The following is a 144179-nucleotide window of genomic DNA, read 5'->3' as shown; positions in this document are numbered from 1 at the left end:
CTTTTTTGGGCGTTTAGCACCCTCGAAGATGGGAAATCGGTTGTTAGCAAGAGTCAGATTTTCAGGAAAGTGTTTTTTTATGAAAAGCTCTAACGTTTCATCAATGGAGGTCGCGAATGTTAAATCAAGTCGTTTAAGCGACCCATTTTCAGCAGTAGGCTCTCTAGAGAGAATCCTGTGAATTCTTGTGCTGCAAAGTAAATCAGAGATACTCTCACAGAAATTCACGCTACTGGTCTTAGACCTGTTTCAATATTGAAAAGAATATATTTCATCTTCAATACATAAGTAAATGACTAAAATAATATTTTTTGTTTAAAATCATTAAAGTGAAATGAAAATGTTTTTCCCGATAATTTATTTTATCTCTTCCTATACCTATTGATATTTTACTTTTTAGATTAGCTACATGCACCGTATGTCAGAATTTTTGTGCAGAAATTGCAAAACAACTTAATAGATTTTTATGCTATCACTTACATAAAGTGAAATTAACCATGTCATGAGATTTGTTGTCTAGCTTTCGTAATTCATTATTGAAAACTTTTTATGACTGGTTACAGAAGTAAGGCGTTATGTCATTAGTTTTCACAGTATCGATTGTAATTTCCCTAAGTAAATATTTTGAATACTTAATTTCTTCTTCTGGAGACAACGATTTGGTTGTTGAGAAAAGTGTTACAGTTTTGGCGTTCAGAAATAGTATTTGTTTCGGATTTATTATACGCCAGAGGAACTAGTTCTACCATTCAACTCCGAGTTTTTGGAGAAACATTTAAATATAACGTTATTGGGGGCTTAATACTGACAGGTTTAAAGAAGGTCACCTTCACTAAATTTAAAAGCCATGCACAGCATAGAAATTCACAATTAAGTTACATGAACCAAACAATTTCAAGAGGTTCGAGGTGTAATAACTTTAACATGTACTTGTAACATGTACATATGCTTTTGGAAGTTTGAAAACTAAACCTCACGATTTGATCACAAACTTTATTTGAAAAATATATCACGACATGTTTCGCTAACACAATAGCTTTATCAACCGTGATTTGAATCATTTAAATCACTGTTGTTCTGATTTCATTTCTTTTCCAGTGTCCTTGATTTATCACACTTCGAGATATCTCCAGATATTACAAATCTGAATAAATGAGGTCCCAGGACATTCAGAAATGTATTACTTGTAATTTTCCCTGTGAAGATTCTGACCAGTTCATTTCATTTCCCGGTGACGTCGATTTGTTTAGTGTAACGCAAGTTACAGTTCGATAACCTCTTACATCAGCAGGATATTGTTCGATGACCCGAAGACGACATCAATTATTTTGCTGATATCTGCAAAGTCGGCAATAATTTATGTATAAATAGGTTCAATTGATTTGTAATAGCCAGTACTTATATTTTATAGTTATTAGTTGTTACTCTGTTCAAATAAAAAGTTTTTAAAAACCCTTTTGTGTGAACGAGAAATATAATTGGCGCAGTCGCTAGGATAGTGGAAGAGTCCTTAGAAGATCCTCGTCGTTCTCAAACGTTTATCCACTATTCTCCCGAACCAAGTTCCACCGAGAAGCAAGTACTCCAGGAAGAATTCCGGCCGTAGACAAGAATACCTCTTCACTATCGTCCGTCAAGGAATATCTACATAGAAATAAGTTTTTGGTGACAGAATATGCAACGAGCCATCATCGTCATCCTGTAAGCATAAATGAACTCAACTTCATCAATTGCAAATACTATTTTACGCCCCCCTACCTTAGTTTTACCAAATTCACCTTCAAGTATCAATTCTCGCCCATCCATTATTCCTCAAACAATTGACCAACCTTTAAATCCCATCAACATGGCAAAACAATTCGACCTGAAGAATTTTTGGATTGTACCCGAATACGATGGAAGCCCAAATGAATTATACCAGTTCATCAACGTATCAACAATGATTCTGAACGAATATTGGAATACTGAAGACCCCGGTTGTTTTCAGAACCATATATTGATACAAGGACTACTCAACAAGCTACGAGGCAGAGCCAAAGACGTCATCTCAGTTTATGGATGTAGTGACTGGAACAGCATCAAAGGAACTCTAATCCAAAACTTCGCCGACCAACGGAATGAAAATTCCTTAACAAGAGATTTGGTAAACCTGCGACAAGACCAGAACGAAACACCACAACGTTTCTACGAAAAAGTCATGGGACTTTTAAACACAATATCAAACTATATCGAATTACACACCGCAGATGATACGATAAAGATCAGCAAGAAAAGCTTTTTCCAACAACAAGCTCTAACAACATTCCTAGCCGGACTACGAGAGCCCATGGGATCCACCATAAGAGCAATGAAACCAATAGACTTGGCTACAGCAATGCAGTACATCCAAGAAGAAAACAATATCCGTTATCTACAAAGGACGTTTGGACCCCCACAAGTCCCTAAGAAACCACTCCAGACCCAGCAAAAAACTGCAAATCACCAATATGCCCAACAATCAATACCACAGCGGATGTACCAACCCATGCAACACTTTCAACGACCCGGACAACAACAACCTCATCAGGCAATGGGACTCCAACCACAATTTCAACAACCGACCTTCAGACCACATTGGCAACCAAATACTCAACAGAAACAGATGTGGCCTTCAGTCCAACCACCACGTTTTGGACAGAATCAACCAAACAGGCAGAACGGACAAGAACCAACACCAATGAGCATCAGTACCAGAAATACTTATGGAGCACCAACGAGGAGCATGAGAACACAACCTCAGGCAAGGCCAAATTTCAATCCAGCTCCCATGTTCAACATTGAGCAACATGACGAAGACTTTGCATATGAAGCGAACCCCTATTACATTGAAGAAACCTGCTCTTATCCCGATCAAGAACCAACTGAAGAATTCCAGGTTCAAGAAGACCAACAGGAACCAGATGTAAATTTTCCATTGGATCCAGGACAAAACCAAGAAACATAGTGGAACTGCATACATTCGACGATAAGAGAGAGCTTCCTTATATAACCATTGCAAATCCTCCCCTGAAACTCCTCATTGACACCGGATCAACAAAATCCTTTCTCAATCCTGAATTAGCTTTCCAATATTACAAGGATTGCATCAAAAAAGATCCCTTCGTTGTCACTTCCATTTTCCAAAACTATTCTCAAGATTACAGTGCAGAAATTCCCATATTTCCTGAGTTTAACTCAAACGGCATTCTGAAATTCTACCTCTTCAAATTCCACAAAACTTTTGATGGCCTCATTGGACTCGACAACCTGAAATTTCTCAAAGCTGAACTGAATTTTCCTGAATCCTCCCTTTTAACCGAATACTCCTCTCTCCCAATCCAGTACTACGAAACCAATAAGACCCAGTTCTACTCTATTCAATTGGAGCCAGACAGCGTGACCCAAGTACGACTACCGGTGAAGGAGAAGAATGGAACTATCATGATACCAAGACAGAAACTTCAAGGCGCTTACATCCGTGAAGCTCTCACTGATGCCCGTGATCATCTAGCCTGGACGGAAATTGTCAACTTCAGTCCAGATAAACTCCAAATCGTTCTAGCCGAACCAGTACGCAGCAGCCCAATAAATCTTCAAGAGCATCATATTTATTCTGCTGACATAATCCCATCAGGAAACAGAGACCCAATCAACAACATGGATGATCTAATCAGAACAGACCACCTGAATCCAGAAGAGGAGATGCATATCAGAAAATTATGCAGAAGATATGCTGATATTTTTCACCATCCAGATTCCTCACTCACATTCACCAATCAGGTCAAACACCATATAAAAACCAGAGACGAAATCCCAGTCTACACAAAATCATACCGATATCCGTATGTACACAAGGAAGAAGTCAAGAAGCAAATAACTTCGTTATTGGACCAAGGAATCATCAGACCTAGCCAATCTCCCTGGTCCTCACCAATTTGGGTCGTTCCAAAAAAACTGGACGCCTCTGGAAAAGCAAAATGGCGTATCGTTGTGGATTTCCGCAAAGTCAACGAGAAGACAATCGACGACCGCTACCCTATTCCGAACATTTCTGACATCCTCGACAAACTGGGAAGGTGTCAATATTTCACTACCCTGGATTTGGCAAGCGGATTTCACCAAATAGAGATGGCAGAGGAGGACATCCCTAAGACCGCATTCAACGTCGAAAACGGACACTACGAGTACCTGCGTATGCCGTTTGGACTGAAAAATGCTCCAGCGACCTTTCAAAGGGTTATGGACAATGTCCTAAAGGGTCTACAAGGGACTATCTGCTTGGTTTATATGGATGACATAATCATCTTCTCTACATCTCTGCAGGAGCATATAGTCAACCTCACAAAAGTTTTCCAACGTCTACGAGAAACTGGTTTCAAAATACAAGTAGACAAGTGCGAATTCCTGAAAAAAGAAGTCAGCTTTCTAGGACACATTGTCACTCCAAATGGGATAAAACCAAACCCAGCAAAAGTCAAAGCAATCATGGATTATCCTGTACCTCGAACTGTCAAAGAAATCAGAGGATTCCTAGGACTTCTAGGGTACTACAGGAAGTTCATCAAGGACTTCGCCAAGACTACCAAACCGTTAACCTCCTGTCTCAAGAAAGATGCCCATATAGAGCATACGCCAGAATTCCTAAAATGTGTTCAAACTTGTAAAAACCTGCTTACCAATGAACCACTACTACAGTATCCGGACTTCACAAAGCCCTTCAATCTGACCACAGATGCCAGCAATTTCGCCATAGGAGCCGTTCTATCCCAAGGACCCATAGGAAGAGACAAGCCAATAGCTTATGCATCCAGGACCCTGAACGAAACTGAAATGAAGTACTCTACCATCGAAAAGGAAATGCTAGCAATAGTTTGGGCCACCAAATATTTCCGACCGTATCTTTTCGGCAGAAAATTCAAAATTCTGTCAGATCACCGTCCCCTCCAGTGGCTCTTCTCCTTGAAGGATCCAAACTCAAAACTGGTCCGATGGCGGCTGAAGCTAGAAGAGTATGACTACGAAGTGGTCTACAAAAAAGGCACAAGCAATACCAACGCCGATGCGCTCTCCAGAATAGAGATACATACAAAGGAGCTCCATGAAGCAAACTACGACGACGACAAGGCATCTCTATTCAACCATCCTCCATCAGAAGTTCCTGAGTCTGCAGATGACATCATCAACGATCTGTTTAAAGATTGCTTTCATCAACATTTTCCTGAAGATATGGACCCCATACCGCAAGAACAAGAAATTCAGAATGAACCCCCAACCGAAGGAGACAAGGAATGCGTGAACTTGAACCCGGAAGTTACCCCAGACGAAGATACTAGTGGCATCACCAACCATACAGCCAGAGAAAGTCCAATATTAGAAATACCAATATCAGAGAAACCTCTCAATGTCTTCAATAACCAAGTCATCTTCAAACGAGTAAGCTATAACCCAGCAAGAACGGTGATAGAAGAAATATTCCCGAATAAAAGAAGATACCATGCTCAGTTGGGAAACGACAATATGGACGAAAATGTTTTTAACTTTTTCAAAGAATATATCAGCCCGGGAAAGAAATACGCTTTGATGTTCGAAGATGAAGAACTCTACCCTAGCATGTGCAGAATCTTGAGAGAGACATTCAAGAATTCCTCTTTCGATCTCATAAAATGCAACCGCCTTTTGGAAGATGCCAGTTGCTCAGCTAGACAAAAAGAAATAATCAAGCAGCATCATGAAGGAAAAACAAACCATAGAGGAATCACCGAAACGGAAACTCGGATCAAAAGATTGTATTATTGGCCCAATATAAAAAAGGATATCGAAGAAGCTATCAACTTATGCGAAACTTGTCAAATCAACAAGTATGATCGAAGACCAGAGAAGCCAAAGTTCATGCTGACACCTACCCCAACGAAGCCTCTTGAAATAATACACATGGATACCTTTCAGGCTAGTGGACAAAAATTCCTGACGATTGTGGATGCATTTTCAAAATATGGCCAGGCGTATCCAATAGAGGGATGTAATGCTATCAACACTCTCAATGCTCTCTTAGTATTCATCAACCATCATGGAATACCACATATGATCGTCACTGATAATGGAACGGAATTCAAAAATGGACTGATCCAAGAATTTGTTGACACACATAAAGTCAACATTCACTAGGCCACTCCAGAAAACCCTCAGTCAAACGGGATAGTCGAAAGATTCCATTCCACATTGATCGAGCACATGAGAATATTGAGAGATACGCATAAGAAAAGAGACATCAAAGAACAGATGCTCTATGCCATCCTAGGATACAACAACTCTATCCATTCAGCAACAAGACAAAAACCTATGGATATTCTGAACGGACATCTCAATAGTCAAGACCCATTCGATATCGACATAAGACGAGCCTTGATTAACAACTACGTCCAACAACACAGGGAAAAAACGAAGGAAATATATAGGAAAATCAACGAAGATTTACAGAAACAGAAAACAAATATCATAGAGAAGAGAAACAAGAAAAGAGAAACTCCTATTACCTACAAACCCTGCACCAAGGTGTACACAAGAAAAACAGTGAAAAGAAACAAACTGCTACCACCCTTCCTCCCAAAATCCATCCAAAAAGACCAAACAGTAACTGTCGAGACAGAAAATGCAAACGTCCATAAGAAAAATATAAGACATTTGCCTAATAAGATAACTAAATTCTTCGTCCCTTTACAGTCTTCATTTGACGAGAGGACAGGAGATCGAAATCCAGAACCTCAAGACAAATCCAGGACTACTTCCCCTCAAGATGGGACAAGCAAAGATCAAGACTAGTACCCACGACTTCATCCACTACTACGATCTTCAACCCATCCACGAAGAGATATTCGCTATAGAATCCCAATATGATGCCGTCTCCACAGCAATTCGTAACGGACTAAGTGACCCTTATTTCTTCAACTTGCAAAATTTCGATCAAGGACTGAAGTACCAACTGAAAACTGCCAAGGAAAAGCTACAGACTCTTTATCCTCTCAGTAGACCCAAAAGAGGACTCATAGATGGCTTAGGAAGTGTGATCAAAGCAATTTCTGGAAACTTGGACCAAGAAGATGCAAGGAAATATGAGAATGCTATTGCTTCCCTAGAAAACAACCAAAGGAACATAATAAGTCATGTGAACCAACACATCAGTTTAAACACAAGAATAATGGAAAGCTACAATGAAACCATCTCTCTATTAACACATAATCAAGATACCATCTCAAAAGAAGTCAAGAGAATTGAAACCGATCTCAATAGACTCGTTTTTGACTTCAATCACTATCTGGAAACCAGAAACGTATTGGATCAAATCAACCTGATACTTCAAGTTATTTTACAAACACTGAATGACTTAGAAATGGCAGTATCCCTGGCAAGGATCAATACAGTCCATAACAGCGTCCTCAAAAGCGAAGATTTGAGTTGGATCGTAAGGACACTGCTCACCTACCACTCAGAAAACCAGTTACTCTATAACCAGGAAGACGACATTCATAAATACTACGACGTCACCAAAATAGACGCCTACTACACGGATCATAAAATCGTATTCATTCTTCATGTTCCCTTAATATTCCCTGATACATTCACCTACTTCCACTTATTTCCCATTCCTACACAAAATTCGACAATAATCATTCCACCAACTCCTTACCTAACAGTCAGTCCCTACCTCTACCAGTACCTAAATTCACCTTGTGAACGAATTGGCCTGGATTACCTTTGCGAAGAAAATTTCCTCCAAGATACTGGCAGATCCCCTGACTGTGTTACCCAGATGTTGGAAATAACAGATGAAGAAGCAAGATGTGAACACATTCCAGTTTCGATGAATGCAACACTGATTCTGGAAATTTCAGAAGCCCATTACATAGGAATATTTCCACAGGCCACGAAGATATCTACACATTGTTCCAGTACGAAAGTTATGGTTCTGGAAGGAGTGCATCTGATAAAACTTCCACCAGGTTGTGAATTCAAAACCAACAACGAAGCCTTCATAAACTCCAAAAGTGTCATATTAGACGAACCCCTCACTTTACCAAATATCAAGACAGCTCACATCAATTCCTCGCTGAAATTCAAACCATTGAAATTAGATAAGATTCCCCTGGATAAACTACAACATCTGACCCTAGAAGAAGAGAGGTTACAACTCATCCCAGAAGAAACCAGACAATCTGATAATAGCCATTTCTGGATGACTCCCATTTACATTTCAATCACCATCTTCATTCTATACGTAATTTGCAGATTGAAAAGGCAAACGAAGAAAGAACCATCCAATGATGATCCACCAGTTCCCGAACACGAAGTATCATCTTCAGTCTTGTTCGTCCCTTACAAGACTTCCCCAGGGGATGGAGAAGTTACAGTTCGATAACCTCTTACATCAGCAGGATATTGTTCGATGACCCGAAGACGACATCAATTATTTTGCTGATATCTGCAAAGTCGGCAATAATTTATGTATAAATAGGTTCAATTGATTTGTAATAGCCAGTACTTATATTTTATAGTTATTAGTTGTTACTCTGTTCAAATAAAAAGTTTTTAAAAACCCTTTTGTGTGAACGAGAAATATAATTCGCACGTTGAGAAGAGTGTTGCAGTTTTGGTGTTCGTAAGTAGTGCTTGTTTTGGATTTATTATACGCCAGAGAAACTAGTTTTATCTTTCAAATATAACGTTATTGGTGGCCTAAAACTGAGACGTCTAAATTTATAAAAATACTTCCAGTGGATGAAACTGAAGACATGAGTTCCCTGAATTCAGACACAGATATGAATATCCAGATATGGATATGAATATCCAGAGTCGAAAAAGATAGAAAAGAATTTGACAGATACAACTGTTGTTGGTCTCAGTTGTAACGAATCGTCAAAGAATCTTATAAATGGTTTCTTGATTCTGGGGTAACAGCAAAATTTTACTCTAAAGCCACCCAAAATATATCCAACATTAAACACCAATAAGCCACTACTCTCATTCGCTGAATTTTTGTAAAACGATTTGGTCTATTCACCATTATATTAAAAAAAATGTATCGCTTTAGCCAACATCAACTGTTTCAGAATTAATGCGAATTGACAGATTTGCATAGGACTGTCACATGACCCTTATCACCAGATTGTGGGTAGCAACAACTTAATTTTGCCTAACGTCGAACTGCTCTCATAAATATTCAGCACCTATATATCCGTTTAACTTTGAGACAGCGTAGAAAGTGACAGGCTAGTTCAGAAATTGAAAAATAAATAATTCTTACTACTGCGAATTGTAGTGATAATTTGTAATGAATAATTCCAGAATTCATAATGTACTAGAGATACCTAAAAAAAGGAATCTTCACTGAACGTTTCTTTCAGATGTCACCTAACCTATCTTCGATAGGTTGAAAATTTTCAAACCTTTTAGATTTTAACAGTTAAGTTACTGCTCCTCCAAAACTCACTGGAATGTTTATTTAAATTGTTGATAATTTCTGTGGACTGTTTTGTATTGTTACATTGCATTACTGGTGGAGTAGATTAACCTACTTTTTCAATATTTATTTTCTCTCTTTTATATTTATTCTCTTTCTTCATTTCAAAATTAAAAAAGAAGAAACCTATTCGTAGCTGTTGATTTTTTGCATTCTCACGAGTAATACTGAATGAAAATTATTGGACATAACTCATGGTGATAGTTCATAACTGAAGTAGCAATTTTTTGAATGCCTATTTTAAAACAAACTCATCGTATAACCATCTTAATGCTAGTTAGATAATTTTGTACTTGAAAAGTATCTTGAATTGCGTTGATTCCACAAGCAAAATCGAAGAACAATTACAGTTAGGCTATTTGAAATTTTTATCTAGAAGGAATTCTTTCTTTGTGAAGATCCTAAACCTAATGCATATTTAGATATTTGAAATGTACACAAACTGAGCTTATCCCTATACAAACAAATGTTTTTCCTCATCCAGTTAATCTAAACATACCATATTCTTTTTTATGTTTTCAACAGGATGGAGCTTCACCGCATTTCAAAAGTCAATCATATGACATTGTTTCTTATAAGGTTTTCCCAAGAAAAGGGTCAACCGAATGAAGTCTGGAAATATACAAGAGTTGAAAGATATAATATCTTATTATTCAATTTAAAATAGGTTTTTGACTGACAGTAAACATTTTCAGAATTCATTTCGAATAAAAAACAGGAATATAAAAATGGTGGTTGTATTGAGATAGAACATATACTATCATGGCCTGAGTGACGATTGAGGAGAACAAAATTCGGGCTAATAGGCCGTGTTCCAATGGAATCGTTTCGTCTGCTACTGCGGCAGACATTATTGGTGGTATAGCATTGAATGCCAGGAGGCAGGTTATATATCGAAGTCAGAATTCAAAACTTTCCAAACAAGGTACAACTCGAAACCCCTTCTCAATACCAAATTTTGAAGGAGTTAATCATTAAGGTAGAAAGTCAAAATAGGATTAACACATTTTGTGTATAAAAATAGATTTTAAAAATACAAATCCCACCAAAAACATTTTCATACAAATTATTACCAAGACGACGACATCTTGCTCGTACTGTAAAACACTCAGAAAATCTAAATTAACTAATTAGGATACACATTTGAAGTTTTATATGCGCAATTCTTTAACAAATATGTGAATAGGGAGAAGAAGGCATATTCTGCCTTTCAGACCTTGATAAAAAGAAAATGTGGAAAAAACTAAAAAAATAAAAGTCCGATGAACTACGTGTAGTACTTCAAAGAGCTGATGAAATCAATGTTTTTTTAATGAATTAAATACAAAACTCTGATCCACAAGATAAATTAGGGAACTCTCACCTTAGTAATTATATCCAAGGAAAAGTGTATTCACAGAAGTGATTGACTTATTTGTATATGAAGGTATCTCTAAAGTTGAAACAAATGCACTGGGGTGTGACAATATCATTATTAGGCTCATCAAACTCTGCTGCTGATTAGGGATTTTTTAATTTTTTCAGTGATAACTTTTTATTGGAGGGTAAACCGCTTGGTAAGGTCAGTTTGTCTGGCTTTCCTTTCTCTTCACTCTAACTCAAAGCTCTGGCCGTATATCGGACAAATGATTATCTAGCCTCTCTTCGCATGACTTAGTATTCAGTGTGCGATCGACATATACTGTTGACAATGAGCACATAACGTAAAACTACCACCGCCTTTGAAAGTGATTATGAGAAATTTGATGAAACAACCAGAAGATTAACCTCGGAACATTACAGAATCTCCTAACGAAAGGTTAGTGTAATAATATAATACGATTTATTAATAACAAGCATTTAACCGCCTCAGCGGTTATATTTGGAATTCTATACTGAAATTCCAAAATAGTATAGGCACTGAATTCTTAGAAAGGACTGACGTTTTTGCCTTAATCTGTCTCTTGAAAATATAAAAATTTCACGTTATATAGATAAAAATTAAAAAAAAAAATAAGAATATAGGTATAAAAAATAAAACTATATTATACGTATTTACATATTAAAAAACTTACACGGTGAACAATCTGTGTTTGGATTGCAATGCCAGAAGGTATTGTTTTGTTGCATTTTTGAAGCTGTTATTGATATTGATATCCTTTATATATTTTGGCAAGTTGTTATAAAGAAATATGCAATTAAAAAATATAGATTTTTTAAATGTTGCAGTTTTATGTTTTGGTATTTCCAATATAGAACTTCTTGATGGGCACGTTGAAGTCAGAAATGTTGCTTTTCAAAAAAGTTACACATTTTAAAATGTGAATAGAATGGAAGGGCAGAATAGAGTGTTGTTTGAAGACAGTCCTATATGACTCTTTGTATTCCAAATTGAATAATAGTCTAATTATAACTTTTTGAGAAGTGAAAACTCTTTTACATTCAGTAGCCAGTCTCCATGTTACAATATTATTTGATATATGGCTATATGCAAACGCATATAGCCATATATCATATATATATATATAACGCATACATAACGCATATATATATATATATATATATATATATATATATATATATATATATATATCACATCAGTTAGTTATCACTTCTGTTGGGAGTTTTTTTTTCATGTTGGTTCACTAATCTCGAACATATGTTCACAATTTCAGCAGTTTAGCATTTTAAGTTTGTTGGTGAGAGGCATAAAAGTTAGAAGTGTTTTGCGAGTTAGGTGATTTTCTGCTTTCGAAAAAAATGAATTACATAGTTTGCATCAAGTTTTGTGTAAAAACAGAATTGAGTGCTCAAAAATACTTGAAATGTTGACAGTGGCATACGGCGATTGTACTCTGAGTCAAAAAAATGTTTACAAGTGGTACAAGCTTTTCACAGAAGGTCGAGAAGATGTGAATGACGACGCTCGCCCTGAACGCCCCAGCACTACAACAACCGATGAAAATGTTGAGAAAGTGAAGAGAATTGTCATGGAGAACCGCCGAATTACTATTAGAGAAGTTGCTGAAGATGGCAAATACCATGCAATATTTTCGAAAATTTTGGACACGAAGCGTATGCCAGCGAAGTTTGTTCCAAACTTGATGAATTTCAACCAATAAAACCGTCGCATGAGGGTCATAATTGGTGACGAATCATGGGTATATAGTTATGACATCGAAACCAAAGTCCAATCGTCCCAATAGAACAGCTCAGGAGAGCCACGACCAAAAAAGACGCCAATTTCGATCGAATATCAAGGATATGCTTACTGTTTTCCTCGAATACTAAAGCGTAGAGCATCAGGAGTTCTTGCCACATGGTCGTATGGTCAATAAGGAGTATTATCCTGTAGTTATGTGCCGCTTGCGAGAACCAATACGTAGAAAACGTCCGTTATTGTGGAAAAACCATCATATCTTTCGCATCATGTGCAATTGTCATTTGGCCAAAAAAAACATCATCGTAAGAGATTGAAGACACTTATAAGAGGACGGCGTTTCGTGACGATTGAGGAGATAAAAACCGAATCGCTGCATATTAGAACTTCTTCGAGGATTGGAAAAAACGCTGGCAGAAGTATATTATATCTGAAACAATAAACCATAATTTGATGTTAGTTTTTCTTCATTATTTAGGGTTATCAAATGAAACACTATAACTTCAGAGCTCATACCTCTCTAGAAGGCAATAGAAAGTGAAAATCAATGACAGTCATTCTCATCTTGACTTCACCTTGAAGTCTGGAGATTCCCAGAGATCCATATTTGGACCTTTATTGTTTACAATATATACTTCAGATCTTTTAACTTGTCTCAAGAATTATTGGGCTCATCATTATGCAAATGATCCACAGTTATATCATAGCTTTTCACCAGTTACGGTAACTGATGCATGTTCTCTTATTATTAGTGATTTGAAAAACATTTGTACAGGTTGCAACTAAGCAGTGTCTCAAGATTGATCTGAGTAAGTGAAATGTTATGTTCACATCGAGAAATGATAGTAGAATTGTCAATGACATGGTCATGGTCACCTAAACATTCATGCGTTGTTAGAGTTACCAGATAACAAATGTATATAACAGCATACCCTCTTATCTATCAATCTTGTTTACAGGTAGTCAATAACTGTTTTTTCCTTTCAACAATTATTTCATTTGGTAATCACAATTTTGATAAGTATGAATTGTAGAAATGTGGAATTGCTTTCATGGAATTCGCTTGCAATACCAATCAACGCGGAGGATATTCACCGTGAAACGAGCTTTATTTGAACATACTATACACAATAATTTTTCTTCAATCATACTATCATCAAATGGTGTTTTAGGTAATGTCTCCTTTAGCAAATATTTCCATGATATTCCATTAAGAACAATTTTTTGTTTTGTCTTTCCCAGATGAAACGCAATTCCTTCAAAGTTTTCCACAACTTCTTTCTGCCTATCATTGAAGATTCACGTTGGTCTTTTTTCAAGGTCCTCATTATTTTGTTGGTGATCAGTATTGCTTTCTTAAAGTAGGATAAATATATTGTTCTTCTAATTGCAAGTTTGTTGTTTTAATCAACAAGCACTGTTTTTTATGGAACGCAGTTTTACTTTTTATTGCCACAAATATTCATTCCTCATTTTATTCAACTAACAATGTATTTGTTTGAATTTAATTGATTCATGCATTTGTTCGACACATTAAAAACGATTGTTCCCAAAATTTGTTCTATTTTAAATGACACTTGATTTAAAATTTTACATGAAATAATTGGTTTGATGAAAAGTTGCGAACAGTTATAATATAGATTCATTGTTTGAAATTTTTGAAAGTAAATGTTTGTCATATATACTTTTTTTGTAACTATCGAATAATTTACTACAATTTTTGTGAAACATGAATAAAATGGTTTGCTGATAATTGTAGTTACATGAATTAAAACGATTGTTGATAATTTTAATTCGGCGCTAGCGTCGAACGAATTCTTGCAGAAGCTGAATTTTTAAATCTGGCAACATGATAGTTTAGTGATAGTAACACAATATTCCGTCCGACCGCAGCGCCGAATAAAAATTATCAACAATCAATTTAATTCATGAATCACCTAAAAGCAACAATCAAAACAATTCATTTTTACAAAATACCGATAGAAAGTAAAACGGCGTGTCACGCCGTTTTACTTTTTTTAATATTCCTTTGAAATGATCTGAATCATTTTGTTTGTTGAATTTCAGTGATACATGAATTAAATTGTTTGTTGATAATTTTTATTCGGCGCTGCAGTCGAACGGATTATTACCGTACTATGACCAATGACATACATATTATATGCAGTTATGTAGTTCCGCAAAAATACGCCCGACGTCAGCGCATTGTATTGCATTGTATATGTTTCCTTCTTCCAAAAACCTATTTGCCTCTAGCATAGTTTGACGAATCCTACGCTTCACATTAAAACCACTCATGATAAATATAATATTGTAATGTTTTCACTATGAACAACCCGAACCATCAATTTCTGTTCAGTTGGGTAACCTATTTCTTGGTGTCAGTGTCAGTATTAGGCGTATTAGACTATAACTATAAGCTGTGCTTACGTTAACTATGACGTCTGGACATCTTACGTTAGACACAGTCTACAATGTGTTTCTCAAAAGTCGCATAACATTTGCCATCTATACAATCAAACAAGATATACTAACTACAGAATAGTAACATTAACGAAAACTTGATGACATTTTACAGACACCAACCAAGAAAACTGTAAGAGGAACTAGTGTGACCAAAATCCGTTCGACCGCAGCGCCGAATAAAAATTAACAACAAACAATTTAATTCATGTATCACTGAAATGCAACAAACAAATTAATTCAATTCTTTCCAAAGGAATAATAATATAAAGTAAAACGGCGTGGTACGCCGTTTTGCTTTTTATTATTATTCATTTGAAATGAGCTGAATTATTTTGTTTGTCGAATTTCAGTGATACATGAATTAAATTGATTGTTGATAATTTTTATTCGGCGCTGTCGTCGGGCGTATTTTTATGGAAATACTCAACTGTATATATGTATGGCGTTGGTCATAGTACGGTAATAATCCGTTAGACCGCAGCGACGAATAAAAATTATCAATAATCAATTTAATTCATGTATCACCTAAATGCAACAGTCAAAACAATTCATTTTTCACAAAATACCAATAGAAAGTAAACGGGCGTGCCACGCCGTTTTACTTTTTATTAATATTCCTTTGAAATGATCTGAATTATTTTGTTTGTTGAATTTCAGTGATACATCAATTAAATTGATTGTTGATAATTTTTATTCGGCGCCACGGTTGAACGGCGTGTTGTTGTACTATAAATGAACTAGCATGTTGCCATATGTAACAATTGAAGTTCTTGATAAATCCGCTCGATACCAGCGCCGAATTAAAATTATCAACAATCGTTTTAAATGTATCTTTCAAATACAACAGACTTTTTAAATCATCAAAAAATTTAATTTTTTGTCAGATATTAGCTTTTTAAAAAGACAGATGAAATAAAATGATACTTGCTTGAGAATGTTTTGCACAAAAGTTGTAACCAAATTTTAAATTGAATGCAATAAAGTGAATGTTGCAAATATTGAACACTTTTAATAAAATTGAAATATAACAATCTTTATTATTCATAGAAAAATATTTAGTATGGAAAGTTAAATTGCTATATTTTCAGACAAACGAAAGTCTATTTTTATTACCAACAATGTTTCATGGAAAAACTTTGACAGTCATTCAAATATATTCATTGAAATTTTATTCCCAAACTTACTTTTAGACAGTGAATTTAAAGTTTCATTGTAATTCAACAGTCATATAAATAACTAACATTTTATTGAAAGGTCAAAATTATATGCGGAATTGAAACGTTTGTTGAATTTACTCGAATAATACATTCCATTGATTGTTGAATTAAAATGTTGGTTTATTGCTGAGTTGAACTATATGTATATAGATTATTTTTCAGCATAATATATAATAAATTGGCGTTCCATTTTCCAATACTCTGAAACAATATTTTTCTTCGGAATCAATAAAAGCTTCAAGTTATTTCATTACTCTTTTTTATTCAAATAACAATTTTATTCATGTAACATTTTAAATCAAGTGTCATTTAAAATAGAACAAATTTTGCGAACAATCGTTTTTAATGTGTCGAACAAATGCATGAGTCAATTAAATTCAAACAAATAAATTGTTAGTTGAATAAATTGAGGAATGAATATTTGTGACAATAAAAAGTAAAACGGCGTTCCATAGTTTTTTCCTTAAGATACTTTTGATGATTTCCCTGATTCATTTTTCTCTCATTCTTCAATTTATATATCGAAGATTTTGAAACTCCCGTCATTTGCGAACATCTGTGTTCGTATGAGAGCGTATGAGAGCGTCACAAACATTAGTAATGATGAAATTTTCGTTGACAGAAAAAGCACATTTGCTCATTCGTTTTCACCAGAGAAAAAACTGAAGTAGCCATTTGAATTCCTGCACTAATTATAATTTACTCATAACATCACTGATTAGGACGCAAGGACTCATCATTAAATCATATCCCTCATGTAATAGAGAACCTAATTGGTGCATTATCAGAATGGATAGAACCATGACGTCATCCTCTCTTCCAGCAAAATGGAAAATATCTCAGGTATACCTGATTCAATCAGGTAAGCTGTGCAGGTATGTGATGTGGTGGTCAATCGTTCTCAAAAAATAAATCTTTTATTAGATCAACCCATCAAGTTATTACATTACACAATTTATATGATGTATTGTGGAAATTCGAAACCATTATCGTGACTAGTGTTATCGGTTTTCAACAAGTGACGGGTTAGTGTGTACAAGAAAAAAATATATTTCTTAATAAAATAGGGGAGAAGTGGCATGAAAGGAAGATATATTGGAAGGGACAAATTGAATATTTCAGAAACCTGTAGTGATAAAAAGCGCACTATAGGCTTCTGCTAATCACTTAGAGCAGTGGTCGCCAACCTCTTCAATGTGTTGAGCTACTTTGTTAATTTTGGAATAAACAGCGAGCTACCCACACGGAAGCCACGTAACGCAACGTAAATGAAATGATTAATTTATCATTATATGTAGTTATTTTACTATTTAACTGGTAATACATAATACATAGGTACTGATAATAAACTAATAACAAAATAACTAATATTACTAGTACGTACTTCTTCATAGCTACATTCCTACATATCAAACGAAGGTATTTGAAAAATAAACACAAACTTTTATCCAGCCACAACGGCATGTCATGTATGATTCAAAAATAGTTAATGATAACAATAAAAAAGTAACGCACTATCATGAACATAAACATTGAAAAAAAAGCACGTTCAATGAGAAGGCTGACACTCAGACTCATCGATAATTTTTTTAACGTTTGCAGTATAATTTGATGCAGCCATTCGAATACAATTATTCAAATGTTCATCTGAAAGTCGATTGCGATATTTGTTCTTAATAAACTTCATATTGGAAAAAGGATATTCATACAAATAGGTTGAACTGAATAATGCTTTCACTTTCAAGGCAACACGGCATAGAACTAAATATTTGTCTTTACTTACAATAAGTCAGATACATTCAGTACTTGAGACTAACGATTTTAAGGCTAAATCATTTTGAAACTCAATGACTTCCATTTCTGTTGCAGCGATGTCTTCGCCAAAGTTCTGCATAACACAAGTTGCAAACTGTTGGATATCAATTTCCATAAAGGGTGAAACAACAAACTGCGCTACTAAAGCCATTTCATTGAAATCCTTAAAACGATTTTTGAAGTTATTCTTCAGGGTAGAAATTATTTCTACATGATATTTGTAGGGTTCTAATGGATTTCGAGATATTTTTTCTGAAAGAATAGGAAAATGCTTGGCATCGCTGTTAATTAGGTTTTGTTACCAAAACTCCAGCTTTTTAATAAATGCTTTTATATCAGAAATCATTTCCGCTAGTTCTTTGTCTCTCCCCTAAAGCTGCAAATTAAGTTCGTTTAATTTCTCTGTAATGTCCACGAGAAAACCAAAATCTCTAAGCCAGATTGAATTTTCTAGTTCCGGAATCGGTTCATCGCGTTGTTTGAAAAATTGAACTATGCCAGATAGGACATCATTAAAACGTTTCAGCACCCGTCCTCTACTTAACCATCGGACTTCAGAGTGAAGGAGTAGGTCTCCGTATTGACAGTCAACTTCATTAACCAAGGTTCTGAATAATCTTCTTTGTAACGCTTGAGCTCTAATCTTGTTCACAATTTTTACCACCAGTTTCATAACGTTGTTTAGTTTCAGGAAATTTCCACATAATGCTTGCTGATGGATAATGCAGTGGTAACAGAGAAATTGCGGAAAAGTTTCATTTTTACGACATAACGCCACCAGACCCTTATAACAACCCACCATAGCTGGAGCGCCATCGGTTGTCAAGCCTACCATTTTCGATATTGGAGAAAACAACTCATGTCCAGAAGTGTGTCCTTTCAGTGGAATGAACTTCAAAAAATCTTCTTTAATCGTAAAATCACTAAAAACCATCCTGACGAACACAGCCATCTGGGCAGTGTCAACATCTGTTGATTCATCCAGTTAAAGTGAAAAATAAACACAGCTATTTAAGTCAGTTCTTAACTGTAAAAAAATATCATTGCTCATTACTTCTACACGTCTCATCACTGTATTAGCAGAAAGTTGCATAGATTTTATAGCTGAAACTATGTCGTCTTCATTTCTAAAGTTGACAAATAACGAATCAGCAGCTTCTAAAAACGCCTGTTTTATCATTTTCCCGTCTTCATAAGTTTTTTTTTGTGCAATTATCTGGGACACACGGTACGATGCTTGAGTTGCAGCCTTATTTTTGTCGACTGTTCTTAAAAATATTGATTGTTGTCCAATTAACTGCTTTTTTAACTGTTTGTTTCTCTTTTCTGGCGGCAGAATGTAGTGGGAATGATTTTTCAAAATTAGAATGTACAGTTTTATGACGTCTCTCAATATTTCCTTTTTTAGCAACGGAGACCGAAGAATTACATAACAAACACACATTTTTATCTTTAACTTTTGTAAAAAAAGTGTTCTTCCCATTCCAAATGAAAGCGGTATGTCTTTACCTTCTTACAACTGCTTGCCATAATATTATTTTTGTTGTTCTCTACTAACCCAACCGCTGGACGTTGGTTTTAAAATAAACGCAATGTCGCCGCGTCGTGCGTATTTATCCTGTTCAAAGCAATCCAGATCGTTCTCGAACACTAACGCGCTGGTTCGGCTGGTCGGTTCTAGCCGATTCTAGCTTGATGGCGTCACTGGCAGATCGCTCACCGCAATGTTGCCGCTGTTTATGTTTAATATTATGACAATTAGATTTTTTTGTGGAATTTTCGGAAGCTTCTCTGATTTTTGCAGTTTGTATTTTTTAAATTAAAATCGTTGTGAGAGCTACCAGAATTGCCTCCGCGAGCTACCGGTAGCTCGACAAGAAAACGGTTTTCACTATATCGATCTACCCAAGATTGTATAAGAGTTGTATAATTTTCATGAACGCACATCTTCTGGTTCCAATTCTACAAGGAATCTCTAAAAATGAGTCTGATTGTTGCAACAATTTTTTTGTCGCAAATCTGTATGGGTGACAAAAAAACAGTTTTCACTTCATCGATCTACCCAATATTCTATAACAGCTGTGTAATTTTCATGAACGCACGTCTTCTGGTTTCAATTCTACAAAGAATCTCAAAAAATGAGTCTGATTGTTGCAACAATTTTTTTATCGAAATCTGTATGGGTGACAAGGAAACAGTTTCCACTATGTCGATCTACCCAAGATTCTCTTAGAGTTGTGTGATTTTCATTAACGCACATCTTCTGGTTCCAATTCTACAAGAAATCTCATAAAATGAGTCTGATTTTTGCAACAATTTTTTTATCGAAATCTGTATGGGTGACAAGAAAATGGTTTTCACTATATCGATCAACCCAATATTCTATAGGAGTTGTGTAATTTTCATGAACGCACATCATATGGTTTCAATTCTACAAGGTGTTTAACAAGTGAGTCTGATTGTTGCAACAATTTTTTTCTCGAAATCTGTATGGGTGACAAGAAAATGGTTTTCACTATATCGATCTACCCAAGATTCTATAACAGTTGTGTGATTTTCATGAACGCACATCTTCTGGTTCCAATTCTACAAGGTGTTTTAAAAAGTCAGTCTGATTGTTGCAACAATTTTTTTATAGAAGTCTGTATGGGTGACAAGAAAACAGTTTCCACTATATCGATCTACCCAAGATTCTTTAGGAGTTGTGTGATTTTCATGAACGCACATCATATGGTTTCAATTCTACAAGGTGTTTTAAAAAGTGAGTCTGATTGTTGCAACAATTTTAATCTCGAAATCTGTATGGGTGACAAGAAAACGGTTTCCACTATATCGATCTACCCAAGATTCTCTGAAAGTTGTGTGATTTTCATGAACGCACATCATATGGTTCCAATTCTACAAGGTGTTTCAAAAAGTCAGTCTGATTGTTGCAACAATTTTTGTATCGAAATCTGTATGGGTGACAAGAAAACAGTTTTCACTATATCGATCTACACAAGATTCTATAACAGTTATATGATTTTCATCAACGCACATCTTCTGTTTCCAATTCTACAAGGTGTTTTAAAAAGTGAATCTGATTGTTGCAACAATTTTTTTCTCGAAATCTGTATGGGTGACAAGAAAACGATTTTCATTTTATCAATCTACACTAGATTCTATAAGAGTTGTGTGATTTTCATGAACGCACATCGTCTAGTTCCAATTCTACAAGGAATCTCAAAAAATGAGTCTGATTGTTGCAACAATTTTTTATCGAAATCTGTAGAGGTGATAAGTGAACAGTTTTTAGTATATCGATCTACCCAAGATTCTATAAGAGTTGTGTGATGTTCATGAACGCACATCTTCTGGTTCCAATTCTACAAGGAATCTCAAAAAATGAGTCTGATTTTTGCAGCAATATTTTTATCGCAAATCTGTATGGGTGACAAGAAAACATTTTTTACTATATTGATCTACCCAAGATTCTATAAGAGTTGTGTGATTTTCATGAATACAAGGAATCTCAAAAAATGAGTCTGATTGTTTCAACAATTTCTTTTTCGAAATCTGTTTAGATGACAAGAAAACTGTCATCACCAAGTTAATCTACTCAAGAAACTATGGAAGTTGTGTGATTTTGATGGACGCACATCATCGGATATCATTTTTATATAAGGTATTGGAAAGTAAGTCTAATATTTAAAATTTTATTTTACCCTAAATCTGTATTGTTGATGACAAAACGATTATCAACGCGTCAATCTACTCAAGATTCTATAAAAAAGTTAAACACCTAATAATCTTAATGATTCCACGTTCAATCTATAGTGAATAGGTATTTCCAGCCACAGATATTAGTACGGGTGCTAATAATTACGTATCCCAACCACAGATTTTTATTTTCCTCTACGTCAGCATGTGTGGCCAGAAATCTGTGGATAACTTCACGCCAATCACAAACAACATTTGTTTTGTTATTCATTTACATAGAGGAAGATAGGAAGATGCACAAAATGTCATATGTCACAGAATATCTCGGAACTCGGAAGATAAGTAAACAGAACAGCACGCCTATGAAATATGTCATCTTTGTTTGTCTCATACAGGTAACAGATTCATTGTCTATTATCAGCTATAACGTTGCTAAATGATGAAATAGAAACGAATCGCTTTAAATGTTGAATGCATTATTTCATTTCTCTTTTTTGAGTATTTGAATAATTTTTTAAAGAAAAAGGTTGAAATGATAAGTTTAAAATGCGTTGTTATATAATACTTTAATGAAAACTACTTGATTTTCGTCAGGAGGAACATTCCCCATTAGCGACAATGAAATAATGCTGTTTGGCAATATTATACTTCGACCTAAAATCGGGAACAAGAATGTGTGGTCATGAATCATTCGGTGGCCACCTTCTGAAGATAACACATCCATCACCCCCGAAAATTTACTTTCGGTAAGTGTATCTTTTGATTTATATTATTGGCTTGTTGAACCATATTTATGAAACAGCGCAACATTGTTGAGGGCTATGTTCTACCTTTATTTTAATAAACTTCATCTGAGTTAACCCCCAAATCCCGAGCCATGTGGGCCGCGACAATATACGGTATAACCCTGTCGGGGTAGTTCAATTACTGAGATACCGTCGACGGCTCTTTTTTTTTGAAATACATCGGTAATCTAATATATATAAAAATGGATGTTTGTTGGTTGGTTGGTAAGTGATAAACTTCTACATCGCTCAACCGATCGTGATGAAACTTGATATGTATAAGTAATTTTTCATAGAGAAGGTTTTTAGGCTATCAATTTTTCTGTGGCGCTGTAGCGCCATCTAGTGGCGCTACAGCGCTGCAAGCACTGTTCTATAACGCTGCGCACGCCTGAGTTCGTTGATTTTGATTCTGTCAAAACATTGGAACAGCAGCGATACAGTAACATAGTACTAATTAGTAGCACAACTACCAGATTCTACACGGGCGAATACTTCATAAAGTCGAAAATGCCTTATATTCGATTTGAATTATTGAATCGAATTGGCTAGGAATACAAAACAAAATTGAACTAAAATTTGACTGTTTTATCAACAGTTCAATATAAAAACAACAGGCAGATTTTGTGAAGAAACTTCTTCCAAGACATCTTATACAACGATCGAGATGTCATGAGTTCGAACCTCACCTCGACCAGGCATTTTTCGCGAGAGAATTAATTTGGTTGAAGTTGGGATGATTCTGCAACGTTACATGTCTGACAGACTGCGAATAGATATGATGTTCCCTAGGTGGCTCAAGTAGTATTTAACATTCCTTACCCAGAATATGAGGCTATTGACTAAAGTAGTCGATGCCCTTGACACAAAAAAACATCAGATATATCCAAGAAATCGTAGAAGAAACCATCTTGGTAGGGGGAAATGTCATCACTACTTTTTTAGGATAGTTGAGTGATTTGACCTGGCACTACTCATGAGACTTGGCGGGTCGAAACAGCGCTGTTGGATCATAAGTTCATTTTGAACTTGTAATTTAAAAATGATTTAAAGTGTTTCTGGCTGAATAAACGTGTTCAAGCTTTGCTTGATGTTCAAATTATTTTCAGACTGAACACACAGTATTCTTGTCCTCCAAATATGAGCTGCAGTCCTCGTGATTCTGGTTCCATTTCAGTGGAAGAGCTTCATGGAGCAAGAGCCGAATCGATCCTTTTTCGAAACCATTCATCACTTGGAAGGATCGATTGTAGCTTGAGAAATGGTTCTGATGCAGATTATGTGGAACATGTTCTTCCTTACGAATCAGTAGACAGTTGTCCTGAGAATTTTGCGAAGAAAATTGGATAAGATGATTTAGGAAAGACTTGCTGAATAGCATTTCACTAGTATTGTTCATGACGAAGAATTTCAAGAACCAGGTTTTAACGATGAACGAGAACGAGAATGTTTCCTACACAAAATCCTCACTTGTTCACTTTGTTCAAGAGGTAGCAAAAACGTACCTATATGATTTTCTGAAACTTCAACTAGCGTTGCAAAGCATACGGTTAAATGATCTTCAAACGTGACTCAATCTCTGACGGAAGCACCAAACTTTCATGAAGATTCGAAATAGATGAACACTTCAATCTAGCAGACCACTATTATAATCTTCATGCAGTCATTATTCACTGTGGTTCTGGCGTTGAATCTGGTCATTATTACGCATTGGTCAAAGACGAAACGGACTGGTCACTAAATATTCTGGTGATATCTTGAATTTATTGGAGCCTCTGGAGACCTCCTACATTTTATTCTATGAAAGAGAAGACATTGGCAGATCAAGATCTTCAGATGATGTGGTGCTGCAGGTTTTTCCGGGTTTTCCTACAATGAGCCTTTTTCCTAAGAATAGTACAGCGAACGTGTCACGAGAGGCAGCACTAGTAGTAGGGACAAACATAAACTATTCACATTCACATTATTTTGTGCTAGTATAATGCCAACAAACCATTGCTGTTTTGCGAATTGTACGTCAGATAATCGATATCCGGAAGAAAACGTGTTTATTATACCATTTATGAAACCTCATATTAATGAGGTTAGATGTAAGAAATGGATACTTCGAGGAGAGTGGATTTAACAGTGCAGAAAATTAATAAACATTCATATGTATGCCTCTAAACATGAAATGAATAGTAAATTTTTCATAGTTAATTACCATTGATTAGAATGAGATATAACCTCAATCGTTTAATGAATTATATTCATTTATTATATTTAATTAAATTTATTTCATTACTATCTATATTTGATTCATATTTCACTGGGAAATAAATCTTAAATTCATAATTATTTCAAATTTCTTTCATTACAGGTTGAATCTACCGCTACTCTTTTACTAGAGTCTGTACACCTACTAGTCTGTCTATCAATCCACTTTTTTTTCCAGTTACTTTCAAATAACGGCATGCAAGCCAACGTTTTAATGTTACAACATTGTTATCCTTCACAGTTGCAAATTTTAGTTTTGCTCCAGGAACATTTTCTTCTGAAAACATTCTTTTTTAATTGTACTTTACCATATGTTTATATGATTATCAGGCAGTGTTTGTCCCTACCGAGCTACTAGTGGTGCTAGTGAGTGATTTTTCGGTCTTCAGGAAAAAGGTTAATTGAAAAAGCAAATGCGTCACTGGAATCAATCAATTCGAATACTTTTTTTTTGTTTTCTCTTTATTTTACGAGAAAAGTTTATAGTTGTTAAGATACAAAAATAACAATTCAATGATTTTGATGAATTATCAATAGAAAACTACAAAAGTGAAATTAGAAATATATTTCTAAATAATATGTATATTTGGAGTTAGAAAGCGGATGATATTCCCAACAAACCGTCATCAGTATTCCGTAGCTAAGTGTGAAGATGGGTAACAATTGGTTTTGAAAATCATTTCAGAGTTTCACTTCACAATTTCAAGTTGAAGAAGATATAGAGATCAAAAATAAATTCACGAGAAATGTTTTTTCTAATATTATCTTATACCTGAAAAAGAAGATGCTAATAAGCTATTGAAAACACTTCTTCCATACACTAGAATCAAATCACTTTCTCTTGACTCTCAATTTCAGCATTGTAGGGAAATGTTTAGGTTTTGTCATTTCTTGTGCGCCGAGGTAATCAGTTCTAGTTATGACGAGGGGAAAAAGTGTTTTAATTAGATTCATTCACGCCCAAAGTTTCAATTGCATTTAATTTATTAAGCAGAAAGCAGTTATGTTGGCACGTAGTTGTCTAGCATATATCGAAAAGTACTTTAAAGTCGTATCTAATATCTTTAATCATTGCACCTAACCGGCTAGGAAGAAACAATTCGAATATCTTGAGAAGGGTTGGATAAGGACTATGTCATTGATGTCAAATGCCACCGGTATTTGTATTTGGGACAATACGCTATTGAAAATTCAGACAGGAGTAATTTGATCCTTTTAGTCGTGAGTTATTTTCTTTTCTTCACTAAACAAACTGCCCTTATAACTTATGCCTGCACACGTAGGAAAGTAACCTCATTTCCGTCGTTGAAGAGTTCTCACAATACTTCATATTATAGGCGAACAGAATTTATTCCTCCAAGGATGAATAATGAATGACAGATTGACAATGAACGTCACTTTCGGATAAATCTACCTAATAATTTTTAGTCCTTAAAATCAACCAATTTCACACATGATTAATTTTCAAGAATTCTGTTAGTAAAGATGTTAATAATATGTGTTCGGAACTTTTTGACGTGAACTTAAAAAAACAAACAGAATTTTAATTTTTTTTTCACTATGGTTCTACGGATAACATAAGTAGGTATTGTCACCTTGATGATTCAGAAGTCTGGGCGTCAATTATACTGACAAAAAAAATGCAGATTGGGTTTGTTTATTTTTGTTTGGAAGTGCTTGACAATATTTCGTGGTGCATTTCATCAGTTCGGACTCCCATTGTCTAATACCTTCTAATTTTATAAATGCGAACGTAAGCTGGTTGTTACGGTTTCACGCGAAAACTACTCAATCGATCATCATGAAATTTTGTACACATGTTCTTGAAGGTATTAGATGTTCATAGAATACTTTTTATGAAAAAAATATTTTTTATGTGTATGTAATAATTTTTAAAAATTGATAATCCCAGCCAAGCATTAAAATATAGTTCGCATAATGATTCATTTCTATTGTACTGACACATATTTAATGGCATAAATGTGAGCGAAGCCACGGGTAAAAGCTAGTATGATATGAACTGATTTGAAATCCCTGAAAGAATCTGTAAAAAAATAAAACAACCAAAAAAATTGAACTATTAACCCAAGCTGAAAAATTGAAAAATTATTAACAAGAAATGAAAATTAAAAATATAAAATTGAAAGATTCCAAACCAAGTTACTTCACAACGTTTCTATTGTTAGTATCCACAATCGTCTTCGGGTGATAACACGAAACGGGTGATAACACAAATATAAATATTGTTGTCGATTTTTACCTGAGTTCTTCTTCTTGATTGACCTCTTCTTCCCGTATGTTTATATATACATATACTATAACAATTTTCAATTGAAGGTGATTCATTAGCAACGTCGTACTTGAAGTGACCAACGGATAATCCTCTCACCAACTCTGCAGAGGCGTACCAAAATAATATTCTCATTTATTTAAACACATAGGTAATTACGTGAACATTGTTATAGTAAGTGGCGCTACCTGGTGTCAATTGTAAAACTGATTACTTTTTTTTATTATGCCTAATTCAAAAAAACAGAAACATTTACAAAATAATTATTATGTTCCTTTTACATAGAAAGAGAACTACAAAGCAAAGAAATAATTACCTATGTTATGCCTATGAAGTTACAAAATTCATTGACTCGTCCGAAGAGGAATCCCCAGTCACACATTTTCTCTTCTTCCTTGATCACATGGGCTACAGCCTTAGCACATTCTTCTTTCCGTATCCGTTCCATTGCGAGTTCTAATAAACGTTGGACATCAGAAATTTTATATGTCCCGTTTTTACAAGCTAAGTAACCCTTAATTTGAGCCCAGATTAATTCTATCGCGTTTAACACGCAATGGTAAGGTAGGTAGGTCTAAAGTGAGTGGGTCTATTCGACTCTCCACCGCAACCCATAAGGTTTTATTGTGGCTCACACATATTCACACTCGGCCAAATAAACCCAGCTCCTTAACGAAGCCGATTAGTTTGTATGGTGAGTGGTCTTTCAGGTCAGATGGTGAGGGAACGGATCTGCCGAACTCAAAAAACCTGATTCGGTCCCCAGCGGGGCAGGCACAAAGTATATGCTCTGCTGTTTCATCATTTTCCAGACAGAGGCGACACACATTGTCTTCCGACAGTCCAAGTCTCTGCATGTGATGATTCAATTGACAGTGACCTGTAAGAAGGCCTGTTAGACATCGTAGTTCATCCCTACTGTAGTCCAACAACTGTTTGGAATCATATTCGAAGGGTGAATAAATGCCTTGGAGTGAGCCAATCCTGGAAGATTCTGCCAGAAGTCCATAAATCTTCTTGCCATCCAGGTGTTCAGTGTTTGTTTGGCAAAGCCCAAAGCGATGCCAATGACAGGTTATGGTCCAATGAAACCGCTTGCAGCACCTTCCTTTGCAAGAGAGTCAACAGCTTTATTGCCTTCCAGGCCACTCTGGCCAGGAATCCAGACCAGAGACAATCTGTTAAGTCTTCCTATCGGAGAGAGTCGTTTTTGGCAGTTTGCTACCAATTTAGACGTGGCTCGGTAGGAGCCAAGAGCTTCCAACGCCGCTTGACTGTCCGAGAATATTTTTATTGACTTGTGAGTGAGGTTGGGTTTATCCAATCTCTCCGCACACAATTCAATAGCGTAAATTTCCGCTTGAAATACAGTCGCATAAGTTCCTAGGCAGGTAGATAACTCTGTCCTGGGTCTGCGACTGAAAACACCTGCACCAGAATCGGAAGGCGTTTTTGATCCATCTGTGAACCAACAACTATCTGCTCTTAATATTTCCTTCTCACGGAGGATCCAGTCCTCTCTACTCGGGAATAGTACTTTATAAGGCAGTTCGTAGTTGACAGTTGAAACAGTTGAAGGCATGAAGTCAGAAGTCATTTCCAGAATGATGTTACTTCCAATGTCAAACAACAGTCTGTTACACTCTGCATTGAATTGATTTGTGCGATTGGCAATGTGCACAAGTCTGTATGCAGTCCATCTAGCCTCTCTTTCCAGAAAAATGTGGAGAGGAGGTAGATCTAGAAGGATTTTCATGGCCGCTGACGGTGTGGTACTGATGGCACCACTGACAGCCAGACGAGCCTGTCTCTGTAAGCCAGAGAGCTTCGCTTGGAACGTTTTCTGTAAAGCCTTCGGCCACCAAGCAATTTCACCATAAGTATTCATTGGTTTGACAATCATCATATAAATCCAATGGATTTGTTTGGGACCTAAACCCCAAGTTTTACCACAAATACTTCGACATGTCCATAGAGACAGTCTGGCTTTGAGTAAAACTTTTTCCAAGTGAGCGTTCCAGGTGAGTCTTTTATCAAGGACAATGCCAAGATATTTCACCTCCGTTCCAAATGGAATGACCACACCACTGAGGAAAAGTGGCGTTAGATCGTCCAATTTTCTTCTCTTGACAGGCATCTGCTTCCTCAGGCACCAACTGTGAATAACGTCCAACACGCGTTGGAGGATATTACAAACTACCCTTCTCGACGTGGACCTTGCCAGGATGTCAAGGTCATTTGCATAAGCTTGCAGATCAACTTTTCTTCTGTCGAGGGCATCAAGCAGACTATCCACCAGGAGCGACCACATAAGGGGAGATAGTAACCCACCTTGAGGGCAGCCCCTGATGACCCTGAACCTGATTGAACCCCCTTGAAGAGTCGTAGTTGCAGTTCTGTTTACTAGCATGGCATAGATCCAGCCAGTTATGGTCGATTCTATACCCTTTCTAGCCAGATAAATATAAAGAAGCCAATATAAAGAAATACAGCAACCGCATTCTCCTTGTTATCAATACCTCGGGAAATGGAATTCCTTTTTGTCGTAACCAACTCTGCATGTCTGCTTTTCTGGTGGTCATAGTTGGCAGCTGTTCTACTGATCGGCTGTGATAAGAAGCGTTATCCATTACTATTATCGAATTTGGCTCGACTCGTGAAAGGAGGGAATCAAACCATCCTTCAAAGCGTTGGGCGTCCATGTTTTCGCGATAATCCCCCGTTTTTTTTGATGAAAAAATTAGTGCACTATCGTCTAAAAAGCCACTCTCGCTACCTATATGGGCGACAATTAGTCTTTGCCCTTCACTCGTTGGTTCACGCAACCCTGTTGATAAACCGTTCACAAATGCTTGACGATAACTAGTTACAGTAGTATCTTGCCAGATCTTAGATACTGTGTGACCAGCATTCACCCATGTTTCGTCCAGATAATAAATCTTTTTGTGAGCAGAACGCATTTCTCTAATAGAGCGAAGATATCTCCGTCGCCATGAGACTATATCTTCTCTTTCTGTTAAGACAGATTTACGGGATCGTTTGGTATATGTAAATTTCAAATCTTTTTTTATTATTTTCCTTAACTTCTGTTTGCTCATTTTTGGAATGAGATCATTATCCATTACCTTTGTCCTAATGGATTCGAGGGTTGGCGCTTTATTCTCAAAAAAGAAAGAATGAATGGTATAGCGTACAAAATTTTTCTGGTACTCGTCCAATTCAGTTTTTTTCTACCACGACAATGTACTTTTGGAGCTTGCACAATCCCAATCACCTTTTTTTCACGTACAATGCGTTCAATTGTCAACACGGATATTCCCGTTGAAAATTAACACTGGGCTACAGCTTCCCTTGTACGGAGTGTATTTTTTTAATTTTCGTACACTCTACAGACAATCTGTTTTTCTTCTAACGACATAAACTTCCGCTTTCTTTGTACATTACTTGGACCTGCTACGACATCCATCTTAATACTATAAAAATAATAAAATTCAATGACATTATTCAGCTATTTGTCAGTTGTTCACTTACCTCAAAAACTATTTTAAAGTTGATGTATTTTGAAAAACATTTTATTGTGAGATTTTCACTAGAACAAGCGTGTTCACTAACAAACTGAATTTGACATACATTGTGATTTATATAAAACTTTTGAAATATTACTATCTATCTAGAAACTAATAATATTCTAGAAACTAATTAATGACAGTTATACCTGAGTTTAACGAACATTTATACCTGAGTTTAATGACTAGGTCAACTAATTATCTCACAATAAAGTGTGAATGTGATGAAAATCTATGATAATGTATTTTGAAAAACAAGTATGGGCCAACTCTATATTATATTTTGGAGTTAATAAATATAACAGTCTATTTAATAAATATAATAAAATATATTTAATAAATACAAAACAAAGTCACCTTCCCAAGAAACAGAACACACTACGCCTATGCAGATAAGGACGCTTGATAATGAAGAAACCGAATGACTAGTTATGGCATATTAACGACGCAAATATAATAGACCTGCGAAGTGTTGATCAGTTTACCGAGTTTCAAAGTATTTAACGAACTGGTTCATCCATTCGCTCGTACATCCTATCGATATGCAGAAGCTATCTTGTTACGGGGGGCAAATTTTATGGAATCATCTTACTTTTCAATTATTTACAATGGCGATGCATAGACAATAAAAATGACCCCGGTAAGAATTTAGTTCTAACATTTAACATTGTTGCCGTTAGTTCTCGGTTCAATTTGTATTGGAGTTACCTTCAATTGAAAATTGTCAGACTATAAAAACATATAAGTCAAACAAAAATAAGTGTAAAATAAACAAGTTTGACTCAATCTATGAACTCGAGTCATATAAATAAACGAAATAAAGTAGTACAGACATACTCTACCACGTCTCAAAATAGTACTCCTCCGAATTATAGTAAGCTCCGTCAGCGGAGCGGTTCTTTAACAGACTTTCCAAATTTTTTGAAAGATTTAATAGTCTTCAGGCGTAAAAGTAGGTGGTTATATATTTTTATATACCTTCGTATATAATTGATTTTCAGGTTAGGTTCGAGGAAGGTATAGGTAGAGGTAGATTGAGGTTATATGTCCTACGTGTTCTGTGATATAACTGGGGATTATTTAAGTTTTCGCGATTTTCGAACACTAAGCACTGGCTTTCTAGTACTAGTAAATAAGGTTAGAGTGAGTAATCTCTGAGAGACGAAAAGCAGCCTGCATGAATGTTTGGGAGATACCTTACATATATATCGTAATGCTCTCTTGTGTAAGATTAAAATGCTATTGAACCTCTATTGGCTGCACGTGCCCCAGAAAGCAATACCGTATCTGAGGTGAGATACACCGTTTCAGCTGTTTCTGAACCAATCTCGTTTGTAGCCATTTTCACGACATAACACCTCGAGGCCAGTTTTTTACTAAAAACCAAAATGTGATCATCAAATTTCAGCTCGTTGTTAATTAACCCAAGAAATTTTGTAAGGTGTTCACGTTCTAATGGGTCATGAAGAAGTTATACCTGTCATGTCATACTTGAACGTGAGTATTTGGTCTTATTGATATTCAAGGCGAGTGAATTACAGTCGCACCATTCCTTTATCTTCACTTGGTCAGCCTGGATTATTTCCTACAAGTTGAAGATTCTTTTTGGTGCCTAAGATGGTAGTATCATCATCAAAAAGGGTGAACTTGCCTTGAACATTGAGGAGGGCCAGATCATTCAAGTATAACAAAAAAGTACCTACTGGTCCCAAAACTGATCCCTGTGGACATGCATATGTACACAAATATTGAAGGAATCAATAAGATTTTTCAGTCTTATTGTGAAATATTATTATTTTCACTAAAATTGATATTGAAGTCTTCTATTAGAATACTTTTTGACCGATTACGTTAATCACATAAAATTGTTTCGAGCCTATTTAAGAATTCTGTCACACAAAATAAAAGCGAATGATAAAGACACAGAAAGTATAGATTTAGTCTTTTGGAAAACACCATCGACAATTCAAAACACTTTTCAGATATTTGTTTATCAAATTTATCGATTGTCTCGAATGATTTTCATAATTCGGTATATAAAACAATTCATTAGCTCTGAGCCAGTGTTCAGTTAGAAGGACGATATCAGGAGAGTATACTTGTAGCAAGAAGGAAAATGATTCGTTTGCTTTATGTCTGAGAGACTGAATGTTCAAAAGCAGTATTCTTGATTCAAAAATATATACCAAAAATATTCCAGGGTTTTTTGATGTTTTTCGACGTTACACGATCTGGAAAATAAATAAATATATATCAACAGAGAATCTGTTCAAGTGTCATAAACTGAAAAGTTCAACATGAACAGTTACTGCATGACATAAACCTTTGAAGAGTCATTTCAATCATTCATTGACGAATTTTCAAATTTTACCTCAAAATAAATTTAATGATTGAAAAAATTAAATTTTTAATAAATAGCATTTCCGAAACGACTTTCCGTTTTTAAAACCTGCAAAATTACTTTCGAATACACCTCTATTGAAATTTTGACATTTTCCAAATGAAATACATACATTTCCAAAAGAGGCGTCAGCCGTCCTGAAAAAAGGAAGTACTAAAATTGTATTTGTTCAATCAAGTTCTTTTACAGACAAAATTTGGACCCTTCAAAGATTTATGTTCATTGTGTTCATCGATTTTATTGGTTATTAAAGAGTATTTTCTACAAGTTCAACAACAATTCATTGATTTTGCACTACGGTGATGCACCTGCTCACGCTTCATTGCTCGCTCGTGAATTTTTGGTTGAAAACAATACTGCAATGATGCTCGAGTCTCCATATTTGCCAGATATGGCTCCTTGTGACTGAAGAGAACCTTGAAGGGCTGTCCTTTATGTCGTTTGTTATGAACTCAAAGTACTTTCTGGCTCCATCCACATTTAGGTTTTGCAAGAAGGAAGTTAGTGGATGAATAAGGCACCCACCTTGTTCATCTGGCGCAATTCAAGGTCGTGCGTCGCTGGTAAATCTTTCAGAGAGAAACTTTAGTGTTTAGTATTTTGATTAGAGTTGTACAACAATTGTGAAATTTAATTGAAAGAAAATGGATATTTTGATTGAAACGGTAATTTTTTTGTTTTATTTCAAGTTGGTGAAAATATATAATATAGGTATGCTGAATTATCGCTATCATTTATCGATAAAGCCAGACACGTGGCTTTATAATAATTTGGTATTGAGATGAGGTAAGCTAGACAGCAACGGTTCACATATTTATTGAGACCTTCTATATTCATATCCAAGATGACATGGATCAATGCCAATGCTGAATAGGCATCCGGCAATACTCCTCAAAACGACTAAACAAAGACTCTTTGATTTTCTTTGTTCGTTTCAGAATCACCTATTTTTCTATTCACTCCCAGGATGACATTGATCACTGTCAATGCTGAATCAGCATCCAGAGATACATAGTTCTCAAAGTGACGAAACAAAGGCTCTTTGTTTGATTTCATAATATGTCATCACCTATTTTCCTGTTCTTACCCAAGGTGACATTGATCATTGTCAATTATCAGCATCCAGAGATATGCAGTTCTCAAAACAACGAAACAAAGGCTCTTTGTTTGATTTTGAAATATGTCATCACTTATTTTCCCATAAATACCTCCTGCGAGGCGAAATGATGAGTTAGTTGTATCAGTTGAAAGTGATACCAGTGACAAGTGCAACGATTTTATCTGAAAGTAAGTGTTTTCCATGCCCACTTTATGAATTTTCATTGCAAGATGTTTTATACGTTTTTGACTTTTTTTCAAATGAATTTACTCAAATTCAATTTACTTCAAAGAGTTATTGTTGAATAATTATCAATTTTCCAAAATTTTTCTCAGATTAATTTACTTGAGTGTTTTTTATACATACTTTTTGGAGGTGGTCGTTTTTTTTCAATTATTTTGTATTACAAAACCGTTTAGAGGTAATTACGTATTCCTCAAGCCAACCCTGAACTACTTTTTTTATACTACATACAGCAGAAGATAAGAAGAGACAATTGCTGATATTTCTCAATCTTTAATAATTACTAAAAGATAAGAACCGGTAATTACTGACATCCATTTTTCTGGAATACTATCTCTTACAGTAATTATTGTATGGTACAATTTGTTTTGATGTTTTATTAGATGGCAGCCTCATAACCGGGAGTGATTATGAATTTCACTCGAGAATCATTCATGCTGAATAAGAGTTTTTCTCATATTTTATCTATTTTATCTATATACACATTTATAATGTTGTAAACAGAAGCTCATTTTATGACCAGCTTTCTAGTTGAATAAAACGCTTAGTGAGGTACGAATAACTATTATTCATGTTGTCGTTTGTTGAGAGAGTGTTCGTATAATTTGAAACATTAACTTTTTTTATTTTGGTTTCTCGCAGGTGGATTTCCAAAAATTCGAGTTCAGTCGTGGAGAGGAAACCAATTAACAACAACACAATTTTTCAACACACCGAGTGACGGAGGATTATCACCCCCAATTTCGATAAAGATGTAACTGAAATTCCTGACAATGCTTCAGAAGGCTACATATCGTAAGTTTTAAGATTACATGATTCACATAAAGATTTTCCGTTCTGTCCAGAGCATCAAACACCACCAAATCCCAAACAAAAAAGTTAATGGGTACCCTGTATAATAAAGATAAATATATTTTGCATTATCGTAACTTGAAACAAGCATTGAAAAACTGTTTGATTCTAACCAAAATTATCGGGTTGTTGAAATTGAAACAATCTGCACGGCTGCGTCCCTACATTGAGTTGAATACTCGTCTACGGGCTGCAGCCACCAGTTTGTTTGGCAAAAATTTATATAAACTAATGGTAAATGCTATTTTTGGGAAAAACAATGGAAAACATTTGGCTACACAGGGTGGTCAAAATTGTAAATTCCCGGAACGGTCGTTATGGTGCCAAAAATTAAATTGCCAGCCCCCGATTTCAGAGTCGAACCGTTTTCGATACAGACTTGGTGGCTATTGAATTGAGAAAGACTGAACTTGTTTTCAATAAACCTCTGTACATCGAAATGGCAATATTAGATATTTCAAAAACATGCATGTTTGATTTCCATTACAATTTCATGGTGCCCACTCTAGGTATAGAAAATTGCAAGTGAATGTATACAGATACAGATAGCTTCATCTACGAAATGACGTGTGAAGATGTCTATCCAGAACTCATTAAAAAGAACCTATTTAAATTTGATACTTCCGATTATTCGCCCGATAATTAGTTTCAAATTCCACTTGTGAATAAAAAAATTCCTAGGTTAATAATAAAATAAATGTTCACGTAAAGCATAGCATACAGACTATCTAAAGCTGAGGCTTGACATAAATCTTCTATGATTTCTCCCAAAGTTAAATTAGTTTTATTTTCACGTAACTATGATTGTATTATATTGAAAACACCTCGATAATGATCACAAAAGTTCAAAGCATCCAGCATAGCGATACGGTCAGATAGCACACCAAGGTGACTATTCAGGATTTTGTTTACATCTCGTCAAAACAGCTCCATGTTCGTGGTGTCCTTGGAAATTGAAACTTGTTTGGTATTTCTTTCGATGTACTGTGTGACGTAAATGTAATCCACGCAACGTGTTGTAATTGGATCATATTCGTCTACGTATTCATCGATTTGTGATTCAAATAAATTTTCCTTTATTTGTTGCAGGATGTCAATGAGGGTCGCCCATTTATAACTTGTTGAATTGATGGAACGAATGGAGAACTGCTGCTTCAAAATTATGAATAGGCTGAAATCTCTGATTGGACTTAGGCCACATCGAATTTTATAAGATGACATGGGGAATGCCATCAACAGCAATTCATGTTCGTTTCTAGCGGCCATTTCGTATTGCTCCAACGCTCTCTCTATTGCACTCAGAGTTCCATTATAATCTTCACCATCACTGTCGAACATTACTTAAACTTCACTACCGTAACCACTATCGAGAGACATTTTCGTTCTCAAACTGAATATCCATCTGTGTTTGCATGCGCTCTTATAGCTTCAGATCACGTGGTCCATATCAGATATTGTGTGTTTGTTAAATATACAAATATTTCTTCACAAAAGGCCCTCCCTATACATTGTCAGTGTGCTTGTTTTCCATAAGATTCTATACAAAATCGACATTTTCGATCCAACTGTTGTGTTTGTTATCCAAACCCAGCCATTTAATGTATATTTTTTTATCTTTCTTCCTCAATACTTTTTCCACGAGATACATATTAGGATTTGCAGTTTTTTGTAATTCTTTCCCATAGAAAGCACCCCTAAGAGGTGCACCCTGCATATCTTCTAGCATGAAGGTGGCGGGGTTGGTAATGTTGACTTTGATAATTTTGAATAATTCCGTAGTCCAATTGGGCGTATAGCCTTTTTCGAAAACGTGTTTCGCCTTACTGATTCGTACAACATCACCGATTTTGAATTTTCCCGGTCCAGTTATTTTCAGATGGGTGTATGTTGATTTGAGAATTTGCTTTTCGTTGGTTTTGGTGATTTTTGAAAGTTGTATACCCGTCTTCGAGTGTCGCGTATCATTGTAGGATTTTGTGATTTCAGGCAAGACATTCAAACATTTGTAGGTGCCATTCAGACTAATGGTACTTTCAGCCATAGAAGCTGTGGTTCCATCCACATATTTTTTATTAGCAACATCATAATCAGTGGTGGGGCTCTTCACATGACACAATTTCACATCACCACAATGAATATTATCATCTGAGGTATAATACAACAAACATCCTCCAGAGGGCGTTGGCAATTTTCGCTTTCTGTTGCTGTCGCTACGACCAAACTTATCGATAACCATTTTGAAAATGATAATGTACTGGGGAACGTAGTGTATCTTATAGAATTATTTTTGCCTCTTTGAGTTCATTCAAAATGGCAATGATTTCATTGTTGTGTGAAGTATTTCCTGCATCTCGAGAGGTTAGCAATAATTTGAGACGTTCGCACAGCTCGTTGGGATCGTCCCAATAAATGTATTCAATGGGTTTCGTATTGAATGTCATTGCAAGAGGTGACGTTTTGGGTAGACATGATGTCATCGCAGTAGTAGTAGTAGTAGTAGGTTGAAAAAACTCAGTACCAGTTTTTCGACGATTTCCTGATGTAGGAAACAACGGTTTGATTATGTTGGTGTACTTGTATCTCTGAGTGCCTTTTAGATGCTCAGCGGAATTCTTGTGAGCGCTCGATAAATCCAGAATCTTTTTGTATACATTCAAATACTTAGCATTATAATTTTCAGGCATGTCGAGAAATAACAGTTCATATATACCGTGTGTTCCTTTCCAGTGATACCTAGTCAATTTTATGTATCCGCTACGCTTGTCAAAATCGATTTCCTTTTGGCCTAGAAACCATTTTGAAGATACCCCATCACATATGGGACCATATACTTTGTCGATTTCCTTGTCATTTCTCCAATGTTTTTTCATGTACGGTTGAGACATTATCGGATATTGATCGATATATTTTTCTAAAACTTCTGTTGGCCATCATCGAAAATAAAAATGGAATTTGATTTGGCTTCGTGAGGGCTTATGATATCCTCATTTTCCCTGAATGGATAATATCCCTACCCCTTGGGAACTGAAAATTTCTTGAACCACTTGATATTTAGGTTGATACAATGATTTTGAATATCCGTAGATATTTTCAAATTTGGCGTCATTCGGATGGAAAAGTAATGTTGAGATAGCGTTTGTTTTTCCACAACCACTCGGCCCACAAATTATTGCACGAAAAGAATTGGGAAATAATATACCGTGCTTTCCAATCACACTACTATCGTTGGCTTCATTCAAAAAGTCTAAATTTTCAATAGGTAATGTCTTGTCTTGTTGAACGACTGCCATGATGTGATGTTGGACAATGAGTGTGCTATGGTTATGAAAAAAAAATCACAGTCATCACCCAATCATTCTCAATGTTGACTTAGTCCGGTGCAGGTGTCGTCAATTCGCTCATCAATAAGCTCCCGTTTGAATTACATCTACCTGGTTATTAGTTTTGCGAACCAGGCACCAAATTGAAAAAGAGATTGGAACGCGGTGACACCGGTGTAAATCCTTTGGACGAATATTGTAAAGATCACGATATTGCGTACTCTCAAAGCGAATCCTTAGAAGACCGTCATGAAGCAGATCAAGTGTTGGAAAATAGAGCTTGGAACGCGTTAAATCGAAAGTCGCTAGATTTGGTGAAAAAGCTGCAGCTTGGCTCGTAACTACAACAATGAAAGTGAAACGTAAGCTCGGCATGAGGTTGCCCTTTCAACGTAATATGCTTAAAAAAATTACTAAAAATTGAAAGCCACATCCTACCAATATTAAGAAATCTAGTGCTTCGGCTTTGCGAGCTGCTAAAATGGCATTGAGACAAGCTGGAGGACGTTAAAACATACGGATATCTAGGATAATCCCATTCGAAGCAGAATCCGGAGGAATCCTATCACTCATACCTATATTCGCTGCCCTTTCAGCTTTGGGTTCGTTGGCAGGTGGAGCAGGCGCTATCGCAAAAACCGTAATAGATGCTAAAAATGTCAAAAAGAAACTTGAAGAAGATCAACGTCACAATAAAGCTATGGAACATTTAGGTTCCAGTTTCTACCTACGCAAAACACCTCCAGGATTTGGTTTGTTTCTAAAGAAACAACAGCAACGCAAAGGGTGAGTTCTTTACTTGAGAAAGTAAAAAAAAACTCCTACTGAAGCTACCCCATAGAACATTATATGATTCGGAAATTAAAAAATGTGCTGGTCAACTGTGAATTCAACATTTTCGTGGAGTCTTCATGCGTGACACGTTGCCAACTCATGGTCCTTGGCTGCGAGAATGTGCTGTATTGAACTTGGATTCTCAATTGAATGCAGGCACTTATTGGGTAGCTTATATTAAAAACGGCAATGCTGTACACAATTTTGATGTTTCGGTAATCTCCAACCTCCAATGGAATTTTTAAGATATTTTGGAAGGGGTATAACGATTACATATAACAATGATCAGTATCAAAATTTTGACCAGAGTAATTGCGGACATTTGTGCCTATACTTTCTGCTCCATAATGTCTGCAAAAATGGTGGGAGATAGATCTTTGCGAGATTTAAACGAAGCTGAATTGAAAACTTTATCGATCGACTATTTGATTGAGAAAGCTGAACCTTGGGAATTATTGGATGTCTGGCATAGATTACCAAAGGACTACCAACATCGATTTGCTTTGCATATTCGTTTACCATGTTCCATCCATTACCGACATGAGGTATCGCCACCTACATCAGCTGCGTCATCGCTACAAAAAGCAATGTATTATGGTCCTGTGAGCTCACAAATGGAATGTTATTATTGTAGAAATGAATGATTTTCATTCAAAATGTTGTTGTTGTTCCAATCATTATTTAAGGATATGTCATACTGACATAATATCAGTCATGTCTATGATATTAACGCTAACGAGTAGTTCTTCTATGCTCTCTATCGATTGCAATCCACCTATTCGATTAGATTCTGATTCTGAAAATACTTTGGCTTTGCTCAATTTCCATTCGTCCAAAAGTATACCCAACATTGAAGAAGGTACGAAATTCTACTACTATGAAAACGCTGACAAAACTAAACAAAAAAGCATCGATATCCCTGTTGGATCTTACGAAATTGGTGACATTGAAGAATTAATAAACATCTCGCCTAAAACGTTCAAGGAAAACCCTGAGGATTTTTTCTATCTAAAACCGAATAATAATACGCTGAAAAAAGAAATATTCTGTCTGATATATTCGATTGATTTCCGATCTGTAAATGGCTTTGCTCACATACTGGGTCTCAAACCAAACGTACATTACGAATCCGATCTACCTGTGGATATCATTGAAGTACGCACCATACACATAGATAGCAACATCACGTTTGGAGCCTTCTACAACGATACACCGACTCATACGATATACAAATTTGCTGTTGATATTGATCCGAGGTATGCAATTGACGAAACACCTAATCACCACATTTACCTACCTATTGCACATAGAGACGAAATAAATAATATTACGCTGCGAGTGCTCGACCAACATTCTAGACTCATTGCTTTCCGAAACGAAGAAATAATAATTCGTTTGGAATTGAAGCGAAAGTATAGAGCTGACTATCTATAAAAATAATTCACCTCCATACCCCAAGTCAGTCTTCACCAAGACCTTCTCTAGTCGACAACTATTGACAACAAAAAATGATTTTTTTCTGGAATCTCTTGGTTATCATGTTGTCCAATCAAGTGTTCAACATTTTACGAAAACCGCAAATCGATGAGTCCATACAAAAGGTAGAGTGGCATACCTACTATCCTTATGTCAAGTCTTTTCGCAACAACGATGTTATTGAAATCAATATCAATCAATCTGATGCCTACGATGCTTTGTACGATAGTCTGCTGTTCATTAGTGGAAAAGTTGAGAAGACCAAAAGGGACGGTAAGGTGTCATTCGTAAACAATGCTGGCGCTTTCATGTTTCAATCTGCTAGTTATGAGCAGAGTGGTAAGGCATTTGAAGCAGTTCGTGAACTTGGAATTGTTAGTACTGTTAGAGGCTTTCTTGGCCATTGGACTTTTCCTAACAATACAGGCGTCATCAATACTAATCATCTAACATTCAACATACTTATACCCATCAAGCAATTTTTGAATATTTTCAACGATCATCAGTGTGTTTCCTACGGTAAACATACCATTCGATTAGTACGAGCTGGAGATGATAGCAACTGTTTCAAAATAAAAGAGACTCCTGCTGCACTAACACCGAAAACGGAAGTTCAATTGGAAATTGAAAATATAGAACTGAAAGTTAAACGAATCTTTCCGCATGATCAAATTAAATTGCAACTTTTGAAAGCTATCCAAGCAGACACTCCTATTCTCATACCGTTCAGAAAATAGGAACTCAATATGCTGCCTTCTCTCACACAAGGTGCAAAAAGTGAAATATGGGCCGTCAAGACTTCCTCGTTCCTCGAAAGCCCTCGCTATGTGATTGTATGTTTCCAAAAAAATCGTGATTACACTGAAGTCAACAATGATCCAACAATATTCAATTATTTGAATATCACCAATATAACGCTCACTCTAAACGGTGAGAATTACCCCAAGGAAAATATGCATTTGATTTTTGCAAAGGGGAATTTTTCGCAAGCTTATTTTAACTACTCACAATTTGGTCTCAGCTACAAAATGACTAATCAACATAATCCTCTTCTCACTTATACCGTCTTTACGGCCAAAGCTCTCTTTTTCATCGATTGTTTCAGAAGGAATGAGAGCATCAAAAGTTCCAGTGTTGACGAAAAACTTGAAATCGAATCATATGAGAGATTTTCTCAAAATAATAGAGCATATTGCATCATTATGCACGACACTGTCATAGAAAACTTCCTACTCAGCGAAATTATTAAAGAATGGAACTGAACATGTGATTTTGCTTTAGTATCAATCGAAAAGTCAACATGAGAATAGCTGTTGTAGATATTCAAGGCTTCACCGTCAAGCGAAAGTTCCATCCTAAAGAAATAGCCATTAGGATTGGAATTCAGTCTAGTAACTTTTTACTGCTGCCAAACACACCATTTTCCTGTTTGAGTAAAGAAGATCGCCGTACCGCCCGTTACTCTGAGCGAAACATTCATGGATTGAGATATTTCTCTGGCTTTGTGGAATATAATCAGTTGGAAACCATCCTCATGGAAAATCTATAAGGTATCGATGTCATTTATGTGCCAGGACATCAAAAACATGACTTTCTAACTGGAAATTTCCACGAGTTGAATATACCTACACGCATTGTTAATTTGGAGCATTATGACAACACAACATGGATGGTTCCCACATTCGACAACAACGAAGGTGTCTCACCCTGTATGCATCACATTCGCAACCGAACCAACTACAATTGCAGTCTCCGAAACGTACATATTTTATACAAATGGCTTTGTGATATGTTACCAAAATAAAAATGTGTAATAAATTTCCATTCAAAATCATTCCTTCTTTTTTATCTAACTTCACCGGCTTATGATAATATACCTTCAACAAAAATAGAAAACGTATGCAAAACGGTTGAAAACGCACGAAAAACGATCGAAAACGCACGAAAAACTATTGGAAACGCACGAAAAACGGTCGTAACTTATGCAAAACAACGTATTTTGAAATTTCATTGTAGAATACTTCGCTCCCCCACTGCCCTCACGTTGAGTCCACAACGCGTAACCCCTCGACACTTTTGGGTGTCATCTCCTCTTTCCTCCTGATGATGCTAACTTGGTTAACAAAGATATGAGACTTAGTGTCCTTCTGACATGTTGGAACGCTAGACTTCTGTTAAATCGACACGTTTTTTCTTAAAATATGTATTTTGACGCATCTTGTATTTTCATCGAGTCGTATTCCTAACCCCTCATGCTTAATTTTGAAACCGGCAACGCTACATTGCCCCATAAACAACGATGTATTTTACAATCGACAACACCTGCTGCGCTAGGAACGTAAAACCTCGATACCATCTCCATCTCTCTTTGCCTCGATTACGTCACATACGTCTCTCGCTCTTACACAGACATACACATCTTTATATGAAATAATAATTCTTTCCCAAATCTAAGTATATTTTTCTATATTCAATATGATAATGACGATTACAACTTCTCCAACATTCTACGGAAATCAAAAAAATGTGGTCAAGTGTATAAAATGAATCAATTCCGGTCCCGACAAAACTTACGCTGCAAATACCCATCATTCGCACTTACTTTCAATATCTTACGTTGGTGTAGAGTGTAGAGGCTAAGGACAATGTTTATCACGCGGACGACTCGGGTTCGATTCTCATAACTGTAAACTTTTTTTAATTAGAGTCACGTGACTGGAACGTGACAAGGGGAAGTCGCAAGAGGGGCCGATCGGTGATGCGGAATACTAAGGGGGCCGAGTTCCACGCTCAAATCGCTCGATACTCATTCCATCCTACGTCGATGACGTCACACGTTTCTATCTTCCACTCACTAAAGTTTCTCTCTGAAACAATTACCAGCGATGCACGACCTCGAATTGCGCCAGAACCCGCCTTGTTCATCTACTGAAGTTACTTATTCTTTTATTAGCGAGAAACGTTTAATAACTTGACGTTTGCTCAGCCAACGAACATTGTTGTGTTGCAGTAAGTCAGAATACACTGAATCACATTCAGAAAGAAACTCCTTGAAATGTCGATGCTGAAGAGCAGAATGAGATCTCATGAAATTAATCAACTTGACCAAGTTGCCCATCACTTCTTTCAGTGTAGTACTAAGTTTTCTAGAAAGAGCTGTCTGGCGAATTATGCACCGATAGGATATTAGACCCGAGTTTGTATCCCTGATTATCTTTACTACACCTTTTTCTTTGCTGGGGCCTCGTCAGTTGAAAGCGACACCATTTTATCATAACTAATGTTATATTTAGTAATAAACTCATCAATGACCTTGAATAAATCTCCTCGAGTGTTACCTTTCAACGGCAATATTGCTGGCAACTTTTTCCTAAAATTCTGACGCTCAATATCAAGAAATCTTACGAAAATAGACATTTGTACATCATCAACAATGTCACATGATTCATCAAGTGCTATGGCGTAGCAAGGTGAGTTTTGCAGACGTTCAAGAATAGTGTTTTTGATATCAGCAGCTAAAATTTCCGTTTTTCGTGTATTACTTCTCGATGACAATGGAATACTTCGAAATGCAGCGACATCTTTTTTTTTCTCCAAAAAGTGCCGTGACGACTTCCAACAAACATTCCTTCACCATTTCAGAATCTTAAAACGGTTTCTGGTGTTTATTAGGCGTCCAGTACACACGTAACAATGCTTTTGTGGATTTTTTTTAAACGCTCATGCAACAAACCAGTAATTTTGTGCTTTTTTGTAAGAACTGAGATATGCATGAAATTTTTGTTTACGAGCCATATTGCCAAGAGAAAAGTTTTTGTGAAATTGTTGATGAGTTGTTTCGTATTATTGCTTCAAATTGCCACACTTAACAATAGCGACAGTTTTATTGCATATAAGGCACACTGGAACCGCTTGAGGCCTATCAAGCAGCATAAAACAATATTGTTCAGTCCATTCTGCCTGAAACCTCGTATTTTCACTGTCCTCTTTACGCTTTTTAGGATCCATATTAGCTTAGGTAAGAAAATATTATGAAAACGCAGAAAATCACAAAACAAATGAATGGTGCTCCGCGGTTTGCGCTGCGACTGACAGTCTGCTCGTGACGTAAGCACGCACAAACACACACACTCAGGGTAGATAGGAAACTAATAAAAATATCAGTGTGCTTGTAAAATAAGTACATTCTTAGTTGAATTCTATGTGTCTTAAAAATATTACTTTAATTAATAAAGGTATTGTATACCTCATCTACGTATTAATTTATACTTGGTGTATAACACATTACAATATTTGGCGGCCAAGGTTCGACCTTTCGCGGTCCGCAAACGGATCGCGGTCCACTTATTGCCGACCGTTGCTCTATAGTTTCACATATGGATGTCTCCTAGGTATATTTTGAATCCTTTTCTTAATTTTCAATGATTTATACTGTCCTACAATGTGAAATTCTCCTAAAAAGTCCCGAAATAACGACCGTAATATAAATAATTTGTATATACAGTTTGATTAACATTAATGGGAAAATAATGAATGTATTACGAAAGAAATAAAAAAGCAGGTAATTGATCTGAATTGCAGAAAATAACATAACAGTGTGTCGCATTATCTAGCTACGATTTGACTGACCCGATAACGAAAAGGTATAGTGAACCTCTCAAGTTTTCAAGGTGAATGATTCAGAATTTATGTATCAAGTTTTTTTTGGTTCTGTACACATTTATAAATAACGATGATATCAACGTAATAGAACCTTCCATTGATCCTCAGTAAGCTTTACCTTGACAACAATAGGTTATGGATATTTCAACCGTAATCACGTAATATGTACGGATGTTACTTATATTGATAGTAGGGTTTGGCGTTAATCTTTTGTGTTTTGGCGAAAAGACAACCATCCGACAAAAACATGTTATCATTTCTTGATACTTGCTCATTCAAATAAAGTAAACTGCGCCTGTTCGTCATTCATCATATTTATCATCTATCTATCTAATTTTTCTCAGAGGAGAGGAAATCTTCAAAAGACTACGTTCGTTCCGTAGTGGTGAATTTTTACCATCCGAAAACCCTCCTCAATTCGCTCCACCTTTTGAAACTGCCAGCGCTCTACTTCAATGAAAGGTGTTGGTTTTCAGTTCTTTATTAATTTTTTCCATCTATGATGATCGGTATTCACTTTCTTCATTCTCGATTATAGTTCGAATCGGCTTACAGTTGAGTTTTCTTTTCTTCTCGTTTGAAAAGAGATTCTTCGTGATATCTACACCCTCGAAAGTTACCTCCTCATATTCTTGTACCTTCCCATCTAGGACAGTAGAATAGAGTATATTTTGAATCGTTTCGTTGGTCGCATTGTGGGCAAATTTTAGATTCTATAATTCGTCTATCGCAGAGGAATTTCCTGACACATTCGTGCTTGGAGATTGCTCTCGATCTACTCGTGAATATTCGGGATAAATTGATTTGACAATTTTTCAAATTTCCTATGATTCAATTTGGTTACCGTTTTTGGTATACTCGTGTATTTTTTGTGCTTTCTCTGAATCGAGAATTTAGTGAAGAGAACTCCGGAGGTCAACCTCGCTCCTTCGGTTGGGACAATTTGGTATGCGCATAAGTGTTGACGACAGTTTTTGGTTTTGAATAAACGAGCACAAAATGGGTGCTGCATACAATTTTTTGGAGTTGGCTACACTAAGGAGTATTAGTTTTTTGAAGAATGAGGCCCTCCGATATTTGGCAAAAGCCGAGAGAGCAACGCTTCCGTTTTTTCAACTTGTAGAAATATTTTATTCACATGTCACTTATGGCTGATCTTTGTATCAAGCCAAAATATTAGGTATGTAATGCTTTTTATACGTGATTGTTACACCTTAGATATCAAAATAAATTGAGTTTTCCCTTCTAACTAGTTAGAAATACGCTGAACTCCAGTGTTTGCTATATTATTAATACCCTCTTGCTATATTATTAATACCCTCTTTGTCTTTGGCAACCACTACTGAAGCTATATCATCTACAAAACCTATCAGTGCGTAGATCCCGCCCCTTGCTCTAGTTCAAGGAGCCTGTCTTAATGTTGAGCCCAGAACCAACCCTTGCGGTACTGCCCTGTTGGTCTTTTTAGTTATTTTGGTAGCTTCTGCCTGAAAGGTTACCTCTCTATCTGAGAAGTATGACCTGATTATTCCGATCAAACTCTTTTCGCTTTTCCTCATCCATTTGTTGTCAAGGGATGATGGCACAAAGTGTACGATGTGCCTAATCATATTCTTAAACTGCATTCTGCGCAATTTGCAACAGACATCGTCCGATTATAGCTCACGTGACCTGAGTAGTCCACGAGATTACGGATGAGCCTTTCAAACTTATAATTACTTCGTCCAGCTATATTTCGTTATTTAGATACCTGAAATATAAAGAAGTAAAAGATAACCAGTGGTAGAACAAACCTGTAGTGTTCTACACTGCATTTTTAAACTTGGCTATTATATCCTATTTCACCCAATGAAGACTATTATTGCTATTATTATTATTACAATCGTTACATTTTGAAGTACAAACATGCCATGTTTCATGAAATTCCTTGCGGCCATAGGAAGGTTCCGCTTGTACACTCCATCGATGAGCAGGGATCATCCAGTGAATTCTCCCTTCAATCATCTCTGCTCATATATCCGTTCGAATATTTGGGCATTTGGGGTCAGTGTTCGTGTGTATAAGATGCTTTTAAATAACTCATAACACGAATTCATAACACAATTCTCTGGGGTAAGAACGGTCCGACCTTCGAAAAAACCAATCCGGAATCGGCTGCTTCCTGTCCAGTCACATTGAGTTTCGTGACAGACTATTTTAAACAAATAGTTACAGAACTTCAGGTTTCCAACTTCAAAATTGACAAAATTCAATATAATCTTTGAAGCCCTAGTTTTCTCCTTTGGACCTACTGCATATTTCGAGGTTCTAGGTTCAGTAGATTCGGCTGTATGTTAATATAAGAGCGGTCAATAGCTAGTAATTTATATTTTCAGTTTAAAAATACAGTAACTGAAAAATATGCCAACTGCACTAAGTAATGAATAGCTTCGAGAAACGAGTTATGTTATCTACTTATAGAGAAATTCGCAAAATTAATTCAACCGTCAACGACGTCTGCTCTCACGCGTCTGGCCGCATTCAGGTCCCGTTCTCGGCGATGGCGCCGAGAACGTCGTTTTACAGTAGATGCGACGCGTAATGGCTTAATGCGTTGCGTCAAGTTAATCTTATCGTGATAACTTTCAAACAATTCGTCCAAATATACTTAGTATAGAATGTATATTGTAAAAAAAATATCCAATTTAATTGTATTTATGGCTTAGTATTTTGCATATAGTGGCTACCACATAAGAGGTAGCCATCGCGGACTTTAATTTAGAACTGTTTAATATAAAAGGTATCGGCAGCGCACCCCAAGATAGCTTTCAGGGAACAAGACTTTTTTCGACTTACTTGATACTTATCGTTATAGTATGACTAAGATTACACGAAACCTTTATAAATTGTAGCCTATATGTTATTCAGATGTATAAGCTGTACATGTATAAGCACAGTACATGAAATGGTCAGATCATAGGGATTATGTAAGTACTACACCTTTCAGAAAAAAAAGAATTTCGAACTCTGACACGGTATCGGAGTTCAGCTACTTTTTCAATGCAGAGCCCTTACAACTTCCCGTATCAAATGACATAGATGTGGTTTTCGGTAGTTTCTGGAATCATTTTTATTGGTGCTTTGAGGTATCTCACCCCCCAAAAAAGTACCCCGCCTGTAAGGGTACAATTCAGAACCGAATGAAATTCAATCTCAGTGAACGGTCTCAAAAATATATGGATTCATTGAGGCAATTGAACTGGATGAGAAAATTATCGCACGACGAGAATGTAGAAATCAGGTATAAATCTATTCGTAATGAACTTAATAAAAGGATAAAAAAAGAGAAAGGAGAGTTCTATCGGAATATTATAAACGATTCGGACAATAAAACCAAAAAAATTTGGGAATTAGTAAAAATCAAAACTCATCAAAATAATATTACAACAAAAAGTATATCTTTGACTATTGATGATAAAAAAATCTCTGATGAAAGCAAAATATCTAATCTATTTGCGGAATACTTCACAAAAAACTTAGTGGGCAGAACTGTTAACATGTCAGATGAGGAAAATATTTGCACAACTTCTTCCTTCAATCCTTTCTCTCTCTTTTTCCAGCCTTTTGATGAGAAAGAAATAAAAAACATAATCTTGGAAATGAAAAATAAAAAATCCACTAGCATAGATGAAGTTCAAATGTCTTTGTTAAAAAACTGCCATGAATTCCTAGCGTCCTATATTGCTGATTTGTTGAACCTCTCTGTAGAATGTGGAAAATTTCCATCAGTCCTAAAAATTTCCAAAACCATTCCTATATTCAAGAGGGGTGATCCAGAAAGTATTGAAAACTACAGGGGTATCTCTATCTTGAATCCAATTTCAAAAATATTTGAAAAGGGCATGTGTATCCGAATAAATGACTTCTTGGCTAAATTCAAATCATTGACAATATGCCAATATGCCTTCCGCGAAGACCTCAGTACGGAAACAGCCACTACTGAACTCGTACAATATATTTATGACCAAATGGATGCCAATAAGTTAGTATATGGAATTTTCTTTGACTTATCCCGAGCCTTTGACACCCTAAACTATGAAATTTTAAAAATCAAGTTAAATTCTCTTGGAATACGTGGTCATATTAACGACTGGCTCATGTCATTCACAAGGGAAAGACAAATGGTAGTGAAAATTGATGACTATACCTCTGAAAAATATGAAATAGAACTTGGAACTCCTCAGGGGAGTGTTCTTGGACCCCTGTTGTTTCTGCTATATGTGAATGACCTTCCCAACTATATAAAGGAGGGAAGGCTATTCATGTATGCAGATGACACAACGATTGTGGTCAGCGGACACACTCCTGAGGAAATAATTTCGAAAATCAGAAATGTCATTGAACAGTTCTCCCGATGGTGTTTGGCTAATCACCTATTGGTGAACATTTCAAAAACAAAAATAATGGAGTTCACAAAAAGACGAGTTGACACAATGGATGTGATGGAATTTGATGGTTATACTGTTAAATGTAGCCAACAAACTCTATTTTTAGGAACTGTTTTAGATTCAAACATTCAATGGAATGAACAAATTAACACAGTCTGTGGCAAGCTCAATAAATCATTTTATGCTATCCATGCCTTGAAAGACACTCTTGACAGACATTCACTCATGAGTGTTTACTTTGGCATGACGTATTCTACACTTAGCTACAATATTATCTCTTGGGGTCAAGCCAACGAATGGGTGCGTGCTTTCAGGCAACAAAAGAGAATAATAAGATTAATATTCGACTTAGATTTTGGTGAGTCTTGTAGAGGAACTTTTAAAAGAAATAAAATTCTGACTACCACTTGCATTTACCTATTTAAAATACTTATATTCGTACATAATAACAAAACAAAGTTTACATCGAATGCTCAAATACATCAGTATAGAACACGAAACAATCATCACTTATATCAATCAAAACTCAATCACACTTACTACAAAAAATCCCCAGAATGGGCGGGTGTTCACCTCTATAATTTATTGCCAAATCACCTAATGCAACTTTCACCAAAAAAGTTCAAGGTGGAATTGAAGAAATTTCTTTCGAATAGATGTTTTTATGATCTGAATGAGTATATGAACCATACATGAAAATTGATGAGTCTAATCTTTTAATATGATGTAACAATGTATGTTGTCTCTTGTGATATTTGCGTGATACAATTTTTATTTACTGTACAATATTTCTTATTCTATGTGACGAACCTATACATTGTACAAATGGCACAAAAAGGTAATATATTATCTATCTATCTATCTATGTGAAGTTTCATCCAACTCCGTTCAGTCGTTTAGGCGTGAAAGAGCCACAAACATACATACATACATCCATCCTCACAAACTTCCATATTTATATTGGTATAAACTACAATTTAGAAAGAATTAAAGAAACTCATTAAAACGAATGTTGAGACAAAAATTAAAATAGATCAAAACGAATGTAGAGGGAATATAAACCTGACAATAATATCTATTAAAAATGTGAATGAATAGAAAACTCTTTAATCATGAAAAGGGATCCATGACGATATGATTTTTGCTTTAGATAATGTTATAATTATTTCTAGGTATTGAAACGTTAAATTTATTAATGTGAAATACGTGCGCCAGTACGGTAAGCTGACTTGATCGTGCTGATGAGTATTCTAGGAAAGTCTGAATTATTTTCTGACACATGCTGAATAAAAAATTTGTTAAACTCGGTTTTCCCAACATGATTTACCAAAAATCATGATTTCGAAGAACTCAGAAATGAATCGAAATTCTGAGAAATTGCAAAGTAGGTACATATTATGTATACTGTTTTCGAGCCGGTAGTTGAATCGAACACATTGGATCCTGGTTGACGAAGGAAAATTCTTGAAAGGTTCTGAGAAAAATGTTTGAAAGTAAGTTGGGATTTACATTGGATTTGAATCGTTGTAGAATAGTTGGAATTTACATTGGATTCGAATCGTTGAAGAATATAATGAATTTAAAAACGGATTGGGTAATTTTGTTTCACAATAATGTCTCACAACAGTAGACAGTTGTAGTTTGACAACTAACTCCCGGTAAACCTTAGCCGCGATACGTCCCAATTCTCAGAGTTGTATGAACGTAACATGATTTGAATTATATAATTATACAAATACACGAAACATATCGAATATCTTCAAAACACATGTGTTCTGAAAAAGATGCAAAAACACATCGATTTGTAATCCAAGAGCGACACCTTCCTATCATAACCTCAACTGTCATACCTCTTCCCCCACCCCTCGGTGATTATCACCCAAAAAATTTGAATAGGGAAAGTAGTAAGTGTGACACATCGCTAAAAAGGTAATTTCTTAAGTAGTTCAGCCATGCCAATTTTAGCTACCTAACTTTCGATTTTGGCGCCTTCTTGAGGAAAAAAAATGTTCCGTATTCCAAATTATGATACTTCATTAGCAAGCTAATTTGACATAAATTCGGTGACAATGCCTTATGGAGTTTTTCTAGGGGAAAAAACAAGATGGCGGCTTTACAATGGTGGACAAGATTTGCAATTATGGTCCGATTTGATTCAAAATTGATAAGTGGTGGTTTTCAGGGTCGAAAATTATGAATTGTTTTCAATGCAAAAAATCAAGATGGTGGCTCCAAAATGGCGGACGAAATTTGTAATTATGGTTCGATTTAACCCGACACCGAAAACGAATTCTTCAAAACACATGTGTTGTGAACATAATGCAGAAACACGTAAATTTTAAATCCAAGGGGGACAAATCTTATCGTTACCTCAACTGTCACACACATAAAAGCAATAATTAGAAATACAACTTTTTTGTCTCTTGAATTTTTTTCGTATCTTGCTTAGTTTTTAAGAAAAAAAAGTCGACCTAATTGCATATCCCTAGACCTCACAGGAATAATATGGGGAATTAAATGTTTCTTTTGGAAATTATCATTTTTACAATTTTTCATTACTAATTATGTAACAATAACAACAAATATTTAATAACATCAACATCTAGACTAACGAATTGCACTAAATTAAGTCTTGGAAATACCTCCTTCGACTTCAATTCAACCGTCTAGCCGCCGCATCATTGAATTTCGCACTCTTCTGAAAATACCTGGCGTATTTTTTATTATGTCACATGAATTAATAATTTTATTCCGTAAATCATCTTCACTTTGAATAGCAGTTTTGTATACCAACGCTTTAAGGTGTCTCCAGAGGAAATAATCTAAGAGATTCATTTCGGGCGAGCGAGGTGGCCTTGGGTGTTGGCCTGTTCTCCCAGTCCAGCGATTATAGTAATTTTCATCCAAAAATTGCCGTGCCACTACACTAAAGTGTGGTTGTGTGTATACGGTATTGAAGCAGAAGGAGGCCATTTCCAACAATTAATTTAGTGCAATTCGTTAGTCTAGATGTAAATGTTATTTAATATTTGTTGTTATTGTTCCATAATTAGTAGTGAAAAATTGTAAAAATGATTATTTACAAAAGAAACATTTAATTCCTTGTGAGGTTCAAGGATATGCAATTATGTTGACATTTTTCTTAAAAATGAAAAAAAGATACGAAAAAAATTCAGGAGACAAAAAAGTTGTATTTTCAATTGCTCAATTCAAAGAAATAATAGAAATTGCACAAAGGTCAGTGGCGTACATTTTTAAGTCAAAAATATTCGTTCAAATCCCGCTCGAGACACCACTGGACCTAATAAATTGAATCACGTTCGAGCTAAAGTAGCTCCTTAATGTTGTAAATACCATTGCCAAATTACAACAGAATTAGGTAAAGAATATTGAAGATATTTATATAATTTTTTTTATTCTTATTTTAACACCCTCTATCTTGAGAACAAAGGATTTACGGACCCATGTTTATATGAACATTTCGTCTTAAAATTACCTAAAGAATCGTCTGTTGAATTTTTGGTACATACTTAATCGACACCCTGTATATTGTAGGTTGTATGGTAAATAACCTAATTATTGAACTCACCGTCCAGAATGTATCTGCAAGAGTTACATGATACATGTGGAGTCCATTTTTTGTCTTGATTTTTTACAGGTTCTACCTGTAAAAAATCAAGACAAAATCAAGACAAAATCAAGATAGAAGTAAGCTTGATATGCCTCGCAAATCTTTAAATTGGTACTTATATCAAATTTTTTCTCTCTTACTTTAATAAATTTGCCGCAAATATAACAAAAGGAGCCAGCGTCTCGTTTACAACTTCTCGAAGCCATTTTGTTCAGCTTGATACAATGAAAAAAAATGAAACACGTTATTCCGCTATAATATGCAAACATATACTGTTGTCCGAAACGAGCGATGCAAGAACTACTGCCCTCCGCCCTCTTACCCCTTTTTCGACAGCGATAGCGCGCCAAGACCGACATTGAACTGGGCGCGAAAATAAAAAATACATGATATAAAATAGAATACAATGATACACAATCATTCACAATGGCATACAGTTACAATAGAATACATTACAGTAAAAAAAATTCGAATTCCAATCAACCATTCAATTCTATTCTATTCCATTCTTCAACAATTGAAGAAGAAAGGATGGTATTAGGTTTTTTCAAAAGTTTTGGTCGTTTTAGTATCATGTGTTTTTGTAGCTTCATATCTCAATACATATTTATTCTACTGTGTCGTGGTATATATTGATCAATAGAGAATTTTGTACTCTATACAAGTATATTGATGCTGTGCATTTATTTCAAAATATTATTGTTTTGCCTCCTTTCAGATTATTACTATATGATGTCACTGAGCGACTTTTGGTCCATTTGGCAATGATACTACTGCTACTGAACGCAATGTTTGACGTTGGTTACAAAATTTCGTTCTGGAGACTTTAGCTTCGATGTTGAGTCCTGAAGTGGTGCACTTACAGTAATCCAGGACGAGGATTTCATTGCCCTGCCGCAGTTGCAGTTGAAACTTTTGGAGATTATAACCAAAGAAGACCACGGCAAAACTCGGAAACCAATCAAAACACTGACGCCAGCCGTTAAAGCCTACATTCCTAGTTTTGAAACGTATTGGAGGGTCAAAAAGCTCGAATAGTTAATGCCCCATAATTTGAACGATTGAACGTTTCGAAGTCTGTTCTTCTTTGCTTTTGTTTCAATAAAACGATCCTTTTTGAAACGGATCGTCACGTGTGATGAAAAGTGGATTTTCTATGACAAGAGAATACATTAAGGACAGTGGTTGGATACTGATGAGCCACCCAGGCACTTCACAAAGGCGAAAACCCTCGAAAAAAGACTATCGTTACTGTATGGCGGTCAGCAGCTGGTGGTTTTCTTATCTGCTTTTTCATAATTTTCGATTGAAAATTACAGTGCTATTTCGATATTAAATCAAAATTTAGTGAGAAAATAAATATTTCAAATCCTAAAAATTACGGTGTGTTTGGTTCACGAAAAGGAAAGTCTTAACGAAATTTCGTAAAAAAAATGTGAAAGATAAAAATAAAATATCAAAAACTTGGTTATTTGAATTTTTCACATAAATTTTGAGGTTATGTGAAGAAAGTGTGAATACAAAAGTTTGTCACTCAACTTTTTTTTTTCATAGGATTTGTAGTTTTGCCGGAAAGTAAGATAAACAGATTTTTGCCCTTGAAAACTCAAATTCAAAATAACTTCATCTGTTTGGAATTGAAAAATCAATTAGATTTAATATATATTGTTACACCTTCATTTTTCATTGAATCGTCGATATCGTTTTAATTTGTTGAGTTCATTTGTAGGATTCCCTGTTGATTTATATTACTAGATTGTGGAAGATGGGAAACTCGAGAAGATTGAAGGATATGTCTTTCAAAGAATAAGGTTTCATGGTTTCAAGGCGAGTATAAAGGATTTGATGTCCGAAATTATCAACGTTACTTATTGTTATAGTTCCATTGTTGAAATATTTGAAAACTGATACAAAAATAGCCCTGGAAATAATTATGATTACTATCAAATATTGTCGTATTTAATGAGTTGATACTCATTAGTGTTTTTTTTTTCTAATCGCGCATTATATGAACTGATGTTGACTCGCGTCAGTGATTTTTTCACACACTTGTCAAATATAAATAAACCACTCTATAATTGGGAAGATAACAGTTTTATATCTATTAGACAATTATGCAAGTATTCGTTCGACTATAAATATTGGAAACGTGGTTCAACATAGCTTCAAAATGTATTTCTATTCAGTACTTTCTGTAGTTTACGCGATTGTTGTCAACAATGTTCATGCTTCAAAGAATGTGATATATAATGATGGTGATAGTTTGGATTGGTGGCAAAATGCGGTTTTTTATCAGATTTATCCAAGATCATTTATGGATAGTAATGGTGATGGAATAGGAGATATTCAAGGTGATTATAATGAAATAGAGTATTTTTTAATCTTCTTTCCACCTGATTCAAAAATGGAGGTGGATAGTTTTCGAAGATTCATTCATTCATTCATCTGATTTACTCCAGAAAACCAGATTTTGGTAATGAGGAGTTACAATAATTAACCCGTTGTCGCATAAGTTAAGGCATCTCTTTCATAGTTGACAATAATAATATTACCAGCTTAAAAAACAAATATGACATAAGCCATAATCACCATAATATATTACATGAATATTGAAATTTTCGAATTAGATTTGAACTTATCAATGAAATACACACGTGTGTGTATTTCTGGTATGTATAGCATACTTTTGCATTGGAATTGACAAATATGTTTCTGTAACTGTATGTATGTGTGGCTTGTTTCATGAAATTCTATACAATATTTGCCTGATTGTATAGATTTTATATTTTTCGAATAATTCATTCGATGGAGAATAATTTTCTTAATATATATCTGTAGTGACTCAAAATTTTTGGTAAATATTCATTTTGAGGGCACCCGTCGATTTTGAAAAAAAAGTTTAAATGTACTTACGTATTTTGATGTGTAGATTACCAATCCGAAAGAAAAAAGTGGAGCTCTCCCTTATTTACAAAGTTACGGCCCTTCAAAGTTCAGAAAAGGGCAACTTTTCAGCCTTCTTTTCCACAAGATAAATTATTTAAAAACACAAGCATTTATTCACTAGGTCATCTTTACACCTTATTTCTCCTTAATTGACACTGTTCAATTCAACAATCAACATTTTTCTTATAAAAAACTTAATTTAAAAACGAATGCTTCTTCTGGTGACATTCTTCTATTTCTTCTAGGTTAGTTACTAGTGACATTTCAGATTACTATTTCACATTCGTAGATTTGGATTGTTAGTTTGACGTGAGTGATTAGAAAAACCCAAAATGAATTTGAACGAAATTAATAATTTAATGAAAGTAGGAGGAAATTTATTTCTTTATTTAGTTCAAGTAGGAGTGTTTGCAGCAACAATACGGCAGCATCAGTCCTACTAACTATGCCATTAACCTTAAAAACGTAAAATACATATATATGTAAAATATATATATATATATGTATATATATATATATATATATATATATATATATATATATATATATATATATATATATATATATATATATATATGTATATATATGTATATATATATATATACATATATAAATATGTATATATATATATATACATATATATATATATATATATATATATATATATATATATATATATATATATATATATATATATATATATATATATATGAATATTTGCCATCAACGATACTGTCAAAAAATAGAAGATGATGTTATAAAAATCCATTGCCAGGAGTTAACTACTGAAAAAAGAAGTAAATTAACGCACCTTCTGTGGATATTAAATCACTTAACCTTCCAATTTTTCCACACAAAATGTGTATAATAACTAACTATGATTACTAACTACATCCCTTCTGTAACAGATAATGAATTTCGTGATAAGGTAACATATTTATGAATAATTGTTTTGATTAAGTTGACAGATAGCTAATTTGCTGTCAAAAATAAATCATTTTCAGAGGAGATTATTTTAGGGTCTGCGTTTTTACACACGTAGAAGTTGTCTACAACTACTACCTTTCTTTTTATTTTTTTCGATGTTTGCGGGACAGTATCTGTTTCGATGAAGCTTGCCGTGACACTACCTATGAATGCAAATGTTAATATTTTTGGAATAGAGGTATTCAGTAAAAACAAGCAAGTAGCAATGAGGGTTGATGGGTTTTTAATTGATGGTCAATTATTAGTTTAGTATGATAATGCGTAATTGAATTTAAATGAGTTTGTTTTTGAACAGTCTGTATTGCATTAAATTTCGGGTTTATTATAATATGGAGAACTTCGTTCAACATAGCTTCAAAATGTATTTCTATTCAGTACTTTCTGTAGTTTACGTGATTGTTATCAACAATGTTCATGTTTCAAAGAATATGATATATAATGATGATAATAGTTTGGATTGGTGGCAAAATGCGGTTTTTTATCAGATTTATCCAAGATCATTCATGGATAGTAATGGTGATGGAATAGGAGATATTCAAGGGGATAATAATGAAATAGAGTATTTTTTATCTTCTTACCACCTGATTCAAAATGGAGGTGGATAGTTTTCGAAGATTCATTCATTCACTCATTTGATTTAATACAGAAAAACACATTTTTGTAATGAGGAGTTTCAATAAATAACCCGTTGTCGCATAAGCTAAGGCTTATGGTTCATAGTTGACGATCATGATATCACCAATTTAAAACAGTTTATTGCATGATTTTCACTTAAAGGATTTTACAAAAACCGCGGCACGTGCTTCGCTATACAATAGCTTTCTCAAACATAAATTAAAACTAAAAGTTACTTCTAAATTACAATCATTTTATACTCTAACCTTTTACCTACTCGTATGCCTAATAAATACACCTGAAAAGGTCAGGTATGAATTCATTACCTATATCATAAATTTTACCGTACCGTAAATACCGTAAATATGCCTAAGTATTTTTACCTGGAAATAAACAGATTCAATAATGGCGAATTATTCAATTCAGTTTGATCGTTCATGAGATATTGAGAGTTTTTGAATTTGTTCATTTCCATACTCTCCAACAAGTTAAGTTTCAAACCTTCCTTCTGGAAACGGAGGGGCTTGTATTCATGTGTTCCTTCATGCGGGCTTTGAACGTTCTTCCAGTTTGACCTATATAAAACATCGGACATGACCCAGGACTAGGTGGGTTTCCCATTATGACACCTTTGCAGGATGAGTAAAAAGTTTATGACACCTATGCAGGATGAGTAAAAAGTTTCATTGAATTGGAAATAATTCTGTGACAAACACACCGTAAGCAATTCTGGCAGAGAATTTCATGGACAATTTGGAGAGAAAAATACACTGTAACCCACTGGTAAGAAGTTTCATGTATTGATATGAATATGTGGATTATATTCATCCTTCTATCACATTCACAATGTAGATGAAAAAGGACGACTCTATATTTTTTTTGGCTTGACAATAACAAAAGTTAACAACAAACATGATTTTTCAATTTATCGTAAACCGACATATACAGATATTATCATTCATGATTCGTCCACCCACCGTATCAGCACAAAGTAGCAGCTTTCAACAGTATGATCCACAAACTGATGATTGAGTCCTTGTCAGAGGCGAATTTCGATAAAGAACTGAACATAATGAAACAAATAGCCGTCAACAATGATTACGATAGTAGTCTAATACATTCTTTATTATCAAAAAAGTTATACAGTCAAACTTTGAAAGAAGTTTACCCAGTTCGAAGAGAAAAGGATAAAAGTTATAGAACCTTAACCTAACCCACTACAAATATTTCAGATTTTCTGCACAGCAAAAGTGTAAATATTGTTTTCAAAACCAACAACTTAGGCATACATATTAAGAATAACATATTAAGAATAACAGTTTCTAAAAATTTGGGAGTGTATAAATTATCATGTGGGTCATATCCGATGTTTTATATAGGTCAAACTGGAAGAACGCTCAAAGCCCGCATAAAGGATCACAAATATAGATTCCACATATGCCACTCATTTGATCACAGAAGGACATGAGTTCAACCATGAATACAAACCCCTCCATTTCCAGAAGAAGAGTTTGAAACTCAACTTGTTGGAGAGTATGGAAATAATCAAATTCAAAAACTCAATTTCTTATGAACGACAAAACTGAATTGAATAATTCGCTATTATAGAATCCGTTCCAGGTAAAAATAGTTAGGTATATTTACGGTACATTCGAAAAATGATATATAGTTAATGAATTCATACCTGACCTTTTCAGGTAGATTCATTAGGCGTACGAGTAGATTTTATATTTTTCCAATAATTCATTCGATGAAGAGTAATTTGAAAAAATTATTTCAGGAATTCCAAGGTAACATATTTATGAATAATGTTTTTGGTTATGTTGACATATTGCTAATTTGCTGTTGAAAAGAAATTATTTTCAGAGGAGATTAGTTTAGGGTCTACGTTTTTATACACGTAGAAGTTGTCTACAACTACTACCTTTTTTTTATTTTTTTATGTTTGTGGGACAATATACAATTTCAATGAAAAAAAGCTTGGAATAGAGGTATTCAGTAGAAAGTAGCAAGTAGCAATAAGGGTTGATGGTTTTTTAATTGATGGTCAATTATTAATTTAGTACGATAATGTGGTATTTACGTAATTAAATTTAAACGAGTTTGTTTTTGAATAGTCTGTATTGTATTCAATTTCGAGTTTATTAAGGAAAGGTAGAAAGACTTATTCTGAGAATGTAATTTATTTGGGTTGAAGATTGAATTTCAAAATGAAAAGTGTTTGGGAAAAATTATATTTATTAAGATGAATGAATCCAAACAAAAATATAATGGAAGTTATGATCGAAAAATTACGAAGGTTCAACTCCAGACAGATTGGAATCGCTTGTAGAGTTATTACTATCCTCACTGGTACTATCGTTGTCACCTTGAATATTTATAATAATATTATCTATTGCGAAATCAAGAGCAAGTTCGTGTTCGCAAATTTTATTCCACTGCTCTTGAGAAAACGAAATGAAGAATTCGTCACATAACCTTTCAACGGATTTGAAATTGAACTCCACATTGTCATCAGCCATATATTGTTTCAGTGATGCCCATACTAATTCTAATGGGTTGAAATCTGGATGATGAGGAGGCACTCTGAGTACAGTATGTCCATGACTTTCCATTATCCAATCAATTTCAAATAACTTGAATCGTGATTTATGGATTCTAATAATGAAAAAAAAAAATAAATTTTCAGCATATCATCCGTGAAATGAATGTTCCGTCATCTTAACCACTCTCTCATCTCATCTTCCCTCGAGGATATGTTTGGGCAATTTCCATACTGAACATTGTAGTATGGGGCATTGTCTATAACCAAAAGATTTTTTCTGGAAGATTGGGAATCAACATTTCTTGCAACCAATTTTTGTAATTTTCCCAATTCATTTCGCTATGATAGTCGCCCGATTTTGTGTTGGAATTGAATTTTAGATGAGAATTTTTCACAAATCTATCCATTCTCCCTCCAGCAATCACCATTTTGAAATTGGTTCAAGCAACCCTTCATTCAAAGCATCATTCCAACTCCTCTCATGTGCATGTGAAGCATGGATAAATGTTTCATCCCTATAAATTAATGTTCGACTTCCTTTACGGAATTTCTTCATGTGTCTGAGAAAATAGAAAATTTATTCGCAACTGCTGAATCGCCGATTTTTTTTTCGTTTTCCTCCATCTGAACCCTATTTCTTTCATCACTTTCCTCAGAGATTCACAAGATCTCTTTGAACCATTTTTGTCAACGAATTTTTGATATATGCGGCGTAAGGTGGAATTTTTTTCCAGCAATATAGTAATTGATTATATATGGACAAAGAAGGCCTTTGTCCAAATCATCAGAATTTGATGTCTATGTCTTTTTTATAAGGCGTTGAAAAAGAGGATGACTCACCATTTTCAGTTGCTTTCATTTCACGAGATATGCTACCCAAACATACAACCGCCGCATTTGCACAACGTTCTTGATCTTTTTTCAGGTCCATGCTTATGCCATTATCTGCTTCTCGTTGCATGAAAAAAAATTTCATTAGCAATCACTTCTCTCGCTTGACTACAAAAAACTTTCGAATTTGATTAGAATGCTATTTTCTTAAAATACAGACCTTTGTCGCGAAGTGGACACTACAACAGAAGCGCTTTTTGGATCAATGCATGTTTGCTGGCGTAATACAAGTCAATTATTTCCATCAGCATTAAAATTGTGTACTCGGGATTCGATGAAGTTGACGAAGGCCGTTTTTGCCTGGTCCTAATTGGTAAATGTCCTACTGGTAGAAGAGTGAAAACTGAATTACATTTAATATCGGTATTCAAGAACAGAAAAAAAAATCCGTAGGGTGGTACAAAATATACTATTGTAGAAGGGTTACTATAATCCTGAGGAACTTTTGCATAACATATATGATGGAATTGGTCGATACTTGATAAAAATCCATAACAAACGTATTCAAGAAACACTTTATTGTGAGATTTTTACTAAACGATTTTACAAAAACGCAACACATGTTTCGCCATACAATGGTTTCTTCGGGCGTGTCTTTACTAAATAATTCTACATATTCAATGCTAAATATACCTTATTCTACAATTTGAAGTACCTATATTTCAAGTAGCTGGTTTTTATCTCAGTTCGTAATGAATTAAATTACCTGAGTTTATGTCCCAGTTTCCACATTTGAAAAAATATTTAGTAACGGGGAGTTATTCAATTCTATCTGAGGAATTCAAGAGGAAGATAAAACTTTTGAATCTTCTTCGTCGAGGTGTTAAAATAACGGTTTGGTATTGGGAAAAAACTTTGGTAATATTCATTAGTACACCAAGGTTCCAAACAGTGCATCACAAGTTCATGTGACTCATGTCTATTGTTTTTGTAATGCTCTGTATTTTTTTATGTTGTTTGTGCTACACTGAGCATATGTGCTCAGTGTTGCAAAATGGTGAATGAATAAAATTGAAATTGTTAGGACCGGTACATTATACCATTATTTTTGTTGAATGATTTGAAAAATATGGGAGTAACAAAGTGTGGCATTGTCTTAGACGTAAAGTATAAATTCACTCTGTTAAATAGCACTAGACTAAGCTGAGAAATTGGTTCAGATAATTTTCTCTTAGTGCTAATTCGGTGAAACGACTTTCTAGATACAAAAATGAATAATGACTCAAAAAAAATGTGCTTGTCAAAATTTGTTGCAACAGTTAAAACTCCAGGACGATCACCAGATCACATGACATTAAACTTATTCTTATGAAGATTTGTGAACATTACCGTTGAAGTAAACTGACATTGAGAATAATACCACTTGCGATCAGGTCGTATATATTTGAAAACAATTTTATTGTAGATTAGGATTTTGATAAGTCATCAGCTACTCTGAAATATATGATTTTATTGTTTCTTATATTATTTGGAAGTAAATGTTACTACCTATTAGACTTCTGGAGTGCTATAATAGCGAATTGCCTCAATCAGATGACACTATTTTTTCAAATTATGATTTTTGCAATTAATTCCAATGTAATATATTTTTTGATTATACAAGAAGAAATCTATTGATTTATTTCATCACAAGCGTCTAACTTTAATTCGAAAATTAGTTTATTATTTGCAACCGTCACTCAAAGGGTGTTGAAATGTTTCTGATTTTTTTTTATAAATATATACAATATGAAACTAAAAGTTTCACTTCTTAGGTTAGTACAAGTCAGTTAGTTCAAGTTGTTGTTGGGCGATAAATATAAAAATGATAGGAAAAAACTCATGCAGATAAAGTGTAAGACTATCATAGTATTTAACTATTGAAGGACAAACGGTCAAGATAGTGTGGTAATGATTTGAATATCTGATGGAATGAAATATTATTATCACTAATGAGTTTTTTAAATGAACTATGATAATTATGTGAAAAATAATTTTTCATTTTTGAACGGCTATTGAGTTCTTGACAATATTTTTCCCAATATCGTAACTTAATTTGCTCAAGGGTATTTCGTGAATGTGAAAAATAATCCAAAACAAAATCTCTTTCTTCATTCACGATGAACTGAACGAGTTTGTTGCATAAAATGTAATGTGAAAATATTCCGATTATGATGACACTTGTCTTTTTTGAGTGATGTTAAATGTCTTTCCGGCGTTTAACGTGAAAGTAGCCTTCATAACTTCTTGTTAATTCAAAAAATGTTAGGTTAGCCACATTGGCTTGTCGGATCATTTCAGTGTGAGGCTCTTCAGCTTCCTGAAAGAACGTTCCCTGCAAGTGGCCGTTGATGGATATCTCTCAAATACTTTTACCATCAACGCTGGGATCTATATTGTCTCAAACCCTCTTCTTATTGTATATCAACGACTCATTGATGAATACCTAGAATCCAATATATTGCTTTGCTGATGACAGCACACTTGTCTGGTCATTCCATTTGGATTCCAGAACATCTGCTACGGCGGCACATCTTCACCGGCAGCAGGAGGTTGCAAATCTTAATGAGGATCTAGAAGTGATTTCGAATTGGGACGAAAGTAACCAGGTTCAATTCAATGCCACAAAAACCCAGGCATCGGTTTTCTCCAAGCAGATAAATGTCTCCGAACCGGATATAATAATGTCAGGTCAGACAATTTAGCTTTCTGCTTCAATAAGTTTGTTGGGGGTTAAAATGGACACAAATATGTCTTTGTACAATCATGTCGCTGCAATTGTAAAGGCTGCTTCTCAAAAGCTTGAAACACTGTTCCGAATCAGAAAATCAGAAAAGAGCTATCCGCCTGATTGGAGACACGAATATCACGTCCGACATTGATAGCCTAGAACATGAAAGGAGGGTTGGAGTAGGCAGTACACTTCGAACGTCAATGATTGAGAACTCTCTCATCTAGAGAACTGCGTTTATGTGGAATAAACTTCCTGAGAATATTTTTTCAAATGGATTTAATTCTCAGCGATTCAAATCTAACGTGAATCACTACGTTCGTATAAGCACCGCTCTGAGAGAGCCTTAAGAATTTTCGTTTGGTGTTTGTGTTTCCTCCTTGAACAAACAACATATTGAAAAATGAACAGTCATAGATATATGAAATGAGCTGTGAGGCCGGTGACAGAGAAACTGACATATCAAACGAGTCATTAAAATATATGGCTTATACAATGGCTTCTTCGGGCATGTCTTTTCTCCACGCCCGAAGAAGCCATTGTATGGCGAAACACGTGTTGCATTTTTATAAAATTGTTTAGTGAAAATCTCACAATAAAGTGTGTTTTTGAATACGTGAGTTATTAAAACTCGATTCAAGGAACACGTTGAACATATCCGGAAAAGTCCATTGCCGCTCAACACATGTTGGATAACGGCCATAGAATAAAGGAAAACTCTCTGAAATTGTTGAAATCGGTACATGACAATATATTTCTGAAAATTGTAATGTTATTTCTACCCGAAATTAATGATGTGTGTCTGAACGTCAACGTTTTTTGGATTTATTCAACGCCAAAGGTTCCATTTCTTCCTTTCATTATGTTAAATGTAATTTTTTCACACAAAATGTTTATAATGACTATGATTACTAACTACATACCTTCTGTAACAGATAATGAATTTCGATATAAGGTAACATATTTATGAATAATTTTTTTGGTTATGTTGACATATTGCTAATTTGCTGTTGAAAAGAAATGATTTTCAGAGGAGATTAGTTTAGGGTCTGCGTTTTTATACACGTAGAAGTTGTCTACAACTACTACCTTTTTTTTTAATTTTTTTTTATGTTTGTGAGACAATATACAATTTCAATGAAAAAAAGCTTGGAATAGAGGTTTTCAGTAGAAAGTAGCAAGTAGCAATGAGGGTTGATGGTTTCTTAATTGATGGTCAATTATTAGTTTACTACGATAATGTGGTATTTACGTAATTAAATTCATTATTTCACCAAGGATTCCAATAATCAGAATTCTCTTTCTCTGATGGTCGAGTACTGAATTAGACTTATTAACATTTTGTATTTGTAAAAATCATTCAGTTCAGTCTACTCTCGACTTCAACATTAGTTCTTCATCTACTGAAGACGTCAACTTGGTTATTAGTGTGAAGTTACCCACAACTTTTCATTCACAGTTTATGACGAGTGACGATCGAACAGGGTTTAGAATGAAATTTGCTAACAGTGTTGCCAGATTGCAAATATTGAGAATTTTACCTGTATTTCAATTTTATCATTTTAAAAACACGATATATTATTGAAACATGTCGAATAAATGAAACAGCATTCGACATAAACTCATTATATCAGCCAACTGTCCCTATAAAAGCATTAATACCAAAAAATGTAAAATTAGAGTATAATATTATTCAGGAAAAATTCATTTGTACCGAAACAGGTAGCGTATGAGATCTGGAAAATTGATTACTCGGTAAAAATTTTATGACTCGTAAAAAGTATGTCATTTGAAATATCCTGCGTTGAACAATACCGAATGCCCAGGAATGACTCATCCACAAAATATCAAATTTCTCACTTATCAAAAATAGTTTGTTAATGAAAACTTCAGAATATATTCTACGAAAGTATATCTGTCGACGTGTTTGAACAGATTTGCGTACCATTCGTTCCTTACGTGCAAAAAAATAGTTCCGTATATTCAAAACTGAATTATTAAAAAAAGTCGAATTTCTCACTTATCAAAAAAATTTTGTTGATGAAAATTTCAGAATATATTCTTCGAAAGTATATCTATCGACGTGCTCAAACAGATTTGCGTACCATACGTTCCTTCGATGCGAAACAAATAGTTCCTTATATTCGGAACTGAATTACTCAAAAAAGTCAAATTTCTCACTCATCAAAAATAGTTTGTTGATGAAAATTTCAGAATGAATTCTTCGGAAGTATATCTATCGACGTGCTCAAACAGATTTGCGTACCATACGTTCCTTCGATGCGAAACAAATAGTTCCTTATATTCGGAACTGAATTACTCATAAAAGTCAAATTTCTCACTCATCAAAAATAGTTTGTTGATGAAAATTTCAGAATAAATTCTTTGGAAGTATATCTATCGACGTGTTCAAACAATTTGCGTACCATACGTTCTTTCGGTGCGAAAAAAAATAGTTCCTTATATTCGGAACTGAATTACTCAAAAAAGTTAAATTTCTCACTTATCAAAAATAGTTTGTTGATGAAAATTTCAGAATATATTCTTCGGAAGTATATCTATCGACATGTTCGAACAGATTTGCGTACCATACGTTCTTTCGCTACGAAAAAAAAATAGTTCTTTATATTCGGAACTGAATTACTCAAAAAAGTCAAACTTCTCACTTATCAAAAATAGTTTGTTGATGAAAATTTCAGAATATATTCTTTGGAAGTATATCTATCGACATGTTGGAACAAATTATTTGCGTACCATACGTTCTTTCGGTACCAAAAAAAAATTGTTCCTTATATTTGGAACTGAATTACTCAAAAAAGTCAAATTTCTCACTTATCAAAAATAGTTTGTTGATGAAAATTTCAGAATATATTCTTAGGAAGTATATCTATCGACGTGTTTGAACAGATTTGCGTATCATACGTTCCTTCAGTGCGAAAAAAAATAGTTTCATATATTCAGAACTGAATTACACAAAAAAGTCAAATTTGTCACTTATCAAAAAAAGTACATTACGTTCCTTGGGTGCGAAAAAAATAGTAACATATATTCGGAATTGAATTACTAAAAAAAGTCAAATTTATCACTTATCAAAAATAGTTTGTTGATGAAAATTCCAGAATATATTCTCTGAAAGTATATCTATCGACGTTTGGACAGATTTGCGTACCATACGTTCCTTCGGGGCAAAAAAAGAAGTGCCGTATATTCGAAACTGAATTATTCAAGTAAGTCAAATTTCTTACTTATTAAAAACAGTTTGTTGATGAAAATTTCAGAATATTTTCTCGGAAAGAATCTCTATCGACGTGATCAAACAGATTTGCGTTCCAAACGTTCCTTCGGTGCGAAAAAAAATAGTTCCTTATATTCGGAACTGAATTACTCAAAAAAGTCAAATTTCTCACTTATCAAAAACAGTTTGTTGATGAAAATTTCAGAATGTATTCTCCGAAAGAATCTCTATCGACGTGACGAAACAGATTTGCGAACCATACGTTCCTTCGGTGCGAAAAAAAATAGTTCCTTATATTCGGAACTGAATTACTCAAACTGAATTTAAATTCGTTTGAAAATACTTATCATTATTTAAATTCAAAGCTATTGCTAAGTATTTTTCTGCTTTGTTCAGAACGATTTTTTTCAGTTTTTGTGAAAAATAGAATATATTATTCACTCCAGTTTCGAATATAAGGAACTATTTTATTCGCACCGAAAGAACGTATGGTACGCAAATCTGTTCAAACACGTCGATAGATATAATTTCGAAATATATATTATTTTCATCAACAAACTATTTTTGATAAGTGAGAAATATGACTTTTTTGAGTAATTCAGTTCCGAATATAAGGTTTTTTTTTTGCACCGAAGGAACGTATGGTACACAAATTTGTTTGAGCACGTCGATAGATATACTTTGGAAGAATATATCCTGAAATTTTGATCGACAAACTATTTTTGATGAGTGAGAAATTTGACTTTTTTGAGTAATTCAGTTCCGAATATAAGGAACTATTTGTTTCGCATCGAAGGAACGTATGGTACGCAAATCTGTTTGAGCACGTCGATAGATATACTTTCTAAGAATATATTCTGAAATTTTCATCGACAAACTATTTTTGATCAGTGAGAAATTTGACTTTTTTGAGTAATTCAGTCCCGAATATAAGGAACTATTTTTTTTGGCACCAAAGGAACGCATGGTACGCAAATCTGTTTGAGCACGTTGATAGATATACCTTTCAAGAATATATTCTGAAATTTTCATCAAAAACTATTTTTGATAAGTGAGAAATTTGACTTTTTTGATTAATTCAGTTCCGAATATGGTACGCAAATCTGTTCAAATACGTTAATAGATATACTGTCGAAAAATATATTCTGAAGTTTTCATTAACAACCTTTTTTTGATAAGTGGGAAATTTGATATTTTGTGGATGAGTCTTTCCTGGGCATTCGGTATTGTTCTATGCAGGATATTTCAAATGACATACTTTTTACAAGTCATAAAATTTTTACCGAGAAACCAATTTTCCAGATCCCATACGCTACCTGTTTCGGTACAAAATTTTTCCTGAATAATATTATACTTTTATTTTACATTTTTTTCGGTAATAATTCGATTGTCCCTCGTCCCTCGTCCCTCGTCCCTCGTCCCTCGTCCCTCGTCCCTCGTCCCTCGTCCCTCGTCATAAACTGTGAATGAAAAGTTATGGGTAACTTCACACTAATAACTTGGTTGGCATGTCGAGAAGGGTAGTGCACTTCTAGTGAATGGAAACAGTACTTGTTTGGAGTTATTTTAGGCCGGAGATTCCAGATAAACCTTTCATTCAACTTAATATTAATTTTTTTTTCGAGAAAACAATGTTGTATCGGAAATAAACTTTTGAGCTACTATAGATCTTCGTGATGAATTGATATTGATGCATTCAATTACTTTCTCCTTTTTTCACAAGTTTCCCTCTTTGTGGTAAATTTCCAGAAACTAATCTTTCCAAAAATATCTCCTTTTCCATTCAACTGCAAAAAAGTTTTTCCAAATGAATATTTTTATGTCAAAGGTATAATCAGCAAGCTGGATCACCTGAAAGATGCTGGAATAACAGCTACATGGCTCTCTCCCATCTTTAAATCCCCTCAAATTGATCAAGGATACGACATAAGTGACTATCGTAACATCGACCCTCTTTTTGGTACCACAGAAGACTTCAAAGAACTCCTAGTGCTGGCCAAAGGTATAGGCCTAAAAATAATTTTGGACTTTGTTCCTAACCATACCAGTGATATGCATGAATGGTTTATGAAATCTGAAGACAAGATCGAAGGGTTTGAAGACTTTTATGTGTGGCATGATGGTATCCCCAACGGTTTCCCTATACCAAGTGTGCCCAACAACTGGGTAAGTTTTTTTCAGAAACGAAAATTAAATAGGGAAATACAACTTTTAGACACTGAACACACAAAAACATTCCAAAATCCGTAGAGTAAGATTTTCCTGGCGATAAGCCATAATGATGAAATATCTCTTAGCAGCTAGCATGTCGATGAATTTAGCAAATATCAAGCCTGAAAAAAGAGAACTAATCAGACTGAAATGAATTAAGTGAACCATTAGAATTCCAAAATATTCGTATGTGATGATAAAAGACGAAGATTGATGTAAAAGATATGAAAAATGGATACCTATAGATTTCATTATTATTTTAACGGATACTAAACAGAAATATTGAATACTTTGTGAAGTAATCACTTCTTTGGTTCATTCTCATTCATCTTTAGAAATTTAGATGAAACTTGCCACGAATTGAACATTTTTAGGAAAATACTTCGTACTTTGTCTTAGTTTCGGAGTTAATTTTGAAAATGAGTATTTAATACTTCCGCTATGAGATCAAGTGAAAATATTTGAACAAATAGATCGAACTCAATTCTAGAATTGAAATAATTTTCTTTTTCCCAATTCTGTGTTAGAATTATAAATATTTCTATTATAAATGTTTCCTTCCTGCCTTTGGAGTATTCTCAAATTTTTTTTTGTATCAAGATGTAGTAGTAAAAAGTCAAAAACCTTGTTTCTCAAAAAAATTAATCACTCCTAAAAATATAACCCTTTCGATTTGAATATAAGTAAATCACAAATTGGCAAGAGAACAAATTTGTAACATATTTAATTATTCATTGAATATTTCAAACATAGAACTCGAACCAAATTAATTCATTTATTAACCATAGGTCACAAAAGTGATATAATAGTCGTTAGATGAAAAGTTATAAAAATATATAAAAGTACAAATACAATATCAAAATAGCCTTCAAACATAAAATAAATTCACATGTATACTTATATTCATATCATACGTACATATACTCGTCCACATAACTAAATCAATTCACAATATTCTGAAACTGAATTAACTACCTGAACATGTTCAATGAAAATGGTTTTTTTCCTTATATAAACGGATCCACGAGAGTTACTGAGGAAACTCAAAGTAATTTAGATCATACATTTATTCGTGAAAAAAAAACACTATTACCAAATCCATAAACTTTATAACCATAGCGATAGAGACACATTTAACCTACCATCATGCTACTTTAATACTAGCCACACATATCACAAATGAAAAGCCAAACATAAAGATAACTGAATTAAAAAAAAAATTGATTACAAGAAATTTGAATCATTGCTCAAACAGGAAACCTGAAAAGGGATATTAGATGTAAATAGTGTACAAGAAAGCTATAGTAACTTCATGATGAAATTAAAAGAACACTTAACTACATGTACTAAACAGTTGAATGTCGAAAATAGTCAAAAGAAAATAAAACCCTGGATTTCAGTAGGTCTAATGCAATCAATAAAAACAGGGATTATTTGAAAAATAAACTGAAGAAAGATTTCTCAGAACAACTTAAAATAGATTTCAAAAACTTTCGAAGTATGTTAAATAATCTAATAAGACAAACAACAAATAATTTCTATGAAAACCAACTATAGAAGAGTTTGGGAAGTGATCAATTGTGCAACCAATTTAATTTCGTGAACATACTATAGGAACAAATGGAAAGAAGATTACAGATAACACAGAAAATTTAAATATCCTCAACACATACTTCACAAATATAGGACATAACTCAGCAGAAAAGATTAGACAAAAAATAGAAAAGATCCACATAGAAATTTTATGACTTCGGATAAAACAGTGAATGAATCGATATTTCAAGACCCAGTGTCAGAAAACGAACTATCTCAACATTGAAAAATAAGTGTGTCGCTAGAGAAGAGAAAATATCCACGACATTAATAAAATCAGTACACTAGTATTATTGTCTCTTTGAAACATTTAATAAATTTTTCTTTCGAAAGAGGTATAATACCTTCCCAGTGGAAAAATGCAATTATAACACCCATTCATAAATCTGGTGATTACAAAACTTTTATCAATTATAGACCCATTTCATAAGTGTATCACAGAGAAACAGTATGAATTTTTAGAAAAATATGAGTGGGTACAGAAGATGCAATTATTTATCTAACAAAAAATATTGTCGGAGGCTTGAATAGGCCAAGAAAATGTCTTGCGGTATTTTTTGACTTGGCCAAAGCTTTCGACACTGTGTCGCACAATATTTCACTTGAACATCTTAATAAAGTTTGCATACGTGGCACAGCACTGAATCTATTGAAAAATTATTCACATAACACAACACAGCGAGTAAAAATTGAAAATCACAATCGGTGTTCTAAAGGGTTCAGTGCTGTGTCCAATATTGTTTCTCGTATATATTAACGACATTGCTGATCTAAATAACTTTCATGGCTACATGGTATCATATGCAGATGATACTGCTATTGTTTTCATAAATGATACATAGAAAAAGGTATATGAATGTACTAAATTAAGCTTCTCTCACACTCACAGTTGGTTGAATCACATCCTATTACTAGTAAATTTTCAGAACAGTAATTGTATCATCTTCTCTCTAACTAGTGAAGACCAACCCACAGAAAGATATATTTCAGTACATAGTTATTCTTGTGACAAAAATTGCATCAGAGGTTGTCCAAAGATTGAAAACAATGTATAAACTGAAGTATCTTGGTGCGATAGTGGATCAACACCTGAGGTGGGATGAACATGCATTATATGTAACAAAGAAATTACGACAACTAATTCATACGTTTCATTTCCTATGTGATATTCTCAGTAGGAAAAACCTTTTCATAATTTATAACTCATTAGCTGAGTCAATTTTAAGATATTGCATAGTAAAATGGGAGGTCTCTACTACAACGCTCAAAATAATTGCAAACTACTCAGAATTGTTTGCTAAGAATACTCTTCAAAAAGGACAGATTATATAATACAAAAAGGCTGTATAAGGAGTCCAAGCAACTACATTTCAAAAAGTTATTTGCATATTATTGTCTAATAGATACCTACCATAAAACAAAGCCCATTGTTAATCCGCTTATGTTACCCGATTCATAGAAAACAAATCTATTGACTTGCCGATTTTCAACAATAGTCACTTAAAAAGATTTGTTTTCTTCATTGGCCCTAAACTATATAATTCACTATCTTTATGTGTGAAAGAATTGAGAACGGAAAAAGGTTTCAAAACTAAAATAAAGGCATAGAGTCAGATGAAATTAATGTTAATCTTTATCTATAATTTTAGAAAACCATTGAATACCGAGTTCACTTTAAAAAATATTATCAATCACTCTTATGAAGTTATTGTGAAAATAATGTTGAGCTGTTGATGTTAGTTTCCTGTTTAATCTTCCTCTTCGAAGATGATCACTTGGTGATAGAAACACGTGTCGAGGTGTTAAAAATAACGATTTGGTGTTTCATCTTTGAAGTACAGAGCTATCTGGTTTTTTCATGTAGACTTAGTAACTATCAAATGTTGAAAAAGTTTTTCACAGCATTAATTAAAACGCATAGATTAAATAAAACTGATAGGTTAGGTTACGGTAGGTCAAAAGTGAGTAGGTTAATTCGATTCTTCTCCGCAACCCGCAAGGGTTTACTGTGGAACACCTATTTAAACTAGGCCAAATAAACTTAGCTTCTTGACGAAGCCGATTAGTTTATACGGAGAGTGATCTTTCAGATCAGATGGTAGAAGTGTGGTTCTACCAAACTCTGAAAAGCTGATTCGGTCCGCAGAGGGGCACTCACAAAGTATATGCTCTACTGTTTCATTATTTTCCAAACAAAGAGTCTGACTTCCAGGAAAGTGGAATCTTGTGATTCCTTGTGCTGCGAGGTAAATCAGAGATACTCTCACAGAACTTCCTCCAAGACTCCCGTTTTGTCTTTCTAATTTCTGTGACTACCTCCGTCAGGCAAGTAAGCAACACAGATGTGAGGACTTCGGAAGTTGGTCCAAACCTATTTATAGGTTTCGGTCCTGGATCAGCAGGAGAGTTGAAAAGCTCTCGCTCTTGATCTGAAGTTACACGGAGGTCAGTTGGAGTCGTAAAATCGACATGCACCTCCTCCATATCCCAAGCCAATGCACTCGCAGAAACAGCAGGCACAGTAGCCCGAATTAATTGGTTCAATAGTAGTGAGAGAAGCAAAACTTTGCACCACTGCCGCATCCAATTCGTATCTAGAATTGGTCGACAATCAAAAAAAAATCTTTCCAGCCTTTGTAGCCAAAGAATTGGTGACAATTGTAGTGTTGTGAGGTGAATCCCCGTTTTGTTGAAAATATATTTTTCTGAGCTTCATTAGTGACAATTCATCAAGGGGTTCAATATTTTGCCTTAAAATTTCTAAATACCTCTGAGATGTGATAATGCCATTATAAATCAACAAGACCATAATTTTACCCCTGAAAACATCTGCCCACACACTAGATCCACATTTTTCTTGATTTCTCTGCTCCACAATAGAATGAAGATTTTGTTTTGTCCAAGTACAAGAATTGTTGCGGGCACTGAGCAGGCACTGCTTACATAGACTCTCCTGGTCTGAGTTGATGAACTCTTCTGGTCCTGTGTGGTTTGATTTTGCGTTTTTTTTCAAAATCCTCCCAATGTTAGTTCTTGGTTGATATTTTCAAATTTCGCGTGAACGTTTTGGGATTATTTTCAACAGCTCCTGAAACGACTATTTCTTCCAATTCCTTATTCCTATTTGATTCATACAATTTTAATCTTTTCTTTTCAAATTGATTCGATCGAATCGATTAGGTTGTGTCGCAATCCTGCAAACATGTCTCTGAAAGGCTGTTTTCTCTCTGGATACCTCTCTTGATACAAATTGCTTGCTTCTTCTGCATTTTCCCCAGTTCATTGCGAATGTGTTCGAAAATTGAACAGAAAACAAAAATGCGTCTTCACTGCTCAAATCAAAATTTGATAGCTACTGGTAAAGATTTGTATTGTGTTTCATCGCCGCATTGTTCAAAGCCTACCGGTCAAGGTGCGCGTTTCAAAGTCTACATGAAAATACCTAAAGATGACTCTACCAAAACATCAAGTGTGCTACATTTTTTGAAAGGTAATTTTAAGCTCTACTGAAATATGCAGTAATACACAGGATGTCTCATAAAATAGTTTTCCATCAATAGCTATTGATATCTCATTTGAAACAATACGTTTTTTACACCATTGAATTCTACATGAAACGTTTCCATAGAAACAAGACATTTTTGACGGAAAAAAAGTTATAATAACTTTTCGAAAATGCACATTTTCGAAAAACATGTTGAAACTCAAAAACGATGATAGATATCGATATGCGGTTTTCACCATAAAATTTATCATAAAATTTGACCATCAGACACAGCCATCAGTTTTCATCTATCTAGTTTAAAAAGAGGAGTTCCCTTTAAAAGTGTCCAATTTGGCTCACTCTGTACAATAAGTTTAGAAATTAAATCTCCACCACACAGTTATAACTCTTATCGAAAGTAGTTTCTTTGACTAATGCATATTTTAGTTGACCTATTCAATTATTACTTTAGAAATAGTAATTTAGATACTATATAGTGGTATTATAAAACATTTACTTTCAGGTTTCAGAATTTGGAGGTTCTGCGTGGCAATGGAGCGAAAAGCGACAGCAATATTATTACCATCAATTTGCCATACAACAGCCAGATTTAAATTATTCTAATCCGAAAGTAGTAGAAGAAATGAAGGTAAGTATATGTGAATAGATTTTGACTCATGCAAAGAAGTAACATTCAGGCAGAAACTGGAAGAGAAGTTCTTTCGAAACAGCTACTTTCATATAAACATTGAATTACACGAAAGAAAGATTCTCATGGAACAAATACAACACTTTCCTCTATTCAGTTTGTATTCAAACATTCGTTATGGAATTGAATCAGATATTATTCATAGGATTGCTACAATAAAGTAAATGAAAGAATTGATCTTTCACTTACATGGAACACTATCATCCTCACTGGTGGACATCCGATGCTTCGGTCTGAGATATCTGTCTTATTGCCTCTTCAGCACCAAATTTGGATAACATTATGAGAAACACTCAATTCATTCATAAAACTACGACATTATGTCACGAATGAGTTTAATCTACCCATGTCATTGGTGACAGTACGTATAAAGATGAAGACGTAGAGGGTGTTTCTTTAGGCGCTTCCTATCCTGTTCAATGAACACACGTCGTTGTCTATGGTCGTTTACCTTCAGTTCCTGGGTCAGCTGAATTTTGAACTGGTGCAGGCCCAAGTTAAGACGTAAAATTCGGAAAGTTGTGTGTGAGTTCTTGTGAGCGACACTAAATCTACTGCCTCGGATTCTCCTGCACACTCTCACAGACAGCGGCGATTTTTTCGGCAGATCTTGCTTTTAGTCGACGTACGGGTGTTGGTCTATCGTTTACTGAACCAGTGGACCCAAATGTATCCACCACATTTCTAATAGTTCTCTCGGTAGGACGATTACAGCGACCTTAAAATGGGCGAAGTGCGCAGTACTTTGCCTGAATAGAACACCCATTTGATAAAACAATTTATTATTTGCAAGTGTTGTGAATGCTGGCAAAAATGGTGATTTGGTAGAACAGACTAAATAAATGACCACTAATTTGACAGATGTAGCTTCAACAAGATGGCCGTCATCAACTGTCAGAGTTCGGGAGTCCCTATTAGAAGACCCTATGGAAAGCCAAAATAGTTCTTTCCCATTAAATAATTCTATTTTAAATTTTATGGGGTGGTTTCTTCATTAAATGTAATCAGTATTTCACTTAATTCTTCAAATGCTTTTGATTGAAAGTACACTTCATTAGTTTTATGAAAGTTTATTGGGTTCAAAAAGGCGAAGATACATAGACTTTTTTCATCAAATCAATTCTGAATACTGGATAGTGTCGAAAATATCGTTATCAACTGTAAATATCATGAATTTTATATTGATCACTTGATAAATCTCAATGTTATCTCATTACATATTATAGATACAGAATCTATTGAGGTTATTATTACTTGTATTGTGGGAATACATGATAAAAATCGCCATGTTGAAGTGGAGTCATGACCCAAATTATGCAACCACTGAACGATTTGATTTCGGAACCCATATCATATCCAATTGATATTTTTGTTTTGGAAAACATTCCAGTTTATTAAAAAGTATTATAATTGACCCAATTTATGAATGAATATGATAATGAACTCGAATTTGAAAACTTCAGTCCTCGACACTGATGATTTTGATATCAAGTGAATCATAGTAAAAAAACCGTAATCGATTAAATTTCATTTCCTGCAAATGATTTTGATCAAGCCATCATCAGTCTTCTGGTATTTTTAGAGTTTTTCAAAGCCTTCAATCGGTTGTGAATGGATGTAGGTAATTAGATAATTAGAACTAGAATTTGGAACCACTCATAAGTTAATAGAAAGTTACATTCCTAAAGAAGGAAATATATTAAAATTGATAATACAATAAATAATTTACGCTTCAATGTTCACCTGAATGAATTATTCAAATTCTCAACAAGAGCAAAAATATCTACTTACTTTTGCTGATGATAATGTTATTTCTCACAGTGCAACTACCTGGAAGAAATTGAAAAATATTATACTGAAGAAATTAAAATTAATCTAACGACTGTTTCGAGAAAAATAACGTAAGTACTTGGATTTGACCAGTGCCTACTGAGAAACTACCACTTTCCCCGCTAATACCACGATGGACATTGAATTAAATTCGACAGATATTTGTGCAAGTTGCCGCATTCCTGTTAGAGTATTAATACATGGGATGCTTCTTTCCCGTTCGAAACTTTGTTTATGAGATGGAGCTATTACTAGTTAAGAGTACTTGTCTCAGACGGAAGTTTCATATATGCGTTCGAATCAGGATGGAATTATCCGAGAGTACTGGAAACACTACTTTCTTTGTTGGATCTATCCTGTACTGACGAGGGGTCTGTTTGTGACCAGTCGATTGATTTCAGTGAGGTTATTCTACTGGACAAACGAAAAGCATCTACAAGAGTTCCCCCTGTGGGAAAACTTTGTCAAATGTCTGTCCGATATATTTCAATGCCAAACGAGAGGTCTGAATTTGAATTTCATATTTTCCCAGTACTTGCTGGGGAAGTGACAAGTGACTGTTTTGCGACAGGTATTCGCTAGCCCCTTCTATACAGGAACATTGGGAGACGTGAATTGATTAGGGTTACACAATCTAGTTATTTAGCTTCTCAATGATTCCAGTTATGAATTCAGGAAATTTCTGCAAGTGCTACAAAAAGTCAATATTTATTGCAAACTCGTCCATTTGCTAATGAAAACATAACCTTATTGAAACCTAACTTCAACTGAATCTTTGAAAATCATGACTCAACCCCTACTCGAGCTCAAATCCTGGGTTTAGCGCAACCTCTTCTCAATTCAATCGTTCTAGACTCATAAAGAGGGGCAGTTAGAAAAAGTCCCTTTTGAAGGAACAGTACACAGAATGAATCTTAGTCGGTCATAAGCACCGCTAACTGATTACGTACAAAATAGAACTCTTGATTGCATTCAATTACATGTTTGCTTTTTTTACGGAAACATTCCCTTGTTTTTATTCGACAGAACACAAACACTACAGGAAAATCCTTAAGGCGCTCTAAGAGCGGTGCCTGTACGAAAGTAGCGATTCACGTTGGATTTGAATCGCTGAAGATTAAATTCATTTGGAAAAACTTTCTCAGGAAGTTCATTCCACATACACGCAGTTCTCCAAATGGAAAAATTCAAATAGTGAAGTTTGAGCTTTACTGAGTTGAACCTCAAAACGAAGAGCAGCCACAGTCCATCGCGTATTTCTGATATGTACTGCTCTGGGTGGAATTAAATGTGCCAAGTCACTTGAACATCTTCCGTGAAAGTATCTATAGAAGAGAGACAAATCTCCAACCTTTCTTCGATGTTCCAGACTATCCAGGTTGCAAGTGATGTTCGAGTGTCCAATAAGGCGGATGGCTTTTTTCTGGATGCAATCCAGCAGTTTCAGGGTATGCTTGGGGGCGGAGCTCCATACATGAGAACAATATTACAAAGAAGATCTGATCTGAACTTCATAAAGCATCAAAAGTTGGTGAAGTATTTACACTTCTCTGGTTCGAAACAGTTTTCCAAGCTCTAGATCCTCATTAGGATATGCCACCTTCTGCTGCCGGTGAAGATGTGCATATGCAGCCGATGTCATGAAGGTAGTCTCACCCTAGGAGGTTGTTAATGACTGTATCACACCATTGTCAGGTGATTCCTCAGGTTTCCTGTTCGTATCCCTGGACAGGTTGCTACTCTCCGGGTCAGAGGGAACCCGAAGCGGCGGGAGTAAGCTTTGGGAGCTTATCTTCGTATCAGAGCTGTCCATAAAGGAGTCTCTGCCCGCTACCTTATGACGTCTGGTGGAAAGTTCTTCTTCTAGTAGCTGGGTATCCTTGTCTTCCTGGAGTGGGCAAAATTCGCATCCGGATGTCAGGCATGGTCTTCTTGAGAGGCTATCTGCGTTTCCATGACTCTTTCATTTTGTTACGTGTTCCAAAGTTTCATAATTCAAATACAATTGTTTTGGTTCCATCATTGCTTTATGTAAAGAGATACTTCAGAAAAATCAATACCACTTATTAAACACATTAAACCATATGGGTTATCTATTCTAAGGGACTATTTCTTTATAAATATACTGAACTAAAAGGAAAGAAAACAAAAAAATGAAAAAAAACACATTAGGTGTAAATATCACTTGTGCCGATGTCGTCTCGAGTTTAACTTTGTTTTGCTCTTCTCTAATTTGAGAATAAATTCTCAAGACGTAAAATTTGTGCTGAGGAAGTAATTGGTGAATGGATTTACAGTTCCTGTTGGAATCATTCCGTTGAGTTGGTTTTTTTTACTCCTCTAGCTATCGACTTAGTCGGATATTTTTTTGTGTTTACCGGCACTTTGTCTTCTGTCCTTGCGTAGGACAGCTACGTTTCAAGCCACCCTTCTTCCACGGCTTGTTCTTCCACCCCTAGAGTGTTTGGGGCCTACTACCCTTGACTCAAGTCATCTTTGTTACCCGGAAAGAGTCCTGATGGGTAGGTGTTATCCTGCGCTCCAGACGATCATCCCTGAATAGATCGGTTCCAGTCCAGGAGATCTGACTTTTTATCCCGACTCACCACCCTGAATAGAAACATTAGATCCACTACCTTCATATTGGACAGAAACAGATAAGTCTAGCCAATAAGACAATTATTTTGAATTCCTTATTTATTTATTTATTTTAATTGTATTATAATAGAATATCATTATAATTTGTATGGGGTTGTGCTACGAAAGAGTTAGAAGAAATTGTATATGCTTATGTCGTTGATTATTCTAATGTGAGACGCAAGTGAGATCTCCCTTGAGTACTATCTCAAATGTTCATTGATCTAAAATCAATAATAAATAAGGCGAATTCATGAGTCAGGTTCGTTTGATTCACTGGGAATTATTTATGATATCAGAACCCGCTATACAGAGAACCTACCCCCAAGCTAGGCAAAGTTTGTGTTTTAGTTTTCAGGATTATAGTTGATAAGGGGAGTCACTAGAGCACGTTAAATATTTTTCTTATTATAACTTTCAGGTAAGAACAAACCCCTGATTAGAAAACCGATATAATTTCGTTAATGGTGAATATCACCAGATATTCTCCCTCCCCCCTTATGTAATAATTTTCTATGCTGAATTTCAAAATCCACCTGGCTATTTGCCCTCCTGGGGTTTTGAAGTTGAACAGCTACCAAAGTGCTGAGTGGTCTCACCTGATTAAAAATGCACGGTCATATAAAAAGGAGTGGTAGTGATCCACCACTTTGACCACTGCGAGGAGTTCTTTTCTAGTAACGCAGTAACTTCTTTCGGACATTTCCAGGGACTTACTAAAATAGCTGATGATGATATCTTCCTCTTGTACTTGAGAAAGTACTGCTCCTATTCCATGTTAGGATGAATCTGTATCCAGTATAAACAAGCCTTTGGGTATACCAGGATCGGTGCGCTGGTCAAATGTCTCTTCAGGGTACCAAATGCTTGCTGGCAATCTGTGGACAAAACGAAGGGTGTTCTCTTTTCAGTTAAGCTAAGCAGCGGTCTGACAGTTTTCCCAAAGTCGTTCACGAAACGCCGATAATAGCTACAGAGTCCAAGGAATCTTCTTACATTTTTGCACTGGTTTGATTTCCTCTGGATCTATTTAAACTCATTTTGAGGACACAACGTGTCCCAAAAAATCATCTTTTCCTAAAAGAGGCAGCATTCCGTAGCCTCGTGAAAACACTCCTGAAGTTTGACAGTTAAAACGTTTTCCGGTGACTATAAAGTCATCAAGATAGACCAGGCTTGTTTTTTCCAGGTGAGTTCTCTTAACACCGATTCCAACAAGCATTCAAATGTTGCGGGTGCATTGCATAATCCGAACGGCATAAACTTGAATTGGCGGTGGAAAAGGCAGTCTTCTCTTTATCCTCAGGGCAAACGGCCATCTGCCAATATCTGTTTTTCAGTACCGATATGTAGAACCATCTGCATTCAGTCAAGATCTTCAAGGTGTCATCTATTCTGAGGAGAAGGTAACTGTCTTTTCTGGTGAGCTCATTAAGCCTCCTGTAGTCTACGCAGAATCTCGACGATCCATCTTTTTTAGTCACCAACACAACAGGTGACGACCATGAGCTGTTTGATTCCTCTATTACTCCTTCCTTCAACATGCCCTTGCTTTGCGAAGGGAAGTTGTCTCGATGGTTGACGTATGGGCGTGGCATCGCCAGTATTTATTTATTTATTAACCAAACAGGCTATTTCAGTCTAATTACTTGGTTAAATAAGGTGAATTAAAATTATTTACATAAAAATATTGTCTATATTATACTTACTACCTATTATTCAATGCCCAGAATTGTAGGAGATGAACTGAGTCCAAAATTGTGTATCGATGCGATTTTGAACTAAATCCTTTCGATCAATGTTTTTGCCCTTCACAAACATATCTTCATATACGAATCGGCTGTCATTGCATAGTTCTTCTTCAGACAGATGGTTTCACGTCTTCTTGAAAGAGTCTATGAGTTCCTTCGCGGATTTTTGAGTACGCTGTAGAGGGACTTCTTCTTCGATTCTGGCGATTTTCACGATCGGTTCGCAGGTTTCTATCACTTATCTTCCTTGAGAGTCACCCTGTTAGGGTTGATTATTCTTACTGGAATGGTATGATTGTTACCATTCACAAGGTATCTGGTCACGATAAGTCCTCCTTCAGAGTCACTGGATGGCTCTATCAAAGCTGTATTCAAGCCGCCAGGTCCAGCAATTCCAGCTTGAATGATTTTCTCGGTGTTGGGAGAGATTCTGGAATCTTCCAGAATAACTTCGTCGATGATGTTGGACACTCATACCTCAGTTTCTATTCCGCAGTTTTCAAGCCTAAGTCTCACTTTAGCTTCTCTGTAAACTGTGAATATATCTTCAGTGGCTGTTTCCAGAACAGGTACTACTGGTAATTTCTTCAAACTGCTTCTGTTGAAAATGTCGGCTTTTATTACTGACCTCGTTGCTCGAGTATCGATGGTGAAAAGGTACTGGTGATTATTCAGAAATCCATCGACAACTAAACTGTTACTGTTGCGTCCTATTATGGAAATCGAATACCTAGGGGTTTGTGATGCAGCAGCTAATGTACCTCTCTTAACCCTGGTTATGTTAGGTTGGGTTGAATTCAGTTTTTTCAAATCCCGATGCTCAAGTTCGGGTGATCTCGTACGCTAGTCTCTTCTTTTGTTGGATGTTGAACGAGATCAACAGTCCCGCCTTTCGTGCGCTTCTCAGCCGCAGTTATAATATTAAGTCCGTCCTCTTGCCTCAGCGACTGCTGCAGCTCCGTATCACGAACCCCGTCGATGAAACTATGGATGCTAATCCAGTGGATGATGTTATCAGGTGCTTCTGGGTAGGTGAGTCTTACCAATCTTTCGACTTCAGCTCCAAACTCTTGCAAGCTTTCTGATGGACCTTGAGTTCTCACCTTCAGTTGACTTGTTGATGGTGTTCACTACCATATCAGACCTCCAAAGCTGATACGACTGCTTCACAATCCTTTTGTATATTCACTGAAATATTTTGCAGAATTTCGGAGGCCTTTCCTCGTAGTGCCAGTATGAGAGCTGTTGCTTTCTCCTCAATTCTCCACCCATTATTTTCCGCAGCGGCCTTAAATTGTCTTCGATGAATTGACCATGAAGATTCGCCATCGAAAATTGAAGTTTTAATAAAACTATTGCTAGAAAGGGAAGATTTCGTTCCCGATTTGCATTTTTCCACAGTAATACTTTTTGGGTCCGAAGTTCCCGGAAAACCTCTTCAAACTTTTTGTCGACAACTCCAAGTTTCCTTTCGAATCTTTCAAAATCCTCTCCAAATTTCCTTTGAAACCCCTCAAGCTTCTCATCGACTACTTTTTCCAATCCCTCCTTTGTTTCCTGAAATACTTTTCCAAATTCTTCCTGAATAATAAATAATAAATAAAATTTAGAAGGTTCGATGAACATTTCAACCTAGCAGACCACTATTATAATATTCATGCAGTCATTGTTCACTGTGGTTCTGGCGTTGAATTTGGTCACTATTACGCCTTGGTCAAAGAAGAAATGGACTGGTTTAAGTTTGACGATAGTCGTGTCACGAAGTGTTCTGGCGATGCATTGAATTTATTGGAGCCTCTGGAGACACCCTACATTTTGTTTTATAAGAGAGAGGGCATTGTTAGATCAAGATCTTCAGATGATGTGGTGCTGCAGGTTTTTCCGGGTTTTCCTGCAGCTGAAAAAGCAAATGCGCCACTGGAATCAATGAAGTCGCCCCGAAGCGACAATTAATTTTTATTGTTGTTTTTATTTTATTTTTATCGTTGTTTCAATAAAATATCAAAAATAAATCCCTGTACCTCCCCTTCACTCACTTGGGAAGATATCAAATTTTCCATTAATGAAGGTACACCTGATTGTCTTTTTCCTGCTTTTTCTATTTTTCCTGAATATTTACCAACAAGCCTCTGTCTTTTTCCTCTTTTGTTTTGAATATCTAGTAGTAATTCACGATCTTCATTCCGGCGGAATTGTTCTTCTACTCTTCTGCGTTCATCTTCCTCTCTTCTGCGATTTTCATTTTCTGCCAGGCCCTCTTGCAAAGTCTCAAACATTTTCTTAAGCTTTTCAATCTTGCCGTAATCGACACTTACTTACTTATTTTCAACATAAAACGTTACGTTTTTCCCCGTGGGTTAACCAATAATTGAGTACACTGAACAATAATAAAACTCAATTCTATTTCACTTTGAGTACAACCAAACACTTCAACTGAAACTTCAACTATTATTCGAATGTCTGTCATCTTACTAGATCGATTTGCATACCGCACTGTAACTTCCACATGACTGTCCCGATGGGCGCTTACATTCGGCAATTGAAGGCCCTGGAATATTCCTCGGAATTCCATTGTAGACGGTAGCATTATTCTCGCTACATCTACAGCGACAGCGAACATCGTACATTCGCGCGCTCTCAGCTATGTCACATCAGTTTATGGCTACTAGTGGCGAACGGCATATTTTCTTTAGGGCATGATTTACAACAATATATAATAGAAAGAGGGTTGGAGACAATATGGATTCCTGGGCAACACCAGCATTGATGGTGAAAGTATTCAAGAGATATCCATTGACGGCCACATGCAGAGTACGTTCCTTCAGGAAGCTGAAGAGCCATATAAAAAAATAATCTGACAAGCCATAGCAACGAAGTTTGACTAGCAAACCCTCATGCCATACACGGTCAAAGGCCTTAGAAATATCAAGCGCAACAGCTCCTAATACTCCATGTTTCTCAATTGCGTTATTTCAAATAAAGGTGACATACGATAGAGGGTCGAGTGTTGATCTTTGTTTCCGAAAGCCATATTGATGTTCAGCGTGGCGATTCACCACTGGTCATGTCTCAGTCTGTGTATTGTACTTTCACTGAAATTTTTCAAGAATTCCTGTTGATCGAAAAACAATTTCAGAATGGGAAAGTTCTGGCTTTCTACCTCTCCGTCGTTATACATAAAATGTGGGAAACTTCCAATGACAGGAATAACTACTTTCATATAAACTTCAAATTAGTCGAAAGAAAAAGTACTTTCCAAGGAACTTCTTTTACATGAACATTGAATTATACGAAAAACACTTTTTTCTATTCAATTTGAACTCCAATTGATTGCTTTCTTTCTTTCTTTTGAAGTTTCCCACATTTTCCATATAGAGATGGATATCTAAAAAATCAAAAAGTTTCTCCTCCAAAAATTAATCTCCCCATGAAGTTTAACCCATTTAAATTATAGGATATTCTGAGATACTGGTTAGACCAAGGTGTTGATGGGTTCAGGGTTGACGCCGTTCCTTATCTCTTTGAAGATCCTCATTTTCGGGATGAACCACTTGCCTACGGTCACAACTCGTACGATGTGAATAATAAGAATTGCCTTGATCACATTTACACTAAAGATCAAGAGAAAACCTTCGATATGATTTATCAATTCCGCGAAGTCGTGGATCAATACTCCAAAGATCACAACACCGAAACTAAGTAAGTATTTTTTCAGAACTGAATTTCAATGAACTACTAAATAACACATTTATTCACCGATGATCATCATACAGACCAAAAAGAGGTACTGATATAATTTTTTTAGAATTATTTTGTTTTCTCTCTGCCAATGCAAAATTAGGTATGAATAATAGTATATACACATATAGCCGCTATACATATATGTATTTTTTGAGCTCATTTTCGATTTTAGGCAAATACATGGTAAAAAATAACCAAAAATAGCTATTTTCAGAAATTCATTTCACTTGTAACAGATCTATTTTTATTTATTTCGCGAATGTACTTTTAAGGTGATTATTATTAAATAAATATAATAAATATAGGATTGGCATCACACACATAATACAGTATTACTAATCCACGATTATTCAGTTGTTGATTAGAATGGGCTTCAGACATTTTCTTAATGATAATATATGATGTTACAGGGTGCTGATGACGGAAGCTTACAGTCCAATGGAAAAATTGATGTTATTCTATGAATCTGAGGATGGTGCGAGAAAAGGAGCTCATTTCACCTTTAATTTCAACTTCATCACCGATTTGAAGAATACGAACATCACCGTCACAAACATTGCTAAGGCAATCCATAAATGGTTAGTTTATATTCCGAAGGGATCAACCAGTAATTGGGTGGTATGTATTTCCATTGGAAGTATTCTCAACAATACCTATTATTTGTGTAGAAGGTTCGAAATAGCCATTGATAACAAATACCTAGTTGTTCCTGTATTTCAGTTCTAAACACTCAGCTGTGAATTGATGAACATATTTAGAGCCAAATCTTTCAGCTTTGTAGTGAAATCAATATTTTCCATACACTCGTACAATTAAAATAGCTGTATTACTCAACAAGTTCAAATTATTATTGAAATATCCAGGAAATCATTTTGGTTTTCTACTCCACCATTGATAAATAAGAAATGGGGAACCTACAGAAAAAAGATATAACTGAAAATTCTTTTAACGTATCTAGATTATAGACAGTTTCTAACAAACTGAAAAAAGGGAGAAAGAGACCAAATCATTTTCCGCACTGAACATGAAACAGCTCAATCAGTTTTTGGGCAAAACACCACTAATGATGAATCTATTGAAAATACTATACCAACACCAGACCGCTAACCAAGTTAGCGTCCTCAGAAGATCGTTATGACTAATTTTTACTCTATGTTAGTGTTTTTATATCCAAGTGGAAGAAAGTGATACAAATCATCAAATTATGAGACAACAAAAATTAATTGGCGCTCCGGGGCGATTTCATTGATTCCGGTGGCGCATTTGCTTTTTCAGCTGCAGGAAAACCCGGAAAAACCTGCAGCACCACATCATCTGAAGATCTTGATCTGCAAATGTCTTCTTTTTCATAAAACAAAATGTAGGGTATCTCCAGAGGTTCCAATAAATTCATAACATCGCCAGAATACTTCGTGACACGACTATCGTCAAACTTAAACAAGTCCGTTTCGTCTTTGACCAATGCGTAATAATGACTAGATTTAACGCCAGAACCACAGTGAACCATGACTGCATAAAGATTATAATAGTTGTCTGTTAGATTGAAGTGTTCATATATTTAGAACTTTCATAACAGTTTGGTGCTTCTGTCAGAGGTTGAGTCATGTTTGAAGATCATCAGGGTCATTATTAGATTGCCTGTTGCCTCAGATAAACTTGTTTTCTTATAACAGTCAGTTAGTTTGCCGCATGTTTGGCATTACTGTTGATCATCACCCGTTAAAAGTTCCATTTTCAGATGATTTGACAATGAGCTTTGCACGGAATGGTTATCAGTCATAGTAGGAAACGCTAGTTGAAGTTCTAGAAAATCACATACGTTTTGCTACTTCTTGAACATTTACTACAAAGTAAACAAGTGAGGATTTTCTCAGCAAAAGATCTACAAACAAAAAACGAGATAGATTGTACGTAACCATTCAACCCAGAGCGGTCAGGAGTATTGATTCTGCTATTTGTTTGTTCACGAAGAGTATTCAACAAGAACCCCAAGAATTCGGAGTGATCCTCTTGTTGTCCTAACGAGTATCTAGTGGACTTCAAAGACTCCAGAAAATTGGTTGGTGGGAAAGATGATACATTCTTTCGAAACTGCAACTGCATGAACAATTGTTTGAGTTTGGTGAATAAGTGGGAAACATTCTCGTTCTTGTTCATCGTGAAAACCTCGTTCTTGAAATTCTCCGTCATGAACAATACTAGTGAAATGCTATTTAGCAAAATGCTATACATGTAGCAAGTTTACCAAATGATGTAACCCAATTTTCTTCTCAAGATTTTCAGGATAACTGTCTACTGATTCGTAAGGAAGAACATGTTTCATATAATCTGTATCAGAACCATTTGTCAAGCTGCAATCGATCCTTCCAAGTGATGAAGGATTTCGTAGAGGGATAGATTCGGCTCTTGCTTCATGAAGCTGTTCCACTGAAAGGTAACTAGAACCACGAGGACTGCAGCTCATATTTGGGAGGCAAGAATGACCTAAGTCAATTAACCGCACTGAAAAAGAAAAAGGATGAATATATACATATATCGGTTTGTTTCGAAGAGATTTTTGTTCCATACTGAAATGAGGGTAATGCATGATCTCATCAAAATAATGTGAAGTAGAGATAGTTCCAAGAACCGAAGCAGCATTACTACGTAGAATAGCAATACTAATTCTTTCTATCAAAAAAGAAGTGGAATGGTGATTTTTCGTTGCTCGGCCTATTCTCCTTCTGAGTTCATGAACGAATAACAGAGACTCCGGACCATAAACACCAAAAGTTTCAACTGCTACTGAATAGAATCGATAGTTGTTACCAAGATTTTGGTATTTTTTTGTTTTAATTTTTCGCCAGACAATACTGCAGTTCCGGCAGACTTCGAACATTTGGCTAGATGGGAAGCCGCAACCGTGTCAACGCAAGTGACCTCCTTTGAAAATAGAAAACTTCAGACCAATTCCACTAATTTATAATATCTCTGAACAATTAGATCTACCCCCACACACCACTAGCTTTCTTCTCAACTCCAATTCATCATGTCTACACAACATTACAAAATACATTTCTAATGGCATTTCGAATCATTCTAACTTTCTCTATTAGCAGTAGATTGTGATATTTTTTAAAATTACACAATAATTGCCTGATATATATCGTAACTTTCAAATTGTTTCTACAGTTGGGAAACCATGACAATTCTAGAGTAGCCACTCGCCTTGGCAGAGAAAACGTTGACGGATTCAATATGCTTGTTGCTCTTCTACCTGGAGTTATGGTCACCTACAATGGGGAGGAAATAGGAATGGAGGATGGAGATGTGACATGCGAAGAAGGGTTCGATCCTCAAGCTATTAAAAATTGTACCACATTCAACGAAATAAGCAGGGATTTCGAGCGGACTCCATATCAGTGGGATGGTACTTTGAATGCAGGATTCAGTACTGCCAATCATACCTGGTTACCCGTATCTGAAAAAGCAAAATATGTGAATTTAGCATCTCAAAATGTTCTCGGGATATCTTCTCATTACAATATTTATAAGGAATTATTAAAATTCAGAGGAAGATTCAGTAGACCAGCTTATTTCGATTCTTTGACAGTTGTTGAGTTATCCAGCAATGTCTTACAAGTTATAAGGAAGAGAAACGAAGAAGAATATATATTACTGTTCAATGTAGGGTATTCGCAAGAGGTTTTCGATTTCTACAAGTCGAAATTAACTTACAGAGTAGTTGTAGCCAGTGTCAACAGTACTTATGTATCAGGGTGAGTATTATAAAACTAATAACAGTTTATACTTCTCACATATGAGACTGGCCTGAACGAATTGTTCTTTAAGATGATTTAACAATTTATACTATATTTACTATTAATAAACGAAACTTTAACAATAATAATAATATTTATGGAGTAGAAACAATGAAATATATTTCTTTAAAGAAGGTGTTCGAAATGTCTACCAGCTTCTCCTACACACAGGCGACACCTTCTGTGAACGTTTTTGCTGAATTAATTAGTTCAATAGGAGTGAGAGAAGCAAAACTGCATCATAGTCGCTTCCAATTCGTTTCTAGAATCGGTCGGCAATGCAAAAATAAAATCTTTCAACCTTCCCTAGCAGTAAAAGTCCATAGGCGTTAGGTCCGGTGACCTGGCCCGCCATCGGTTGGGTTCTTGGTTGGCTCTCCAATTATTACTAAAACTTGCAATCAAAAAATTGGTGAAAATTGCAGTGTTGGGAGGCGAAGCCCCGCTTTGTTGAAATTTTTCTAAGCTTCACCAATGACAAGTTATTAACAAGGAGTACAATATTTTGCCTCAAAATTTCAAATACCTTTATCAAAAATAAAAAACTCGATCGTTTGAAACCTGAAAAGAATAATTCTGTCATTAAAATTTGTTCACTTGAAGTGCTAAATATACACATATATATATATATATATATATATATATATATATATATATATATATATATATATATATATATATATATGAAATCTGAAGTGTTCACGGATAGGAATATGCTGAACTGGTTTTTCCGGGTATTTGATCCGTGTATGTGATATTAGAGATAATATATATATATATATATATATATATATATATATATATATATATATATATATATATATATATATATATTCAGAAAGAGTTTTTCACGGTGAAATCAAATGTAAATGAAACATAGGATGTTCTATTTCGACAATTTGAATATGGAAAGCAATATTTGTCATTTCATTGAAAAAAATAAAAAACTTTGATCCGCAACATTTCTATTCGGTACCCTGTATATTGAAGAATGATTTAAAAAATCACAATTCATTATAAGAAACACTTTTTGGTAACTTCACTCCTCCATCTCAAACTTCTAATGGAAGTTCAATGTGACAAAACCGTTTGTTATGAAATTTCTGAACGTCTTATACGGGGTAATATTTGTAATAATAATGTTCATCATTGAAGAAGATTCAATTGAATCTTTGCAGAAGATTCCGTAAAAATTAGGTGATAGAGGGTCGGTTAACCTTAAGTTGCCTATTTTGAATATCGTTTACTATCGGAGATTGAATCTTCTTCAATGTTCATCATTGAAGAAGATTCAATTGAATCTTTGCAGAAGATTCTGTAAAAATTAGGTGATAGAGGGTCGGTTAACCTTAAGTTGCCTATTTTGAATATCGTTAATTATCGGAGATTTACAAGATAATTGAAAATTTTCGAAATTTTGTCTAGCTAGAGGTATTGGAAATCTGATTATACAAATATCATATGATGTCAAGAATTTTGGTTCTACACTATATTATTGGGAGTTTTGCTAATTTGCTAATCATCCGATAAATTATTTTTCATTACGGTCCCGATAATGGCTTGGAAGGAAACTCTTTATACTATAATTTTTTGTAGTGGAATCAGAGTTTTCATTGACCTATTAACCTTCAGATTGTAGAGTGTGGATAGTCCAAGAAGAGGTCAATAAAACATTTTATTACTCAACTGTTTATGTATTACAGTTGATGTAAAAAAATATTCGATAGTTCATTTTTGTTTGAATAAGTGAAATATCGAGTACCTGAAAGTATCGCAGTGAGGTTTTTAGAACGTAGTACAACCGCCAAGAGAAAAAACTAAAACTGTCAACCCCCATTTTTCTGGTAATATAAAATAAGAAAACGTTTCTTCTTATTTGAGGTTTTGAGGAGAAAAGTTTCCGGAAACAAGAATTGAAAAAACTTCGGTTTCCAAGGTGCCTACGGAAGAAAAAGGTATCTACTCGTACTCGTAGGTTTATATTTATATTCTAACATTTTTAGAAAGTTCAATGGTTTTTTTACTTGTCGACACAGAAAGAATCATAACTATAACTTTCACTGAATTCCGGTAGAGCCAAAATAGGGAAGTTACGCAAAAGTTAAAATATTTCCTATACTTCTGGAGGTTTTACAACATACGGAAACCTCTCAAAAATGGAAGGTTGACATCAGTACATTTCAGGTACTTCGTGTTGTAATTACTCAAATAATACAGAGAAATAAGACAAATGACACTCTGTATAAAAAATATATGGAAATATTCTGATAGCCAATTAGATTTTCAATATTCCTGCCAATGAAAAAAATGTAATGAAATATTGACATTTTCCGGTTTCTCTCGAATATCTTCTTTATTAAAATATATTACAAAAAAGAAACTTCATTTTAATTTTACCGACGTTCTATTTCCCAGTATGTTCGAATTTCCTATAAAAGACAGATAACTTCAATAACTATTTATAATATGAGTGTTAAACGTAAGGTTTTAATGAATAATCTTTTGAAAACATTTATTTCAGTTTTTTCGAAGAAAAATTTATTTGAAAAGTTTTTGATTTATATAGACGTCTTGAGAAAAAAATCTTGAGCAAAAAATTAATGATGAGTTTAGTTTCCTTTTTATGACCTTTAAGATATGGTTATCTCAAAAGGAGGAATCCCTTTGAAACAATCAATTAACTAGAACTTTGTTATTGTTACATGCATTCTTTGAATGAAATTTATTTTAGCTTTCAACCTATACATGTTTCCAAAATATCAAAAAAGTCATATCTAGTTATATGATGATAGAAAACGCCTCTAATGTAGAAATCGCCAATAAGCCAGTATATACGATAGTATTGTAACAAATGAAGATATAGTAACAAATGATGCAATAAATGATAATATAGTATCATTTTTTTTGTTGAAAAATTTGGTTTCATGAGTGAATACTGAAATTCAGATATTGAAATTTATTATCACGTTTTTTTAATTCGAATAATGACATCTTCAAATTTTTGACATAATTTTTTGACAATTGTTTTATCATATTTCAGAGATGAAGTTGATAATCACCTCCTGTTGAATCCTCATGAAAGTATTATCATTGAAAGTACAGGTAGAGTATGAGTATGTTCTAGCTAATAATAATGCTTGTCTTTCACACTAGTTTCTTGTGATCAGTCAAATTGAGACATAATCATATCAGAAAATAAAATATTTTGCATGATTGCATGAGCAAAAAACACAGAAAATTTTATTATGCATGTACCATTTGTTATCAACTTTGGAAATCGAGTCAACATTATTTTAACGTTGTGCTGTCTTGTTCGTTTGTTTTGAGGTTAACTAATGTTTCTGTTTATTTGTTGGTTACAGCGAGCAGTCAATAAATTACAAGACCATTAGTGGAAGTTCATTGCTCATCCCGAATCGCATTTTTTCCAAGGAAACTTTACTTCTTCAATAATTGAAGAAATGTGTGTTTTATAAATTTTATAATATTAATTTTTTCAACACTATTTATTTCAAATATATAAAAATGTAATATTCATTGTTATTATTCATTATGAATATAATACCAGGAACAAATAAAATAATTCTAGAAGTAGCTATTTATTTATTCATTTATTTTTATACGGGTAATCTCCATGGTAAAAAATGAATAATACAAATACAGTATTTCTGTTGCTACATTGTTTTTTGAATGTATTCAGTGAAATTCCTATAATGTCACAATTAAGATGGTTGGCTTCACATGGGTGAGAAGTATCCATAGTTAGTATGGTGATTAGGAACAGCAAAAAGATCATTGTTCCTAGTTGAATAAACAGGCACACGGAATGAGACTTCATGTAATAGGTCATTGCAATTAATGTCACCTGATATAATTTTAAATAAGGTAATGGTATCGTTATTTGATCTACAAAAAGAAAAGGTATGAAGATTCGCAAAGTCAAGTATATCCGAATAATCATATTCTCCAACTGAGAGGCCAGGTTTGAAGCCAACAAGTCTAAGGAATCTATTTTCCACTGCTTCGATATTATTTATGTACAGTATAATAAGGAGACCAGGCTGGTGACGCATACTCCAAAATAGCTCTTATATAGGCTAGGTAAAGAATTCTGGTGGCATCTACTGTTAGATCCTTGCAATTCCGGAAAACAAAACCTAGAAGTTTCAGATCACTATTGATGGTTGTGTTGATGTGAGTGATGAATGAAAGGTTCACGTCAAAAATCATACCCAAATCTCTTATTCCATTGAGCCCTCTTAGATTGACGTTGTCAAGAACACAATTGAAGATGATTTTGTTGTTTATTCTAGCAAATGTTATACAGAAGCATTTCCCTTGATTTAACGACATCCCATTGTTTTCAGACCGAACATATAGAGAATTGATAGCATTTCGTATCTTATGATAATCATAGGCAAATATAGCTTTAGGTCATCAGCAAACAGCAATAATTTACAGTAATGAATTGAATTGCCAACATCAGGGTGAACAGCGGAGGTCCTGAATGAGAGGCCTGTGGCACTCCAAAAGGTACCAAGATTAGTTCTGATTCAAAGTTTTCGATTTTGACTACTTGTGACCTATTCTTGAAGTAATAACCTATCCAGTAAGTAATAAAATTTGGAAAATCTAACGAAACCCACTTCTGTACCAATAGATTATGATTGACACGATCAAACGCTTTACTGAAATCAGAATAGATTGCATCAATTCGTAGGCCTGATTCAAATTTTTTTTATTATTTCATTTTGATATACTAGGAGGTTGGTAAGTGTAGATCTCCCAGCTGTGAAACCATATTGCTGCTCAATGACTAGATCCTCACAATGCCAAGTAAGTATGGGTGCTAGTAACAATTCAAAAAGTTTGGAAATCACTGAGAGCATACTAATAGGTCTATACATTTTTAATGTTTTCTTTTGCGCCAGTTCTCAACGACAAGTTGAATAAAAGTTGATATTTGGTAAGCTTAAAGTAAATATACATCTCTTCAAAAAGTATCATGGAATACCGTTAGGGCCATGGCTCAGCTTGTCTTTGAGTTCAGAGATTCCTTCGAAAACTTGACCAATAGAGTAGGTTATTGGGGAAATATTCATTTTATCACCAATGGGTGTCAATGGTTCCCAAGATCTAATTGTGTGTAATATAATATGTGTTGGAAAAATTGTCGGCAAAGAGATTAGCAATAGATTCCCTGACTCACCGGTTCTGTCTGCCAAGAACATAGAGTTGGGAAGAGTGGTATCATTCTCTTTGCCCTCAAGAAATTCCAGAAGTAGCTGGGGTTATCATAAATGGCATTCTCTACATGAATCAAGTATAGAGTGTAGCAATGCTTGTTGTAGCAATGTTGTCTCAAGTCAGAAAAATTTGCATAATCAATAGGGTTTCTAGTCGGTATTCTAGTTTGTATTTAGCGTGAGCTTTCTTCTTATTAGTGATAGGGTTTCTATTCTGTATTCTAGTTTGTATTCAGCGTGAGCTTTCTTCTTATTAATGATTAGGTTCATGAGTTCTGATGGAAACCACTGTGGGAAGCGTAACCTTCTTGATTGGAACAAAACAACTTATTGCATTTTGGATAATTTGGTAAAATAAGCTGATTGCTTGGTCCAGCTCATGAAATTCGAATAATGTTATCCAATCAATCAATCAATTGAATAGTCAGCGTTTTTGAAGTCTAAATAAGATTCCTCATAGGTGAGAGACTGTGTAGAGTTTGGTAGTTCAATAGTACACGTGATTGCGATATGGTGATGTTTGATCTCTAACAGTAGGTCGTCTGCTTCAGTGGTAACTATAGATTCCCAATGTTCTGTAAGAATCATATCTAAATGAATATTATTTCCATTCGGAATAGAATTTGACTGTTTGAGGTCAAGAAATGCAAATGAATTTGAAATGATTCTAGCAGGGTTGACATCTGGGCAACGAAGTAGTGTTCTGAAATTTTCTGAATCTCCATCAAAGTTCCATTTGGCAAGTGGAAAGTTGTAATCACCAAAAGAAAGAGTGATGAGTTTGAAAACGAAGTGATAATGTACTCAACTGCCTGGGTATAATCGTTACAATGTTCCATGCTTGAAGCAGGAGGTATAGGTACATTGCGCCAATCAAGAAGGATGACGGTATAAGAATAATCATAATAAAGAGTTGTTCCACACTATGAAAAGGTACTACAACATGTTTGGAAATGAGGGAAGATTTTACATCAATTAATACTCCACCGCCCAAACTTTTATAGCTAGATTCAGCATTTCTATCAAAGCGAAAAATAGCATGATTATTCCAACCAAGTTCTGCATTCGAAAAGTCAGAATTCAACCAAGTTTAAACGTGAATGATTATATCGTCATCACAACCATGAACGGAATGCATCAATTCTAAAATCTTTGTACGCACCCCCACTACATTATGATAATATACAGGGTCCTGCAACAGTGGCGCGGTGTTCCATATCTCTATATAGGAAGCAGATAGGAATCTAATTTTCTATAATATTACCTTATTGCTCGAACTCGACAAAATAAAAATATTGGCGGTCACACAGGGTGTTCGATTTTTTCTGGGCGGATCCCAACTGTGTCTTTTTAAATGGCAACCTATATTTTTTATCGCTTTTTCGGTTTCTTCATAGAAAATAAAATAAACTTTATGTATATCTGCACTTCGAAAATATTGATGGTTTTCGAGATATCTAGCATGACAGGTTTTTTTTTCCAATATTCGTCACTCAGAATATTTGAAATTATAAAGTGGTGCCAAGTCCAGTTGAAATTTTTTTTTGGTCGAATATTCTACATTGGTAACTCTCTCAAACGATATATCTGAAATCGACCTGTGATATACAGGGTATGAAAAACCGCTTGCCAAATATTGTAAATGAAAATTTGCAAAATCTTCCTTATATTAAATGGAACACCCTGTATATTATTGATCCATAAGAAGCGCCAACGAAACCTCTACAAATTTCATTAAGTATTCCCTATGGCTAAGTTCAATAGTTTTTCTTAAATGAGCATTTCTTTCGAAAAATGGTCATTTTTTCAAAGCGAAATCCATTTGACGACTAATAAGAATATACAAAAAATACCCTTTCCTTAAAATATCGCCCATTCCTAAAATTACCTGTTGCTAGATAAACAAGTTGCGAATTACACCACAAAATGGACGTTCTTGAATAGTTACAATAATTTCAAAAATCTCGGAATTTGTGCCATATTCTTTCGGTCTAAAACAACCTTTCAGCGAATGAAATATTTATTGGAAATCAAGTAGTCTGGCAAATGACAGAACAAAATATTTGGCTGCAAATGAATATTGAAATTTTTAGTCAATCGTGAAGTTGAACTGTCGGTATAATTTCATCAGAATGTTGTTATCAAAAAGTGATTTGATTGATATGATTTTCATATTAGGTGAATCAGACAGGAATTGTTTATTGGCAAGTAGAATTTATTCTCAACGGTATCCAGATAGAAGGCATCCAGATGAAAGATCTTTCCGAAAGGTCTTGGGACGATTCGTTGAAACTGGATCTATTAATTATTCCAAACATGAGCGCATCAAGCCAGCTACTAATGAAGATAATGAATTGCAAGTTCTTCTTGCTGTTGAAGAAGATCCTAGTAGGAGTCAACGACAAATTGGGGAAATAGTGGATATAAGTGAGAGATCAGTGCAACGAGTATTGAAGAAACATCGCTTGCATCCATACCACGTTCAGTTACATCAAGAACTACTGTATGCTGATTTCGAGAAAAGAGTGAGATTTTGCAATTGGGCCATGAACAAAATTCGTCGAAACGAATATTTTTTCAATAATATTTTATGGTCGGATGAATCGACATTCCATAAAAATGGATTTGTAAATCGACATAATTACCATTATTATGCGACAGAAAATCCTCACTTATTGAGACAGGTGGATTATCAACATAGGTGGTCGATAAATGTCTGGGGAGGCATCATTGGAGAATATGTAATTGGTCCATACTTTTTTGAGGGACATATGAATGGTGCAATGTATCTCAATTTTTTACGAAATGATTTACCAGGTTTGTTAGATGATATTCCTCTTGACCTCCGCAATAGAATGTGGTTACAACATGATGGTGCACCTGCTCACTATTCGGCAGAAGTGAGAGATCATCTAAATGAAGTATTTCCCAATAAATGGATAGGACGGAATGGGCCTGTACGGTGGCCCGCTAGATCACCAGATTTGACGAAACTAGATTTTTTCTTATGGGGATACATAAAAAATATGGTTTACGTTGAGCCACCAACTTCTCCCGAAAATATGCGACTTAGAATAACGAATGCTTTTCGCAGCATTACACCAGCTGTCTTGCGCAGGGTAGAACAGTCTTTCAAACATAGACTTCAGCTCTGCATTCAAGAAAATGGAAGACATGTTGAACATATTTTATAAAAGTTTCATTATCAACCTTAATTAAACTCTCCCTTTTGTAGTTTTGTAATTTGCCAGTTGACAAATTTGATTATCTAGAACTCAAGCTCTGAATGAATATAATAACATGAAAAAAATAGTTATTTATAATGTTTCTTTTTTTTAACTTGTTTGGTTTGATATTGCACGATTTATGAGTGAAATTCTGCATCCAATGAAAAAATAATTTTCCATTTAGCAAAAAGTGATAAGTACATACATTTATTTCGTTAAAAAATATTTGTTTGGACACCTTCTAATGTACAAAATTGAAACAAGATATCTTTCGTATATTTTTATCAGTCGTCAAATGGATTTCGCTTTGAAAAAATGACCATTTTTCGAAAGAAATGCTCATTTAAGAAAAACTATTGAACTTAGCCATAGGGAATACTTAATGAAATTTGTAGAGGTTTCGTTGGCGCTTCTTATGGATTAATAATATACAGGGTGTTCCATTTAATCTAAGGAAGATTTTGCAAATTTTCATTTACAATATTTGGCAAGCGGTTTTTCATACCCTGTATATCACAGGTCGATTTCAGATATATCGTTTGAGAGAGTTACCAATGTAGAATATTCGACCAAAAAAAATTTCAACTGGACTTGGCACCACTTTATAATTTCAAATATTCTGAGTGACGAATATTGGAAAAAAAAACCTGTCATGCTAGATATCTCGAAAACCGTCAATATTTTCGAAGTGCAGATATAAAGTTTATTTTATTTTCTATGAAGAAACCGAAAAAGCGATAAAAAATATAGGTTGCCATTTAAAAAGACACAGTTGGGATCCGCCCAGAAAAAATCGAACACCCTGTGTGACCGCCAATATTTTTATTTTGTCGAGCTCGAGCAATAAGGTGATATTATAGAAAATTAGATTCCTATCTGCTTCCTATATAGAGATATGGAACACCGCGCCACTGTTGCAGGACCCTGTATAGTGAATTTGTTTGAGACATTTGAAAGTTTTTTGAATTATTATTTATAAAGGTACCCAAATATTACTGGAGTTTTTTCCCAACACTTGGTGATCGAAACACGTGTCGAGGTGTTAAAATAACGGTTTGGTGTTGGGAAAAAACTCCAGTAATATTCATTACTACACCAAATGTAACAAACAGTGCATCACAAGTATAAAGGTACCCCACTAAAATACTTTATAGACAAGTCTGTTCCACCTTCAGCTCAGCGGGTCTTTAATTCATCCAGGGATTGTTCCAGTTGAGATATATTGCCACCATCGTTTTATTACGTCAAGAAGGTATTCTTTCTTAGCTATTCCTTTTCAATTAATTCTATTAAAGTTTTCTGGGAGTTTCTCATCAAAAGCGTTTTAGTGCCCTCGGATTCCCTACACACGCCCTTGCCAAACACCTCTTCAACCACTAGCCGAATAGTTCTCATCATAAGTCAAAAATCCCTAACACATCATAGAAACCCTGAAATCCTTCAATATTCAAAAACAAACATCCTTGTCTGCTTTGATGAAGTATTCCTTTCCACAAATATCCCACTATACAAAAACTCATCCGTCCCCAAGATACTCTCAAATCCATCAGCCACTGCATGTCAAACATCAATTTCTTTTTCCAGGGCAAATTTCACAAACAAGTGAAAAGCGCCCCCATGAGTTTTCCACTTTGTCCAGTCCTTGCAAACCTTCACATGGAAGACTTTGAAACCAGAACCATTGACATGTTTGACCTCAGACCTACGAGTGGCTTCGATACGGGGATGACGTCTTTGTTATATGGCCTCATGGATTTTAAAGTCTCCATACATTACTAAACCACATCAACTCTATACATTCCGATCTAAAATGCACGATGGAAGTCGAAAATAACAACTCACTTCAATTCCTGGATGTTCTTATCACAAAATCTAATGATTCCTTTTCACACACTGTTTATCGAAAATCAACCCATAATAATTGCTACGTCAATGATAGTTCCATCATCCTGCCCAATTAAATTCCGTTCTGTCTGTCAGGTTTGTCAGACTCACTGACAGCCACAATAGATCTAAGGAACTAGACGAAATTGGCCCTTCTACAAAACGATTATCCCAAATCACAAATCCAAAGATCCATCCAACTTCAACAAATCCGTACCTCACATCCCAAAAAGCAGAGTTGAATGAACAAAAGGACCACACATAAGCTTTTCTTATTTATATTGAATTTCACAGATGTCTCTCACGTGATAAATTGTTAGTTGCCTACTAATTTCGAGGTCTCTTATGACGTAAACATAACTTGAATATTGTTTAAAAGCATTCTGTCTTTTCCGAGTTCTCTCGTCGTGAAAATATCTCAAACTTGAAATTTTCTGCAATCAAGTGGATTTTATCGCTGAAAATTTAAATTTTAGCATAAATAAGGATTGGTATATGCGTAATTCACATGGCATACTCGATTAAAGAATGCCATATAACTCACCCAAAGTCCAAAGTCGTACCAAAAATCTTTTGATTTCGAATAAATTTACATAGTTATTGTAAATCGAATGTGGAGGTGACCTCTGCAAGCATTTATTTCATCAACATTTGTGTTATTGTTTTTGTGATGCACTGTTTAGAAACTTTGGTGTAGTAGTTAATATCACTGGAGTTTTTTCCCAACACCAAACCGTTATTTTAACACTTCGACACGTGTTTTGATCACCAAGTGATCATCTTCAAGAGGAAGATCGAACTGTTTGATCTTCCTAACCCTAACCTTCGACCAGTACAGAAAAATGAGAATTTCAAATGTAAAAATGAAAGAAAAATATAATATTTGCAAGATAAAATAATATAGAACTGAAATATTCTAAAAAAGTAATTTAAAACAATTCCCCAACGACTATCGTTTAGGATCATTTACTCAGCAGAACCTTAAAAGCTACCTAGGAATGCTTAGTAGAGAACTTGATGATTGAATTCATGTTACAAATTTCTAGTTGTGGCTTATGATGATTCGAATCTGCCTGACTGACCTCTTGCACACATCATTCCGTTCCAGAAATTTTCCGAAAAATCTAGAACGATTGAAGATATATGAAATAGATTTTATAGAATAATCAAATGATTTATTTCATAGGGGGTTATGAAATAAAATCAGGGAGAATATGCCAGATAATTTGTAAAGTGGGTATGTTGTTTTAAAGCGGTGTTTGGAAGCCGTATGACTTTCCATTTCTCGCAAATCTCTTTGAAAGACTTCACCGACTTACATTCTTATAAAACATGTTGTATTGTCTGCAGCTTAGGTCTCTGTTATACAACCCTTTTTTGTTCAGGTGTCTTCTAAATGGACAGTGTCCAGTGAATTACTCTGCAATATTTCTGAGCCTGTTTCGACTCGATACAACCAGTTTTTTAGTACATTTCTCAGGTGATCTTCTGATTCTCATAGGCCGATTCACTGACCTCTTTCTGTATAACAGATTTTGGTACCCCTACAGAAGTTCAGGTCCATATTTCGAGTTAATGATCAATGCTTAACAAACTCATAATTTTGTTTCTGTCTCTTAGCGATTCAAGAGTGTCCTGATACTGGGACTATAGTTATTCCATTCGTATCTACCATTTTCTCAGTTCTTCATTGAATTCCCAAACCAGTCTGTTACTCTTGATGTCATCAATGGCCAAAATGCAGAGTGTCTGTATATTGCATATTGGCATACACTTGGGTAGCTGTAATAGAATTTATACTCGCACAGTATATTCCATCTCCCGTCCTAAGTTCGATTTTCACCTCGTCTATATACCAGGTGTTTCTGCTGAGTACGTAACGCTGGAGTTTATGTCAAAAGTTTACTTCAGTGTTACGTGGTCCATCTGTGGATTTCAAAGAAGGCACATTATATCCAAAACAATTTATTTCCTGACACACACCTAGCCCACCTCACTTCCATCCTTTTACCGGAGGAATATGTCATATGGGTTCTTCCGTCGAATTTAAAAACACCATATATATTCAACAGGGCTTTGATGAAATAGTTTTTCCTTCAGGTTTGGAATATAAATGTGTCAGATATCATGGATAACCTTGGTGAAGACATTATCAAGTCAAATGACAGAAAAATATAATAAAAAAATTGATTGTCACAAAATTAAAAGAGAACTATTTTCCATTTATATCACAAATAATTTGACTATATGATATTTATGACACATTACTAATTGTAATGAATGCTATCAAATAAGGTAAAGTTAAATAACATGCATTGCCAAGTCGGCGTATCGAACCCTGAAAGTTTTATCGAATAGAATATATTCAAAAGATAAATCAGCAGCTGTGTAAGGTCCACTGACATAACAAATGCAAGAAACTTTTCGAAGTTGAGTTGTGTGAGGGCGAAAAAGTCTTTGAACGGGAGAAGTTGGACCAGTCCAAGTTCCGTTGCGGCAAATGCTTTGTATTGGCAATTTCACAAAAGTTCGGGACATAAAACTACTCAATATTGTTTGTTATTGTCCCAGCTTTTTCATTTTCGAATGAAAACATCGAAAATATCATAAACGTTACTAGATTCTGATTTGCACACGAGATTTCGAACGTAACATTGGAAGTAATATATGCAACAATTTGTAAGATGCAGATTATTGTATAAACTGTGGCAAATATATAAATATCGTGTCGAAAATACTAATGGAGACTATTGTATCTGCAGGATATGCCGCAGGAGGAATAAACTGTGAAAAAAAATCAGATAAGCTAAAGCGGTAGAGTTTATCATTTGATACAATCTGACAATGACAATGGAGACAGTATTAGCAAAGTCAATATTGGACGAAGTTGCGATTGATCTGACGGTGTGTGTCTCCAAAATAGCAGGCAGTTCTGGTGTTGAATATGATGTGGATGGAATTGGAGCTGAGGTTACAGCAGCTTCCTTCCTCCAAGCAGGGAAGAAACATCCCGTGTATCAATACTCTAAACAGATATCAAAACATGTCTGAAGACTATATCGAGAAGAGATACATGCGTATAAGAAAACAAATATCCAACCCTTATTAGGAATCACACGTTCAGAGGTGAGACCTCGTTAGTTCATAGCTCGCACAAGTTTCGATTCTCGAGAGTTGTCGTTCGTATGGGGGGTGCAGCTGGCTAACAGAAAAACATATTTTAAAATATTTTTCAACAGATACCACTGACGAGAGGATTAGGAATAGTTTTCCAAATGTAAAAAATCTATGTGTATCCTAGATTGACCAGAACAAAGATACATTTTTTTAACCTTAATTTCCGCTGGCCAATTCCCATTCCACGAAGCCGTGATACATTTGGAGGGCGCGCCAGTACTATCAATCAACGACCGACTACACCGCGGGGTGAGTGATCCTTGGTGCCGAGAATCATATACCTTGAGCAATAGCAGTGAGCCAAGAATGACAGCCTTCTGTATCTGTCCGGCCTTAGTGCGGCAAGACGGCATGATTTTGAGTTTCGAAACTAGAGATGGCATCATTCCACCAAGGATTCTAATAATCAGAACAACCATCTTGACTAAAATTGAATAGAGTCTGCGGAGTTCGAAGAGCACATCTCAATATTTTATTCGTTTTTCCTCCTCTTTTCGGACAATATTCGTCTCACCAGCAGCCGAAAACTACACGACAATTATCGTCTTGCTCTGGTGGTCGAGAAGGACTACATCAGGCCTATTAACTTGTGTGAACCTTAGGATGGGGAACGAATAGTTCTAATAAACTTAGCAATTCTCATTTCCCACAACGGGGGAAAATTCAATATTCCCCGGAGCGTAGGGCAACACCAATGTCTCGTCAACACCTTGAGAATGTCGTTTGTGGTAATAAAGCACTCTTCAGGACGCGTTATGTTGATGGATATAGGCAGAGACCGCATATGCTGGACATGCTGACAGCAAGTGTTTTAGGGTCTCATAAGCCTTGCGACATGCCCAGCACCTTGTGTCAGAAAACTCTATATCCATCACGCGACTGTGGTAGATTAAGATGTTGAAATCTTCATCCTGGCAGGCCATGATAAAGCTCTCGGTTTCTGGCTTCAGCCCATTCGACCTGAGGAAAGCGAAAGTCAGACACTTTTGATAAGCCAATGTTTTCAATGTTGTTGAAGAAGACCGAATGCATTGGCTCACCCGCTTGTGTTGCCTTTACTGAACGGGTTCCAACTTGGTGACAGAGTTGTGATCACCTCGTTCAGTGTCGAAAAGTAAACCGAGTTTAGCAGCTGCTCGGGCAGCTGTTCTAAAGAAAAATGCTCCAATTCCTACTCTCTCATGATCGCGGACCATGCGAGAAAGGGATCCGAACTCTTGACGACTTTACAGGCTACATCCAGTACAATTCTGTCATGTAGACACTCCAAACTCAAAAGTCCACGGCCTCTCTGTTGCCGGGGGAAGTATACCAGTGGAACGGACGATTTGGGATGCAAACTCATCAGAGATGCATCGGGTCTTTACTTCGAGTTGATACACCTCCTCCCGAGTTCACTTCACTACTCCAAACGAGTAGAGTAGGATTGGAACGGCAAGCATATTTGTTGCAGCAACTTTGTTCTTCCTCGACAGTTCCGATGATCAGATCTGTCGAAGTTTGTGCTGATACTGGCCGCAGAGAGAGTTCTTCACTGCTGTTACCTCTTTTGAGTGGCGTTGTTTCAGTTCGAGTTAATTTTTCGTCTCTCCGGCATCCAGATGGTGTAGGATTTTTCCATCTACGAGCTGCACATCCTCTCCGTAGTCCCCGCATCGTCTTTTTTTATATGGACCGTTGCACATTTGTCTATTCCAAATTTCATACAGATAGCATGCGTGTACTCTTCTACCACCCTCAAGTACTGATGGATATCCTTCTTTTCAGAGGTATTAAAGTTTGAGATCATCCATATAAAACAAATGGGTGACATTTTGCCTCCGGTTTCCAGTGGTTCCACAGTTATATCCTCGAGTATTTCTGAGCGCAATGGATAATGGCAATATTGAGATGCAGAAGAGAAGGGAACTGAAAGAATTACCCTGAAATACACCCCACTCTCTTTGGACTCTCGCTTGACCAGATGTTATGGTGAAGTGAGTCCGCCAGAGTGGTATCGGTTGTTCAAGGCATCTCACTATTTTGTCGGGTACCGCAAGGCATGTGTGCAAGTGCAAGATGATGCGATGTTGTACCAACATCTTGCCTTGCGGTAATCGATCCAGGTCATAGAGAGGTTATGTTTATACCATATCGAGTCCTGCGTTACACATCTATCGATGAGCAGGTTCTCTTTACATGCAGCGACTCCTGCCTTCGATCCTCTCTGCTTTCTGCTCATATATCCGTTCGAATACTCGGTCAACTGCGGTGAGTATTCGCGTGTATAAGATGCTTGTAAACAAGTTATAACACGAATTTATTATTATTATCATTTTTCAAAATTTTGAATGGGTGCTGTTAGATAGCGGAAATTATATAATAAAAAACTCTTTCGTGAAAAATCAATCAGTACTTTTGATATAAAAAACAGTATTGGAATATCAAATACACTGGTTCATATTTCCCCACATTTGGCAACCCAACAACAAAATGAAAACTTCCACGTCGATAAATAGAATTATCGGTGGAAACGAATAACGGAGAAGAGATACAAATAAAGAAAAGAAGCCTGGCACAATATGGACACGGGTTCGTCCCGGCGGAATCGAAAACTCATTACAGCTCGTCTTTGACCCTCGCGACCAACCTCGGCCCCAGAGACCGGATCAAACTCGAAAGAAGGAGACCGAGACCAATTCTCTCTCGGCTAGACAAAACTACCGTCCCTTGACATCGTACGAATATTTGTTGAAGTCGCCACGTTTCACGAATAAACAGGATGGTTGTTTGGAAGCATATTCTTGAAACATACGTGGAAATATAGTCCCGTTTCAAGAAATAAAAATGAATTTTTATAACTTTAGACACACTTTCCAGACACTGGATGACCGAAGTGATGATAATATCAAATGTTCAGTGTTGCGGAAAATGATATAAACAAAAACCACTATTTTGGTTTAGTAGTATGAAAGTGTGTATTTTCAAGTTCAGTAGAATTTCATCTCCCAGAAGAGTAATGAATGAAAGGAGATTCAAAGTAAATTAGATTTACAAGGATCGTATTTAGTTTCAAACTGTCATCAGCAGTTTGGATGATGAATGTTTGATTTGCAAATCGAGAATAATCTCTTTATAAAAAAAGTTAAAAGAAATGCGTAGGTAGTACTGATGCTAACCAAACCCACCAACAGAAAGACATAGGGACTTGAACCAGACATGATGCATTGGCTCTACGCAATGGTGGTTCCCATGATAACATAGGCATCTATGGTCTGGTGGCCTCAGATACCAGGGTGGTCTGAAAAGTTTCCGACATTTTTTCTGATTTTTTTTTTATTTTTCAACATAGTCTTCTTTCAACTCTACATACGATGCTACCATATATGTTACCCTTCCAAATAGTACTCGGCGTTTTTCTGTGCAAAATAATTGTTCACGAAAGTGATTGACCCTTCATTTGATGAAAATCGCTGTCACCCGAGCGCAATTTTCAGATGAAGGAACAAAAAAATGTGCTCGGGACTAGATCAGGTCAGTAAGTCGGGTGGTCAAGCAGTTCAAACCGTAATTGGTGAATTTTTACCATGGCAACTGAGGTGTGAACCGGTGCGTTGTCTTGGTGAAACAGGATTTTTTTTATCTGCAAATGTGGCCGTTTTTCCGCAACTTCTACCTTCAGCTTGTCAGGTAATGATGTGTAGTATGATCCTTGATGGTTTTTCGATTGATATAACTCCATGACTGTCCCAAAGAAATTCGCCATCACTTTCTCAGCCGAGAAAACGTTTTAGCTTTTTTTTTGGAGCCGTTTCTCCTTTTGCAGTCCACTGTTTGGACTGTATAATGATGTATCCAAGTCTCATCTGCAGTTGAGAAATAAATATTACTGGAGTTTTTTCCCAACACCAAATCGTTTTTTGATTTACTAGCAGTTGTGCTTTAGCTTTCGCTTTCTTGAATTCGATTTTATTTTCTGTTGTTTTATGTCTTTTATATTTATTAAATAACGATTTACTAGACTGGATTGCTCTTGCGCAATCACTGTTCCATCAAGGGACTGGATTATGCTTATTCGATTTTCTAGTTTTTCCTATAGCAAGCTCGGCACCTCGTAGTATAATATTGTTAAAATTAGCTATGGATTCGTCTATGTCTTCAGTCAATTGGTAATGTGACATTGCAACGTCGATGTAGTTTTCTAACTGTTGCCAGTTGGCAGAATCAATTTTCCATTTTTGGATAAACATATCAGTGTTATAAGCCAAGAGGTTTTTAATTATTATGGGATAATGATCACTATCATATGTGAAGTCGAGGACTTCCCATGTCAAACGTGTAGACAGCCTTGGATCGCATATACCTAAATCAATTGCCGAGCCCTCTCCTGTACTTGAACCTGGTTGAAGAGCCGTCATTCAGAAAATTTAGTTGTAAGTCTGTTATTATTCTTTCAATTAGTCTACCTCTGCTGTCTGTATGCAGAGAACCCCAAATCATATTGTGTCCATTGAAATCTCTTACAATCAGGCGTGGAGTTTGTATTTGAGTCAACATATCTGACAAATCATTATAGTTTATAGGACAGCTAGATGGTAAGTAGATATTACAAACGTAGTGTTTACTTGGTGAATCGATTTTGATTACTATGACTTCTAAGTTACTGTTGACTTGGAAAACATTTGCATTTATTGATTTTTTTACTAGGGTCGCTACACCACCAGAAGAATGATTATTATTAGTGATCCTGTCCCGTCGAAAACAATTGATTTGGCTTGAAGAATTATTCTTTTGTTGGTTCAGATTTGTTTCTTGAAGGCATATAATGTCAGGTGAATGGGTTGCTATTAAGATTTGTAACATAGCTAGACGATGTAAAATCCATCTATATTCCACTGGATGAGAGAAGTGAATTTTAGGAAAAGAAAGAAGTGTGACAGTCAACAAAATATTACTGGCTTATCTGTGAGGAATCTGTGTCATATTCTGATATATCGTTTCCAAGATGAGCAAAAATCTTCTTTTTCAGAATAGTAATTCTTCTCTTCATTGCTTTGTCCTTTAAGTGAGGGTGAATTTTCGTGAGCATGTGTGTGACTCCAGGAGATCAGTAGTGAAATCGTTTGCCACAGCGATAGGATCTGCTGAATTATTAATGTTACTTAAAAGGAGACTGAGTTGTTCATAGTTGAGAGCAAAAGGAGGGGAGTGAGTTTCTATAAACTCTTTCGCGGGTTCGAGAGGATGTGAGTTATCAGTTGTTAAAAGATGCGTTATTAGATTTGGGCTTCTTCTTTTTCTTCAAATTCAACGTAGGTGTCACAAATTTGGCGACATTTCCACTGCCTGGTTCTATTTCTGGCGAAAGGATTTCCGCAATGCTGCGCTTCGACTTGTTAGTGGTTTTTTTCAGCTGCGGGTTCCATGGAATTAGCGGAGGCCGTTTCTGATAACAAAAGTGGTGACGGTTCGTCATTTGGAGATGATGTATCCCGAGAGGTGCTGGCTTGAGTGGTTTTGGCTTGAGTTATTGTGGCTTGGGTGATTGTAGCTTGAGTGATTGTGGTTTGAGTATTTTTCATTGGGTCAGGGCATTGAGAGGCAATATGACCAGATTTTTTGCAGTTATAGCAAGCGATACTATCTTGTGACAAAAAAATTCTGTAACTGGTTTCTTAAAAATCAACAGTGAACAATTCTGGTGTCGAAAATGAATGTGGGCTAATATATACATGCCTTCTAAAACTTAAGATATGGCTATATTCGGGAAGAGTGAGGTCACTGGTGAGACAGGATTTATACCCAATTTCGTTAATTCTGTCAGAAAAAGTGCGTGTAGTATAGTTGGACACACATTTGAAAGTACAAGTCTCTCAGCGGGCGTTATAAGTCTTCGTGCTTTAACTATTTCATTTTGCACTAGTATCTCTCCGAAATTATTCATGAAATCTTCGACAACTTGCCTGCTCGATAAGTAGAAGCATATTCGATTATTAGACAATCAAGATGCGAAAATAATGTTTTTCGGATGAATTAAACTTCCCAGTGGTATAATGTAATTTTGAAGACGTTTGTTCTCTGAAGCGCTGAAGACGATGGTTTGATCTTTAGATGGAAATTGGGGTTTAGTGACCACTGAGGAGTAACTTTGGGCATTATTTAAGGTGTGTGTTGGTGGCCATATCCAATCAAATCTCTTGCGACCCGCGCAGCGCCCAAGAAACAAGATCCGGCCCTGGCACACCGCCAATATCGGTATTCAGGTTTTTATCAGCCAGCACTGTTATTTGCAATTTATTTTAAGATATGCGACTAATAACAATAAGCTCGCCTTGATATGTGATTTATTCAGCATAGGGTTATTGACCATGCCACGAATCACTCACAAGAAAAAAAGGTAAAACAATTGGTGTTTTCCACACTAAATGGGCGAAATAGTTGCAGACCGAAATGAACACTACTTTCATATGTTTAATCAGGCGCATACTCTTATCAACCTAAATTAATTTTACAATTTTGCCTTATCTATTATTTTACAATATATGTTTAACTGTTATAGCTGTATATAAAACAATTTTCAGCTATATAAAAATTGATTTCACAATATTGCCTATCTAAATTTATTTTTGCAATGTGTCCTTATGTAGAAATCAGTAAACCCAATAATATTATTTTAACAAGCTATATAGTATGCTCTTTGGTATATGTCCGTCATCGTTATTCATAATATTATTGTGTTTACTTATTTCTACACTCTCATAGGCATCTAGTTGCCTGTTGTTGTTAACTTGTCTAACTAATCTTAATGAACTGAAGTCTATGGAATGGTTTTGTTGCAAAATATCCTGAGCGACTGCTGATTTTTCAGGTCTTCCATATTTTAAGTGTGCTATGTGTTTCTTATATCTTACTTTAATAGATCTTTTTGTCTGTCCATAATATTTTGTATCGCAGTCCTTACATTCAATTTCGTAAATTTCAGACTTTTCCGAATTCTCGACTTTGTCTTTTGGACTTCCCAAAAGGCTTGTGTATGACTTGTTTTAAAAACCACCTTCATAGCTAGTTCCTTGAAAATCTTTCCAAAGTTCTTCGTATATTGGTGGTATGGAACTGAGATGCATTCATCTTGGTTTTTGTCCTTTCTGAAAGTCGAGATTTCGTTCATTCTTAACCTAAACTTCTTCCTTATTATGTCATCTATAATACCCCTCGAGAAACCGTTAGTGGCTGCTATTTCCTGTATTGTACGTCTTTTTTTTTGTGAACCTATCATGTGTTAGAGGGAAAGTCAAAAGACGATGCATTAAAAAATTCAACCCAGCACGTTTGTGCTGTCCGCAGTGATGTGAACTGTCAGGAATATACCTGTACGTGCTTGTTTCTTTTCTAAATATATCGTATTCTAACCCTCCATATTGGCTCCTCATTACCAAAACGTCAAGAGATGGTAGTTGTCCCTTATTTTCTAACTCATACGTGAATTTTATTGATGGACATCTATTATTTAAAATGGAAACAAAGTCCTCAATATTCGATTTTTTGGTATCGAATATCGCGAAAATATCAGCCAAATCCTAGGTAAATACTTCGACTTTTCTTTGGTTTCCATTTCGAATCTGATCATCAACAAGTCTGCCAGGTAAAGGAACAAGTTGTTTCCCATGGCCGTTCCTTCCTGTTGTTCATAACCTGGAACCGATTTTGTTTCATACACAAATTAGTAAGAGAAACAAATTCATCGATTTCGTTATTATTGAAATTATTTTTCTCTAGTCATTCCGTGAGGTATTGCAAGGTCTGTGGAATTAGGACGCTAGGAAATAAGGAACTAACATCAAAAGAAACCAAAATCTCACCTTCTTGCAGAACCATGTTATTTGTATGTTCATTTGAACACGTTTTTGGTGATTTTGGTGATTTAAATGTGACAAACACTTTCCTTTGACATGTTCATAACCTCTGATATCTTTCTCATTTCAATTCGGCGGTCGTTCAGCACTATTTGGTGAACTTTGGCAATGTTGCAGTTTTTTTGGAGTTGCAGTTTTTGGACATCCCGAACGTTCATCATCTCCCAAGCTCTTACGGCCACATTCAAATTCAGCTGCCTGAAATTCCACTGTGGCAAATGATGGTGCAGAATTCCCATACACAGAATCCAACTCATCTTTGATTTGCGTAGGCGTATTGCGTTTCATTGCTCGATACTCGATTTTGTCCATTTTCACCAAAACACTCAAAACAACTCACTGAAACGACTGTTACATAACAACTGCACATCCAAAATAATGAAATTCGCCAGCTTTTATTTACGAGTGCTGCCATCGTCATGTAGAGGAAACTTTTCTGATCACCCACCTTAAATGAACGATCGTTAGTAACAGACTAAGCTGGGAGCAGACCCCCACATATATGAGAATAACTGGGAAAGAGACTCTCGTGAATCTTTCTCTTTTACATCTCGAAATAATGTAGGTGTAAAGGTGGGCTAATTCAGACTGGAAAATTCACTGAATTACATGGAATCGGGCAAAACAGTAATTTCGAAATATGTGGAGGAACGAACAGCAGACATGTTCTCGGACCAAATGCCACCAAAATACGTGTTCGGCACAAACTTCTCGGTTGAAGTCTTGAAACGCGAAGTATGGAGAATGAACAGTCATCTTGAGAACATCTTCGGCAGAAACACTCGGTAGACAGACAGGTCTAGAATCGAACATGGGACGGGAATGGGACTTTACTGTGCAGCGAGAAATCTTCATTTCAATTACCCACTCGGTTATTACACATCATTCTTTCAGGCTGAAGTGTATGCAGTCTTGCAATGCGCAATCAAAATAATCTGAGGCCTCTATTGAATGAGCGGAAATCAAAACTGAAAACAATCGAGGAGAGATACGTATAAAAAAAATATATTTCGATATAAAATTTCGGAATATTAATCTCTCCTGACTACCTAAACAGTAGGTTCTGGGAAACGTCTGTCAGAAAACAACTACTTCCTCGGCTAATACCACGCTGGATATTGAATTATATCCGATAGACATTTATGCAAGATACCACACAGATATTAGTCTGGTAGATTTTTCTCGTTTATCGTTGCTAAAATCGTTCAAGTAGATCACATAGTTCAAGGAACAAGATTTTTGAAATTGTTGTCATGAAAAATATATGTGAAAAACGCAATAAACTCATGGGATCAAAACTTGGAAGGAATGACCAAGTCGGCGGCTTATAATGAGCAGAAAAAAATCTATGTTGAAAATGAAAAACAGCATGGAGTCACGATCAGTGTTGATCAGTAGGTACTTACGTACAAATCGTAATGAAAATTTCAAATATGGTATCTCGAAGGATACATATGGGAAGTGATTGAATTTTAGTTTTTTGTCTTTCTCTACAGCTTTCACTGCAAGCAGACAACTAGATGACACCAGAATCTAAAATCCCTCAATATCAAAGGTTGGCTTTGCGTCAGATCGCCTTCAGAAGCCTCGTTCATCATTAATATTCGTAGTTTTTTGTCGATCATACAGATAAAGTCTTTGTGAGAAGAGATGTTATAACCTTTGTCTTCGGCTCTTTCGTGAATTTCTTTCTTGATGAAACAAATATGTTATTATAATTATCAATTTATTTTCCAGGCAGTATTATTCTTTCTTCATTACTGTTTTTCCGTTCACTTCTGGGCACTATTTTTCCAACTTTTCCCATATTGTACTATTCAACTGAGGTATCCTAATATTATGATCTTATTTCCATGTAATTTTTTTTTCAAGGATGAAACACAAGCACTACAGGAAAATCCTTAAGGCGCTCTAAGAGCGCTGCCTGACCGAAAGTATCGATTCACGTTGGATTTGAATCGCTTGATTCATTTGGAAAATCATTCTCAGTAAGTTTATTCCACATAAACACAGTTCTTCAAATGGAAAAGTTTACACTGTGAAGTTGGAGGTGTACTGAGTTGAACCTCAAAACAATGAGCAGCCACAGTCCGTCACGCACTTAGTCCGCACTTAGTGGAATCGAATATGCCAAGTTACTTGAACACCTCCCATGAAAGTATCTATAAAAGAGAGATAAATCTATAACTTTTATTCGATATTTCAGACTATCAAGGTTGCAAGTGATGTTTTTGTCTCTAATCAGATGGATGGCTCCTTTCATGATGGAATCCAGCAGCTTCAGGGTATGCTCCATACGTGAGAACAGAACTTCAAAGAAAGTCCGATCTGAGCTTCATAAAGCATTAAAAGTTGCTGAGGTGTGCATAGTTTTCTAGTTCGGAAATGAGTTCTAAGCTTTTGGGAAGCAGCCTTTGCAATTCCAGCGACATTGTTTGTTTGCGAACTGAATGTGTCAAATACTTAGTTGATTGGTTGGTTGAAATAACTCAAATGGGTCTTGAATGTACTCTGAACATTTCCAAAAGATATTCGAAATATCTATGAAACTCATTCGTAACCACTTTCTCTCTTCATAATATATTCTAAACAGTCAATCTTTTAGAACTGATAGTTCGTTTCAAAATAGCCCGTTACCGTAAAAAAACATGAATTTAAACGTGGACCCGAAAAGTCAAACATCTGCATCTTTTCAGAAATTTGAATGTGGCAAAAAATTGATATTTTGTAAAAGGTATTCACTCAATAAAGAATGAGTGTAGTTGGTAGAACACGGAACTTGTGTACTATAATTCTGCGTTTGAATCTACATACAAATTTCAAACCTTTCAAAATTTAATAAAATAACAATAATGGGAAGTATTTGTGAATGATTTTTCAGGGTGCTATCTGTTGAGGAATTTAATGTTATCACTCTCGTTCGGAGTATCCTTAACAAATTATTTTCATTTCGACTCACGTTGACAGACATCATTCTCGCGAGTAATAGCCACATTTGTTGTCGCTGATAATATAGTACTGAACATGATTTCTTTTGATTTTTATCACCAATTTCCAATTTCGTCATCTCATCCGATAATTGGAGGTGAGTTGACAATCCATGTCAGATTACTAGATTTAGTTATTTCCAATTTGGATTGTGAGGTGACCAGGGACTATAATCCATTAGTGTATGAAGATGGGCATCACCCAGCTCTGATGATAAATTTTACTAGTATCATGAATAAACAACCGAATTTTAGAAGTAATTTACAACAAAAATCGTATAATTTCCGAAGAGCAAACTTTCCAGCTCTATATAGAACACTGTATGAGATGAACTGGGATTTTTCCAATGTAACAGATGCTAATATGGCTGTAGAACTATTATATAAAAAAATATTCACCATTTTTGATGAACATGTTCCAGTTTATAGAAATTATGCCCATAAATATCCTCCCTGGTTCAATTCGTCCATCATCAAAAATATTAAACTAAAATCTTCTCATAGAAAAAAATATAGAAAATCTGGTTCACAAGCAGAATTCCTTGAATTTGTGAGACTCAGACGTACTATTAAATATCAAATAAAAATGTCCTATAGTGAGTACACGGAGAATTTACAATCTTCTTTGTCAAAGGACCCCAATAAACTCTGGTCATACATTCACTCCAAGAATAATACAACCAGAATACCGGGCAAATTATATCTTAACAATAATACTGTAGAAAATCCGCAAGATATTGTCAACGCTTTTGGAACATTCTTTAGTAGCGTTTTTCAACCTCCAGAACGGAATACAATTGCCAAATATAATGACCAGAATCACGTTTGTATTAATTTCTATCCAATTGAAGAAGGTGAGGTTGTAAGTGCTCTGAAGAAAATGAAGGACAAAATGACATCTGGTCCAGATAACATACCTTCTTTCTTCATCAGGGACTGTTCTGGTTGTCTCACTGTTGTTTTAACTAAGATCTTTAATTTATGTTTAAAAACGAGAACATTTCCTGAAAGGTGGAAAGAGGCTAGAGTTTGCCCGATATTCAAGAATGTCGATAAAGATAAAATCGAAAACTACAGAGGTATTTCATTGCTCTGTAACTTTGCAAAAGTTTTTGAAATCATTTTGTATAATCGTATATATTCCTGTATCCGAAATATGATATCTCAAAATCAGCATGGATTTGTCAATAATCGCTCAACAGTGTCAAATCTGATAGTTATCACTCAATATATCGCAGAGGCGCTAGATGACCATAGTCAAGTAGATGTCATCTATACAGATTTTGCAAAAGCATTCGACAGAGTGGATCACACCATTCTATTAAATAAATTGAGTGCAATTGGCTTTACTGAAAATGCAAGAGATTTTATAGAATCTTATTTATCAAACAGAAAGCAGTATGTTTCATATAACGGATTCAATTCCGACATTTACCTAGCATCATCTGGCGTTCCTCAAGGATCAAATTTGGGACCACTTCTATTTTTAATATTTGTGAATGATCTATGTAACAATTTAATATGTGAAAGGTTGTGCTTTGCTGATGATTTGAAGATTTTTTCTATTGTGAATGATACGAATGACTGCTTAAATCTGCAGAAACAACTGGATTATATTCAAAATTGGTGCAATATTAACAAGTTATGTCTTAACGTTAGAAAATGCAAAGTTCTGAGTTATACTAGAAAAATTACATCAATACACTATTCTTACAAGGTTGAGAATACTCAACTGGAACGATGTACCAAAATCAAGAATTTAGGTGTTATTTTTGACAAAGAGTTGAATTTCATAGAAAACACAACCTTAAAAGTCTCTCAAGCACTGAAGACATACGGTTTCATAATGATAAATTGTAGAAATTTCACCAACATCAAAGCATTGAAACTACTGTATTTTTCTAATGTACAATCAAAACTTGAATATGCTAGTATTGTCTGGTCCCCTTTTTACGAGTGTCATAAAGCAGCCATTGAGGGCGTTCAAAAAAGATTTTTGAAATTTCTCATCTTCAAAATAGATGGTACATATCCTGAAAGGGGAACAAACAATGAGGAATTATGCATGAGGGTCAATATTGACAGCTTAGAGTGCAGAAGAAATTGTGCATTTGTTATATTTTTGTATAAAATCTTGAATGGCTTTATTGACTCTCCCAGTCTGCTCAGCCTGATTAATATCAATGTTCCTTCATATTTTTCTCGAAATCATGCAACTTTCAAACTTCCAAGAATAAGAACGAATATGCAATTGAAATCTCCACTTTATATAATGTGTAGTGAATTCAATAAAATTAGCAATCGAATTGACATTCATTTGTTTTCCATCTCGGTGATGAAAAATTAAACAGCATTGTTATATCGATATTTCGTTAATTTTTGATATGTTATTTTAATTATTGTTCAATCTACTAAATATTATTATTAATTTACTCATACACACCATTTTATGTTTTGTTATTCTTTAATATTGTCCTGTAAATGGGAAACTGTTGGATAATTATTATTATTATATATAATATATATAATAATAATATATAATAATTATAATAATAATAATAATAATTATTATTATTATTATTCGCCCATCATATAGTTCATAATATTTTAATTATTAGATTTAACTAACTGTAACATACAAATCTAATAGTTAGATTTAGCTGACTATTACGCAAGAACACATTGTAAAATTAATTTAAGATTAGTAGATAAGGCAATATTGTGAAATTAATTCAAGACACTCAAGACGCAGGTACCTTCCTTTTGAAGATGATCACTTGGTGATCGAAACACAAGTTAAAGTTGCCAAAAGGGTTTCTTTGTGTTCAGATTGTGTCGCAAACAATTTAAAATGAAAAGTGGAAAAATGGAATGTTACACTTGCTTCTTCAGTTCATAGCAATACCAGAATGTGCTTTTCCCAAGCTCCATACAAGTAATGTTAACTTCTTCTTTTACATTCACTTTGAAGTTGTATCTCCATTTCGAGTTGCTGAAATAATGAAACAATTTTTTGGAAATATTCCTCTTCGTTTTGACAATATGTTTTTCACTGTCTTCCTCAATTTTATTCTTTACCATTTTTTTTTGGTTTATTTTTTCGTCCTTCCTTCATCTTCCAATCGTTTTATCTCGCTTTCTTCACTTCTTCATTCTCGATTGAAGCAATTTCAACAGAAGTCTTACGTGTAGACTTGGAAGTTTCTTGACTCTTGAAGAAGCCCGCTAGTCGGAAAAAGTATATAAGGATTGAATTGAACTAGAGATGAAACAAAACGTGGTGATGAAGTGAAAAGTTTCAGGATGGTCTAGAAGCTGGTTATGATTAAACGGAAATTGAATTCTGCCGGTTTCCTTACTGGACGTATTTGAGTTCGCTATCGGGATGATTCTAGAAAGGTTCAACATAGTTATATAATTGTAAACTCTGCCATAAATTTTCTTGACTCATCCGAGCGACAACTGTTGACAGTTCTAGAATCGTCACAATGGCTATTTCAAATACGATTCTGTATCTTCATTTTGTGGAGCTGATACATTTTCATTGTTGAATATTCACAGTTGCTACTTTGAGGTGAGAAGTGGCACAAAAGCAAGCAACTTCCTCAATACCAAAGGTTTCCCAGGATTTCATGACAAAAATTCAAATCATATGAATATGCCTAAAATAAGCCACTTATTTTAACAAGCTATAAAGTATACTATTAGGTATTGGTCCATCATCGTTATTCATAATATTATTATGTTTACTTATTTCTACACTCTCATAGGCATTTAGATGCCTGGTGTCTAACTAATCTTAATGAACTGATGTCTATGGAATGGTTTTGTTGCAAAATACGATGGGCGACTGCTGATTTTTCAGGTCTTTCATATTTTAAGTGTGCTAAGTGTTCCTTATATCTCATTTAAATAGATCTTTTTGTCTGTCCATAATATTTCGCATCACATTCCTTACATTTACTTCCGTAAATTCCAGACCTTTCCGAATTCTCGACTTTGTCTTTCGGACTTCCCTTAGGACTTCCTTTAGGATAATTAATTTAAGGCACTTAAGACGCAGGTACCTAGAAGAGGTATGTATGGTATAAATAAGGATAAATTTCTAAGTATGATTAGTTTAATCTTCCTCTTGAAGATGATCACTTGGTGATCGAAACACGTGTCATGGTGTTAAAATAACGGTTTGGTGTAAGGAAAACTCCAGTAATATTCAAGATATATTTTCTTTTTGTGATATTTTGATATTTCATCAATATGTTTTCGTCGAATGAATTTGTTGTAAGGTATTATTTTTAAATGGTTCAGAGAAACATTTATTCATCATCAGGTGGTGAAGCCGTCAATACTACTAACAAATCAGAGTCCTCTGTTGTAGCAATTACATCATGGAAATTACTATCTTGAGCTGTTTGTGCCATCAAATGATACGCCTAACTTTCTCTTCGTGTTTCTGAATTGTATTATTATTATTATTGTTGAAAAAGTAACACATATGTTTATTGCACGCTGCATATTATTCTTTTTTGTACTGGTATTATTCGGAAGTTCATATTTAAAAAAGATACATATGTCCAGAAAAGTAAAAAAATCTGTACAACAGTTTTACAATATTCCAAATAACAGAGAAAGAAGAGAATATTCAAACTCACGCCTCACACATTCCAATATAACGTTATATTCTGATCAAGTCATAAAACTTGATGCCACATCATTGGGCGTGCCGTTAGCATACGAATAAGGGTGTTTCTTTCTTTGATTTCTCGCGATACAACCCTCGGCCCATTTTGCTGACCTTCCACCAGATACGAAAGACGCCACTAACATGAATTATGCAATACCTATTTCGTTTTTTGTTCGACTACAGAATACAATCATCAGTTTTCATATGTTCCTTCTTTATCCTGTGGGGATAGGGCGGCCGCAGAAATGCTCTTTTCAAATTATTGACGATACTGTCTACAGACACATATAAAGATTAATGGGATTGGGTGGAGACGTCTTGCTTGTGAGTATTAGCCAAATTATTTGATATTTAAAAAGATTAAAAATGATTTATATTGTACCAAATCACATGAGCCATTTTTGAGATTGCTTGACTTTACAGTCTTGGAGACGGATATTCTCCTTGATTTGAATCTTCAGTGGCAGTGCTTATATTTTCTCCAAATAATACTTTTTAGGAAATAGTTCAATAGAGTTGAGTTGAAATGGTTATTAACATCAATCAAATTGAAGTTCAATCATGTATATAACCACAACCAGTTTCAGAGTGTAACAAGTTGAGATGAGAGAGAAGCGGCAACTCTATTTTAAAGTAAGGTTGATATCCGCTCCAGCTCCGCACGTGTGCAATGCTGATACTAAATATAAATTCACCCACCGGAAATTCATGGGCATGGATAAACAGTGATGAAAATATAATTTTGTTTTATGTTACATAAAAAATTTCAGCCTCCGAAAATATACTGTGAGCTAATAGCCATTTTCATTTCCGTAACAATGATAATAAAAATAATATTTAAGATAATGATGATAATAATTATTCAGATCCCCTTCTCTGCATGGTCTGCGACCATGAGAGAGCAGATCTTCGAACTATGTCACACTATGAGAGGCATCTGAGACCCTAATGCCCTTGCTGTCAGCATATCCATTATATGAGGTTTGAACCTATATCCATCGACATTACGTGGTCCTAAGAGAGCTTCATTATGGCATTACTTACAGCATTTTCACGGTATTGACGTGACACCGGTGTTGCCGTATGCTCCAGAGGATATTGAATCCATTGTGAAGTGCCGATTACTACCGATTCCCGAACCTCAGGCTCATAACCGATGCAGTTCTTCTCAACCAACAGAGAGATATATATATATATGGAGAGAGATGTGGTTCTTCTGGATCATCAGAGAGAGAGAGAAAAAGAATTTTCTGCTCCGGACCATCAGAGAGAGAGTTTTCAGTTCTGGAAGTGGTTGATTCAAGCCGATCACAGAACCTCTCTCCATCACGTTTCACCTTGAAATGACCTTTACATACGTCGCACGACGTATTCAAGGTGACTTAGAGGGAGTGTTTTGAGTTTGACCTTGAACCTACGTCACATGATGCAGATGAGGTGACTTTGAGGTAGTGTTTCAGGTTTGATCTCAGATGACCCATGTTTTCAGCAAAAGGTAGCTTCTAGCTTCATATTTCTGACAAGGTGACTCTGACCTTGAATAAGTCATGCGGCTATTTCGAAGACATTGATGAAGAAGCTTTTGGAGTTCGTTTTTTGTTTGACTTTGAGTGACCTTCTACAATATTAAATGCCTTTGCTGAAGTGGATTTGAGAGCGCATAAGCAATCTCCTTTCTTCCCCGACCCTTTGAAAATACGTATAAAAAAGACGGATCTTTCTCTTACAGGAGTTAGATATTGCGTGTGCTGAATATGCCTAGGAATATGTTCCACTGTAATAGGTGCGGTAAAAGTTTCAGCCGTAAAGATAACATGCGTCGGTATCAGATGCAGTCCTGTAGGCCGGATGATGATGCAGTTTCCCCAGCAAAACGAATCATAGCGAATTTTGACAAATAAAGTTCAGGAATTGTGCCACTATTGTAATAGAATAGTGGCTGCGAATAGGATGAATTCTTACCTCAAAACATTGGACCACAGAACAAATTCCTATTTCGAATTTGAAGATGGTGTGAAAATCATCAATAGCGCATTTAAATATAGGATCGTTAGCTACAGGGTCGAAAGAAATAATCCGCATTCAGATTATCAATCATGTTTCAATGAAGTGAGGCAGAAAGTTGTAACTTCAATTGACCGAATGGTGCAAGTTCATAAAGCCTTGGAAGTGAATATGGAGTTATTTAGGAGGTACATACCTCAAACGAGGTGAGGTATTTAGGCCACTTGTCGACACGTTGTTTAGCCACTTGGTCATAAAAGAGTTATGCACCAATAAGAACAAGATGGATATCATAGGTCAAACAAAGAAAATTACATTTCTTTCACTAAGCATCTATTCATGGATATCACGAAAGATGAATTTTCTTAAATTCAAGAAATAATTCCAAAATCTGAGATTCATCGATAGCTTTAGATTCATGTCGTCGTCACTGCAGCAGTAAGGGAGAGATTGTCAGATGATTAATGTTATGAACACGAAAGTGTTTTTCGAAAAATGGAAAGTTTCTTTCGATGAGGAACAAAAGGGTTTTCCTCTACAGTTTTGTTGATGATTTGACCAGGCAAGATTGTACAAAATCTATCAATTGAATAAGAGGCATATAGTTGGTGATAATTATGAGAGGGCAAAATGTGTATGGTCCTTGTTCAATTGCAAAACATCAGGAGACTATTCATATTTGTATTTGAAATCGATTGTATTGATTTTATATGGAATATTAGAAAATTTCCGTAATATACATGTGGATAACTATAAATTTTGGCCTAAGATGAAAAACAGAGGTTGCATCTTTCGATGCAACCAACTGATCTTCAGCCTTTCCCGTTTCAGTAAATGTTCACATTTATTTATTGTACCATTCTGGGAATAAAGACCTATTATTATGAATATTATTTTTCTTTTTTCACCGTAGTGTGCGCTGGTCAGGCCCTATCCCCCGAAGCCCCGATACATTCGGGAGGGCGCGCCAGCTTTATCAACCAATGACCACTCCCCACACCGTGGGGTGAGTGATCATTGGGTCCGAGAATCATGTGCCCTGAGCAAACGCAGTTAGCCAATAATAACAGCCTTCTGCATCTGTGCGGCTAAGATTTCTGCCTTAGTGCGGCAAGCCAGTATGCTATTAAGATTCGAGAGTGGAGAGGACATCATTCCACCAAGTACTCCAATAATCAGAACAACCATCTTGACAGAGTGATCTGGATAGAGTCTGCAGAGTTCGAAGAGAAAATCTCGATATTTTATCTGTTTTTCCTCCTCTTTTCCGACGATATTCGTCTCGCCAGGAGCTGAAAACTCCACGACAAATATCGTTTTGCTCTGGTGAACGAGAAGAACTACATCAGGTTTATTAGCTTGTATGAGCCTGAGGGTGGGGAACGAATAGTTCCAATAAATTCGGCACTTCTCGATCCCCACAACGGATTCAATATCCCCCGGAACGTAGGGCAACACCGGTGTCTCGTCAATACCGTAAGAGTGCCGTAGATGGTAATGTAGCACTCTTAGGGCCGCGTTATGTCGATGGATATAGGCCAAGACCGCATATGCTGGACATGATGATATCAAGTGCATTAGGGTATCAGGCGCCTCGCGGCAGGCCCTGCACCTTGTGTCAGGAAATTCTACACCCATCACGCGACTGCGGTAGACTAAGGTGTTGAAGACACCATCCTGGCAAGCCATGATGAACCCCTCTGTTTCCGACTTCAGCCCACTCGACCTGAGAAAAACAAACGTCAGGCACTTTGATAAGCCAAGGTCTCCAATGTTATTGAAGAAGACCCCAATGCAGTGGCTTATCCTTGTGTCTCCGCAGAAGTAAGGTGATCTCTGCGGTTTTTATCTGAGGTTTTTGCTGGCCAGATGGCGGTGGGTACTTGGTAGTTTTTCCACCAATAAGTGTTCAGCCCATCTGGGCCTGGAGCAGCAAAGTTTTTAGAACCAACAAGGGCCCTCCGAACGTCATCCGGGGTTATCGGGTTGCGCAGTTCATTGAGCTCAGGCTGTCGAAACTCTTTGTTGAAAGCTTCGAACTGCGCTAGAGCTGGAGTGTCTAAGTTGAGTGGCTGCGGGTGTTCATAAATATCCTTCCAGAAGGATTCCACCTGATCTGCGGTCGGCGGATTATCCACAACACGTGGAGGCTCTTGGAATAAGCGAGAAGGTTTCTCGCGGAACCTAAGGTTTTCCGCGATACTTCTCGCTCGCCTCACTAGTGACTTCTTAGCAGCCACTAGCATTCGTATCCTATCAAGGCAGTGCTGTTTGGTGGTCAGCAGCACGCCTTGGCTTAAAGTTTGATGGATACGTCGTGAATTGGCGGCTATTGGCCACACTGCGGGCGTGATAGACCTATTGGCCGCCCTATAGTCCATCACACATTGGATGCGTGACGCGTGTTGTCTCGCCGACGTGATCTTAGCCTCCATCTTGTGTAGACGCCGTTCAATCTTCCGAACCGCCAGGTTCGGAAGCACACCGTAGTGTGCGCTGGTCAGGCCCTATCCCCCGAAGCCCCGATACATTCGGGAGGGCGCGCCAGCATTTTATTATTATTACTATTATTATTATTAATTCGATCCAGCCTACTATTTCACCTATCTTGGTCATTCTTGGGATGCCATGCTCAGATATACCAGTATACAGCTGGAATTGCTCAAAAGAGCATAGTAGGATGTATTTATTAACCAATGTTCTGAGAGAAATCATATTGCCAATAATCGTTTTCTGCCATAGTACGATGAAAATTAAGCGTCATCATTCATTATTTACTTAGACGCTACTTCTGTGGTTACAATATGTCCCAGCCTTTTTTCGATAGGTGCAAATTCTCTTATTGCTTTACCTAATTTCGAAACCCTTTTCTTGTATTCAGTATTCTTGATTTATCCAAAACTGTTGAATAAGAGTTTTTTATAAATTCATCAAAAACCATTATGAGCCAAATGCTTCTCTCCTCTACACTGATACCGACTCTCTGCCTCGTTTTTGGAATTTTCACGGATAATTTTTATGATTCCATAAAGAAGAATGTGGAAAAGTTCAATACATCCAATTACAAACTTGGAAATCAGTTTGCTATGCCAATTACTGAACCAATATTGGGAAAGTCGCAAGACAAATTTACTTATGATCCAATTAATAATCTTTACGGTACCGGCAAAAAAGATCATCATGTCAAATCCGTTAGTGATGAATTGAAGAAGGCAAAATAAATGAAAAAAATCAGTAATACGAAATCAAATGTCACTTGATGATTAGCGGAAAATAGTCGAATAGTGTGGTGCATTATTGCGTAAGATGAACTCTTTTTGAAGTGAGTTACATGATGTGTCATGTGTTATAAAGTTGCTTTATTATATAAGGATAATAAGCAATTAATCATTCCCAATACCACAAACATATTACCAAGGGGGCATGAGGATATTGAGTCCTAACAAACCAGCGCTGAGGTAAATTTAACATTCCTTACTGCCTTTAGAACTGTGCCTAATCATGAGGTGGATTCGGATGATAAATTGGATCAACTCATAAAATCATTGAAGGAACAATCAAATGATTAGGTAGTTCGATGTGATAAATCTATATTCGGATTGAAACTCTAAAATGAGAAAATATATAAATGTTATATCTCACTTTGGAAATGTAAGTTTAAAAAAAATATTTATTTTGAAAATGAAAATAAATAATATAAAGTAATGTAAATACAAAAGTAACAAACTTGTAACTAACTTATTTCATCACGCAGGGCGGTATTTATAGTGAAATGATTGTTTACATAATCTGAAATTAAAACAAAGAGAATATAGAGTCTTTATGTCGTCTTTGAAGAAGTGCGTATTAGCAGGTGTTGATTCTGCAGCATAAGCGTTGACATTTGATCTTGTTTACTTCATGTCACTTTGGTTATCCATGAAGGAGGTAAAGAACAACATATAACAACTCCCTTCATATTCAAAAAGTTGGTGCGATGCGGCAACTTTTTATGTCTGGGAATGAAAACTAGTATTACGGGATGTATTCACATCGTTTTAGGAAAATTTGGCTAGGGTTCTCAGCGACTTGAAAGGTCTACGCGTCTAGGTGGTGGCGACGGAGGATAACTTGAATCTTCGATAGCTAGGTTTTTTCTGCGCCTTTTTCTGCACTTACAGATAATGTACAAAATTATTAGAACACTAATGAGTGTGATAGTCAAATAAGTAAACCATGATATGTGTTTGGTTACATAAGAGTTTTTGAATAAAAATTCAATTTATACTTGGCGATATCCAAATCGTCGACATTCAAGTCGCTTTAGTTTCAGCGGTTTCAGCTTCGAGAGACTGATTTGTCCGAGATCTCGTTACAGCAATGGTATGGAATTAGGACTGGATGTGATCCATAAGAAACATTTGACAATTTTGAAAATCTGGAATCCGCTTGAATTTTGGTGATTTCGATAAAGGCTCTACAATCGGTTTCGAAAGTCACTATGGAATATTTGTTTTATTTCCGGTTTCGGGTTCTTTTTGAGACAATTCAAAGTCGCTTGTAATGGTTCGAAAAGTATTAAAAGCCATAAGTTTTGTTTCAATTGTGTGCACCTTATAACTTTGACTGAAGAAAAGAGAACTTTGACAGTTCATTAGAATATTTCTTCTGAAGATTTGGGCTTCACAAATTGAATTTTGATCAATTGGATACGCGAACATATCGTAGCACAAATCAGGTCGGTTATTAACGGTTCACAAGCACTCATGTCTGTAATTGGTACGAACATCAAAAAAGCATTATCTTTCGCGATATATTGTTACGTGATTGACAGAATAGTAATCAATACTGTTCTGTTGTCAAATATCGAAATAGGATATAAATGGTACAGAGAATACATTTCAGGTTCTATTACTGGGTTTTTGAGTACAAAAACCAAGTTGGATTTAGTTTGAAATGCTCCAAGCTCTATTATTTCAAGGTTTTGAGCAACTTTCTCCAGTTCTGGAGAAAGGGATAGGTTATTCCTACTTAAATTTTGGGATATTTCTAACAATGCATTCATCAAGTGTTTCGGTGTTATGATTGAAGAATGAATAATGTTCAATCATGCAAATGTGGTAGAATCTAAAACGTCATTCACATTTTCTTGTAGATATAGAAAAATTTACATGAGTTTTTCACAAATTTCTATGAATTTTAGTTTTGCTTCTAGTTGACTCATTCCGTCATTTAATTCTATAATTGACTTTTCAATTACTTTTATGTCTTCGTTGAAGGTTTGTTCGTCAACTTGTAATTTTGAATAACAGAAATAGTTACCGATATTTGGTTTTTCAATAGGTGTTCTAATTGATGTTCATCGTTATTTAGCCTGTTCATAGAATTGGTGTGAAATTCACTATCAGAGGCGTCAAGGTTGCCAATGATTGATTTAAAAATGCTACCTATGCCATCAATGAGACCTCTTTTGTATTTTTTATCAAACGTAATTTCTTGAAGTTTCAGTTGTATTGATTTTGCAATTTGAGTGAGAAGACTGATGTGTGCATTTACTTCAGATCTGAATTCACTCGTACTATGATGATTTGAGTTGTATCGATTGATAAATGAAGAATTTTGAAATTGCTTTTGAAAGCTTCTATGAATTGAGGGATGTTTTTGTTTACTAATAATGTCCACTTGTCATTTGTAAGGACAATGTTACCAGTTTCGTGCTAATATACATCTACGGTGTTGTCGATTAGTTCGATTTTGTAATTGTCTATTGACGGAGTGACTACTGATCCGACCACTAGGAGAAACCTGAAAATGAATTGTTTATGAATTTAGGAGTGTAGCTTTCGAAAATTTCTTCTATTATGAACGGACCATTGAATTTGTTTTGCAATTTGTCTTTTATATGTGATTCTTTCACATAGACTTCATCGCCCACTTTATAATTCGGTGGTTTGCGAGAAATGTTTCGGTCGAAACAAATTTTTGCTTTCTACTTTTTTCTCTTTATTTTTTTGCGTGCAAATTCATAATAGAGAGAAATCTTATTATTGATATCTCTTACATATTTGGTAATGAGATTTTCTTGGTTATACAAGGTTTCGGGAGGTCTACTAGCTGTATGACAAAAGCCTAGTTCGTGGGGGATAAATCCATGAGATTTACTTATTTAAAGGATTGTTATGACATATTATAGCATATGGTAATACATTGTGAAGTTGGTCATTTTTGTACTCTGCCAAATGGGCTCTAATCATTACAAGAAGGGCCGCGTGAAATCTCTCCACTGATCCGTTTGATTGAGGATGATTTACGCTAGAGTATGTCAATTTTATGTTGAATAGGTTAAGAAGGTCTCTAAGTAGGGCATTATTGAATTCTCGTCCGTAGTCGCAATGAATTCGTAACGAAGTACCATAGTCTTGGAAGTATAAAAGAAGAGTGCCTAATATTGTTCTTGCGGTTTTTGGGGTGTCAGTTATAACCAAAAGATTGTTTAGATTATTTCTACAAATGTTGTTTTTTTGACAAACGTCGCAGGTTTTTATAAATTTTTCTAAGTCTTTATTTAGTCCTTGCCAAATATATTTTTCACATATTCTTCGAAGCGTTTCAACAATTCCGCGGTGTATATTACTCGTTTCGTTAAGGTTTTGGTCTATATTATTGAAATATGGTCTTTGCCGAATGTGACAATGGATTGGTTTCTATGCAATTCGTTTTTGAGCGGTTTCAAACCATTTTGACTTCTATACAGGGTGAGAAATAGATGATCGATAACCGATTCTGGGTCGTAAGTGATACAATGTATAGTGTTCGGCTGAATAATCTGGTTCATTATTCTCAGTGTTATCGAAGTTTTCAAAAGTTTCAGGGTTGTCTTTAGAAGTTCCTCCTTTTGGGTCTTGAATCATTTCAGAGTCTGAATCCTCGTTTGTAGGTGAGATGAAAGTACCTTGTGTGATTGATTTTAAATTGGAGATGAGGCATGCTTTCGTGGGATCAATGTAGATTCTTGAAAGTGCGTCAGCATTCCTGTTTATTTTTCTGGGTATGTATATGATTTCGTAATCATATTCCTCGAGTTTTAGGCACCACCTAGCAAGTCTGCTGCCAGGGTCTTTTATTGAAAATAACCAAGCGGATGGTCTGTGGTCTGTTATTAATTTGAATTTTCTTCCTAAGAGTTAGGGTCGGAAATATTAGACTGCCCATACTATGGCTAGTAATTCTCGTTCAATTGTAGAATACTCAGATTCTGCTGAACAGTGGGTTCGTGAAACATATGCGATAGGCAAATCTTATCCAGTGGGGCCTGGAGATTCTAGAGCTCCAATAGCATAGGCGCTAGTATCTGTTGTCAATAGAAAAGTGTCTTCGAAATTTGGGTATATTAATACTGGGGGTAATACTAGAGTTTCTTTTAATACTTCGAATTATTTCTTACAATCATTTCCGAAAATGAATGGGGTGTCTTTTTGAAGTAATTTTTTAAGGGGTTTTGATATTTTTACGAAATTTTGAATGAATCTTCTGTAGTATCCTGTATCTTACAATCATTTGCAAAAATGAAGGGGGTGTCTTTTGAAGAAATTTTGTAAGGGATTTTGATATTTTTACGAAATTTGAAATGAATCTTCAGTAGTATCCTGCTAAGCCAAGAAAGGATTTGATTTCTTTTTGGTTTTTAGGTGCTGGGAAGTTTATAATAAAATCAACATTGTAAGGGTTTGGTTTCACTCCATTTTTTTATTAAATGGCCAAGATATACTACTTCTTTTCTAAGAAACTCACACTCATCTCGTTAGATTTTGAAGTTAGCTTAACGAAGTCTTGTAAATACTTCTTTTAGTCTGGATATGTGATCGTGAATGACAGAGGAGTAAATGATGATGTCCATATAAACGAGACATAGCTCATTTTGGATTCCGAGAAGAATGTTATCCATAATTTTTTGGAATTTTGATGGGGCATTCTTAAGGCCAAAGCTCACTCTGAGACATCCAAAATGGCCGTTTTCTATCGTGGAAGCCATTTTTTGGAATTTCCTTGTCATCTATTTCGATTTGATGGAAACCAGAAGCAAGTTCAAGGGTAGTGATGTATTGACTTTAGCCAAGTTGATCGAGAAGGTCTGATATCATTGGGAGAAGGTATTTGTCGTCTACAGTCAGTTCATTCGACTAGTCAACAACTTCTTGCCATTTCTGTTTTCCCTATCTCTTACAGAGATTGTAAAATTTTTGTTGAATGGAGTGTGTGATTTTTTATGCTGGTTGGTATTTGCATTTTTGTTTAATTTCTGTTGTTGGAAATTAGAGAGTTGTAGTTCTCGTTCTACTCTTTGAATAGCTTCGAGCATAGAAGATGTGTTTCAGGCTCCTACTATTTTTCTTATACTTGGTTCTAAACCTGACAAAGGAGTATTACCTGGTTTGTATTACATTTTGTTGTGTCTGCTTCTCTTCTCGAGTAAGCGGTTACTTTCAAATTGCCACGTGCATTTTTGCATCGTGAGTTTGAAGTCTGTTTATGAAAATAACAGGGGACTCATTCGCTGAATTCTTTGCCTTCTAGCCTCAAAGAGGCTAAATCACGTATTTCACCGAAATATTGAATTAACAGTAATTTAATTTCATCCCATGTTTGAGGGTTTCTAGAACTGATGAGTTCTGCTGCTTTTCCTCATAATTTGTTTAATATGATCGGAACAATTTCAGTGAGTGTGTAAGGCTCAAGTTCGGGTAGAGGGTTAGTTATAAATAAATATTCAGTTTCAAAAATATGAAAAAGTCGTGATGATTCTTCTTCACACCAAAGGTTGTCCATAGAGGATGGCATCCTACTTCACAAGCGTTGCTTCGGGAGAAGCGTGCGCATGTTCTTCCGATGTTGAAGAGACCGTCCTTCTGTGGTCCTGTGGCCTGGGGTTGTTGGTTCTTCCTTTGATGGATTGGAAACCATTATCGGTTAGGCTGCTCCTTGTTAGATCTAGTTTCACCACTATCGATTAGGCTGCTCCTTGTTTCATCAAGTGTGGACTGCGCCAATTTGTTATATCTCACTTTGGAAATATAAGTTGAAAAAAGGAAACAGTACTGTGTTCCCTTGAGTTACAGAATGCACAATAATATAAAGCAATGTGAATACAAAAGTAACAAACTTGTAACTAACTCATTTCGACACGCAGGAGAATATTTATAGTGAAATAATAGTTTACATAAGCTGAAATCAAAACAAAGAGAATGAAGAGTCTCCGCGTCGTCTTTGAAGAAATGCGTATTGCGGGTGTTGATTCTGCAGCGTTAGCAATCTTGTTTACTCCATGTCACTTTGGTTATGAATGGGGAAGTTCAATAAACAACATATAACATAAATATTATACACTTCAACTGTTAATATCGACAATAATATGGATTATGAAATAAAATATATCAATAATACATCTTGTTTTATTCTAATCACATCGAAAATTATTGAAGGGGTATGAAACACATAGAATGATTGTGAAAACAATAATATATAGCTATCTGTATAATCTGCGAGATAGAAGTATCACAGTATTGCCAGACTCAGAATTTAGTCCTTGAATCGGGTGAAGTAGAAGTACTAGGTGGAAGGGGTTTGGAGGAGTGGCTTAGGTATCAAAAGTGGGACTGCTCGGGAGCTATCATTCGAATTGCTTTGAATATCTACCAAACTTAGTTGGGTCTCTAGCTGTCTGCATTTTTTTTCAACTCAAGACTGTAAGTATATTAGTTGTGGAATTGGCGCCCGTAGTAGTGCGCCCGACTCAAGATCGGAAGACCGTGGGTTCGATTCCTGCCTCGACCAGATATTTTTCGAGTCGGCTACAAAATTCAATCCTTCTCTCAGGATCACCTGGATATAATTTTTGTGAAATAGGGATCTTATAATATTTCAAGCCACTTTTTTTTTAATTCCCTCCAAACGCTCGTCTGTGGCACATGTGTTGATTTCGAAGGATCTGCATCTATCTAAAAAAGTACTGAAAATAATTATACTTCTTCGAATATGGAAAAAACAATTATTTTACTTCTGATAATAAGTTATTTCTAGTATTGAGTTCAATTCTGCTTTCATACTTCGTCTTTGAATCGCACTGTACTCAAACAAGTATTTGTCCAAAATTTTGAATAATGTTCTATCCGGCTGTTGTCTTTCCGGAAATAATTCAAAATAAATGTGTGATGTTTTCGTAATATTCCTATCAAATTTATAATAACGTTTCAACATTTCTTGTTTTTCTTCATTTGAGAATGAGGACATTTCGAACTATTTGTGGAAACTCACGAAGTTTGATGAGTTCTGACAACTAGCGTTCATTAAACACACTTTTTCGATGGAGTCATGACCATCTCAGATGAAGTTGTTTTTTTGATACCTGTGGTTTCAGAAGAGTAAATCATGACAAATTATACATCAATAAATCAGAATGAGAAGCACTATTTTTATGTATGAAAACAATGTATCACCCATAATAGAAAAAAAAAAGTTGATGATGATTGTCAGAAGATGAAACGTCGGATAGTACATCTTAACATGAAAATGTGTAGCTAAAAATAAGTATCAATAAAATTTGTTTTTAGGTTTGAGCTATGTTGTCAAATAACGCTAGAAAACGAAAATTTCGATTTTCAGTTTTTTCTGGATATTTTCGGAAATACACAGAATTTTCCAAGTTCCAATGAGTATTTGGTTAAGCACAAAAACACAACTTTGCCTCAATCTAAGCTTTGACGTATCTCCTGTAGTTTAGGAGATTCCAATGGTGGGGGTCGAATTTGAATTACCCTGTATAAGAAACACAAGATATTATCTTGTTGATTCTTGCAATTCAAGATACTTCAAGTTTTCAATGATATCTCACAGGTTACGACTACGAGATGTCTTTTGTTTTATCGGCCAATAAAGTTTGCAGAACACTCACATTCCATTTATATTTTCTCGTGACGATTTCTGTAAGAGAACGTGTAAAACGTTGACCCTGCAAACTGGGTACAAGAAAGTCGGACCATTAAGAGCACCCGTGGCCGTTTGTCATTCATACCACGGAGCGATCATTTCGTGGGTAGAAACGTGGCCATTAGCCTAGGGATACTCATGAGCAGGCAGAATCCGGGGTTCGTAGGGGGTGGCACATCGATTCTACCCCCTTCTTTCTTCGAAACGGATACCGGAACTTGACATGTGTTCCTCATGCTGCCGGACGCGGTCGTCGACGCAAGACATCGATGCGTTTTATGGATATTATTCCGGGAATATCCATGACGTTTTTCTGATGGGATAATTCGGAATGAAATGTTGGGAATCGTGAATAGGAAGGGGATCTTCAACTGGTATGATAATATTTAATACTCGATATGCGAAACGACCTGTTTTCTTTGAAAAGCAAAGAAATATAGATTTCCGTCAGGATGAAACGTTCAGCCTTGTTTTCTTGTAAATTCAGTAAATAATATCAAATATCTAGATAATAAATAGCTGCAATCATGTGATTTAAAAAACGTGAGTATGCTTTAGACAACAGAACTAAAGTAAAACTTCTTTAGCTCCATGTGTATGTATATAATAGACTCAGAGAAATCAATGAAACGAAAATGTTTTCAACATCTCAGGAAAATTCCTAGAAGGAACAAAGTTTGATCACCCTTTACATCAACAGAAGTGCAGTTCTCTAATTGAAAATCACGTGACAAAGAGAAGGAACTGTCAGAAATTCAAAAATTGAGTATAAAATTAATTATTTCAGAATAAATACAACAGACATGATTTGTACAATACTATCAATCAGAAATAATATTGTATATGTCGTAGAAAATTGGAAAAAACATAATAAAATCATTATAATTGATTAGAAATAATGAAATGTTTGAAAATAATAGTTGTAAACAGCTTCCTGAGTTACGAACATTGAATGATGCTTTGGTGAAATTATGGTGTTTAGGCATAAGTGAAGTTATATAAAATTTGTAAACATATAAAAGAGAAATGTAGCCAATTTCAGAAGTATGTATCAAAATTGTAAGTTAACTAATTTTGGAAATATGAAACTTCGAAATTTGAAGAAAATGAGATGTTATTCAATTTTTCTTGTCAACAAGAGAATTCCTTACCAAGCCTCAAGAGGGAAGGCACGCTGATTTCATGCTCCACAAATATTTGAAAATTAAGTCAAAAACAATTAAAATCCAAGTATTCTACCAATAATAAACTGAAATTAAATGAAATCTGGTACTACCTACCTGCAAAAGTCAATCCACCAAAGGTGAAAATAGAGAAAGTATCTTGAAGAATTCGTATTTCTAAAGGCGAGACCCGGTGATTTTCATCAATACATTGTCCATTTAATATAAATGAATATGGCCCTTTATAGCATGTAATTTAAATGAATATTATCGAAGATAATACAGATTAAAAATGCACAGACATAACGGTTGCGGCGGTACCGGTTGGGGGACCAGCGGCGCAGTCCTATAGATAGCGCGTCGAAGGCCAAGCTTCGCCCTATAGCATTTATGATTAGCAGCGATCGCAAGCGTTTATATTTAGAATCAGCATTGCACCCGTGCAGAACCGTGGTGGATCGCTAGTATATGTATAACATACACATGTATATACATATAAATTTTTTACAAGTATTCAAATTTATCATAGGATTTCATTGATAAATTGACAATTTTCAAGAGATTTTTATTTTTATTAATTATTTTCATTCTCGGATACATCAGTAATTACTGTGGTTGATTGTAAGATCAAGACAATAAGGATTATGGTATAAGAAACACACATGTTTTCGAATGAATACTGCCAAGAAGACAAATATTTTACATTTGCGCTTTTTTATTATTTTTGTTAAATTCTAGGATTCTACAGATCACGGTAGATTACTTCGATATTTATTGAACCCAAGACAACACTATGTATAATCCGATGTGACATGGAAACCGGAAAATAACAATGAATAATGGTCGAGACAGTGTTGCCACCGATCCACAAGTAAATAGTTAAACACACTCCCTATTTGTTGATTCCTTGGCACTTGATACATTCGCCAGCGACTATCTTCTTGGTAGGTATGTGAGTGAAGGAGAGAAGCTTTGCTTGCACCTTTTCTCTCATAAAACGGTGTCGTACGTCGATGTGCTTGGCTCTTGGTTGATAAGCACCATTTAATGCCAGATTTCTTGCTCCCTGATTATCACAGAAGATCTGAGTAGGACTATTCGAAGTTTGCTCAATTTCTTCATAGAGATCTATCAACCATAAAACTTCTTGTGGTGCTGAAGACATTGCCATATATTTGGCCTCTGTTGTTGAAAGTGCTACAGTATGCTGCCATTTAGTGCACCAGGATATGGGAGCATCACACATAATGAAAATATATCCTGTTACTGACCGTATTTCAACCAGGTCACTAGCTATATCAGCATCATAATATTCAATCCATTAAATTTTAATTTGTATGAAGAAGTTCCACGGAGGTATCTAAATATCTGTTTGACACCTGCCAAGTGTGTCATGTCTGGATTATTTGTATATCTACTCAAGACTATTCACAGCAAATGTAATATCAGGCCTGGTTTGGGCTGTCAATAGCTTCTTGGTAGGGGATTTTCTTCATATTGTTCCTTTCACCTTCTGTTCATGGCTCATGTGTTTTTGAGAATTTTTCACCATTATGCACTGGAGTAAATACTGAATTTGCTTCATTCATATGAAATCGTTTGAGAATCTAATCAAAATACTTTGCTGACTAATGCGAATTTTCTTGGACTATCGATCACGGGTTGATTGAAGTCCTAAAAATAATTTGGCCTCAATAAGGTTGGCATCTTGAATGATCATGTGAGTTGTAACTTGACCTGATTTTTCAATTTTTCATTGTTCGAAAAAATAAACAGGTCATCCACCTAGACAGCCACTATTATCATACATTCTCTTGTTATTTTGAAATAAACATTGAATTTTGAATTTTGAATGAGTCAACCAAAAGCCTTGAAAAACTGCATCCAATTTTTGATTCCATATTCAGTTCGCTTGCTCGAGCCCATAAATGCTCTTTCGAAGTCGACACACTTGTGAAGTTCCATCGCTGAAACCAGGTGGCTGGTACTTGTAGATTTCTTCCTCCAGGTATTCTTGAAGGAATGCGGATACTGCATCCATCTGATAAATGTCCAGATTTTGCTCTGCAGCTAGCGATATAAGATATCTGATGGAGCTATACCTGACAACTGGCGGAAATCTTTACTCGTAATCCACTCCCTTCCATTGGGCGAATCTCTTGACAACAAGTCTCTCTACATGACCTATTATTTTATCACTGACATCCCTGTTTGTTCTGAAAACCACTTGCATGTGAGGGATTGCTTTCGAGCAGGGAAATCAACTGATTCCAAGGTTCTGTTATCCATTTGCGCCATCAATGATCCATAGCATCAACCTAAAACTGATTATCCTGACGAAGTAACACATCATCATAGGAGCTTGGATCGCTCGGACCCAGTAGAGAAAACTGAATACGTGACAAAGTCCTCCAGTGTAGCTGGCCTATTTCTCTCAGTTAAATGTTAAAAGCATTAGAAATGATACCCAACTCACAAAAACTGTTGCTGATGCCAGTTTCATCTCATATTTAGCTGACAATGCAAACGAAATTGTTTTCCAAACTGACAGAGGCAATTAGTTGTCTCTGTCTATTGAATATTTTTGCTCCGTTGCTATTGAACACTACGTTCAATAGCATCTTCCAGAGGAAGATCAGATCTTCAAGAGAAAGATCTTCCATAGGAAGCTCAGTTTGATCTTGGTGATCAAAACTCGTATCGAGGTGTTAAAAATAACGGTTTGATGTTGGGAAAAACTCCAGTAATATTAATTACTACACCAAAGGTTCCAAACAGTGCATCACAATCACTGCTAGCAAGTTGACTTCTAGTTCTGGAACATAATATGCGTTATTAACATTTATTTTTCAGGGAGAAACTGTTCAGGTTTTGATGAATACAGAAGCAGTCCACTCGTATATTAGAGACCAACACTAGTGGCTTGAATTGGGTCTACGCAAGATAAGCACCACCGTTGGAACCGCTAGACTGGATAATAGCCAGATACTTCTCGTGCAAGGTTCTCACCAGACTGACATTGTAGTCAGTGCAGTGCAATTTAGCGAGACGTTTGGTTATATTCACGGGCACACCTCAAATATAGGAGTGAGCATGAAGATACTCCGCCGGAGGCATAATTTTATGCACCGGGATCGTCCAAATGGAGATACCCTTTATAGAGACCCAAAGAACCTCGCCCATTTAATTGTAGACTAATCACAATCTCGTAGGCTTCACAAACAACACGCCCCTCTGATATCAAGCCTGACAAAATACGATGCCGGCATCGGTTATAGTACAGGTCTAAATAAAACATTCTAGAAGCAGACAACCACCCGTATCGTTTTTGGGCCAACAGGAGGTGCTGTAGGACCGCAAACAGCAACCCTAGTAGGAATGGAGCTTACTCGCAACGTAACATCTGGAGCATAGACTAGAAGAGTCCAGTTGAAGACATATCTCGTCATGAGGTATTGCAATGGAGGGGCGAGTCTGAACTCTATCTTGTTTTCTAACCGATGACCAATAGGCTGTGCTGGTGATGTGTCTAGCTCAGACATACGCGATATGTCCCCAGCTGTTATCAGTTTTATTATGTTCGCGTTGTGGCAGATTTCCGAGAATGTGACTTTGTATGTGTACCAACCTTGAATAGGTGGTAGTATTACTTTGGAGAGGTCCTTATTCTCGCAGATGAGAAATAGTGAGTAGAGATACCAGCCCAGGCCACCGCTAGGTACCTGTTACCACAGTCTTGACCTGGAGTTGTAGCCTACTATCTCGATATAGAGGCTAGAGAAAAGGAAGTTTACAAGAAGAGGAAGTCACGACTCAAAAGTCCATATTCAGCGTGCTGTTACCGACAGCCCAGCATGGACTTTCATAAACCAGATGTGGTTCATTGTCCAATAGATTTACTAGAAAGCACGCGACGATTTATTAGGACCATAGTATCAGTTGCTGTATACCGTCTTGATTTTTTTTCTTCGCTATTTCTTTTGTTTTGAATTATGTTGCTATTTCACTTAGATAAGCCGAGATCATTTTCATAGGTGAATCTGCGTGACAATGTAGGCTTGTGTTTTCGAAGAGAAGGAGATCTGAATCTTTGAGACATAGAAGAAATTTCCCTTAACTTTCATTCATTTGAGGGATATGTTGACCGTTTTTAGTTATGATAATAGTTACGTACCGAGTGAAAGAAAGTTAATAATGTGTGAGTATGGATCTCCTGTTTTTTCCGTAGGGTGTGAAATTGAGTTATTGGTTTCGGGTTTTGTTCTTCATTCGATTTTTCATCAGTCAGTGTGTTTTCAAAAAACTGTTATTTAAGTTAAATATCGGTTTTTTAACAGAGAAGTGACTGATATTCAGTGCGCTCATTAGTCCCGCTCGGTGAATCCTCTAAGCCCGGCAAAAAGTTATGAGGCTTCCGACCGATACTCGCATAGTTTGGTCAACAGAATAAGCGATAAAGTATGTGGCCCCGACAGAATTCTGCGTTTGGATAAGGAGAGTAGGGCTTGATTTGATATACCGCCGCAAGTCAGCGATGAATATCTTATTCGGCCGATTGACATGTTCAGTACACTAAACCAATAGTAGATTAGGGAAGCCGAAGCCGCCCGAACTGATCCAAATGAACGTTCTCTGTTGAAGGTCAGTCTTATCAGAGTGACTGACCATACCGGGACAGCAACAGTCCAGCAGAACTGAAATTGTCCAAACCCAGTAGATTAGAGTTAAACAATCTGAGAAGATTAGATGTAAAATTCAGTCTCAGCAGAACAGCCGGCTGACTCACCACTGAGACAGCAGCAGACCGATATCGCTCGAGTCCAGTCGACCAAACCCAGGGGAAACTGCAGCAGAGGAGGTAGAAGTTGATGAAAGTTAGACAATCTGAGAAAACCTCTACCCGCCGCCATTACGAGTCGAGGTTCACATCACGTTGTGTCGGAAGTGTATACAGTGTTTACGTCTTTCTGAATACGACTGCGTTGAACCCAGTTGAGCCTGTTCATCTTGATTCCACTCGATTCAGCTCAGCTTTACTACTACTTTGTGCTCGTGAACTTCATCGGAATTACCAATTGGCCCAGATGCTGTCTCACGTTCCCCACGAGATGTCTATAGCAACACTGTTGTGATGTTGAATCATAATTGCGTTATTTGGGCTCCAAATTTCAACATGAATGAAAGAAGCATATTTTCTGCAGGTCACCAAAACTTCTGCTTTCGAAAATTCAACTTGTTGTATGCCTTATAATACATCAGTTGAACATTTTATTTTGTGTCTCATATCATTGAAACGACATATCAAAGATATAATTGACGCAAGTATGCCCGACTTATAATCCAAAGACCGTGGATTCAAACCTTACTCTGAAAAGAAATTTCTCTTTTTGTATCTACTTAAAATACTTTTCCCTCATCAGAACAAAAATGCTGTCTCTGGACCCGCGTTTCACTAGCCAAGTTAGCTACGGTTTTTAAGGATAAAACACAATCACTACAGGAAAATCCTTGAGGCGCTCTCAGAACGGTGCTTGTGCGAAAGTAGAGATTCATATTGGATTTGAATCGCTGGAGAATAATTTCATTTGAGAAAACGTTCTCAAGAAGTTTATTTCACATAAATGCAGTTCTCCAAATGAAAGAGTTCTTGAACAGTGAACTTCAAAACGATAAGCAGACACAGTCCGTCGCATATTTTTGATATGCACCGCTTGTGGTGGAATGAAATATGTCAGGTCACTTGAACACTTCCCGTGAAAGTATCTATAGAAGAGAGAATAATTTCCAACCTTTCTTCGATGTTCCAGGCTATCAAGGTTGTACGTGATGTTCGCGTCTCCAATCAAGCGGATGGTTCTTTTCTGGATAGAATCCAGGAACTTCAGGGTATGTTTGGGTGTTGAGCTCCATACATGAAAACAATACTCCAAAGAAGGTCTGAGCTTTATAAAGCATCACAAAAGTTGCTGAGGTGTGAACAGTTTTCTGGTTCAGAACAGTGTTTCGAACTTTTGAGAAGTAGCCTTTGCAATTCCAGTGACGTGATTGTGAAGATATTGGTGTCCATTTTAACCCCCAACAAACCCATCGAAGCAGAAATCGGAATTGTCTGACCTGACGTTATTATATCCGGTTCGGAGATATTCATCTTCCTGGAGGAAACTGATGCCTGGGTTTTGTGGCATTGAATTGAACCTGGTTACTTTCACCCCAATTTGAAATTACTTCTAGATCCTCATTAAGATATGCAACCTGCTACTGCTGATGAAGATGTGCTTCCGTACCCGATATCCTGGAATCCAAATGGAATGATGAGACAAGTGTGCTGTCGTTGACGTCGTTGATATACAATAAAAAAAAGGTTTGAGACATTATGAATCCCTGGGGAACACCAGCGTTGATGGTGAAAGTATTCGAGACATATCCATCGACGATCACTTGCAAGGAACGTTTTTTCAGGAAGCTAAAGTGCCATATACAAAAATGATTCGACAAGCCATAGCATTTTATTAGTTCGGACTTTCATTGTCTAATATGATTCTATGATTCGAAATCTATAAAAGAAAAAATAAAATTAGCATGAATAGCTGAAATATCAAATATATTAGACAATAAAACATGAAGTGAAAATGCACAAAAAAAATAATCAAGATACAAAATGAATGACCCCAGACCCCAGAGTAAAAAAGAACTGAAAACCAAAAAAAAAAAGAATAATTCTGAATCGTGTAAAATGTTATCCAAGGTATACGGAGGTGAAGGAATATGTAAGTGAGGTCCATGAGGAACAGGACGAACAGCTGAACGTATGTTGGTGGGGTATGAAATATCCTTTCTGTTTTTTAAATTGAAACCTTGCACTATACACTGTGATTTTTAGGCTCTCTCCAAACCATGGGTACTCCAAAACGAAATGTTTTTTTCTTATCTTGAAACCATTGTCCAAGTTCTTCAACACACACAGAACACACTATATGGGGAGCCCAAGATTTATCTTGGTCAACTAATTCAATACCAAAGTATGCAACATACACCTTCTGAACAAAATTAGAAATATTCCTTTGTTGCTTCTTGATGGTATAAAAACCACAATTATAACATAAACTGTTAGGAGATTTAATATATCTTCTAGTAGCCATTTTTCTCAAAACGGTAGCACAAAACTGTATGATGTGTAAACCACAGTGGCTGGCTCCACATTGATCTGCCTGCAACTAAGGTGACGCCCGGTGCCGAGCAGACAGTAGGTTTAGGGAGGGGGCAGACAGACTGACACATACATGCCTTGTTCCAGCAGTAACTAGATTTTCCCAGTTTAGATTCATTTTGTTATTGAAATGAATAGATTAAAACCGTATTATATCTTAGATTTACACTGACATTGTGTAGTAACTTGTTCATCATTAAAGCTCCATAATTCAAACTCAATTTACCGCTTATATAGGCTATATAATACAGAAACATCGAACCCATACCTAACCTTAAAACCCATTCAATAAGAAAATTTCAGGTGAAATTTGTGACTTATCTATAAGTGATAGAATGTTTTTACTATTTTTTTCGTAATCTGCACACAAAATACTGTTAAAACCACTAGTTAAATATCCTACAACTTTTTCATCGCAGAACTGTGTTATTATTCATTTATTTTAATATTTTGATAATGGTTTTCTAGCTAGCTTATGGAACAGTGAAGTTTCTTATAACGGATGCTGCCCGTTTCTGGTTGAAAAGCTTGATAGCCATAGATTCGATAACGTTATAATTTAATCTACTACAAAAGTATCTCTGCCATACCCACTATTATCAAATGTTAATAACGTCGCATTAACATATTCGTACTTCATTCTCGCAAAATGTATTGAAAAACGATTTAGAACGAAATATACCCTTCTGGAAATAACACGGTATATTGTTCTCCTCACTCGGATTTCATCTTGGGGAGTAAATCTGTCCAAATCGCGATCCTGTCATATTTGTGCATATTTACGTAAAGGACAGCCTAAGCCACAGCAGCATCGCATTGTGGCGTCAGAAGCTATCAGTCGTCTCCAAGGCCCTCCTGATTTAAATAAGCCCGGACTAGGGCGGACTCCGGGGAATGGGATTTGGTTTTTGTCGCCAGTCGAACTTTATATGTCACTGTCGGTTACAACTACCTAATTCAACTCGATATATTCGGGCCAAATCCTTAAAAATCACAGGCATTCGTTTCCATGAAAAATAACACCAATCAAAAGTGAATCATGCCGTACTCACTGGAGAGATTGGGGATGTTTTTTGTATTTTGAGTGGGAACGATTCTGATGCCCATAAAAATGTATACGATTGAGAAGATTTCAAAACATTTTTTATTCTACTTTAAAAAATATATACCGTTAAATTGCAGTTTCATTGGGAAGGTTTTTGTATTTTTGTGAATGCTTCAGAAGTCCAAAAGGAATTCTGAACACTTTTCTTGTCATTAGATGATCGTTACATTGGGCTGAATTCAATCGGAAGGGAATAGGGCAATCTTAAGAGTATCCAATTAATGTGCCATTATGTTCTATATGTACAAGACCTTGAATAGAACGTACCTTGGACATCTCTTGAGGGATGTTTCACTTGGTTCATTTGGTACATCCTAGGTATTTCCTAATTGATATTGGCAAGATTATATGACTGATTTTGTTTCCAAGCTCTTCACCCTTCACTGTTCAGGAGACGAACAATGAAATATAAATGTGATATTTGTTTGAAGGTGATTGACAATGTTTCATGATGAATTTCACTAGTTCAGGCTTCCATTGTCTACTATATAAAATGATTTGAAATCCCTGAAACAACTAAAAAAGAAGAATTAAAAATGAGTAGCTGAAAATAATAATTATATTAACCAAAATAAACCTGAAATAAAATAATAGTGAAATAAAATACAAGTGAAAAAATAGAACAATTGAATAAATAAAAACAAAGAAATGAAAAAAGGAAGAAAATGAAAATAAAAAGTGAAGAGATTCACGTTAGTTCACGACGTTTCGATTGTTAGTATCTACAATCGTCTTCGGGTGATGACTGGACTGATTCCTCCGAGAGATGACTATTTATAGGTCGTTCGAGTACTTTCACTCATCCTCGCTTTCCATTTTCCGCTTCACTGGTTCCGTGGGAGATGACCGTTTTGGCGGGAGTTGGCCATTTTTCGCTTGATGATGGGTTTCCATATGTTGCGTATTTCTACGCTGGCTTGGCTGAATACGTTGTTGGACAACATGTATGCGGCTTCCTTGAATTTTCTCCTAAACCAATGTTCCTCTCTGTGCAAGATCTCAGCTTGGGACCACTCGATGTTGTGTTGATGGGTCCAAACATGGTCTGCTATTCCTGATTTGCTGGTTTCTCCTTGCTGTGTGTGTTAACACACACTAGTGAACGAACTAGTGAAATTCATAAATGTGATACCATAAATTGATGAAAAAGCATAACATTTTGGAAGAGAAATTCCATCCTAGGCGGTGTTGAAAACTACCACTTTTGATAGTTAAGCCAAAACAAATGATTAACTAACGAAGATGTCAATTTTCAGTTATGCTTATTCATTATGGCTCAGGTATCCTATACATCGAGAATATCTGGATTTTAAGTGTGTTTGGAATTTGGATAAAAATTCTCATCGAATGTTAACTCATTGGTTGAGTGACAGGTTTCTTCCTTTCCAACAACAAGGGGAAACTTAAGATGCCAGTAGTGGAGTTAGGACTGTAGTTAGTTCAGATAATTCTAATTCAAAAAGTGAAGATAATATCAAAGATATTCAGTCACCAAAAAGAAAATATAAAAACACTATTTGGAGTTTCAAATCAAGAGGTCAGTGAGAAGGAAAGGTTTCAATGAATTTGGAAAAAAGTCTCTATACATTAAATTGATGGATGTAGCCGTTACTACGTGGTAGGAAATCATAATGAAGAAGAGAGAAATGAAACTTTCTATGTTTTTTACTACTTTTATTTGTAACTAACGTTATTGCAGTTTCGTCCTATACGGACATTTTCAAACTTATAAAATAAACTAACAATGATTCATTACATTTGTCATTGTATACTACTCCTGTAGGTAGGAACTAATAGAAATATAGGTACTTGACTTGATTGATTACCTGAATTCACAGTACACAATGCGGATGTGCCCATTTTAAAACCGGTGAGTAAACTAAATCGATTTGATCATTTAACAGGTTGCACACGCAATGTTTGTGCTTGTGGATTTCCAAGGATTCTGAATAATTGAGTTTGCAACCCTTCCTGGCATAGTGCAGAATTTCCGTATCGTTTAGATTCGGAAGCTTGTGGTTGCATGCCAAGGAATGGTTTGAAAACATCGAATAATTTTTTTTTAGTCTGAAGAACCTTTCATGTTCAGCATACCGTTTTTGGAAATTACGGCCACATTGTCCCACACAAACACTATTACACTCCGGGCACTTAAGCTTATAAACTCCAGATTTTTCCAACTTGTCGACCTCATCTTTGTCATTGAAAAGGAAATGAGATAACCTGGTATGTGGTCTGAATGCCACTTCCACATTGTTTTTTCTGAAGAAACCCGCAATTATCTCTGTTCTTTTTCCAAAATATGTTAGCGTTAATCATTTCTTGATTTCTGGTTGTTTGACCTGAGGGTATATTAATCTGTAAGTGAATTTCCGGCTTTGTTTCCTGACCAACTTCTGGATAGTATCTGCGTTGAAACCATTATTATGACTTATCTGTGTAATTATATCAATTTACCTAGCTAGATTGTTAGCAGACAAAGGTATTGAGAATGCTCTGTGCAACATTGAATTGTAGGCTGCTAATTCATGACTGTCTGGATGGGAAAAATCGCTTGGGACGGTGATGTCTGTATAGCTAGATTTTCTGAAAACATTGAACTCATATTTATTCTGATTGTGTGTAATGGCTAGGTTTAAGAAATGTATCTGTTTCTCTATCTCTGTTTCGGGTGTGAACTGAATGTTGCTATTGAGAATCTTCTGAAGAAAGGAAGGAAGCCATCAATTTCAAAAAAGTAACTCTAAACAAAAAAACTTTCCAAACAAATACTTTCATATGACCGCTGAATTATACGAAAAATACTTTTCCTTGTTGCGTTTGTATTTCAAACATTCGTAATGGGACCGAATCAGATATCATTCACAGAATTCCTACACGAATTAAGTTTTACTTTTTATAATGTTAACCGTGTTTGCTACTGAAGAGCCGATATAGGAAGTGTCGTACGGCGAAACAATGGATGTGTATGAGTGAGGATGACAGTGTTCCATGTAAGTGTAGAATACCTGTGAATGATATCTGATTTTGATGGTGGAATACAAACTGAGTAGAGAAAAGTGTTTTTTGTATAATTCAGTGTTCATATAATAGTATTCTGTCTGTTTAAATCTGTTTAAAATCTGTTTTTTCGTTAACCAGCTGTCGCATCCCTACGAATGACAACCCTCAGAAGTCGAAACTTGTGCGAGCTAAGGATTAACGAGGTCTTACCTTTTAACGTGTGATTCCTAACACGGTTCGCTT

General features: G+C 35.6%; 2 protein-coding genes across 4 annotated transcripts; both read left to right on the top strand.

Moving 5' to 3' along the window:
• Nucleotides 1–1253: 1253 nt before the first annotated feature.
• On the top strand, nt 1254–2983 carry LOC141482993 (uncharacterized). Its single transcript, XM_074177082.1, has 2 exons — nt 1254–1701; nt 1764–2983. Exon 2 carries the CDS (start codon nt 1847–1849, stop codon nt 2981–2983), a length of 1137 nt encoding a protein of 378 aa, XP_074033183.1. The 5' UTR covers nt 1254–1701; nt 1764–1846.
• Nucleotides 2984–35162: 32179 nt separating this feature from the next.
• LOC111509386 (maltase 2) lies at nt 35163–92989 on the top strand. 3 transcript variants are annotated; one of them, XM_074177080.1, is made up of 8 exons: nt 35163–35303; nt 69468–69805; nt 75451–75576; nt 85309–85553; nt 86006–86213; nt 88767–89353; nt 92436–92497; nt 92758–92989. In XM_074177080.1, exons 1-8 carry the CDS (start codon nt 35282–35284, stop codon nt 92769–92771), a joined length of 1602 nt encoding a protein of 533 aa, XP_074033181.1. In that variant the 5' UTR covers nt 35163–35281; the 3' UTR covers nt 92772–92989. The 3 variants fall into 3 exon arrangements, with proteins under 3 accessions (XP_074033181.1, XP_074033182.1, XP_023020901.1); XM_023165133.2 differs by lacking the exon at nt 35163–35303 and adding an exon at nt 55863–56061; XM_074177081.1 differs by lacking the exons at nt 35163–35303; nt 85309–85553; nt 86006–86213 and adding an exon at nt 55860–56061.
• Nucleotides 92990–144179: the final 51190 nt, after the last annotated feature.

The sequence above is a fragment of the Leptinotarsa decemlineata genome, unplaced genomic scaffold (genome assembly GCF_025532065.1).
Source record: "Leptinotarsa decemlineata unplaced genomic scaffold, Ldec_3_MD MMD2_tig00002159_RagTag_RagTag, whole genome shotgun sequence".
NCBI lineage: Eukaryota > Metazoa > Arthropoda > Insecta > Coleoptera > Chrysomelidae > Leptinotarsa > Leptinotarsa decemlineata.
The sequence above is the reverse complement of the archived record's forward strand: the minus strand, read 5'-3'. Positions and strand labels throughout refer to the sequence as shown.

Excerpts from the sequence above, each read along its gene's own strand:
- LOC141482993 (XM_074177082.1), top strand. The coding sequence starts at position 1,847 with ATGGCAAAACAATTCGACCTGAAGAATTTTTGGATTGTACCCGAATAC.
- LOC111509386 (XM_023165133.2), top strand. The coding sequence starts at position 55,881 with ATGTATTTCTATTCAGTACTTTCTGTAGTTTACGCGATTGTTGTCAAC. Across the intron at positions 75,577-85,308 it reads AAGTAGTAGAAGAAATGAAG|GATATTCTGAGATACTGGTT; the intron begins GTAAGTATATGT and ends TTTAAATTATAG. Across the intron at positions 86,214-88,766 it reads GATCAACCAGTAATTGGGTG|TTGGGAAACCATGACAATTC; the intron begins GTATGTATTTCC and ends TTGTTTCTACAG.